Source organism: Hordeum vulgare, chromosome 2H (assembly GCF_904849725.1).
Source record: "Hordeum vulgare subsp. vulgare chromosome 2H, MorexV3_pseudomolecules_assembly, whole genome shotgun sequence".
Lineage (NCBI taxonomy): Eukaryota > Viridiplantae > Streptophyta > Magnoliopsida > Poales > Poaceae > Hordeum > Hordeum vulgare.
In genome coordinates, this window is record NC_058519.1 from 257,665,611 (window position 1) to 257,809,789 (window position 144,179).

The following is a 144,179-nucleotide window of genomic DNA, read 5'->3' on the forward strand; positions in this document are numbered from 1 at the left end:
TATCATATCCTATTTTTGAAGCCTTGGTCAACATTTTTCTATGGCATGATTTTGTCGCATTAAATAAATAGCTTCATTTTGCTATTTATCCAATGTTAGAAAATCCCTAGTATATTGATATCACCTCCAAATCCAGTGAAACAACTTCCTAAATATTACTAAATTGATGCTCTGTTTATTGAGTGCCTCCACTCATTTTTAACAGAATGTTTTCTGTAGGCTCCTTTAAGGGTCACCTATTCCTCCCTTCACTCATTTAAAAATCCTTGAGGGTCCAAATCTCCTATATCAAGCTTTAGGTATTTTTCTTATGACGAGAGTGGTCCAAGAAAAATAAAATTTACAAGTTTATAGAACTTTTGTTTCTGCTTGTCGTGTGTCTTACCGTGGTTGTTTTCGACGATAGTTGACGGAGTAGATGCAATACTCGGAGTTGGACCGGAAGACCTCGTAGACCCCGAGGAATTATGAGAGCAAAGACAAGGAGACCTTTGACCATGTTTGAGCATATATTATATTTCATGCTAATAGATCAATTATTTCTGTTGCATATGATCATGTGTATTCGGTAAATCGTCGATATGATGTTTCCGATGGCTCCTCTGGAGCACTTGCATTTGAGCATGATCCTACCACCTATAAGGGTCACACTAATATCATGTTGAAAAGTAGAGCTAAGCATAGTAGATGCATGAGCATGATGATGGTAAATATCAAAGGTTTATGAAAAACCCATCGGGTGCCACCAAAGCCCAAGGGTGATGATGAGTTAGGTGGCCACTTGTGAAGAAGTGGTGCACCGGGTATTTTGGTGTGAGTGGTTTCGGAAACAGGAATAGATTTATGATGTGTCAACCGTCCCAACCTTACAAGTGCGACCACGTTACCCCCTTATGGGGCGGGGCTTCGTTGATTACTTTGGTCGGTGCTAGCAAAGAGCCACATTACTAGTGGCGGGACTGATATGTGGTCACTCTCGTGACGGGGTCGTACCAGGTAGATCAACTATTCCGTTTTTACGTGTTCCGGGCACACCGTTGGTCCCCACATGGGTGTTGCTGTCCAGAGTTGGTGCTCATAAGACGTACAACATGTGGGTTGGGTACCAATCGAGTGGAACTCTTTGTCTAATATCGCCAGGGGAAAGGCATTGATCGGGTACTTACCTCGGGTATATAATATACCGCGAGTCGTGGATGACACGGAAGTTTCCCAGATCTTGTGGGTATAGCGTACTACCTCTGCAGGGTGGAAAACTATTCGAATAGCCGTCTCCATGGTCAAGGACAGTTGGGTAATCCTCCTTAAACTATTTCGAGTCATTTCCGCATAAACCAAGTGTGTGTGTGTGTGTGTGTGTTCAAGGAGTTATGTGAAAGAGTTGATGTGACCAAGTTTGGAGACATGGCATATCGGGCGAACCCGAAGTGTTCAGACCTCAACAGATATGTTGATATATGTAACCTTATCTTCTAAATATCATCTAGCTTATGATGCATATCCATATCTGTCTATGATCATGTTTGTTTACATTCAAAGCTCGCTTTCCGCAAATGCTGCATATCACTTTATTATCGTACCAACTGCATTATCCACATCATGGGATCTTTGCGAGTACATTCAAAGTACTCATTGGCTTGACATTGGTTATTTCATTGACCAGGTATGAGAGAACAAGAATTGGTGAAGAGCACCTTGGTGAGGTCCCTACGAGCTAGGACGCTTCCTAGTCAGAATGCTGATACGTCTCCAACGTATCTATAATTTTTGATTGTTCCACGCTATTATATTATCAACTTGGGATGTCTTATATGCATTTATATGCCATTTTATATCATTTTTGGGACTAACCTATTAACTTAGTGCCTAGTGCCAGTTTTTGTTTTTTTCGTGTTTTTGACCTTTTTCAGAAAAGAATATTAAACGGAATCCAAACGGACTAAACCCCGCGGGACGATTTTTTCCATAAGAGAAGATACGCAGAAGACTTGAGAACAAAAGGCATGATGTCTCGTGGGAGGTCACGAGACCCCTAGGAGCGCCCTAGGGGGTGCCTAGCAGGCTCGTGCGCCTCCCTTGCCTCCTTTGCCCTACCTCTTTCGCCTATAAATTCCCAAAAATCCTGAAACCAACAGGGAGAGCCACGAAAATACTTTTCCGCCGCCGCAAGCTTCTTTCTCCGCGAGATCCCATATGGGGACTGTTCTGGTGCCCTGCCGGAGGGGGATTCGGACACGAAGGGCTTCTTCATTAATACTATATTGCCTCTCCGATGATGCATGAGTAGTTAACCACAGACCTTCGGGTCAATAGCTAGTAGCTAGATGGCTTCTTCTCTCTCTTGGATCTTCAATACAAAGTTCTCCATGATCTTCATGGAGATCTATCTGATGTAACTTTCTTTTGTGGTGTGTTTGTCGCGATCCGATGAATTGTCGATTTATGATCATATTATTTCTTATATGCATGATTTCGTATCCTTGTAATTCTCTTCGAGTTATGGGTTTCATTTGGCCAACTTGATCTATAATTGTTGCAATGGGAGAAGTGCTTGGTTTTGGGTTCATATCGTGCGGTGTCCTCACCTAGTGACAGAAGGGTTAGCGAGGCACGCGTCGCGTTGTTTCCATCAAGGGTAAAAAGATGGGGTTTATATCATATTGCATGAATTTATCCCTCTACATCATGTCTTCTTGCTTAAGGCGTTACTCTGTTTGTTATGAACTTAATACACTAGATGCATGCTGGATAGCGGTTGATGTGTGGAGTAATAGTAGTAGATGCATACAGTATCGGTCTGCTTGTCTCGGACGTGATGCCTGTATGTATGATCATTGCCTTAGATATCGTCATGACTTTGTGCGATTCTATCAATTGCTCGACAGTAATTCGTTCACCCAACGTAATACTTGCTATCATGAGAGAAGCCTCTAGTGAACACTATGCCCCCCGGGTCTATTTTACACATTATATATTCAGATATACATACAAAAACACCAAGAATATCTTGCTGCCCTTTCATCTATTTACCTTTCATCACTTTCAGAACTCACCTTGCAAGTAATCGTGAAAGGATTGACAACCCCTTTATCGTGTTGGGTGCAAGTTTGTTTGTTTTTGCACAGGTGCCTTGGTGCCTCATCTTCATACTCCTACTTGATTGATACCTTGGTTCTCAAACTAAGGGAAATACTTATCTCTACTTTGTTGCGTCACCCTTTCCTCTTCAAGGGAAAAACCAACGCAAGCTCAAGAAGTAGCAAGAAGAATTTCTGGCGCTGTTGCCGGGGAGTATTCAAGTGAAGCATATATACCAAGTAAGTATCGCAAACTCATCTCTTGCATTTACATTATTTGCCATTTGCCTCTCGTTTTCCTCTCCCCCACTTCTAAAAAACAAAATTTACAAAAATATTTGGCTTTTTCGCTCGCCCTTTATTTCGTTTGCACTTCCTTTGCTTGTGTGCTATGTGCCTTCAATATGCTTGCATCTTTGCTTGCTAAGTATCTATTGATATGGATCCACTTAAAGTTTTCTACTTGGATCATCTTCGATCCCTTTGTGCTCGTGCTGAAACCCCACCTAGATTGCTTGATAGGAAATCTTTAGATGAGCATGCTCATTTTGTGCGTCACCGTTTGTCTGAAAAGGGGAGACTCTTATGGCATCACATAAATAGTTTGCTATGCTATTCTTTGAATCTATGTGAAATTTATGATTATACTTGTTGCTCTAAAAACCCTAAAAAACACCTTCCCTACCTATGTGAGTTTAATGATAATGAAATGTTATCTTCTTATGAAAAGGGTGTTTATAGCTATTATGATATCGGACAAATTGAAGAATTTGCTGTTTCTAGGGTGCTCATGAAGTTATTTCTTTGATTGAAAAGTATGATATTACTCTCTACAAATATGAAAATCTTGACATCCTTAATTACTGCTGTGAGAACTTTGCTTCTAATGTTTATGTTATTGAATTTATTGAGAGAATGTCCGGTTCTTTGGAGGGAAATAATGATATGCACGAACCTATAGATAATTGTGATTCCGTTGATATGATTGAAATATCTCCCCTTGATAATCATGATGCTTGCTATGCTTGTGGCCACGATTCTAATATTAATGATGCCTATGGAGATGAACTTGCTATAGTTCCTTATGTTAAACGTGAAATTATTGTTCTTGCATCCACACTTGCTAGCCCCTTTAAAGAAAAGCATGATTGCAATGATTTTATTATAAATTCTATGAATGTCAATTATGCTGAAAATATGCAAAACCGTAAGCTTGGGGATGCTAGTTTTGCTATGTCCACTACATATTGCAATGATCATTATTGGGGTGATGATTTTTCTTATGATCTTGAAAATTTGTTTAAGGCTCATGATGAATATGATATTTATAATAATGATTGCAGTAATAAAGAGTGTCAACTTTGCATACATGTGGATCTTGAAGAGAATATCCTATGTGATAGTTATATTGTTGAATTTGAATATGATCCCACATGTAATTATTATGAGAGAGTAAAATATTGTGGTAGAAACTTTCATGTTACTAAATTATCTCTCGTTATGTTGAGATTGATATTATCTCTTTATTCTTCCTTGCATATGGTAGTTATTGCTTGTCTTGATAATTTGTTTTCCTATAAAATGCCTATGCATAGGAAGTATGTTAGACTTAGATATGTTTGTCACATGTTTCATGATGCTCTCTTCGTGTCTGATTGCTATCTTTTATGTGAGCATCATTGAATTATCAATGCCTAGGTAAAAGGCTTTAAAGTAAAGCGCTTGTTGGGAGGCAACCCAATGAATAAAATTATTTTTGCTTTTCACTTTCTGTTTTGTTGAGTCCACACCATCATGATTCTATTATGATTGTGTTTTTTATGTTTGAATTAGTGTTTGTGCCAAGTAGAACCTTTATGATTAGTTTTGGTGATAGTTGTTTAATCATCCTGAAAAAGACAGAAACTTTGTGCTCACGAAATTATTTTTAATTCCTATCCACAAAGAGCTTTTGAGTTGATTTGTTTTGCTGCTGATTGATATGCAAATTTCCCTAATTTTCAAAAAAATCCAGAATTTTGGGAAAGCAGAGGTATACGAAATATACAGATTGCCCACACTGTTGTGTTTTTGACAGATTCTGTTTTTGTTGTGTTGATTACTTATTTTGATGAAACTATGGTTAGTATCGGGGGGTACGAGCCATGGAGAAGTTAGAATACAGTAATATAACATCAATCTAAATGGAAATCAAGTTTACTACAGTACCTAAAAAGTTGGTGGTTTGTTTTCCTATACTAATGATATCACGAGTTTCTGTTTAAGTTTTGTGTTGTGAAGTTTTCAACTTTTGGGTGATGTTCTTATGGAGAATGGAACAAAGAGTGGCAAGGGCCTAAGCTTGGGGATGCCCAAGTCATCCCAAGCCAAATTCCAGGACACCAAAAAGCCTAAGCTTGGGGATGCCCTGGGAAGGCATCACCTCTTTCGTCTTCAATCCATCGGTAACGTTACTTGGAGCTATATTTTTATTTACCGCAGGATATGTGTTTTGCTTGGAGCGTCATGTATTATAGGAGTCTTTGCTTTTTGTTTTATCACAATCATCCTTGCCGCACACCTTTTTGAGAGGGACATGCACTCCTCTTGAATTTGTTAGAATAGTCAATGAGCTTCACTTATATCTTTTGAGCTAGATAATTTTGCTCTAGTGCTTCACTTAAATCTTTTTAGAGCACGGCGGTGTCATATTTTGTAGAAATAAACTCGATCTTCACTTATGACATTTTGAGAGTGCTCTCTCTAAGTAACTTGGTAATTGGCATGTGTTATGAAATTAGTCCTAAATATGATAGGCATCCAAAGAGGATATAATAAAAACTTCCATATTCAAGTGCATTGATTAGTAAGAGAAGTTTGATTCCTCACAATTAGTTTTGAGATATGGATATGGTAATATTAGATTTATGTTACTGGGGTGTTGTGAATCTAGAAATACTTGTGTTGAGGTTAGTGATTCCCGTAGCATGCACGTATGGTGAACCGCTATGTTAGGAAGTCGGAGCATAACTGATTTATTGATTGTTATCCTTTGTGTGGCGGTCGGGATCGCGCGATGGTTAACATCTACAAACCCTTCCCCTAGGAGCATGCGTTTAGCACTTTGTTTCGATTACTAATAAAACTTTCGCAATAAGTATATGAGTTCTTCATGACTAATGTGAGTCCATGGTATAGATGGACTCTCACCTTCCGCCATTGCTAGTCTCTCTAGTGTCGTGCAACTTTTGCCGGTGCACAAACCCACCATATACCTTCCTCAAAACAGCCACCATACCTACCTATTATGGCATTTTCATAGCCATTCCGAGATATATTGCAATGCAACTTCCACCGTTCCATCTCATGACATGTGCCGTCATTTTCATTTTTCCATTGCATGACCGTAAGATAGCTAGCGAGATGTTTTAACGTCATACGCTAAGCTAGATCGTTGCACATCCCGGTACACTGCCGGAGGCATTTCATATAGAGTCATTATTGTTCTAAGTATTGAGTTGTAAGTAAATAAAAGTGTGATGATCATCATGTGAGGAAATAAAAAAAAGAGGCCGAAGATGCCCGCCAAAAAAAATGAAAAAAAAGAGAGGCCAAAGAGCCCAAACAAAAAAAATGATGAGAGAAAAACAGAGAAGGGACAATGCTACTATCTTTTTCCACACTTGTGCTTCAAAATAGCACCATGTTCTTCATGATAGAGAGTCTCTTGTTTTTTCACTTTCATATACTAGTGGGAATTTTCATTATATAACTTGGCTTGTATATTCAAATGATGCCCTAGGTCTTCGTGAGCAAGCTAGTTGGGTGCACACCCATTAGTTTTCTTTTTGAGCTTTCATACACACTTATAGCTCTAGTGCATCCGTTGCATGGAAATGCCTACTCATTCACATTGATATCTATTGATGGGCATCTCCATAGCCCATTGATATACCGAGTCGATGTGACCATCTCCTCCTTTTTGCCTCACAACCTCCACCACACTCTATTCCACCTATAGTGCTATATCCATGGCTCACGCTCGTGTATTGCGTGAGATTTGAAAAAGTTTGAGAATGTAAGAGTGCGAAAACAATTACTTGGCCAATACCGGGGTTGTGCATGATTTAAATTCGTTGTGTGGGGACGATGGAGCATAGCCAGACTATATGATTTTGTAGGGATAACTTTCTTTGGCCTTGTTATTTCAAAGTTTTTGATTACATTACTAGTATGCTTGAAGTATTATTTTTTTCATTTCAACATTAAACTATTGTTTTGAATCTTACGGATCTGAACATTCATGCCACAATAAAGAAGTTACAAAGAACAATTATGTTAGGTAGAACTCCACATCAAAAATTTGATCTTGGTCACTTCCCTACTCGAGGACGAGCAGGAGTTAAGTTTGGGGATGCTTGATACGTCTCCAACAAATCTATAATTTTTGATTGTTCCATCCTATTATATTATCAACTTGGGATGTCTTATTTGCATTTATATGCCATTTTATATCATTTTTGGGACTAACCTATTAACTTCGAGCCTAGTGCCAGTTTTTGTTTTTTCCGTGTTTTTGCCCTTTTTTCAGAAAAGAATATTAAACGGAGTCCAAATGGAATAAAATCAGCGGGATGATTTTTTCCATAACAGAAGATACGCACAAGACTTGAGAACCAAGGCAGGAGGTCTCGTGGGAGGTCACGAGCCCCCTAGGCGCACCCTAGGCGGGAGCACGCCTAGCAGGCTCGTGGGCCCCCCTTGCCTCCTTTGCCCTACCTCTTTCGCCTATAAATCCCCAAAAATCCCGAAACCAACAAGGAGAGCCACGGAAATACTTTTCCGCCATTGCAAGCTTCTGTCTCTGCGAGATCCCATCTGGGGACCGTTCTGGTGCCCTGCCGGAGGGGGATTCGGACACGGAAGGCTTCTTCATCAACACTATTGCCTCTCTGATGATGCGTGAGTAGTTCACCACAGAGCTTCGGGTCCATAGCTAGTAGCTAGATGTCTTCTTCTCTCTCTTGGATCTTCAATACAAAGATCTCCATGATATTCATGGAGATCTATCCGATGTAACTTTCTCTACCGGTGTGTTTGTCGAGATTTCATGAATTGTGGATTTATGATCATATTATCTATGAATATTATTTGAGTCTCCTATTTTTTATATGCATGATTTCGTATCCTTGTAATTCTCTTCGAGTTATGGGTTTCGCTTGGCCAACTTGATCTATAATTCTTGCAATGGGAGAAGTGCTTGGTTTTGGGTTCATACCGTGCGGTGTCCTCACCTAGTGACAGAAGGGGTAGCGAGGCACGCATCGTGTTGTTGCCATCAAGGGTAAAAAAATGGGGTTTATATCATATTGCATGAATTTATCCCTCTACATCATGTCATCTTGCTTAAGGCGTTACTCTGTTTGTTACGAACTTAATACACTAGATGCATGCTGGATAGCAGTCGATGTGTGTAGTAATAGTAGTAGATGCAGACAGTATCAGTCTACTTGTCTCGAACATGATGCCTATTTGTATGATCATTGCATTAGATATCGTCATGACTTTGTGCGATTCTATCAATTGCTCGATAGTAATTCGTTCACCCACCGTAATACTTGCTATCATGAGAGAAGCCTCTAGTGAACATTAGGGCCCCCGGGTCTATTTTACATATTATATATTCAGATCTACAAACAAAAACACCAAAAATACCTTGCTGCACTTTCATCTATTTACCTTTCATCACTTTCAGATCTCACCTTGCAAGTAATCGTGAAGGAATTGACAACCCCTTTACCGCGTTGGGTGCAAGTTTGTTTGTTTTTGCACAGGTGCCTTGGTGCCTCATCTTGATACTCCTACTGGATTGATACCTTGGTTCTCAAACTGAGGGAAATACTTATCTCTACTTTGCTGCATCACTCTTTCCTCTTCAAGGGAAAAACAAACACAATCTCAAGAAGTAGCAAATGCGCGTACGTTAAGGCTGATGGCAAGGGTTAACGCTTTTGACCAATATTTCCGCTACTGGTCCAGTTTGGTGTGATGGCCTTCAAGGCCCTACAAATATAAAAGAATTGATCATGAAGGTCATTTATTGTAAAAACGGTATGTATGGATGTAAGACTCTTAGTATTCAGTATATGTGTGTTTGGTGAACCTTGATCTCCGGGATCACTGAGCACGTTCATTCGGCGATCTCGACTCGTAAGTCGGGGTCCCCGCAGAGCTGGTATGAGAGCTATCATGAATTGAGGAAGGCCTTAGTTAGCACGGACGTTAGTTAGGACAAAATTGATTTCCAAATCCTTCAAAAGTACTTACAAACATGTATCTTCTCACCTCTCCTCAATTTTGAAAAGAAGTAAGGTTTTTTCCGTAGCACTTCCACTCTTATTTTCTTGACACTCCTCGTCTGATTTTTCAAAATTTGCAAATGGCCGCTAGCACCATTATGCCTGACCACGGGATTACTTAAAATCCTCTTGGGAAAGTTGGAAGGAAACAACCTTCCCAAGCGACGACCCATGTACTTGATGGGCAAGTATGACAACGCTACGACCATACGGCACCAACAGAAGTACCTCCATTAGGAACAAAGACATCGAGGCAGAGAAGACGGCGACACCCTCGGCACTATTCCGGAGTGATGCTACCTTCACCTACGATGATCAGGACATAGTATGTGCAAGACTATGATCGGCATCGCTAATAGAGCGACCCTGTCAACATTAAGGTTGTGTCGACCACCACCGGTGGATGATAACCTCGCCATTTGGTCCGCCTCACCTTAGTGAGCAGGAAACGGTTCTCTTCATCCCCCTCTCTAGGTATTGATATTGTGATCAACGTGGCCGACATGTCGAAACTCTATCGTGCCTTGCTAATGTCATTGCATAAAAGGTTGTCCACTTGAAACTCTCGAAGCCTCAGAAGACAAGAAGACAATGACAAGATTGCAAAGACAACAGAAGATCCTCTCAACGTCAGCCGTGAGGAACCACCTTCATCAGCAACTCCCCAAAGAGGAAGTCATCAAGAATTCTTTCACCTCAACCGGAGTCGCTTCGGCGAGCAACAACAAGAGACGTGGCAACACCATGAGAAGGTCCACAAGAATTAGCGGACCCCTCTTCAGGACATGAACCAAGCACGACTGTCGAGTCCGAGAACCCCTAGGGTAGGATGAGTCGTGAATCCCCTATGTGAAGTCGAGTCCGTGAAATGGTTCAGATGGAACCATGTTGTGTCTTGCCTGTTTTTGTTTGTTTGTTCTTTCATATAAGTCGCACTTTTGATCTAGGCAACAAACATGTGGTTATATCACCTGCCTCATCGTGATGTTTGAGTTGACCTTTCAACACTTGTTTGATAGCACTTGCACAATAGCACCCCTTAGGCACTCTCCTCTGTGTTGCTCTCTCTCTCTCTCTCACCCTTCTCGACAACTGAAGACCAGCAAGACAAGAGGCATCGAGGATCCACTTCGACCGACACCGACACTGAATACACTAACTATGCCATACTTAACCACACACAACTGTAGAGTTATGCTTTCCCTCAAGATTGGAAACCCTCCCTAGCCCAGCCTAACCTCCAGAAGCCTTTCCAGCTCAAAATTTCAGGTCACGTGTCTAATACAGGGATTTTCCAAAACACCTATCGAGCCCTGATAAATCCTCGCTTAGCAACGGGTTCTTTATGGAACGAGTGATCACGGTGAACAAGTATCCTTCAGTCTTAAGCTAGCACTGTAATCCTGATGCCATAAGAAGGACCGTTCTCGGATATAGAGTATTAGACTAAGGTTGTTGTGATGATCATAGTCGTATGGAGGATATAACTAGAATATCTTGGTGGATGGTAATACCCTTATAAAGGTTGGTGGACCCTGTGGAACAAGTTGATATATTAGCATAAACCACATGTTCCTACAGTATGTTTGGATTCAGTAGGACGATCATGATCGCGAGAAATAATTCTTGGTGGTATAATTGACTTTAACAAGTAGTTGATGTGGTTTAATGATTTTACCGTAATGACTTGGAGTAACAAGTAAGAGTTCTTATTCGACTTGGGTTTTGGATTTAAATAGGTAATCTCAATAGAGTATGGATGATGACAGAGACCACATGGTTCGGAGTAAATTGGATTTAGCCCGATGATCTCGATCATGATACCATGTTTCTTAGTGGGTAATGAGTAGAAGTGATTGGAGTTGTAGAAATAACTTATGAACCCATATAAGCAGGCCTTGGAGATTAGTTGGCCATGATGCTGAACGTTGACGTAGTACTGGCGATAATATGTGCATTATGAGGACTCTAGTTGATCATGTAGAACCCCATCAATATTGGATTTGTAGAAGCGATGGGTTCACTGATGATCGACCGGATTGATGGACCACTTGATCAGATTCATAGAAAGGAAACAAGATCTTGGACAGGAATACTACGTCTTTCCTTAATATAGAAATGTTGTACCCTATCCATTGAATGATCAATCTGGACATTTGGATTGCTAGTATTCCAGTTCAAGCTTAGCAATTTGTATGCTTCCCCGAGGATCGTGCATAGGAATGCGTGTGCAATGTAGCTACATCATACTTGTGGTGTTGGATTTGGTCTATCCCTCAACCTTGGAGTCGACTAGCATGAGTGATACGTAGTTGAGTTGTGTGAGATGGCATCTTGACAAAATAGGGTGATTTTGTCCAGAGTGAGAGGTGAGACTATTGGCATCTAAGGAATGTGCTTAACATAAGATGATAGACGTTCGCTCATGTCCTAATTTTTTGAGACCCGAGGAATCACCGAGCCACAAGGTGATCGGGTTATGACCATAGGAAACGGCTCTAAGTCGTTAGAATATGGCCAGTACTCCGCCCTTCCATCACCCAGTGTCTATGACGAACATGGGCGTGAAGCACTAGAGCATGTTGGACCACAAGCCCTCGGCCAGTGACTGCCCATAGCAAGTTCTCACTCTACTCACCTGTCTCATAAGCACTATGCTTATGTGATGCTTGGGAAAAATATGTTGTTATCCTCACGGGTGACATGCTTAATTACCCAACACGAGGAAGAGCACCTTAGTCCTGTTTAGCCCAGCCCCACATTCCACAGATCGCCATACTTCTCGAGGGAGAGACATTGCAACCCTCTAGCAACTGAAGACAATTCCCCGCAAGCATGGTGAAGCATCGACAAGATTGGGAAGCCACGACAATGAAGGAGAAACGACAAGATTTCTTACAACTCCGATGCCCGCTAGGCCGGCTATGGCACGCAAATGTGCAAGACTATAAAACCAGCAAGTGAAGACGCACCAGAAGTAACCTCCACCCGGACTACAACCACGCACACATTAACACCTAACCGATTGCCACTATGGCACACCTTCGTTCCTTCGTGGGAAGAAACCCGCATACGTATTTATTTCGTGGAGACACAACTAACACGCTAGCACCACACGCACAGTGAGTGTTCGCCTAGTAGTTATGGACCCTTCCGCCATGGAGGGCCGTCGTTCAGGCAGCAGCATCATGATGATCATCGTTAATTATCACACAATACATCATTGATACCACGATCAACATCGCCACCACTCCAGACAGGAGGATCATGAGCCACCCCGGGGGCTATTCCGCCATTGAAGCCTCTTCTCGAGAACCTGCAAGAAGAAGAAAAAGGAGGAAGAGGACAGGAAAAGCAGCAAGGAACGAGGCCGGGTGAGAGAACGAGAAGGGACTCCCTGGCCAATTTATAGCCCGTGTCGGTGAGCCGCTGGCAAGGCCACCAGCCCCGCTCGCCGCTCGGTCGTCGGTGCTCGTTGGGAATCCCAGAGCAGTGTCGACACGCGCAGGCCCGTGAAGTGAGTGATTGTTGCGCCTGCAGCTGGCTTACCGTGCACCACCGCAGGGCAGCCCCGGGCACACTACGCCCCTAGGCACCGCAAGTGGAGGCCGCACTTGGGACTCACTCAGGGAAGAAGAATTAGAGGAAGAAGAAGAGGCTCACAGCGGCACCTGAGCCACCTCTCGACGGGAATAGGTACCAAACACCGGGTACGACTAGCACACCAGGAATAGCAAATCTTTCCCTTCCTCCAACATCATTGTGAACTGCAGACGTTCTGATTATTGACATTCTTGTGGTGACCACGCCGTACCCCGTGTTTAGAATAAATATCTATCGCTTTGTTCAGCGGCGTAGGAGGAGCAGGCCCTTGTAACCACCTTAACAAATCTCGAGGATGAGATTTTCTGAAGGGGTAAGGTCTGTAACACCATTTGTTTAGCTTTCCTGCCTAAATTAACTTATTTCAAAAATTAGGACCAATTAAATTTTTTATGACTGGTTGTGAAATTTGATATGATGTTTGCTTGTTTGCGCGTTGCTTGTGTTTGAATCCAAAGCTCCTTCTGCTCTCCACACTCACGTCCTTAGCCCAAAACTCGTGCCTAATGATCATGCCACGTGTTTAGGACCACAAACTATTTTTACCAATTATTATTTTCACCAAAAAGCGTTTATCTGATTTAAGCCTTCAAAACCCCTGAGTTGGGATTTGTACTACAAGTCCTCAAATTAGGGAAGTTATTTTTATTGCTTTCAAAATATTTGAGAAAACTTAGGGAAAGTCAGTGGACAAATATATTCCATACATATGAGTTTCCAAACATGGTCATGTTCAAAATATTGGGCAAACCCCTTCCTGCCTATTTTGAGCTTTTGTAATATTTATATAAGAAATATTCACCATAAATTCTTGTAAAATTCTAGCATGCCACACATGATATATGTGATGATCTTGGCAAGTTTCATCTCAATCCAACAAGTTGGTTTGACTCCCCTAATTATTAAAAAACCCTATTTGTCCAGATCCAAATCTGAGAAACTCTACATTGCCAAGTGTCTCCAATTGTGCTCAAATTTGGTAGACATGTTCTGATACTCCAATAATGCATCCATACCAAGTGGTGCATCAAGGAGAACATAAGGACTTGTCCCAAGGCCCCCAAAACCCTCTCTGTTGATTTCTGACTTTGGGAAACTTTACATTATAAAGTTTGTCCAATTGACCCCCAACGTTTTGGGCATGCTTTAATACTCAAATAATGCCCCACACAAAATATTGGATTTGTCGGAATTGATTTGAATAGTTTTGTAAGCAGAAGGCCATTTCTGCCCATTTCATGGGTTTTCCAAGTCTACATTGGAAACCTTCCCCACCAAATCCCAAATTTGGTATCAAAACTTATTTTCATCTATTATTTGATCCTGTTATGTTTCATACCAATTGAAGTCCATCTGGTAGCTTTAAACTCATCAAACACCTTGTGTGCACTCACCAATGTGGTTACTTTGGCCCCTTCCACATTTACCCTTGAGCTTAAACTTATGCCACAACTCTATATAGTTACATTTGACCTCCAGTAGCATTTCCATGACCTCTGGTCAATTATTAGAGAGAGGCTCCATGTAGCTACCTCTCATTTTACCCTTGGATCACCATTTTTACCCCTCTTGTCCCACTTCTGCTTAAGCCCCCAGCTCTTTCCAGATGGTCCCTAGTATGCCAAGGCATTATTTCAAACCAAGAGATGGCATGCTCATGTAGCAAAAATGAGAAGCACATCTACAAGTTTATTTCTGGCTGAAATGTAGCTTTCTACAGCAAGTACTAGCTACCCTCCTCTTTTTGAGCTCAAACTTGTCAGTGTTGTAGTCCTTGCATAGCTAACACTGCCAGACATTGTTTTTCCCCAAGACTCTCCATTTGAAATCCACTTTTCTTAGCTCTAAGTTTGCTATTACAAATTTAACCTCAGTCAAAGACCATTCAAACTAACTCCACTAGAGACCGAACTTCTAACTCACCCTCCGAATAACATGCCCCACATCCCCGACACCTTTCACTGGTCAAGCCGCTAGTGTAGGTATGGGTGGCCATGGTGACCACCTCCCTGGCATGGAAAACTGGTGCTCTACACCCTAACCTTGCCCCACAGCTCAAATCAGGCAGCCATACCTTGTCTCCACATGTCACATCCCCTTCGTTTGACCATTCCAAGTGCTCTCCAACACCAGCTAGCTTCCAAACTTCATTGGAGGCGCTTAGTCGCCATGCACTCGGAGCACCCGAGAGCTCCCAAGCTCTCTCTCCCTCCCCCTCTCTTATCTCCTCTCCCCCGAGCCTCTCTTGCTCCTGCATCCCTTGTGCACCTCCGGAGCTCCCCCTTTTGAGCCCCTTCTGTTCTCCCAAGCTTCCTCCTCCTCCTACTCCTCCAATGGTGGAGCACCACCGGCGGCACTCTACAACTTGGGCTCCTCCGAGATATTCCCTCCCTAAGGATGCCCCGAGAGGCCTCCCTCCACCTTGGCAGCTTCCGCGCGCCCCTCTTCTTCCCTCCAGGTGGCTGGGAGCACCACCTCCACCGCCGTTGCCACCGGATCCCACCGCGGCTGCATCTGCTCCACCGGTGCTCCTCCGCAAGAATCGAGCCGTCAAGGGGTGCGAAGTGGCCCCGGGGCCGGCCTGTGGCCGGGCAGCCGCCGATGATGGACGGAGCCACCAGGAAGATCGCCGGGATGGCCCTGCCCTGCCTCCGAGCCACTCTCGAGCTCGAGCGAGGGGAGGAAGAAGAATATGACGGGCGGGGCCCGCTTGTAAGCGGCTTGGTGGTTGGGCCTAGCCGTCTTAAGTGGAGACGGGTACCGGGCTGGGTGCCTTCCCACGGAGAAGGTGTAATGTGCCGAGGTCACCTCCTGCGTGGCCCCTTGCCGCCTGACCACGCAACTGGCCCGGCCCATCTACCTAACTGTCGCCCTAAGCGCAGTTTAATTCCCTAGTTCAGCACCCTCTTCTCTTTTTCTTTTTATCACAAAATTCATAAATCGCTAAACAATTCACCTTAACTCAAAAATGGACGATTCAATTTTTTGCAGGTCCCTAAAATCAAGACCTATCCATATATGTGTGTTGCACATTTTTCCAGAAGACTTTCTGTGCGATTAATATTCAAATGCCCATTTCAATATTGTAAACCCCACTTTGAAAATTCCTATAGCATTCAAATCAACTCCAAATAGAGTGATTCCAAATTCCATAGCCTTCTAATATCATATCCTATTTTTGAAGCCTTGGTCATCATTTTTCTATGGCATGATTTTGTTGCATTAAATAAATAGCTTCCTTTTGCTATTTATCCAATGTTAGAAAATCCCTAGTATATTCATATCACCTGCAAATCCAGTGAAACAACTTCCTCAATATTCCTAAATTGATGCTAAGTTTATTGAGTGCCTCCACTCATTTTTAACAGAATGTTTTCTGTAGGCTTCTATAAGTGTGACCTATTCCTCCTTTCACTCATTCAAAAATCCCTGATGGTCCAAACCTCCTATAGCAAGCGTCAGGTATTTTTCTTATGACCAGAGTGGTCCAAGAAAAATGAAACTTACATTTTTATAGCACTTTTGTTTCTGCTTGTTGTGTGGCTTACCGTGGTTGTTTCCGACGATAGTTGACACAGTAGATGGAGTACTCGGAGTTGGACCAGAAGACCTTGAAGACCCTGAGGACTTACGAGAGCAAAGACAAGCAGACCTTTGACCGTGTTTGAGCATATATTATATTGCATGCTAATAGAGCAATTATTTCTGTTGCATATGATCATGGGTATTTGGTAAATCATCGATATGATGTTTCCGATGGCTCCTCCAAAGCACTTGCATTTGAGCATGATCCTACCACCTATGAGGGTCACGCCAATATCATGTTGACAAGTAGATCTAAGCATAGTACAAGCATGAGCATGATGATGGTAAATATCAAAGGTTTATGAAAACCTCGTCGGTTGCGACCATTACTCGAGGGTGATGATGAGTTAGGTGGCCACTTGTGAAGTAGTGGTGCACCGGGTATTTTGGTGTGAGTGGTTTCGGAAACAAGAATAGATTTATTATGTGTCGACCGTCCAATCTTAGATGTGTGACCACGTTACCCCTTTATGGGACGGGACTTTGTTGATTACTCTGGTCGGTGCTAGTAAAGAGCCACATTACTAGTGGTGGGAGTGATATGTGGTCACTCTCGTGACGGGGTCGTACCAGGTTGGTCGACTATGCCGTTTTTACGTGTTCCGGGCACACCATTGGTCCCCGCATGGGTGTTACTGTCCAGAGTTGGTGCTTGTAAGACGTATATCATGTGGGCTGGGTACCAATCGAGTGAAACTCTTTGTCTAGTATCGCCAGGGGAAAGGCATTGATCGGGTACTTACCTCAGGTATATTATATACCGTGATTCGTGGATGACACGAAAGTTTCCTCGATCTCGTGGGTACAACATACAACCTCTGCAGAGTGTAAAACTATTCGAATAGCCGTGTCCACGGTCAAGGACAGTTGGGTAATCCTGCTTAAACTACGTCCGGTCGTTTCCGCATAAACCAAGTATGTGTGTGTGTGTTCAACGAGTTATGTGAAAGTGTTGATGTGACCAAGTTTGGATCCTTGTCATATTGGGTGAACCCGAAGTGTTCAGCCCTCAATAGATATGTTGATATTTGTAACGTGTTCTTCTAAATACCATCTAGATTATGATGCATATCCATATCCGTCTATGATCATGTTTGTTTACATTCAAAGCTCGCTTTCCGCAGATGCTGCATATCACTTCATTATCGTACGGACTGCATTATCCACATCATGTGATGTTTGCGAGTACATTCAAAGTACTCATTGGCTTGCCACTCGTTATTTCATTGACCAGGTATGAGAGAACAGGCATTGGTGAAGAGCACCTTGGTGACGTCATTGCGAGCTAGGACGATTCCCAGCCAGAATGCCTATAGGTTAAGGCTGATGGCATGGGTTCACGCTTTTGACCAGTATTTCCTCTATTGGTCCAGTTTGGTGTGCTGGCCTTCAAGGCCCGATAAATATGTAAGAATTGACCATGAAGGTCAATTATTGTATCAAACAGTATGTATGGATGTAATACTCTTGGTATTCAGTATATGTGCGTTCGATGAGCATTGATCTCTGGGATCACTGAGCACGTTCATTTAGCGATCTCGACTCGTAAGTCGGGGTCCCCACAGAGCCCTGGTGGAACCAAGATGTATTTAGAACTCAGAGAAAGGTTCTAGTGGCATGGTATGATGAGATAGATAGCTTCGTATGTAGCAAAGTGCGACATATGCCAAAGGGTTAATGGTGAGCATCAGCAACCTGCTGGGCTATTGCAACCTCTTAAGGTACCTCAATAGAAGTGGCATAAGGTCAGCATGGACTTCGTCACGGGTCTGCCCAGATCCAACAAAGCAAAAGACTCCATTTGGGTCATTGTCAATCACCTGACCGAGGTAGCCCACTTCATTCCGATCAGTACCACATATGATGGCAACAAGCTAGCTAGTCTCTACATCGAGTGTATTGTGAGCCTCCATGGTATTCCAAAGGAGATAGTATGCGACTGGGCGCGCAGTACACCTCAAGATTCTGGAAGAAGTTCCAAGAGGCTGTGGGAACCAATCTCTCCTTCAGCACTGCCATCCACCCATAGATCGGCGGGCAGACTCAGCGAGTGAATCAGATACTCGAGGACATGCTCTAAGCCAGTGTCTTGGCCTACAAAACTAAATGGGAGGATTGTTTACCCTTCACTGAATTCTGTTACAATAACAACCATCAGTCCAATCTCGAGATGGCACCATTTGAGGTATTGTAGGGTCGCAAATGCCACACACCCCTCAACTGGTCCGAGACTCGTGAAGGACTGATTTGTAGGCCATGTGTTCTCCGTGAGGCTGAGGATAAGGTGCAGTTCGTTAGGGAGCACCTAAAAACCGCCAAGTCAAGGCAGAAGAGTTATGCTGGCAATCACCATCGAGAAGTAACATTATATGTGGGAGACTATGTCTACCTCCGCCTCACGCCTCTTAAGGGAACGAATCGCTTTCACGTCAAGGGAAATCTAGCACTGAGGTACATTGGGCCCTTCCGGGTCACCGCACAGCGAGGGGAGGTTGCCTACCAGTTCGAGTTACCTCTAGAACTTTCGGGTGTGCACAACGTCTTCCCTGTGTCACAACTCCAAAAGTGCCTCCAAGCTCCAAACTATTCGGATCCTTACAAGGACATCGATCATCAAGCCATCGATCCGCAACCTGGATGAAGCCAAACGCTGTATCTGAAGCTGCGCCAGCAAGCACTTCAAGGTCCAGTGGAGCAACCACACCGAGGAACAAGCAATGTGGGAGCGTGAAGATTATCTTCGATCCGAGTTTCGATACCTTTTTTGCACTTAGCTTAGGAATCTCGGGGACGAGATTCTTGTAAGGGGGATAGGTATATCACACCTTGTTTCTGCATCACTTTGCCACTACCGTTTCCTTTTAAAAATTTGGAATAAATTAAAACTTTATAAGTGCCATGACTGTCTTGATTGTCATGGCTTGTGTGGGTGGTTGTGAGTGGAACACCAAAAACATTTTTTATAAAATATTATTTCTCCAAAAATCCTTTATTTAAATGTTTATAGCTTCAAACCCATGTTATGGGATTTGCACTACAACTCCGTGATTTAAACAAAGTGCTTTTACGCAAGGATTTTATTCTGAATCTATTCTTAAAATAACTCTTCAAAACCAGAAAATAATTATTTTTCAAGTTATTTTCCCATTTTATTTATAAGCCCTTTTCTAAGGCCAGATATGTTATTTCTTGGTGAAAAATTACTTTTGAACCATAGAATAATGTGATAAAATTTAGGAAGCCTCTGAGGACATATATTTTCCATACATAAGAGTTTCAACCCCTAGTCTTGTTTAAAATATTAGACTAAACCCTTAAACACCATTTATGTTAGTTTTGATCTTTTGAAATATTTTCGAAGGGAATATTCTCAATAAATTATAAGAATATTCTAGCATGTCCCACGTGCTATATTTGATTATCGTGCCAAGTTTCACCAACATCCAAGGTGGTTTGGTTCACCAAATAATCCAGAAACCCTTTCTGTCCAAAACCAAGTTGGAGCAACACTACACTGTCAAGTTTGTCCATTTGGCCCCGAAGTTCGCAGGAGTATTCACAACCACAAATAAGGAGGGCATGCCAAGAATTGGATTTGTAGGAGTTGATTTGATCACAATTGCTCACAAGATTGCAGATCTGCCCAATTGTGGGTATTTCCAAGTCAACATTGCCAAACTTGCTCAATTGAGCTCAAATTGGGTAAAGCCTCCTAATTATGTCCACTATCCAATCCTGTTAACTATCAAAGCTATTAGAGGAGGTTAACTACACCAAACCAGCATCAAATAGCTTATGCCAGTTTAGAGAACCTACAATTAGCACCCCAACACTGACTCCCTTCACTCCAAACTTGTGTCACGGGTTGCATGTGCCTCCCCACAGCTGTAGACGAGATCCCCAGCTCCAGTTCAATGAGAGGGAGCCAAAATCTCCAATTAACCATCTGAATCAATCCTAACAACATATGTTTACCACTCCATCTTTTGACCAGCTCGACTCCCCTCGGCCTCAAGCACCCGAAGAGCATCTATTGCACCCCAAGACACCCCAAGACATGGCGAGCACGCGCCAGAGCACGCCAGCATACTATGGCAGGCCAAAGTTGCGCTATGGATGCGCTACAGGGCGCACCCGAGCCGAGGGTGTCCAGCCATGGCCAGATCCTGCCCCCTCCTATTGCCCCTCTTTCACCACAACGCCAACCAAGGCTAGAGTAGTGTCGGGCACCTCTCTTCCCCCTCTCCTCTATCCCTCGCAACGCGTGCCAGCGCATGGGTGAACCGGCCAGAAGAACCCCGCCACCGTAGTGCACCAAGACCCTGCCCCCGCTCCTTCTGAAGATTCCCCTTGGTCCAAAACCATGTACGCAATACCACAGGCTCAATCCCGAGCCCTCTCTCCCCCTCTGGCCACTGCAGCCGCGTCGTGAGTGCACCAACTTTCGGTGGATCATTGTCCACCTATAAATAGGCCCCGAGCTATTTCCCACACCTCAAGCACCTCTCTCTAGACTCCAATCGACCACCCAAGTGCCACGTTGGGACTCCGTAGATCTTGGGACATACGCATGCTCCGACGCTCATTCCACCGCTCCTGTGACAGCAAGAGCTTCCTGGCCCTCCTCGACCTCTTCCCTAACCTTCTCCACCCTCTGAGCGTCATCACCAACACCTTCCCGAAAGCCTTCGCTGCGGCTTCTTCGTCACCGGCGACTGAGGCCACCACCACTGTTCATTTGACCCTGATCCGAAAGGAGGGAGTGCGAGAAGTCCATTCATGCACTCGCCCCTCCTCGACATCGCCGGAACTGCCGTCGGTGAGATCCCCCTCCTCTTTCTCTTGAGGTATGAGACGACCCCGAAAGGAGCGTCCCACCTGCAGCGGGCATCTCTCTCACTCTCTCTCTTCTCTATCGCTGGCCGCAGGGCGCCGCACGTCAAGTTTGAACCTGATGGGCGCGCGCCTGGGTTGGCTGGCTGGCCGGTTGGCCAGTTGAGCCGGCCCATCTGCTCGCCAAGCATGTCCAGTGAGTTGGCCCCTTTTCTTTATTTATTTTTTGGGTTTTCATAATGAATTTCAATAGGATTAAATATTCACTCAAATAAAAATATTTTTCAACCATAATTCTTGTAAAATTATGTAGTATTTAATAATATTGCTTGTGCAATTTTTAAAAAAACTTTTATACATAGTTTTAATTTAAAACCTAGTTTAATTATTTTAGTCACTATTAAAAAGAGTTTTAAAGATAGTTTTCCACTCCAAAACTAGAAAGAAATATTTTTAGAAAAAAATATAGTATTTTACAGAAAAGGGTAACATTTTAGATGTGAGTTTGTGATCTGGTTTTGGTAGTAGTTCTTATTATTGCTATTATTATCGCTACAATAGATCACACGTTTGACGAAGGACTTGGACCCGAAGACCTCAAAGACCCCGGATACCTGGCTGATCAAGGCAAGCAGCCCTTTCACCATATGTGAGAAAATATTTTATGCGTTCCATGTTGACTACTTTATTCCGATGCATATGAACATGATTAAATCGGTAACCCTATGAGCACTTGTCGTCACAAATGGACACACGAACTAGGTGGATTCCTAGGCAGAATGCATGTAGGTTAAGGCTGATGAAAATGGTTCACGTTGTCTACCAAGATTTCCGCTATTACTTGAGTTGGTGTGATTGGCCTTTGAGGCCCTATCTATGTAAGACTTGACCATAATGGTCACTGTGTGTCACATGTTTTTCATGGATGTAAGACTCTTGTTATTTTGTATCTGTGTGTCCAGTGAGCAATGATCTCTGGGATCATTGTACACGTTCATTCGATGGTCTCGACTCGTAACTCGGTGTCCCCACAACCTCGACCATATAAAACTCGTAATATCCTCGGATTCTTCATGGAAAACCTCAACCTCAAGATAGCCCGAAGTATACTCGGAATCCCTCTCACAAGAAGTTCGAGGAGGGTAAAACAAATTCAGCAAGACCGCCCTGCATAGGGACGACCCCGATAAGAGTGGCATATGTAAGTCACACGGCACATCAGATAAGAAAAGCGTCAGGTGGCCTGATAGAAATCACCCAAATTGCCCTAGGTTGGACCGAAGAGTGCTCTGGGTTATACTCCCTATGCGGATCATTAGTTTTTAGGATCACTAGCCAGGTGGTTGATTGATTATCCACGGGTTAATTACTCCCTATGCGGTTCGTTAGTTATTAGGAAAATGTAGTACCAAAGTTGGGCCTTACGTGAAGTGTCTTATCCCAAAACAAAAATCAAGGGGGTCCCCATAACAACCTAAAACATGGAACATAACACTGGTACACAAGTAACTAGGGTGGCAAAGTGGAACAAAACACCGAGCCATAAGACCAAGCCTTCCATATTTTACCAAGTATATAGGTGCATTAAATTAAATAGTAATAACACGGTGATATAACAAAGAACCTAGGTTGACACATGGAAAGCAACTTTCACCTGCAACTACCAACGCTATAAGAAGGGTTGAGCAAGTGATAGCATATCCAAACAAAGGTTTGCTCGGATGTGGAGGGGCTTAGATGTTTTTCATGGCAATATTAGGAGGTTTGACATAACACGTGGTAGGCGGCGGGACATAGCGATAGAAACGAGACCACTATCATAGCAATGATAGAAGTGGTATATAGGGTAATGATAATCTTGCCTGAGATCCCGCTTGGAAGAAGAATTAATCCGTGAAGTAGACGAGCCCACGTGGTCGAACGAATCCTCACACTCTAACGCGCTTGCGAAACTCTATCGAGAGAAGCAATTAGGAAACCACAACTAAAACACAATAAATACCACAACATATGCATGACATGATGCACAAACACATATGATGCATGTCGGGTTTAATTACAAGGCATGACAATCACAATAATCAAATAGTACACATTAAGTGAACTTCAATATGCAATGAGTTGCATATTGACAAGACTCCATATCTGAATCATTTAATTCACTCCCGTTAATTTACATGGCAATATTAAATGTTGTTTAGCATGCCAAGAGGTGAAGCATAAATAAACTACCTATCTAGGCATTTTAAATGAGGTCGGAAACAACTTATAGGATTTCTGAAGTGATCCCATATGTTAATTTCGAAATTGGTCTAGAACCAAACTAATCATATTTTATATTTATTAAATGGAAACATAAAGTGTACCATGTGATTCTAAACGTCATTCTAGTCGATTTACATATATGGATAATCTAAAACAGAGCTACAGTCAAAAAGGTATGGGCAACCGAAGATGATATGGTATGATTGCAAAATGTATGCAAGTGACACCCATAAGCATGTTAATCATGGATGCAACAAGATATTATGGAAGTACATGACATTCTAGGCATGTTTAATTGAGGTCGGAACAACGAATAAGAATTCTGGAAAGTCCCCATATGCAAATTAAGATTTCGGTACTATTCTGCCTATAACACAATTTTTGAATTGTTAAAGAGCAAAATAAATTCCACCATATTATTTTCACATTGCATCTACGCAAATTAAATGCAAATAGCAGGTTAAACATTTTTATCATGGATGAAAGTTGGTTAATGTGAAACTACATAAAATTCTATACATTTTACATATCTATAGTTTTAACATGCGATGCACGGTTATCTAGTTATTAGCATTTTAAATTACGAAATGTCCTAGTTATTTGTCAAATTCACAACGCGGGAAAAATGCACATGGGCCAAATCTAGACAGAAGCCTACTGGCACATGGGCGCAACATAGCCAAAATCATGTACGAGTGAGGAACAGACTAGCGCGCTCAGCTTGCGGTCCAGAGGGCCGGCTCGGTGCAGTAGCCCACGCGGATGCGGTCCGAGCCTGGCGGTCCGGACCTTCAGGGTGAGGCGAGGCGGAGGGAGGCGCGTAGCGCCTGGTGGGGCGATGCGTCTGGGCCACGCAGGTAAAGTCCGTCTCGAGGAGCAGCTCGGTTGGGCCTTGCTGCTCGGCTGAGGCAAGGCTGGCCCCTGCCAGCCACCGATCTGGTCAACGTCAGCACAAGAAAGGCCACGACACTCACGATGTAGGGTGCAGGGCCGGGCTCCCGGGCGACGACCGGAAGAAGGGATGGGGTGCTCTGGTCCGGATCTGACTAGATCCGGCTGGTGGTGGGGCCAACGGCGACCTCTGATGCGATGACCACGACATCCACCTGCACAAGAGAGAGGAGCAAGGTCCCGGGATGGGAGAGAGATGGAAGGAGGAGGAAGAGACAAGGGACGGGGCGAGGTCCGTCCTATGAACGACAACGATCGGCTGCGGCGCTCCGGCGACCGGCCAGCATGGGCGTGAGGTCGTGGCTCGGGCCGGCGATGGAGGTAGATCGGGGTTCGAGGCACTCGGGGCTGGGGGCTCCCGTGCCTGCGGGCGGCAGTGGCGGCTCGATCCGGGCCCGGGCGGGCCGGATATGGGTCTTACGGGCCCGTATGAGGTGGAGGAGGCTAGCTTAGGTGGCGGCTGGGGGTTGGGGTGCAGAGAAATCGAGGGTAGGTTTAGGGGCACCTAAATATGGCCGGGAAGGTTGTTTAAATAGGGAAGGCGACTAGGTTTAGCGATTTAGGTCCATTTTCGAGTTGTACCATCTCGATCGGACGGCTTCGGATGCGGCGATGGTGTAGGTGGGCTAGGTGGGTTGTGTAACCATGATGGGCTATGAGAAGATAGAGGTTTGCAGCCCGGCAATAAAAATTTTAAAACACCGAAAATGTCCGCTCGTAAATCGGCTAGTGCCGCTATATATTTAATGGTTTGGGTATCAAACGAATTTGGAATGTGACAAAATTTGGCAGGTGGTCTACCTACATTTAAATAAGACTCCACGCCAACCTTCAACCCAATCCGAGAAAGTTCTATACACACCTTAAAAAACAATATTGTATATATGCCGTGAGCAGGTGCGTATGTGGCTCGTCTCAGAATGGTCAACGGCGAAAATAGAGAGAACTAGCAACTAATTATGGATGCATGTTTTAAAAATTGACAGCGACGGAGTGCCTGGATGATATGAGTGAAGCGATGATGAATGTGGAAACTAAATAAATCACACAACGATAACGAAATTAAAAGGGAATCTTCTAGAGCTTCGGTTCCGGGCTGTTACAGCGGAGACTTCAAAGTGTCTTCCCAACAAGAGGTGTCTCAAAGTCACCAAAGCAAGGACAACTGGGTAGTTTTTCTCACTTCGCTTGAACTGATGCGAGGTATAAGCTGCCACTTTCTTCTCTTGCATCGAAACACCACTAAGACCTTCCAAAGGTGCATCAGAGAAAACTTGGAATGGCTTGGAATCTTCAGGAGGAGTTAGAACCGGAGCTGAGGTGAGCATCTCCTTGTGTGTATTGAAAGACAAATCATAGTCGGGAGTCTAGATATATTTTGTACTCTTCTGAAGAAGGTTGTATAGAGGCTTAGCAATCTTGGAGAAAGTATCAATGAAGCTTTTTCAATAGCTTGCAAGCCCAAGAAAGCTTCAAAAGTTCTTGACATTCTGAGGAGGCTCCCACTTCACAATGGCTTGAACCTTTTCAGGATCCACCTTGATGCCCTCGGAAGAGACGATATTCCAATGGTACCCCACTTCATTGAGCCAAAATTCAGATTTTGAGAACTAGCATAGAACTTATGCTCTCTTAGCTTATAAAGAACAAGCTAGAGATGTTCTGCATGTTCTTCTTTAGTCTCTTAGAAGACTAGAATTTCATCAAAATACACCAAGATGAATTCATTCTTGAAGGGTGAGAAGACATAATTCGTCATGCGAGAAAAGTCGGAGGAGCATTTGCGAGACCAAACGACATCACTGTGTACTCATAATAGCCAAAGCTTGTCCTGAAAGCAGTATTGGAAATATCTTCTGCACGAATGTGCGTTTGATGATAGCCCATCAGAAGATCAAGCTTCGAGAAGACCTTGGCCCCTTTCAATTGCTCAAACAATTCATTAATGTTGGGAAGTGGATACTTGTTTCTGATTGCCTTCTTATTCAATGGACGGTAATCGACACAAAGCCGTTATGTGCCATCTTTCTTCTTGACAAAAACAACATCACATCCCCATGGAGAAGAATTTGGTCTGATGAAACCAAGACATTCTTGTTCATCTATCCGCTTCTTCAACTCTCTCAGCTCTTCGGGACCAAGTTTATAAGGACGCTTGCAAACCGATTCAGTTCCAGGCTCGAGTGAAATCACAAACTCCACTGGCCGGTGAGGAGGCATTCGTGGCAATTCCTTTGGAAATACATCTTCATACTCACATACAACAAGAACTTGAGAAATGACTAAGATTTCACCCTTCTCATTGAGAAAAAATAGACGAATTATGTCATCGCGAGCGGCGAAAATGATCACGTCTTCTTAAGGATGAGTCAATTTTACTTCTTTGGCTTCACAATTGACATAAGACTTGTTCATCATAGGAAATCCATGCCAAGCATTAGATCAATATTGGAATTGCTGAGAAAAATTGGAGAAGATAGAAAACACTAACTTCCCATCTTGACATAGACATCCGGAATGATCAAACGAGAACTCATATGCTACCCAATGATACCTAGGATAAACAAACGCCAATGGCCTAGGCAACTACTCCTGATGTTGATTTTGCTTGGATGAAAATGGATTTGACATGAAACAATGTGATGCACTAGTATCAAACAAAACTTTTGCAGGAATATAATTGACCAAGAGATTACTCATTATCACATCCGAGGAATCCTCTGCGTCAGCTGCATTGACCATGTTCACTATTGCTGACTTGGGACTATGCTTCACCATTGCATTGCATGGGGACCTGATTGGAGGAGGAGGCGAAAGACGCTGCTGGTTGGTACACTTGTTGGAGTAGTGGCCCTTCTATCCACACTTGTTACAAGTCAGCTCTCACAACGGATGGAAGAGAGCTGGAGGAGCTCCTGACTTAGGCTGCTGAGACTTCTGTTGGAAACCTGGAATGGGTGTGTGGGAAGATCCACGACCACCTATCTCCTTGAACTACTGAGAAGGATGAGGCAGAGGAGGAGGAGAAACCCAATACTTCTGCTGCTTTGGAACAATCTGAGCTGAGGAGAAAGATGGATGAGAGCCTCCGAACCACTTTCATTAATTCTCGACCCTGAGCAAAGCTCACTCAACCCTAAGAGCTAAGTTGTAGAACTGATCGAACTCGGGAGGGTTGTGCAAGGGAAGAGAAAGCAGCAGATCTTCCTTGAGAGCAACTCTGAATTGATAAATCTATCTCTTCTCATCACGAGCATCCTACTTAGCATAACGGGCCATGTTCTAAAAGTCGATGTTATACTGATAAACAGACGAGTTTCCCTGCTTCAGATTCCTAAACTTCTCATGCATGCCCTCAACAAAGGTTGCCGGAATATGATGAGCTCTGAAGTCATGGAAAAAGCCATCCCAATTGATCAAATGGCCACCTCTAGAATCCATGAGTTGTTGCCACCACTCTGGTGCATGACCTTTCAGCTAGAAAGTTGCATACTTATCATAGTCCTCAGGTCTGATATTGCTACACTCGAAATGCTTGCTCATGTCATGTAGCCAATTGTCCGCATAAAACGGCTGATCACAACAGGTGAAGGACTTCGGCTGATTTGCAAGGAATTGATTGAGAGAAGCAAACTGCTACTGGTTGTTGAAATTCCCTTGCTGGCCTTGATTTCTCTCTTGCACTATTTGAAGCAGCATCTGATTGTTCGCATTGGTTGCGGCCATCAAAGTTTTCCACGCCTATTGAGGAGGAGGAGGGGGTGGCATAGGGTCTGACTGCTCGACATCAGAACATGGATTCTGGCGAGTTGTTGGATCCATCCTGGAGATGGACATGAATATTAGAGAACACATGAAAGATGAAGCTGATAAGAAAAATCAAAGGCTTGAAATATTGCAACCTGAACTCTCAGAAATATGCATTCAAACTATAATTAGTAAGAACACTTCCATGAAATTAGTGACGACATCATTAGATTCGAAAGCCACTTGCAATAGTCTAGTCTTGAGCAAAGAATTGCTCGGAACAAATATATATTCTAACATACATCCGATGAAAGAATTTTTCTAGGTGACTACTTGAATTCCCATGTGAGAATTTCTGAAATCTTTCTTGGTTATGCCATCAGGTTGCGAGTCCGGGAACCTACTGAGTGTAATCAGTTGCAAGACCTTTCCCGCAACTATCAACACATATCCAAGAAGTTCTGCACTACCTTAGACCTTGAAAACAACAATGATACCAAACCTGGTAGATCGTGCGAGTTATCTCCACGAGTACTAGGAAAGTCACGACACTATTTACCACCAAGCAAAGTATAGATGCGTTTCGGTGCGTGTGTCGTGAGATACTAAGGAAGCTGAATGATAACGATGTGTCTAAAACCCCTTTGAGCTCAACTTCCCTGAAGAAATAATTCATATAGGAGGCACAAAGTCAGAATTATGTCACATCGGCATCATATAGATTGCAAAATACCTGCGTGATCCTAAAAAATTTGAGCGAGAAGGGGTCTAGAATTAAAATTCCTAATTCGTAAACCTCATGAGAGCAGGGTATTGGGGAACGTTGCATGGTAAATAAAAAAATTCCTACGCTTCACCAAGATCAATCTAGGAGACGAACATCTACGAGAGGAGAGATTGCATCTACATACCCTTGTAGATCGCTAAGAAGAAACGTTAAGGGTGTGTTTGGTTGCCTGGGTGGCTCTAGCCTGCATCATATGGGGGATCCTGGGTGAGTGTGGCCTGATTGAGTTGATGCAAAGATTGGCTAAGATGTGTGTTTGGTGGACTGTATGATATTATTGCATGAGAGATGCTATATACAACACATGATGTTTGGTAGACATCATTCGAGCTCAAGTCTGTGAATTTTTTCTTCCAATTTCAATCATTTCAATCGGATCTGGATCATTCCATGGAACATGTAAAAGAAGGTTGAACTGAAATATGAACTAAACTCATGCTTAAACGAAGAGGGTAGAAGGAAATGGCGGGGACCTACCAAATGAAGAGGTGGATGGCGACGAGTTGGCTGGGATCTGGATGGGCAGCCAGGAGGAGATGCTAATGACGTGATTTGACTGCAGCTCCTCGGATGGATTTGGAGCGGTGGCGTGGTTTGAGGGGAGAGAGGGGGAGAAACGGGGCGCCCATTGTGGGCAGCACAGCGCAGATGCTCCCCTCTCCCCTTCTTCCTCTCCATTGGTGGAGGATGGCGTGGTACATGGCATGGGCATGGAGGAGCACCAGCGAGCGAGCTCGGACAGGTGGTGGACGAGGAGACTGTCGAGTCGGGGCGCGCGGGAAGCTCCCGGCGTGAGCGTGGAGAAGCACCGGCTATGGAGCCCGGGCCGGTGGTGGATGATAGATCTCAGGCGATGCCGGCGGCTTATTCGACACAATCTGATGCCTGAGAGAGAGGAGGAGGAAAAGGAGACGACGGGATTTGCTATTGCAAGTGCGAGCCTAGCTCGGAGATATGGTCGATTCCTGCATGCCCCTGAGCCTCGCTGGGAGGCCTCCTTTTGCATCGGTTGGGCCAGCCGGAGAAGGCCGCACAGGCCACCCAACACACTTGATTTTTCATGGCGGGTGCGAGCCAGGTGCCAGCCAGGCAACCAAACACGCCCTAAAGAATGCGGTTGATATAGTCGAATGTCTTTGCGATCCAATCGCAATCTGCCCCGCGAACTCCAAATCAAACACCAAACTGACGGCACCTCCGTGTTCAACACACGTACATCTTGATGACGCCTTCACCTCCTCGATCCAGTGAGCGATGGTGAAGTAGTAGCCCTACTCCTCCGGCAACACGATAGTGTGGTGAGGTAGTGGTGGTGACAGCTCAGCACGACTTCTCCACGCGATATGGAGAAGAGAAGAACTATAAAGGAGAGGAGGAGCAGCATTGTAGCACGTTGTGGTGCAGCTGCCCTCTCTTTCCCTTTCTATATATAGGGGGGAGTGAGGAGGGTAGGGCACCCTAGGATTTCCCCTAGGGGCGAGCGGCCAAGAGTGGGGCGGCTACGACTGGTGGCCCCTCCGCAAGGCGCCTTGCCTCCCGTGTTTAGGGTGGCCGACGGGCCTAGGGGGTGTGTACACCTCCTAGATGTGGTGGGCTTAGGTAGGCACAGCGCGCAGCCCATTGTGGCCCGGTGTGCATCCACTTCCTGGCCCATGAGCCCCCCCAACAGTTGCTAGGGACCCCCGGAACCTTTCGATAGTCCATCGACTCCCCGACATGCCCCGGAACACTTCTGGACTTTGATACCCTTTATCCTATATATCAATCTTCACCTCCGGACCATTTTGGACATCCTCATCACGTTCAAGATCTCGTCCGAGACTCCGAACAACCTTTGGTAACCAACATAATAACTCGACTATGCTTATATCGTCACCAAGTGTTAAGTGTTTACACCATGTGGGTTCGAGAACTATGTAGACATGACCGAGACACCTCCACAGTCAATAACCAATAGCGGGACCTAGATGTCCAGATTGGTTCCAACATATTTTATGAAGATCTTTATCGGTCGAAACTCAATGTCAAGGATTCAGTTAATCTTGTATGTAGTTCCCTTTGTTCATCGGTATATTACATGCCCGAGATTCGATCGTCGATATCTCCATACCTAGTTCAATCTCGTTACCGGCAAGTATCTTTACTCGTTCCGTAATACATGATCCCATGGCTAACTCTTTAGTCACATTGCTTGCAAGCTCATTGTGATTATGTATTACCGAGTGTGCCCTCATATACCTCTCCGTCACATGTAGTAACAAATCCCAGTCTTGATCCATGCCAACTCAATAGACACCCTCGGAGATACTTGTAGAGCATCTTTATAGTCACCCAGTTACATTACGATGTTTGATACACATAAGGTACTCCTGCGGTGTCAGTGAGTTGCATGATCTCATGGTCATAGAAAGAGATACTTGACATGCAGAAAACAATAGCAATAATTTGACACGATCATATGCTACATTCGTAGTTTGGGTCTTGTCCATCACATCATTCTCCTAATGATGTGATCCCGTTATCAAATGACAACTCATGTCTATGGCCAGGAAACCTTGACCATCTTTGATCAACGAGCTAGTCCATAAGAGGATCACTAGGGACACAGTGTTGTCTACGTACCCACAAATGTATTTGTGTTTCCAATCAATACAATTCTAGCATGGATAATAAATGATTATCACAAACAAGGAAATATAATAATAACCACTTTATTATTGCCTCCAGGGAATATTTCCAATGGTCTCCCACTTGCACTTGCGTCAATAATCTAGCTCACATCACTATGTGATTTACATTGTAATGTATCTAACACCCATACAGTTCTGGTGTTGATGATGTATCGCTCATGGAAGAGGATTAGTAAATGGGTCTGCGACATTCAGATCCGTGTGCACTTTGCAAATATTTATGTCGTCCTCCTTGATGTAATTCTGGATGGAATTGATGCGTCGCTTTATGTGTCTGGTCCTCTTGTGAAACTTTGGTTCATTGGCCACAGCAATGCCAACAGTGTTGTCACAGAACACAGTCATTGGGTCTAGTGCACTTGGTACAACTCCAAGATCCGTCATGAACTACTTCATCCACACACCTTCCTTAGCCGCCTCCGAGGTAGCTATGTACTATGCTTCACATATAGAATCGGCTACCATGCTTTGCTAGGAACTGCACCAGCTTGTAGCTCCACTATTGAGAATATATATGTATCCGGTTTGAGACATAGACTCAACCGGATCAGTGTCAAACCTTGCATCGATGTAACCCTTTACGACGAGCTCTTGATCACTTCCATAAACGAGGAACACCTTCTTAGTCCTTTCCAGGTACTTAAGGATATTCTCTAACATCGTCCATTGTTCCACCCCTGGATCACTTTGAAACCTTCCAGTCATACTTATGGCAAGGCTGACATCTGTTATTATGCACAACATTGCATACATGATAGAGCCTATGGAAGAAACATAGGGGACGACCCTCATCTTTTCTCTATCTTCTGCAGTCACTTGGCATTAGTCTTACTCAACTTCACACCTTGCAACATAGGCAAGAACCGTTTCTTGGACTGTTCCATTTTAAACTTCTTCAAATTTTGTCAAGGTAGGTGCTCTCTGGAAGTCCTATTAAGTGTCTCGATCTATCTCTATAGATCTTGATGCCTAATATGGAAGTCCTAGGTCCTTCATTGAAGAACTCTTGTTCGAATATTCCTTCACGCTTCCGAAGAATTATATATTGTTTCCAATTAGCAATATGTCATCCACATATAATATTAGAAACGCTATAGAGATCCCACTCACTTTCTTGTAAATACAAGATTCTCCATAAACTTGTATAAACCCAAACGCTTTGATCACCTCATCAAAGCGCTGACTCCAACTCCAAGAGGCTTGACCAGCCCATAAATGGATCGCTGGAGCTTCCATACTTTGTCAGCATTCTATGGATTGACAAAACCTTCTGGTTGCATCGTATATAAGCTTCCTTAAGGACACTGTTAAGGAACACTGTTTTGGCATCCATCTGCCAAATTTAATAGTTGAAAAACATAGTTATTGCTAACATGATTCTGACGGACTTGAGTATTGCTACAGGTGCGAAAGTCTCATCATCGTCTCTCCTTGAACTTGTGAAATACCTTTTGCCACAAGTCAAGCTTTATAGACGGTGACATTAACCTCCACGTCCGTCTTCTTCTTAAAAATCCATTTATTCTGAATGGCCTTGCACCCTTCAGGTAATACTTCCGAAGTCCATACTTAATTTTCATACATGAATCCTATCTGCGATTTCGTGGCCTCTAACTATTTTTTGGAATTTGGGCCCACCATCGCTTCTCCATAGCTCGTAGGTTCATCGTTGTCCAACAACATGACCTCTAAGAAAGGGTTACCGTACCACTAAGGAGCAGTATGTGTCCTTGTCGACCTACGAGGTTAGGTAATACCTTGATCTGGAGATTGATGATCATCATCATTAGCTGCCTCTTCAACTCATGTAGGTTCCAAAAAAACATCTTTCTGTGTTGCACCACTCTCTGGTTGAAGTAAAGGTTCAACAACCTCATCAAGTTTTATCTTCCTCCCACTCAATTCTTTCGAGAGAAACACTTTCTCGAGAAATGATCTGTTTTAAGTGACAAACAGTTTGCCTTCGGATATGAGATACAAGGTATACCCAACCATCTCTTTTGGGTATCCTATGAATAGCATTTCTTTGCTTTGGGTTCAAGCTTTTCTGGCTGAAGCTTTTTGACATAAGCATCATATCCCCACACTTTAAGAACCGACAACTTTCATTTCTTGCCAAAGCAAACTTCATATGGCATCGTCTCAACGGATTTAGATGGTGCCCTATTTAAAAAGAATGCAGTTGTTTCTAATGCATAACTACAAAACGATAGAGGCAAATCGGCAAGAGACATCATAGAACACACCATATCTAATAAGGCTCAATTACGATGTTCGGACACACCATTACACTGTGGTGTTCCAGGTAGCGTCAACTATGAAACAATTCCACATTGTCTTTGGTGATTGCCAAACTCATAACTCAGATATTCTCCTCCTCGATCAGATCATAGGAATTTAATCTTCTTGTTATGATGATTCTCAACTTCACTCTGAAATTGCTTGAACTTTTTGAACATTTCAGACTTGTGTTTCATTAAGCAAATATACCATATCTAGTTAAGTGAGCGGTGAAGGTGACAAAATAACGATATCCACCGCGTGCATCAATGCTCATTGGACCACACACATGAGTATGTACGATTTCCAATAAGTCACATGTCCATTCAATCGTTCTGGAGAACCTGGTTCTAGTCATCTTATCCATGAGGCATGGTTCACATGTGTCAAATGACACCAAATGTCAATCAGCATGTAGTTTCTTCATGCGTTTTACACCAATGTGACCTAAGAGACAGTTCCACAAGAAAGTGGTACTATCATTATCAAGTCTACATATTTTGGCATCAATGTTATGAACATGTGTGTCATCACTATCGAGATTCAATAAGAATAAACCCCTCACATTGGGTGCGTGACCATAAAAGATATTACTCATATAAATAGGACAACCATTATTCTCTGATTTAAATGAGTAATCATCTGCATCAAACTCTAGATATAATGTTCATGCTCAACGCATGCACTAAATAAAAATTATTTAGGTTCATCACTAATCTCGATGGCAATCGAAGAGCAAGCGTGCTGACAGTGATCACACCAACCTTGGAACCATTTCCCACGCGCATGATCAATTGATCCTTTGCCAGCATCCATCTATTTCGTAGTTCCTGTGTTGAGTTGCAAATGTGATCAACCGAACCGGTATCGAATACCCACGCACTACTGTGAGAGTTGGTAAGGCACACATCAATAACATGTGTATCATATATACCTTGTTTGGTGTTGGCCGCCTTCTTGTCGGCCAGATACTTGGGGCACTTCTGTTTCTCGTGGACAATTTCCTTGCAATGAAAGCTCTCAGTTTTTGGCTTGGGTCTGGGCTTGGGTTTCTTCACAGGATGAGCAACTGGTTTGCCACACTTCTTGGGGTTACCCTTCTTACCCTTGCCATTATTCTTGAAAATATTGTTTTTATTGACCATCAACACTTGTTGCTTGTTCTGAATTTCTGATTCAGCAACTTACAACATCGCAAACAACTCGACGACTAATTTGTTCATCCCTTGCTTGTTATAATTCATCATAAAGATTTTGTAGCTAGGTGGCAGTGATTGAAGAACATTGTCAGTGATCTCCTCTGGCGGGAGAGCAATTCCCAACTGAGCCAGACGGTTGGAATACCTAGACATTTTGAGTATGTTAAAACTAACTGCCCCGTTCTCCTCCATCTTGCAAGCATAGAACTTATCAGAGGTCTCATACCTCTCGATCCAGGCATTCTTTTCAAAAATATACTTCAACTTGTGGAAGATCTCATATGCTCCATGAAGTTCAAAACAACTTTGAAGTCCCAGTTCTAAGCCATACAACATAGCACACTCAACTATTCAATAGTCATCAGAGCGTGCCTGTCAGACGTTCATAACGTCTTTAGACGACTCTGGAGGGGGTGTTGCATCAAGCGGTGCATCAAGGACATAATCCTTTTGGGAAACCATGAGGAAAATCCTTGGATTACAGTCCTAGTCTAAAAAGTTACCTCCATCATCTTTTAGCTTGGCTTTCCATAGGAACACATTAAAGTTCAGGGGTGCTACTGTGCAAGCCATTGATCTACAACATAGATTTGCAAAGATAACTTAGACTATTGTTCAAGATAATGAAATTAGTTAATCATATTACTTAAAACTCCCTCTCAAATTGACATCACTCCGGTCATCCGAGGGCTACATGATCCAATTTCACCAACCTAAGTCTGATCATCACATGAGATGAGGTGGTTTCCATGGTGAACATCTCCATGTTGATCATATCTAATATATGACTAACGTTTGACCTTTTGGTCTCTTCTGTTCCGAGGCCATCTCTGTCCATGCTAGGCTCATCAAGTTCAACCCGAGTGTTCCTCATGTGCAAAACTGGCTTGCACCCATTGTATGCGAACTTAGAGTCAATCACACCCGATCATCATGTGGTGCCTCGAAACGACGAGCTTTCGCAACTATGCACACCAGGCCCCACTATCAGTGCTCACCAAACTTTTAACACACTTGTGAAAATAAATGTCCCGGGGGGATCAAACCCGAGACCTGTTGGTGGCGCGCTGCACTCCTACCACTAGGCTACACAATAGCATCTAAATTGAAGCGATTCTCGCTGTTACAGAATGCAAAAAGGAGTGGCTTTTCCTCTTGCGAGAGAAAAGAGCTTGGTGATACGTTACAAACGTATCTATAATTTCTGCTTGTTCCATTATCTTTTGGGTGACATTGTTATATGTTTTGGTATACTTTTATATCATTTTACACATATTTGGACTAACCTACTAACTCAGTGCACCCAGTGCCAATTTATGTGTGCTGATGTCTATTTTGCAGGAGCTTTTACCCAATTTTCTGAAGCCCGAAAAATTCCAGGAAAAATATATAAAAAATTAGTGAAACAGAAGCTTCCGCATCACCGAAGATGGGGTAGAGGAGGGCCACGTGCTGCCCAGGCGACCTGCTGGCGCAGAGAGGTCCTAGGCCGTGCCACGAGGCCGCCTGGGTGGGCCCCACCTCCTCCGGTGCCCTCCTTTGGCCTATATTTAAAGTCCCGAGAGGAAACCCTTCCACAACTTCCAGAATCGTGAATTCTCAATCGTTCTGCGCCGGAGCGCTTCCGAGATCGGAAGAGTGAGGAGACCTCTTCCCGGCACCCTGCCGGAGGGAGGATTGACCTCCGGGAGCTTCTCTATCGCCATCGACGCTTCCCGGACCTGCCGTGAATAGTCCTCCTTGGACCATGAGTCCATGATCATTAGCTATGTGATGTCTTCTCTCTAATCTTGTGCTTCAATGATTTGTCCTTGTGAGCTGCCCTACATCATCAAGGCATCTTTGTAATTCTCTTTCTATTACTATGCTTGGTTTGTTGGGATCCGATGGATTATGAGATTGTGTTCAGATTGTTATGAGTTATATATTTGATTATCCTTTTATATTGTGTTCCTTAGTGATTCATGCATGTTCTCCGTTGCTATTTATTGCTTTGGCCGAGTAGTAGATTGTAACTCCAAGAGGGAGCATTATGCATGATTGTGGGTTCATGCCCCTCAATGTCTAGGTTGAGTGATAGAAACATGAGACTAGGGGATGTGCTGTTGCCACCAGGGAGAAAACAACGGTGCTTGTGACACTGGTTGAAAGAATTGTTTACCTTACGCATAGTTCGTTAATGCAGTTGTCCATTGCTCTGAGTTTACACTTTCGGTGGGGCTCGCAACTTAATACCGGAGTGATGTTCTGGATAGATATCCCAAGGTGGATGAATAGTTAGTAGATGCTGATGAATAAACGGTCTACTTGTCTTGGCGTACTGCCCATTACTATTGAACCTCTAACTATCAAGTAGCATAATTAGCATTGTGGTGCGTTCATAATTCTGTCAATTGCCCAACTGTGATTTGTTTACCCAAGCATAGTTGTTTATCGTATTTTGGGAGAGAGATTTCACTAGTGAACATCACGTCACCCCGGTCCATATCACCATCATTGTTTACACCTCCATCATTTATCACTTTCATTTACTTTCCCGTTGCAATCACTATTACTTTCCCACATGTGTTTTTATCCTTTGCAAACTACCAGGCCAGAGAGATTGACAACCTCTTTGTACTCGTTGTGAGCAAAGTTATTTGTGTGTGTGCAGGTCCACGTCTTCTGCTAGCACCAGGGTGGAAGACACCTACTTGTTGAGCCTAGGAGTCCTCTTGGTTCGATGAACCTTACAGTTCCCGTGTAAGGGAAAACTTGCTGCTGACTATATCTCAACCTTCCACCTGGCGTTACCAACGAGGTGCTAGAAGTATATACATCATCTCGTCATCAAGCAAAGTTTTCTGGCGCCGTTGCCGGGGACTCCAGTCTTCAAGATAGGTGAGTTGCACGCTATCTTTTACCTTTGCTTTTTTAGTTTTTGCTTTAGAGTCTTATACCAAAAACCACAAAAAAATTAGTTGCTTTGATCTTGCATGTTGCCACTGCTATGGGTTCCACTGAGACACCAAGTTGTGTGACTTCACTAGTCACAACAACAATGACTTTATCTCCACTCCTATTGCTGCTCCCGCGAGTGGAGCCACGTCCTATGAGATTAAACCTGCTTTACTGAACCTTGTTATGAAAGGTCAATTCTCCGGTGCTGGAGATGATGCTGCTTTACACTTGAACAATTTTGTTGAGCTTTGTGATATGCAAAAATATAAATAAGTAGATGGTGATATTGTTAAACTTAAGCTTTTTCCTTTCTCCTTGAGAGGAGGAGCTAAAGTGTGGCTTCATTCTTTGCCTAGGAATAGCATAGATTCTTGGGATAAGTGCAAAGATGCTTCTATTGGGATGTATTACCCGCCTGCTAAGATTATCCAGTTGAGGAGTAACATTATGAATTGTAGACAATTGGATAATAACCATGTTGCTCAAGCTTGGGAACATATGAAATATCTTGTTAAGAATTGCCCTACACATGCTTTGACTACTTGGATGGTTATCCAAACTTTCTATGCAGGATTGAACTTTACCTCGCGGAATCTGTTAGACTCGGCCGCGGGAGGAACCTTTATGTAAACTACACTTGGTGATTCCACAAAGATATTGGATGAGATCATGACAAATTATTCTCAATGGCACACCGAGAGAGCTCCAACAGGTAGGAAGGTAAACTCTGTTGAGGAGATCTCCTCCCTTAATGATAAGGTTGACATGATCATGACTCTACTTACTAAGCAAGCTCCTATTGATCCTCATGGTGTTCCTTTAAATTCTTTGGTTTCTCAAGAAAGAGAGCAAGTGGATGTCAATGTTATCTCTAGGAACAACTTTAATAACAATGCTTATAGGAGTAATTTTGGTAGCAATCCTAGACCGTTCCCATCCAACAACTATGCGAACAATAACAATTATCCTAGCACCAAAAACTCCACTTCTCAATTAGAGAGCATGCTTAAGGATTTTATCACTTCTCAGAAGTCCTTCAACGAGAGTGTAGAAGACAAACTAGAAAAATAGATAGTCTCTCTTTGAAGGTGGACAACATAGCTCATGATGTAGAGATGCTTAAAATTAGAACTTCCCCACTTGAGGAAAGGAACACCACACCCATGAATGCTATCCAAGTCCAGATTAATGAGAACATAAGAATGCTTGCCAAACTTAAAGAGAGACGGGCTAGAGAAAAAGAAGAGGAAGAGAGAATTAAGATCCTTCCTACACACACTACCATTGCTACTATACAAGTTGTTGAGGACCCCAAAACTTTAGCACCCATCACACTCCTAATCCCAATGGACCTATTAATGGTGATGCTAATACCTCAACTATAGGACAAGAAGGTCCTATGAATTTAGAGACTACCAAAAGAATGAGCTTAGATGAGATTACTACGACTTTAATTAATGGTAGTAACCTTGATTTTGACAATTGTAGTCTTTCGGAAGTTATCACCTTTTTGCAAAGAATGGCTAAAGACCCCCACACTAGTACACTCAATATTGCCTTCACCGAGCATATTACCAATGCTCTTATCAAAGCTAGGGAGCAGAAGCTCAAGCTAGAGACTTCTCTTCCTAGAAAACTAGAAGATGGTTGGTATCCTATGGTCAAAATTAAATTGAATAATATCACTTGCTTTGCATTGTGTGATGTTAAAGCTAGTGCTTCCCCTATGCCCAAAAGAATGTATGATATGCTTGATTGGAAACCTTATGATCCATGTTCCTTTGGTGTTCGTCTTGTTGATTCTTCCATAAAGAAACCTTTAGGGAGAATTTATGATGTGCTTATTATTGTCAATGATAATTATGTGGCCATTGATTTTCTTATTATGGACATTGAATGTGATGCTTCATGTCCAATTATTTTGGGACGTCCTTTTCTCCGCACCATTGGTGCTATCATTGACATGAAAGAGGGAATTATTAAATTCCAATTTCCTCTTATAAAGGGAATGAAACACTTCCCTAGAAAGAAGGTTAAGTTACCTTATGATTCCGTTACTCAGGCAAGTTATTATTTTGGAGTTGATAGCACATGATCTTCTTGCATTATGCCTAGCTGAAAGGCATAAAAGAAAGCGCTTTTGGGAGGCAACCCAATTTGTTTTTACTTTCTGTTTTAGTGGTCTTGATGCTTGTTACTACTGTAGCAACATAATTTTATCTTTATTTTTAAGCTTTGTGCCAAGTTATAGCCTCCGATTTCAAGAAAGTTCAAAAGTTGTGACATGCTATCCAGAAACATATTCTGTCTGGTTGACGGAAAAATTCGCCAAAAATCAGAAGATCATCTTTATTATCTGAACGTTTTTTACAGCATGCACTATATAATTGCCTTTCTCGCATCTGTTCTGTGTTTTTTTTATTTGAGTTGCAGAAGTGACCCGAATAAATTATTTACTACATGTTGTTGTGTTTTTCGCAGATTCTGCCATGTTTTGTGTTTCCATTGTTTTGCGAATCCTAAGCTTGATTTTTATTTGCAAAATCCTTTTGTCAATCATGAGAAGCAGTAGCTTTTCGTGAAAATCTTTATTTCCAGCAGGTAATGAATTATTTTATTAAGGGTACTAACCACTCTAATCAGCTTATGATGAGTTTCATTTGAAGGGAGTTTTCAAGTAGGCGATGGGAGATGATGAAAGAAGATACATGAGTGTCAAGCGCTCAAGCTTGTGGATGCCCCCATGCACTCCAAGAAATATTCAAGGAAACTCAAGCGTCTAAGCATGGGGATGCCCCCGTGCATCCCCTTCTCTATCAACAATCATTAGTTCGTGCATCTCCATGCTATATTTTTATCAGTTCATATGTTATGTGCTATGCTTGTAGCGTCCCGCTATTTTCTTTTTAGTTTGTTTTAGTTTTTCTTGCTGTTCATAAAAAGTCGGAACCTAGCCTACCTTGTTTGGGAGATAGACACGCTCCATTTCACACTAGAACACAACATAGGTTGTCATGCTTATCTTTTTTGTGTGTTCTTCATCTTTCCATAGCTACTATCATGCTTAGCTCTTAGTTTTCATTCTTATCTTTTTAATAGATTTTATTTAGGTTGATTTGGAACTCTCTTGAGTTATCATGCTTATCTTGTTTAGAGATTTGGCTCATTTCACTGAGTTGTGTCTCTTGCATGAGTAGGTAATTGAGGTTGCTATTTAAGTATGGTAGTAACTTGCAATAGTTTTGAGGTATTGATTTGAGTAATGTTTGGACTATTGGTGCCCAGAGCTTGAGCCTTTTAGTGATAGGTGTTGTATTTTGGGAAATCCGTGTGTTTTGCAAAAACTAAAAATTAATTCAGAACTTTAGCTACTAAATTGATCGCTAACCTCTGGAGGGGTTGGAATATATAGAGTACCCTCACGTTACCATGAGCCAAGGATGCGCAAGGATAACCAAACCCCCAAACACTACTCCTCGGGGTACTTGTCTCTTTATGAATTTCCTAACTAGATAAAGAGTTACCGATAATAATTGTATGAGTTATTCGGACTAATGTGAGTATTCGATTGTTGGCACTTCCACCATCCATATTTTTCTAGCCTCTTCGGTACCATGCATTGCCCTTTCTCACATTGAGAGTTGATGCAAACTAGGCCGGTGCATCCAAACCCATGAGATGATACGCTCTGTCATACATAAGCCTCATTATATCTTTCCTCAAACCAGCCACCATACCTACCTATTAAGGCATTTCCATAGCCTTTCCGAGATACATTGCCATGCAACATCCACCATCTCATGACTTGATCTTCATGTCATACATGCTTTTGCTTGATCGAGGAGCCGCATGATAGTTGGGCCTTGCCCCAAATATTACTACATGACGCGCTAGTATCATTGCATATCCTGCTACACTGGCAGAGGCATACATTTGCATAGATCATGATAGTTTTTACTTGTCTTTATGTTGCGTACTTCTTATAAAGTGTGATGATCTTCTCTTTATTCATGTAAAACATAGAGTGTTTCCCTTAAGTGAGGAAACAATCCCAAAGAGGAAAAACAAAAGATCACAAAGAGGACAAATGAGAGAAAAAAAGAAAGAGCCAAAGAGGCCACAAAAAATATAAATATAAAAAAATAGAACAAGAAAAAAAGAGAGAAGGGGGAAAAACTACTATTCCTTTTGAAGATCCACACTCGTACTCTGTTGCTTTATTGGTACTACATAGAGATTATCATTCATGCATAACTATGCGGGGACCCTTACACTACAGAACTTGGTTTGCATATTCCAATGATAAGCCTCCTCAAATGAGATATAGGTCTTCATGAGCAAACAAGTTGGATGCACCCCCACTAGTTCCATTGGAGAGATTACCTTAGCTCATATATGCATCCGTTACATGGCAATCGATCCCTACTCCTCACATCATATCTATCATTTGGCTTTCTCTCCTCTATGGTTGTCCTAATTGATGTGAGCCTTTCACACCTTTTTGTCTTCCTTCCCCATCATTATTCTATTTGCCATCCTAAGTGCCAACATATCTTTCTTATGCTCATCCATTGCATGAGTGCTCAAAATCGAAAGGGGGGGATCATTTTGACTTGTGCGTGACTAGTGGTCTAGGGATGAGTCAAAATAATTTTCCGAAAGAGACTAAGTGCGAAGTTTAGGAGATTGAGTTCTGAATTTAAAAATATATTTTATGATCTCAACCCATCTCCCACTTCTTGCACGCAAACACCATTTGGAGACATTCGAGTCATGGACGGCGAGAGCTCTTGCACCTTTATGTTCTTACTTGAATTGCATACTAGATATAGATATAGACTCGTGCTTGTTATTATCTTGACTTGAATTGCATATCTCGTTTGCTTTACTATGAAGTTCTTATATGTGTGTTAGCATGTCACCACATAAAGAGAGGGGGAGATATTTGAAGAATTTTCAAGGAGGGGTTTTCACATATGTACCAACTACTCTAGCAAGCACATCAACACAACAACATTTCACTTTAATCAACACAAGCAACAAGGAGTAATAAAATAAAATGCATGGCATGATGATATGATACTATGATGCATATGCAGTCATGAAGCACCAAACATATAAACTGAAAGCAAGGTTGCCAAGACATACAAGGTTCAACATACAAAGGTCACAAGGATTGGACTTGAGCTATTACAACACTTGTCAAGCGACTCATGTCGGACAAGCTTACACATGTCAGAATCAAGGCTCCGCAGACCCAGAAAGCTTCGAACTCGGGGGTGCGATTTATCTCCTACCCTTTTTTGCCTCTCAACTTCACGCCGACTGTCCGATGGCTCGAGCTAACTAAGATGAAAAAGAACACATGCATTGTTTGCCCAGGTTCGGGCCACCTCGTGGTGTAAAACCCTACTCTTGCTTGTTTGGATTTCTTGAGGTGGAAGACAGGTACAAAGGGGGGTTCTTCCCTGGTGGAGTTGGCAGATCCTTTGCTACGGCGGCCAGGCCTCCCTTTTATACTGGCCTTGGCCCCAAAAACACACACTTGGCGGGAAGGGTTGCCACAATGACACTATGAAAGGGGACATGACTGTAGCCTACCCTAACAAAGGTTGTCTTCGCCTACTAAAGATCTTCGCCATGACACGCTGGTGGGCTCTGGGGTGACCGTCGTCTTGCCGAGCCCCTAGCCTTGGACCTCTTGCACCAAATAGAAAACCTTTGGGGGTTGCTTTGGGAACCTGCACGCTGGCTCGGCTCCCTTAACACCAAAGAGGAAAGTTTCTCTGTCCATGCATGCTGGCACCGACCCTGGCGTCGCCCTTCATGGCTCACGTCACCCACCTAAGGAGGTAGAGCTGTGCGATCCCGACATGCCACACTTGGTAAGTCCACCCCACGGGGGATGCACCAGGAGGCGGCTTCTCGACGCAGGTCTCAGACGGAAACGACCTTGAGGGGTACTCCGCCGGTTCCTGGCTACCTTCAATGATCTGCCCCTCGCGAGGAGGGGTCCTCACGATCGTCGACTTCTTGCGCCTTGGCGAGGAGCGCTCCCTGGCCCATAACATGGGCCGTTCCTGGGCCGTAGGTAGGCGAGCCTTGGTACCCCCAATCCCAGAGCCCCGACAGTAGCCCCCGAGCCAGCGACGTGCAAGACCCGGCAATTGGAGGGTGATACGGTGCAGGCTCGCACTGCCTGTGGGCCAGGCTGAACGCGTGGCACGCGATGAGGCACGGGGTGCCCTGCCGCGCCCTGCCTTTCCACTATGCTTTGGCATACTCCCGATCTGACATAAATTTGGCACGCGGGGTGGAGCGATCATTACTCACGTTCACGGCACACCCACCTTTCTACATCTTCTTCCTCCATGCAAGAACGCGCCAGATCCAATCTCCGAGCGAGTCGCCTCCTCGCTCCTGTCGCGGCTTTGGTCCACGGATGGCGCCTGTTAGTTATAAGGGAAAGGGCTCGGCCTCCGTCGGGGGCTCTGCCGTCGTCGGGCCTGCTTTCACGCCCTCCAGTTTCACTAAGGAGGAGGACTTGGGTCTGGTGCTCCTTCGGGTGACTGACGACACGAACGAGGGGCGAGCGACCAACATCTGACCAAATTCACAATCACTCAGCAGCCTGGTGAAGGCCGCCTACCCCTTCTTCCTCCACAACATCTACGCCGGGCCGCTGTTGTCTGATTTCCTCTGTCATTCTTTCCCATTATCAGATCCAAGCCCTACACCTTCATCCCAACTCCTTCCTCCTCCTAGCCATCTTCACCTTTCAGTGCGAGGCTTTCGTGGGTGTGAGGCCCTCGGGTATGCTCTTTCGCCACTTTTTCAGCTTGTGATTAACTACCCAGACCAATGCTCCGCGTGCATCTCCATTGTTGACGTCGCGGGCGCTGGCACTCACCTGAAAGCCGGGAAGAAGGTGGAAGTCTAGAGGCACCACTAGGTCTTCATGGACGGGCATCGGAAAAGTCCGCTCCTGGCAACCCCCACGGGTCGGCCCGAGCAAACCTCTAGGTGGAGCCACAAGAAGCTCACGGACCCGATGTCGGGGCCTGTCCTAGAGCGAATCGCCTCTCTTGCAGTGCCCGCCTAACGGGGGCGATGATCATCAAGGTGTTCCTCGGGCATTACATCATGCCGCTTCACCCGTACTCGGGTCCCTTGTGGGAGTTCACAGACGGGGGGGGGGGACCCGATGCGCCTACACGTCAGCAGCCTGATGTACAACAAGTTGGATGTTACCTTGGGGCTCTACTTGGCTCCGATCGTGAGGACCTTTTGCACCTCACACCGCCGTTGTATGCATGCGACGTCATGGAGAGAGTGGTCACGAAGATGCCCGTCTTAGACGAGTGGGGGCTCGTCAGGTCGCTCAAGGGCTCCTCCATCACGGTATTGTCCTTGGGAGAGGACTGTACTGACTAGGACTCTTAGGTGACAGAAGGGGAGGAGGACGCCAGCCGGATTCCATCGCCCAACCTCCCTCCGTCCTTGCGCAACCTCGGGGACGAAGTTGCTATGGACGAGCGATGCCAGTCGATTCCCCCTCGGCCTGGTCCTTAGGAGAAGGAGCGGGGTCAGGCCCCATGGTAGCCGACGTGCCGGCGGCGGGAGTCTCTGACGATGGTGCGGCTCCTCCCCTGGAGACGGATGTACCTCTCCGGGGGACCCCTCGGACCCCTAGAGAGGAGGGAGGCCAGGGCGAATTTGCCGGGGACCATGCCAAGCGCCCCTCTGGTGGCAATGGGGCGATGCGTGAATTTGACGAGGGTGCGGCGCCCACTGCTGAGTAGAAGAGGAAGTGGGCCGCTGGGGACGAGTAAGTACCTTAGTCCATCCTCATATTGTTCATCCGCAATTGGGTTACTCAGGCCAACCCTTCTTCGGCGCACGCGCCCAGCTGGATACAAGGAGAAGAAGAAGAGGCCCGCCATTGGAGCGAAGGTGACACAAGTCTCGAGAGCACCCTCATCCCTTGGTCGGGGTCTCGGCCTATACGGAGGCAGCTTGCACCGACCGAGTGCCATGCTTGAGCGTACAGGCGCCACTTCAGCTCCAAGTGCCCCCCCTGTGCGGCAAGGTAGCGCGAGCACCGAGGTCACGGCGGCACAACCCCTAGCGCCATGAGGAAAGGGCACACCGGTCCAACCCCCATTGTCGTATGTCGTGGCCATGACGGTCCAGCCCCGGCGACCACTATCGCAGCGGGAAACACTGGGACGGCGACCCCTCGGGAGGCCCTTGCTCTGGTGGGACTGGACGCGTTGCTCAGGCGTGGGGCCTTGACCAACGCCTGGGACATGCTCGCCTAGCTCGATGTGGATTTTTGGGATGCAGAGGCACGTTTGTCAGAGGAACGCATGAGGTTGGCTACGTGGATGATCAAACTTAACACCTCTACCAAAGAGGCCCACGGCAAGGCCGAGGCCGTGAGTGCGGAGGGCTAGAGGGTGACCGCCGAGCCGGAGACCACTCGTGCAAGTGAGCTTGCTTAGAAGGAGGCGCTCGCCAAGCGCTGTGAAGAAGCGGAGGCAAGCTTGAAGGCACTCCAGGAGCGGGTTGAGGAGCCGTAGTACCTCCAGCTGCGGGAGGAGGAGGCCAAGGCCCACAAGGCGAAGCTTGCAGACCTTGACTCCGATCCCGCAAAGGTGGCAGCCAAATAGGCTACACAGCGCGGGCACCTGGAAGCGCTACAACGCGTGGTGGCCGAGGCGTAGGATGCCCACGCCAAGCGAGTCATAGGCCAACACCAAGCTGGCCGCCCGGGAACACCAAGCTGGCCGCCAAGCGAGGAGGAGATTCAGGGTGCTACCAATGCGAGCGAGGTGACGCACCATTTTTGCTCTCCTCTTTGGAACTCAGGGCTCGCCGGGCCTTGAGCTCTATCTGTAGGCTGGAGCTAGAGTCTTCCCAAGTCCCTTAGGATGCCAGCTGTTGGTGCACTAAAGACTGGGGTCTCCAGTGCCCCGTACTAGTGCGCGGACACCGGCAACCCCCTCCACAAAGGCAAGGCGTGTCGCTGGGTCATAGGGCGGAAGCAAGACTCAGAAGCCCACCAAGTGTAGACTACGAGCCCCTGGCAAGCGCCCTCTTGTTGGGAATGAAGAAGAGACCCCGGCAGGAGATCCCTACCGGGAAGATAGACACTGCCAAGGCGGGACCCTCCCGCAAAGGAAGAAGGACCGAGCCCCGGAAAGCCATCCTTGTCAAGAAGATTGACAAGGCCTCGGCAGGCCATCACCTCCCTGCCGAGAGGAACAAGAAGAGCCCCCGGCAAGGTAACCCTGCCGGGAAGGAAAAGAACGCCCGAAGAGAGGCGCGGGCCTAGGGCGCCTTCACATCCTGTGAATGCCTCAACCGACGAACGCACAACCGCTGATGCATGGACCATGCGTCCGCCCACACGCCAGCGCAACACCCCAAAGTTGCCACGTGTGGGTACGTGTCCAACACCCCTGTCGAGGTCAGGAAGTCTGTCGAAGCATTTAATGCACCGCAGTAACACTGTGGCGATCGGTCGGCGCTATTCCACTCGTGAACCCACCGTTCACAAGCTGAGCCACTGTGGTGACCCCTTCACCTATAAAAGGAGGCCCGAAGCTCAGTAGAAAGGACTATTGGCTTTTTGACCAATCAAAAGGCTGTAAGAGGGACAGATCTACATTAAACACATGCAGGAGTAGGGCTTTACGCACAACGCAACCCGAACCTGGGTAAAAATGACATTGACGGGCCCTGGCTGTTGGTTCTGCTCTTGCCGCGACCCCTCTCCCCGCCAAACCAACAAAAGGGGGCCATTGAGTCCCCCATAGGTGTTGATCCTTTCACCGACATCTTTGGCGCGCCATGTAGGGGGATCGTCGGAAGCATGCCGGCGTCAGCGCCGTCCTGATCTGATGAGCCATTTGACGGCTCCACGGATCTTAGTTCGCCACAGAATCCACCCGGAGTGGGAGGAGGCAGTGGCTGCTCTGCCCACGGGTGAGAGCTCCTAGCTCCTGCACAGGTGCTATGCGAGCGCGGGTGGAAGGAGCAGAAGCCCCGAGCTCTCCATCGCCTGGACAAGACACCTCCTTGGAACACCCACGCTGCTGTCGAGGGCGTGACAGGGGGCTTCGGCCAGGGCTCCGACGCTTACTCCGGCCATCGCACATCTCCGGAGTGCTGCATGGTCGTCGAGGACGCTTCCGAGGGTCCAAACTGCCCCTTTACGCACAGTCCGGCTCACATTTCTCCTTGGAGCGGTGTGAGGCCCTAAAGATGCGCTCGGGCTCTCCTCTAGGAAATCTCTTGCAAAAGAGATGACAAAGTGCTGCACCCCGGTGCGCCTCTTTCCTTCAGTGTGGCCAAAGGCCACCGGCGAGAACCTCATCGGCAAGGAGGATGCTGGGGGCAACGTCAGCTTGCCGGAGGTGCAAGATATTCCTCCCAGTAGCACCATCCAACGCCGCGGCTAAGAATATCGTGACGTGCAAGATAAGTACAGAGGCAAACTACTTACCGGACTCTTGGTAGACTAGTTGTATCCTTTTGAAGCATCAACTTTTGTATGAAAATCTCACGTGCAGATGGACCTTGCTAGGATCAGTGCACTCCTCCTTCGTTTCGAGCATGTTCAATGGCTTGAGCAGCAACACAGAGCCCTCATGTCATTTAGAACTCGTTCAATGTTTCGGACGGCTACGTAGCACCGTATTTCACCTCGAGTCACGCTCAACGATTTACGTGGTTGCACTGAGTGCAGCAAGGAGTCTTGCCCGTGACGACCTCCTCTGTTGAGTCTTCTGAGGAGCCACTCCTCTTAGTACTCGCGGCAGGATCAGTCAAGCCGGCAAGCATCCGGAAAGTGCAAAGGAACAATCATACAAAATGAGAGTTGAATAAAGGATGCATCTATTCATTCATTTGTCTGGATACATACGATTCCACTTACAAAGCGTTGTTGTCCTAACCTAAAGACTTTGTCTTTTAAACGAGATCGACCTACACGGAGAAATTGGAGTTCATGAAGACAAGACGCGGCAAGGCCTGCGGTACATCCATGGTGGCTCCTCCAGGACCAGCGTTGTACTGACAGGAGTGGGTTCGGCCTCCTCAAGTCACGGGAAGGGGCGACGGATCCGGTTAGACCCCCCTCCAAGGGGAGGGAGGGGCGTGACCGGGCTGCGCCAGTGCAGGAATCACTCAGTCCCAGCCGGGGGAATCATCATCCGGTACAATTCCCCCGGGCATAGGACTAGGCCCAGCATCGTCACCACTTCTGCCCTCCCCGTCGTTGTCGCTCGAAGCGGGGCATTCGACGCTGCTCAAGCCTTCTTCGCAGCAGCCGAGACACACACCAAAGCGCCCGTAGAACTTGATGACGAGCATACGGGTCTCCATCAGCTTAAAACAGAGGATGTAGCTGTCCTCGAGTCCATGAGCACGGGCGAAGGCCTTCTAGCCGCGCCCAAGTAGCATGGAATGGGGCTTTGGATACTCCGCGTGCACCTGCATGGCGCCATGAGAGCATTCATGCACTCGCGGCCAGAAGACGGGAGGCTGCTCGACCTCCATCACCACAGCGAGGCCACGAGGGAGATGCAAGTGACCCCGAAGGGGGACACGAAGCTCCACGATGAACTTGATTGTCGTTGCCTTCGAGTGGCCACCCGGAGAAGAGGGCACGAGTGGGGAGATCGAGGCAGGGATTCACCTCCCTCGGCCACGTCCCGGCGTCCTCGGCCCCTCGAGCCTCTCGTGCCACGGTCGACGGGGCTGCCGCTGGCTGTGGCCCCAGAAGTTGTGGCATGATCCGAGCGGGATCCCCTTGCTTCCGTGGTGGGCAACGAAGGCCGGCCTCGTCCCCTAACCATTGTTAGGTACGGGTGCCACCGGCAAAGTTGAAAATAAGCAAGATAGACAAGGCGACACGCACTGAAGGCTTCGAGTGTGAGATGGATGGGAAAAACCTCCGCGCAAACACCATAATTTATAGGGCAAAGCTCGGAGGCCACCCTCCTTGCTCCAGAAGCCGCCGCCCCTCTCACCCAATCGCCCTCAATTCACGAGCGAAACATGGAACCTCCCTTATGCGCCAATGCATGCAGGGGCGGGCCCATCCACGCCCACGGCTTTTGAGGCCACGATCCCCACTTTCCCGACCGCCGTTGCGCATGCCCTACGCGTGGCAGAGGCGTTTTCAGGGAATAAAGGGGCCATCACGCGGATGCCGCGCACCCTCCCACTTCGCGCGTTCAATGCAAGACGTGGGGAAAGAAAGCCTGTAACGGCTCGATTCCATAAGACCGGCGCTGTTGAGTCCGCGCACCGCTTTGGGCATGGTCCAACAACGCCTGATATGTGTGTGTGGCCTAGGCCTGGGGGCTCCTGTCGATGCACTATAGACCGGGGTCTACAGTGCCCCGGACTAGTGCGCGGACACCGGCAGCCCCCTCCATAGCGGCAAGGCGTGTCGCTGGAGCATAGGGCGGATGCAAGGCTCGGAAGCCCACCAAGTGCAGACTGCAAGCCCCCGACAGGCGCCCACTTTTTGGGAATGAATCAGATACCCCGGCAGAAGCTCCCTGCTAGGAAGATAGACACTGCCAAGGCGAGACCCTCCCGCCAAGGAAGAAGGACTGAGCCCCGACAAGCCATCTTTGCCGGGAAGATTGACAAGGCCTCGCCAGGCCATCACCTCCCTGCCGAGAGGAACAAGAAGAGCCCTCGGCAAGGTAACCGTGCCGGGAATGAAAAGAAGGCCCGAAGAGAGGCGTGGGCCGAGGGCGCCTTCGCGTCCTATGAACGCCTCCATCGACGAACACGCCACCGCCGATGCATGGACCACGCGTCCGCCCACACGCGAGCACAGTACCCCGAAGTTTCCACGTGTGGGTACGTGTCCAACCCCCCTTACAAGGTGAGGAAGTCTGTCAAAGCATTTAATGCACCGCAGTAACACTGTGGAGCTCGGTTGGCTCTGTTCCACTCGTGAACCCACCGTTCACGAGTTGAGCCACTGTGGTGACCCCTTCGCCTATAAAAGGAGGCCCGAGCTCAGTAGAAAGGACTTTTGGATTTTTTACCAATCAAAAGGTTGTAAGAAGGACATATCTATAGTAAACTAAAAGGAATAACTAAAAACATGCAGGAGTAGGGTTTTACACAAAACGCGGCCCAAACTTGGGTAAAAACGACCTTGCCGGGTCCTGACTATTGGTTCTGCTCTTGTCGCGACCCCTCTCCCCGCCAATCTAGTAAAAGGGAACGGTTGAGGCCCCCATAGGTGTCGATCCTTTCACCGACACCAGCTATGCCGAGCTTTCCTCCAAGCGTGTGAAGGAGCTCGAGGGCGCGGCCAAGAAGGTGGACGGCATCCCGGAGGAGGAATCTCGCGACCTCTTCTCCATAGCAGCGACTCGCGTATGAAGCCATCTCCTCCGTCGAGATCCCTGCATCAAGTTCGAGGAGGAGATAGTCCCTGTGCGTGAGGAATCTCAGGTGACTTGGCAACCTCCATGGAAAGCCACGTGAATACGCTGCTGGGGAAATTCTTCTGCGACGATGGCGAGTATCCACTATCGTCATCCAGAAATAGATCGCTCTTGCCTGGGGAGGCTTCAGATAACAATTCTATCTTATGGAACAATTTTAACCTTGTAATAACTGTTTGTGATCCATAATTTATTTTTTCACGCTTGGTTTCTCTCTTGCTTGCCTTTGTGCTTTGCATAGGTAGGGCCCAACCCTGTGTGTATCTCAGCCGCGATTGCAACTCCAGGGGTTGAGAGGCTACAATACTATTGAAGGTTCCTGAGACACGATGCTCAAGATCCCCGCCTAGGGAACAAGCGTCTCTCTTGAGGGCCTATCATTCACCGTTGGGAGCCTTTACGCTCTGCATCGGCCGGGCCTAGCTCTCCGCGTATCTCATCCGCCATTGGACCGCCTAGGGGTGAGAGGCTACAATACTAGTGAAGGTTCTTGAGACGTGATGCTCAAGAATCCACCCCCTGGCCACGTAAGGAGCTCCCTCGAGGGTCTTAGTAGTCACCGTCGGGAGCCTTTGTGCTCTGCATCGGCAGGTCCAAGTCCTGCACGTATCTCAGCCACCACTCGAATGGGAGGGGTGAGAGGCTACAAGACTAGTGAAGGTTCCTGAAATGCGATGCTCAAGAACTCCACCTTGACGCCCAAGAAGCTCACATTCCTTGATGAGGGTCTTTGTACACTTCGTCGGCAGGGCCTAGCCCTGCGTGTATCTCAGCCGCCATTGGAATGCTAGGAGGTGTGAGGCTACATGACTAGTGATGATTCCTGAGATGCGATTCTCAAGAACCCCCTTGACTCACAAGCGGCTCTCACATGGACGAATTGCTCGGAGCACCATGCGCCCACCTACTTACACTTGGGTATCGCACAAGGAAACTAGACACCAAGTGTTAGAGCATATTTCTCCGTATGTGGTTTTGTTAATTGATGATAATTCCTATGTACTAATGGTTTCCTTAAGTTATATTCGAAGGATTTGTCCATATGCACTTCTTGAAGTCCATCTATTGGTTTCAAGGAGTTTATATGATGAACAAGGTGGTATTCAAGGTATTATCCAAATAATAATCATAGAGACACTAGGTTGATCAAGACTAAGACAAAGAGTAAATCAATTTGATAAACACACAAAGCATACAAGATGTACCGAGAGGAATGAAGTGATCCCATGGTATGTTAAGCATTGTCCAGTACGCTTTTGTGTACTAACCCATGGTCTTTGTGTGAGTTCTATGCGTGGTTGGGTGTGTTTCCATGGGCTTGTTTTAAGAGGAAGATCTCATACAACCCATGGAGGGTGACAACAAGTGGTGATCGTCATCAAGATTGTGGTGTGCAAGTTCAAGTGGAGCATCATGAAGATATCATGCTTGAAGCTTGCCGTCCATTGTGGTTGCAATGGACTTGTGAACATGTGCTAAAACGTGGTTCGCCCATAGTAAGTATGGGACAACAATCAACTAGTCTTCATCAAGACAACACAATCAAGAAAGGTGGTCCATCTTGAGGAAGTCAAGATCATCATATTCTAGCTCAAGTGGACTATGTGCAAGGTATAGGTTTGCCCTTGATAGGTTTCTCTTTTCTAGGATAGCTTGTCGTACTGTCAAGGGGGTTCTCAAGTGAGTAGCTTGATTGCATCGTTTGTTGAGACCTCAAACCATTTGCATCCTTGCATCATCTTTATTTGTTCTTGTTTGCTGGTTCTCCTTTTGAGGTTTGGAGCTTATGGTAATCTTTATGACAAGCTCGAGTTCATCGAAAACAGAGTTTATGTGCATCTTCTGTGATGTTCTCCTTGTTGTATGTTTTTGCTGGTTCTTCATTCCTAGAGGTTTCACATATCTATAACATTGGCATTTTTATACTGCCTCTTCTTCATTCGCTCTTTCATAGGTCTTCTCGTGCTGAATCCAACAAGCTTGAGTTTGCTCAATTCAGAACTCGTATACAAAAGTTATGGAAGTTCATGGCACATATTCTCTCTCAAGCGAGAGTAGCGGTTGGGCAGAGCGATAGTGCCGCTCTAGTGGTACAGCTACCCTCCCCTGCTGGCATCTCTTCCACTTAGATTTTTCTTCTCGCTTCTTCGAGTTCTTTTTCCATTTTGAGAGGTAGTACCGTTTGGGGGGACACTACTGGAATTTATAATTTTGTTGTTTGCCATGGCTGACGGCAAAGGGGGGAACCACGGACGGCAAAGGCTTTGCCGTCCGTCAGCAGACGGCAAAGTAGACGGCAAAAATATATCCGGTGAAGAGGTTCTTTGCCGTCTACCATGGTACAAGAAATCATCTTCAAGCATTCCATCAATATAATCCAAGCTTCGCGTGAAGTGAATGTAATCTGCAAAATGACAAATAAGAAAGTTAAAAGAATAATACTAGATGAAGAAGTATATATAGGTTATTTCGGAGAGAACTTAACTAAGTATAGGCCATTTAATAGCTAAGTTAGGTGAAATAGGTCATGGTGGAGCTACATATCCTTATTATGTCATTTAGGAGAGAACTTAGCTAAGTATAGGTCATTCTAGAGCTAACTTGGATAAAATATGTCATTTTGTAGCTAACTGTGATTATTAATCCATTTTGACTTTATTATGTCATTTGGGAGCTAAATTAGTCATTTTAATGAGCTAACCAAGGTTCTTATGATGTTTACCTAACTATGCTAATTATGTCATTTTGGAGGATAATTAGCTATGTATGACTTTGTTGGGGGAAAATAACCTACGTAGAAGAAGAAAGAGAAGAAGCAAGAAGAGAAGAAGAAGGAGAAGCAGAAGAAGAAGAAGAATAACGAGGAGGAGGAGGAGAAGGAGGAGGAGAAGGAGAAAGAAGAGGAGAAGAAGAAGAAAAGAAGAAGGACAAGAAGAAGGAGAAGAAGGAGGAGAAGGAGCTTCTCTCCTCCCTCTCCTTCTCCTTCTTCTTCCTCCTTCTCCTTCTTCTTCTCTTCTTCTTATTCTTCCTTCTTTTCATTTTTCCTCTTTCTTCTCCTCTCGTCCCCTTCTTCGGGCTAAATTAGCTAATTATGCCTTTTCGGAGCTAATTATGTCATGTTGAGGATAATTAGGTAAGTATAGGTCATGTTTTATTAAATAGACCATTTTGGAGCTAAGTAAGCTAATTATGTCATTTAGGTGGAAGCCTAGCTAACTGTAGGTCATTTCGGAGCTACCTGGGTAAAATATGTCATTTCGGAGCAAACTATGCTTATTAAGCCAGTTTGGATCTAGCTAAGCTAATTATAGGCCATTTAATACCTAAGTTAGGGGGAATAGGTCATCTTGGAGCTACGTAAGCCTTCGTATGCCATTTAGGAGAGAACTTAGCTAACTGTATGTCATTTTTTATTAAATAGGTCATTTTGGAGCTAACTAAGCTAATTATGTCATTTAGGTGGCAGCCTATCTAACTATAGGTCGTTTCGGAGCTCACTTAAATATGTCATTCAGGAGATAACTATGCTTATTAAGCCATATTGGAGCTAAATTGGCTAATTATATCATTTAGGTGGAAGCCAAGCTAAGTATAGAATATTCATGAGCTAACCAAGGTTCTTATGCCATTTTGAGCTCATTATTTCATTTTTAGGTAAATTGGTCATTTTAATGAGCTAACCAAGGTTCTTATGATGTTTTCACCAAACTAAGCTAATTATGTCATTTTGTAGGATAATTAGCCAATTTAGTCTTTGTTGGATGAGTCTAAGCTACGTAGAAGAAGAGAAAGAGAAGAAGCAAGAAGAGAAGAAGAAGTAAAAGAAGAAGGAGGAGGAGGAGGACGAGGAGGAGAATGTGAAGGAAGAGGTGAAGAAGAAGAAAAGAAGAAGGACAAGAAGAAGGAGAAGAAGGAGGAGAAGAAGGAGGAGAAGAAGGAGAAGGAGGTTCTTTCCTCCTTCTCCTTCTTCTCCTTCTTCTTCCTCCTTTTCCTTGTCCTTCTCCTTCTTCTTCTCTTCTTCATCTTCTCTTCTTCTTCTTCTTCCTTCTTTTCATTTTTCCTCTGTCTTCTCCTCTTGTCCCCTTCTTCGGGCTAAATTAGCTAATTATGCTTTTTTGGAGCTAATTATGTCATTTTGAGGATAATTAGGTAAGTATAGGTCATGTTTTAATAAATATACCATTTTGGAGCTAAGTAAGCTAATTATGTCATTTAGCTGGAAGCCTAGCTAACTATAGGTCATTTCGGAGCTACTTGGGTAAAATATGTCATTCGGGAGCAAACTATGCTTATTAAGCCATTTTGGATCTAGCTAAGCTAATTATAGGCCATTTAATACCTAAGTTAGGGGGAATAGGTCATCTTGGAGCTACGTAAGCCTTATTATGCCATTTAGGACAGAACTTAGCTAAGTATAGGTCATTTTTTATTAAATAGTTCATTTTGGAGCTAACCAAGTTAATTATGTCATTTAGGTGGATGCCTAGCTAACTATATGTCGATTCAGAGCTAACTTGGGTTAAATATGTCATTTTGGAGGATAATTCGCTAAGTATATATCATTTTGGAGCTAATTATGTCATTTCGAGGATAATTAGCTAAGTATATGTCATTTTTATTAAATAGACCATTTTGGAGCTAACTAATCTAATTATGTCATTTAGGTGGAAGCCTAGCTAACTATAGGTCATTTCGGAGCTAACTTGGGTAAAATAGGTCATTCTGGAGCAAACTATGCTTATTAAGCCATTTTGGATCTAGCTAAGCTAATTATAGGCCATTTAATACCTAACTTAGGGGGAATAAGTCATCTTGGAGCTAAGTTAGCCTTATTACGTCATTTAGGAGAGAACTTCGCTAACTATAGGTCATTTTTTATTAAATAGGTCATTTTGGAGGTAACTAAGCTAATTATGTCATTTAGGTGGAAGCCTAGCTAACTATTTGTCGTTTTGGAGCTAACTTGGGTTAAATATGTCATTTTGGAGGATAATTAGCTAAGTATATGCCATTTTGGAGCTAATTATGTCATTTCGAGGATAATTACCTAAGTATGTGTCATTTTGATTAAATAGACCATTTTGGAGCTAACTAATCTAATTATGTCATTTCGGAGCTAACTTGGGTAAAATAGGTCATTCCGGAGCAAACTATGCTTATTAAGCCATTTTGGATCTAGCTAAGCTAATTATAGGCTATTTAATACCTAACTTAGGGGGAATAGGTCATCTTGGAGCTACCTAAGCCTTATTACGTCATTCAGGAGAGAACTTAGCTAAGTATATGTAATTTTTATTAAAACACTAGAAATAACATACCATTATCGTCATCACGGCGGTGAAGCACATTGGCTCTGGCTTGTTTCACCTCGAGAAGGCTGCCCTGGAGAAGGCTCCACTGTAGAAGGGTCGTGCGATGCGTTTCGGAGATATTCTGCACCAAACATCGTTTGCAATGTGTCGTTAGCATGAGGACACTCTTAAGATCACTACAGTGTAATGAAACTCACCGTCCCCGCCATGTTAATGAGTGGCATCGCTGGAGGGACTTGGCCGGTCTTGTCGCACATAGACTGTACATTTGGTTTCGACAAGTTAAACTTTTTAATTATTAATGAAACGGACATTAAAATGCAAGATTTTAAATAATACGAAGAAGAAACTTACCACCAAGAGCGCGTATATGGCCCTGTTAGACGCTTCATTCGGTGCCCTCTCCGCCTCCACCAATGCAGTCGTCCTCTCCTCCAGCTCCCTCATCTCCTTATCCTTCTCCGCCATAACCATCTGCATTGCCTCTCTCTCTTTCAGAATAGTAGCCTGCAACACAACTCATTGTTAGCATTGTAATCATATTGGTTCCAATGCACAACATAATGCGGAAAGATAGTTGAGTCCATTAAACTAACCTCGATGGCGAGCTCGACTGGCCATGGACGAGGTGTTATCTCGTTTGGCGTGCCTTTAGCTGCCGGAGAGTGCTAGGACAACGTATAAGGTCGTCTCCAATAGCGATCGAGCCATGGGGCCTCCTGTTGCCAGCTATCTTCACCAGCTCTAGATCAATAGGCCCCTCGCTCGGGTTAAAGTCCGCCCCTTTCCTCGCATTCCCGTGATCTCTGTACTTCACGAGCTTGTGGTGGGAGGAAATGTTGGTGAAGTTTTCTGGATGCTCGACGTCAGACTCAGAGAATGCCTTTACCTTCTTGTACGCGGGAGTATGGGCCATCGCATACAAGTCGTACATCTGTGGCACCTCCTTCTTATTGTGACGCGCCTAAAAGAGAGAGAGAGAGGAAAATTTTATTAGTAAAGGGCTCAAGATAGCATTAAGAATGAATTGCATGAGGCATGAAGCAAGCCACATACCCAGTTCTCGCCAAATTGGATTAAGTTGACGCTCCCTTGATGGTGTGGCACACCAACCATTTTGCCACGCCTCTCCTTGGCGTTGTTGTGGCTGCCCTCCCACGTTTCGGAGCACCACTGATCCACAAAGGCCTCCCAACAATCCATATTATCCACACACCATCTCGGGGGCACCTAAGTTAATAAAGAGAAATTTGAGCACGTAAGAACCAAATCAAGGAAACTAACTACAAAGCCATAATAATATGTAATTACCTTCATGTAAGGCTCCTTCTCCATCTTAGAATCACGGCACTTCGCCTTGTCCTCCCTAATACGCCGCGTGGCATAGTAGTCTCGAACAGCCTGCACCCGAGCCTCGTGCCGAAAGTTTTGAACTCGGCGGCGACATTCGGTTTAGATAACCTTTGCCGCATCCTCCTCGTATCCCTCCTCACACCTGTAGTAGGTCTGCAAATGAGACAACACCGATTAGTACAACAACTAGCTATGGTTGATTTATAATTGTGTGAAGCAGAAATTACCCAGAACTGTCGGATCACCATGTCGGCCCTCGTGTGGCACAAAACACCGTCGATCTCCACCTCCGGCGGGGCCGGGGCACCCAAGTAGTGTTCCTACGTCATTCCTACCTCTCGCTCCCGACCGGGAAATGTAACAAACCCTCGGAAGTTTTGACGGCAAAGCACACCAAGGATGTTGTTGGGCTTGCGGACACCCTTGGCAACAATCCAACTCCTACGGTATGACTAATTAAAGCCAAAACATTAGATATTTGAGAAAACGTGAATGCAAAAGGTTAAATAAGAGTAAATTAACTTACTGTCCCCATTTGGCCTAATCGATCACCTCTGCTCGTGGGTTGCCGACAGGAGCGGGAGCCCTGAACTACCACGCTGGTAGACGGTAGCCCCCTCACCCAGCTCCTCGTCGCTACCAGCATGGCCACTTGGCTCAGCCCAGGTATCCCACTGGGTCTCTGGGGACGTACCCTCATCTCTGCTTTGCTCCGGAGTCTCCTGGAACGAAGCCTCTAGACAAGAGTCTCGTGGGTCGAAGGCTCGTCGACCCAAGGCTCGTGAACCGGAGACCTGGTAGCCTCCACCACAGACGAATCCACCCTAGACCTCGTGTGCTCACGTGAATCAGCTTGGGGTGGTGGCAGAGACTGTGCAGCCTCCACCTCAAAAGGCGTGGCAGCCACCGCCCTACCTCTCCCGTAGCAACGTGTACCTTTAGTACAACATAAATACCAACATGAGTAATAAAATTTATATAAATACCAATATGCATACAACATGAGTACAACATAAATACCAACATGAATACAACATGTACCTTTAGTACCTCTCGGCTAAGCGGGGGGTCGACCTCCTCTTGGGGCGCGCTACTTGCAGAGTAGAGAGCAACACTCTCCGAAGAGGCGAGGCAGGAAAGGAAGTACCCATCCCACCACCCGCCGACGAAGAAGGAGCCGCGGAGTGCTTTCGACCCTTTCCCACCATCTTTCAACACCTGTCATGACAAAGAGTAAATGAAATTAGTACAACATAAATACCAACATGAGTAATAAAATGTATATAATTTAAGTGTATCATCGTCATAAATACCAACATGACTAATAAAAATTGAATACCTAACATGAACTCAAAATTTATTTATAGTAATAGTTGAATATGTGACATGAACTAATATCAATTGTGCTCGTCTATATATGCTTCGGGGTCAATGAATGCATCATGATCATCACTATCATCAATAAATGTATCATCATCATCACTATCAGGAAGAACATGTGGAAGGCCACCATTATGTAATCGGTCAAGAAGTGATAGGTCATCCGCAGCAGTAACATCTTCTTCTTCCAGCTCTTCCTGTTCGGGCTCAGGGGTTAAGACGGATTCACTGTCGCTGTCTACTTCAATGTTCTGGGGTGATGTAGGGCGGTTCTTGAAATGTTTCTTGGACATACGTGTTTCTTGGAAGAATTATCCTTCATATGTGTCTGGGTTAATTTGAGGTTCGTAATCCTCTTCATTGAGGGTAGGTGGTCTAAAATGTGGTGGCACTTCATAAATGACATCCCAACCTTTGAGATTTGGATGAGTTTGGCAGGCCCACGGTAGATAGAAAACTTGTGTCGCCTGTTGAGCCGTAATATAGACATCGGGAACATCTAAGTGGGTGTTCTGGTTGATTTCGACTAGTCCTATATGTTCATGAGTCCTTCTAGTCTACCATAGAATAGAAGTTCATAAATTACTTCAACTCTTCCATAATACTCGGTGCCTCCTTCGCCGATAGAAGAGACAGAACAATTTGTAGTCTTTAGGTCGGGCATAGATAGCTCTTTGCCAAAGGTACGAAAGTGATACCCGTTGATGTTGTATTTGTCAAATGAACGGACCTTATAGTCAAAACCATTAGCGACTTGTCTCAACTCGGCGTCCATAGACACTGCATCAGCCTACAAGTTTAATACGAAAGAATGGATGCATTAGCCACAAATTAGACCAAGAAATCAAATGGTCCCTTAATGGTAATTAATTACCCTTCGTTTGAACCAAGAGATGAAACCGGGATAGTCGCCTCCATGCTTTGCGAGAAGCTAATACTCTTTGACGGAATCCTTTTCGATGACCGCTCCATCCGAGAATTCGGCAACGTATCGACTATATCAAATATCCGGGAATAAGAGTTCCCGAACAATAATTTACCGAGAACTTACTCGATGTACGGCCGCACTTCTGTTAGGTTGGTGAAGATATACAGTGAAATGGTCCGCCATTCTTCGACATCCAACGATTTCCCTTTCGAAGCACCGGATGGTGCGAGCTTACCTTTGAATAGGCTGAGGTTGGATCGAACTTTTTTTGGATCGCCATCATTGTACCGAGGCTTCGGGTTATGCAAATGATGATTTTTAGCTTCGTAGTGTGCTGTCAAGAAGTTTGCTGCCTCCTCAGTAATGAATGCCTCGGCCATCGATGCTTCAATTCTACGTTTATTTTTACACTTAGCTCGAAGCGTCTTCTGCATCCCCTCAGTTGAGTAGCACCATCGATTTTGAACGGGCCCCCCCATTCTTGCCGATCAACTCCCGGTGGAAAGATCTTTTCTAATTTGCAGATCAACTCCGCCACCAACTCTTCCATTTCATCTAGCACGCCAGGCGATAGTTCGTTCGCACAAAGAGAACGGAAGAAATAGCTCAGCTCTGCCAGTACTAGCCATTCATCCTCGGGGATAAAGCCATGCAACATCACCGACATTACCCGCTCAGTCCATATCTGCCAATCATGACTCTTGAGACGAAATATTTTCAATTTCTCAAGACTCGCTCCCCTCTTTAGATTCGCAGCATACCCATCAGGGAACATCAACCACATTTTCACCCACAATAGCATTTCCCTCATAGCTGGCCTTTCAAGATTGAACCATGCCTTTGGCTTCGCTATGCTTTGCTTTTCTTTCCGTTGTCGCAAGTTTTGCAACGGTCTATCACATAGAGGCTCTAGGTTGATTCTAGCCTTAGGATTATCTTTTGACTTCCCCTCTATGCCGAATAATGTACCAAAAATGGCCTCCGCAATATTCTTTTCAGTGTGCATCACGTCGATGTTGTGTGGGCAAAGGAGGTCTTTGAAGTAAGGCAGATCCCATAAGCATGACTTGTGAGTCCAGGCGTGTTTCGTATTATACCCTTTGAAGTATCCTGGACGCAAAGGATCAGGCTCGAGAGCGTTTAACTGATCAAGGGTCTGTTGGCCTGTCAACACAACTGGTGCAGTGTTTTTGACAACTCTACCTTTGATGAAATTCTTCTTGTCTTTTTTCAGCTTATGGTCAGGATCTAGGAATTGTCTATGCATGTCGAAGCAAGAAAACTTGCGACCAGCCTGCAGCCAAGGGAACTGAAGGGCTGCCTTGCATGTGGTGCACGGGAACCTTCCATGCAAACACCAGCCAGCGAATAGCGCAAACGTTGGATAATCATGCGTCGAGTACATGTACCACACATGCATTTTGAAATTTGTTCTGGTAGCCGCATCGTAGATCTTGATCCCATTATCCCAGGCTTCTTGCAACTCATCCTTAAGCGGCTGCATGTACACATTCATATTCTTCCCCGGATAGTTGGGCCCTGGAATTATCAACGTCAGGAAAATGTTCTTTCTTTTCATAATCTCTCCGGCTGGCAAATTGAGTGGAATGACAAATACAGGCCAACAACTGTATTTTGCTGCCGTTATACCATACACGTTGAACCCATCCGTGCTGATGGAAACTCTAGGTTTCCTTGGATCTTCCGATTTATCCTTATGTAATGCATCGAAGTGGCTCCACGCAAAACCATCTGAAGTGTGTACCAGCATCTTGTTCCCATCCGCATCTAGTTCGGTTCTTTTGCCCAATTTGTGCCATGTCATCTGTCTGGCCGTCTCCTCGACCATGAAAAGACGTTGAAGTCTTGGTACGATTGGCAGATACCGAAGAACACTAATGGAGATTTTGGTCTGATTCTTCTCACCATACCGTTGTCTACCACATAATACCTTGGAAGAATCGCAAATGGGGCAATAGTTCAGGGCCGCATACTCAAGCCTAAATAAGGCACATCCATTTTCACATGCATGTATCTTCTCATAGGGCATCTTAAGTACACGGAGGATTTTCTCTGACTGGTACAGGTTTGCAGGAAGTACATGGCCTTTGGGTAGAAAGCGTCCAAATATCGTCATCATCGCGTTGTAGCATTCTTTGCCTAGGTTGAATTGAGCCTTCAGAGCCATTACTTGCGTGATGGCAGCTAGCTGACAAATCTCACTCTCCTCGTGGAGAGGATGTTTTGAAGACTCCAACATTTCATAGAAGGCCTTTGCAAATTCCTCCATCTCATCGTCCGAATCTCGAGCATCATCAAATTCTTGCACCATGTCTTTAATCCCGGTACCATGCTCGTCGGTGCGACGACAAATCACCTCAGCTCTGGCACGTTGGTCAGACTCACCATGAAAAGTCCACACCGTATAATTAGGCACAAAACCCCACTTTTGCAGGTGTTTACCCATTTCAACCTCTGTCTGCTTTTTCCAGTTCTCGTAGTTCGGACAGGGGCACCATGTTTTTTGCTGGCCCTTGGCAAATGCGGCTCTCACAAACCCCCTGGTTTTTGTTAACCATTCATGGGTCATGTCTTTCTGACTAGGGTGACCAGTGTACATCCAAGCACGATCACTCATATTGCCTAGCTACCTATGGGCGCAGAAGAAATAAATATATAATCCATCATCTATATTCATACGCTAATCAAGTTTGTCAGTTTTATTACGTCCATGCAACCTACGAGATAATAGGTAAAGATAGGTCCTAATCCCATCTGAGTATGTGTCGATTGGGTTCATTTTCCCATATCTGCTCCAGATGCGACGCAGAATTTCGGCAGCACCTCCCCGCTGTTCTCCTGATACACATCTCGACAATAAGCAGAGAGGATGTGTACCCGGAGAACAACAAGGGGGCACTGACGAAATTATGCATCGGATCCAGAGCACAGCATACGGGAAAATGAACCCAATCAACACATACTCAGGCTGTCCATGGATAATGTTGGACAATTCGAAAGGATGGCGGTTATAAATATGCAAAAAATACATATTTATAGATGTCGCCCTTTTGAACAGGAGACGCATACTGGTCATGCATACTCATGATTGAAGAAACCTATAGCTGGCAAGTTTCATCGGCACGAAGACCGGGATGGAGCAAATTAAGGGGTAGGAGGAGAAGTCATTTGTGCTCACCAACAAACGCGGGGGCGGAGCTCGTCCAACACACGTGGAGGTCATCGTACAACTGCACATTGAAATTCACACGATCAACACAAATATGATGTTTTTATAATTAACATATTCGGAAAATACGTGACCTAACTCATAATTTACAAAACTATGACCACGTGGGCCTCTAGAAGGCCGAAAAGCACCTTCTCGTTCAACAGTAAGTAGAAGAGGTGTCGGGGGTCGGGGCTTAGTGGCATCGAGGGTCGGTGGTGTCGGGTGTCGGTGGTCGGCAGTCTGGTTAAATGCGTCGATGGTCGGGGGTCAGTGTCGTTGGGGATCAAGGGTCACTAGCGTCGGGGGTTGGGGTCTTTTTGATCAACAAGAGGCCAAAGAGGTGTCGGGGTCCGGGGTTGGGGGTTAGTGGCGTCGGGGGTCGAGGGTAGGGGGTCGGGGGTCAAGGGTCAGTGGCGTCGGGGTCGGGGGTCAGGGGTCGAGGGTCAGTGGCATCGGGAGTCGAGGGTTAGTGGCGTCGGGCTACAGGGGTCGGGGTCGAGGGTCAGTGGCGTCGGGAGTCGAGGGTCAGTGGCGTCAGGCGTCGGGGGTCGGGGTTAGTGCAGTCGGGGGTCGGGAGTCGGGGGTCAGTGGTGTCGGGCGTCGCTGGTCGGGAGTCGGGTGTCAGTGGCGTCGGGGTCGGGGGTCGAGGGTCGGGGGTTGGTCGCGTCGGGTGTTAGTGGCGTCGGGGTCGGGGGTCGTGGGTCGGGGGATGGTGGCATCAGACGTCGGGGGTCGTGGGCGGGGGTTCGGGGGTCGGGGCCCTCTTCTTTCTTCTTCTCCTCTCGCCTCTTTTTCTTCTTCTTCTTCTTCTTCTTCTTCTTTATCATCTTATTACTATTATTATTATTCTTTTTTCTCCTCCTCCTCCTCCTCCTCCTCTTCTAACAATAACCTAATTAACATTAAACTAATAGTAACCTAATTAACCTAAACTAACAATAACCTAATTAACACTAAACTAATAGTAACCTAATTAACCTAAACTAACATTAAGCTAATTAACACTGAGAGTAACCTAAACTAACAGATGCAATGAAATGAAAAAAAGAAAGAAAATGAACTCACTAGGAGGAGTGGTGGTGGGGGAGGAGGGCCGCAGTGACGGGAGGGCCGCGGGGAGGGGCTCGCCGTGGGGAGGGGTCACCGCGGGGGGTGGGTCGCCGCGCGGAGGGGATCCCCGTGGGTGGTGGTGGAGGCGGGGTGCAAGGTGGAGGGGATAGCTGCAAGGAGGGAGGGTGGCGCAGGCGAGTGGGATGAGGGGAGAGAGACAGTGGCCGGGGGGAGAGAGAGACATCGAGCGAGGAGGGGGTTGACGGCCGTTATAGGGTCGACACCTTTTCCGTCCGCCCCACAACGGCAAAGGGCCCCATGGCGGACGGCAAAGGCCCCTGGATCGCAAAATTTGCCTTCCGTCAGACACGGCAGGCATGGGACCCACCCGTCCTCTTTGCCGTATGCCCTGGGTCTCTTTGCCGTCCGCTCGCAGACGACAAAGGGACGACACATGGATAATAGTATGTTTGCAATTAGTTAGCCCTTTGCCGTCTGCCTTGTGTCAACTGACGCCAAAAAGGTTGTTTGCCATCAGCCAGCAGACGGCAAAGAACTGTCTGACGTTAAAGAACTGGATTCCAGTAGTGGGAGCGGTAGTACCTCTCTAGCTATAGTGACCATCGGGCGAGCGGTAGTACCGCTCCGGCGGAACTACCGCCCCAAGATCTTTGTCGTTTGCATGCTCTTTATTGAAACTTTTGTTCACCCTCAAGATCAAGATCCAAGGGGTTTCCCTCCCATAGAGGAGTAAGTAATTGGAGGGATTCAGAGTTAGCAAGCTCAAAGAAGGTCAACAATGGGGGAAGAACACGAGCTCAAGAGTTAGGGACCATTGGGGAAGAAGACCCCTTAAATAGTCCCTCGAAATCCAGTCGCTATGCACTCAGCATGTGCACAAGCAGTAGTACCGCTCTGGCGGAAGAGATGCCGGCAGTTTTAGTGTGAGGGGCTTGACCACTTCGTGTGTTCTTGCTATTTCATTAGTTGCATCGGTTTGAGTTCTCCACGGTGATATGTGGAAGTGAAGTTCGAGAAGCTTATTACCTTGGGTGCTCGGTAACCAAAAGATTGTTCTTCATGGATCCTTTGGTGTCCTAGAAACTTGGTGGTGCCTTGGAGTTCAATCATTATGGTGTAAAGTGTCGGGGTCTCCAATTAGGTTGTGGAGATTGCCCCGAGCATTTGAGGTTACCTCGAAGCCTAGTGGTGAAGCTTCGTGCTGTTGTTGGGAGCCTCCAATTAAGTTGTGGAGATTGCCCCAGCCTTGTTTGTACGTGTTCGGTGACAACCCTCAAGGGTTCCTTAGTGGAATGACGGCACCATGCATGGTGTGGGGGCGTGAGCATATTACGGAGGTCTTAGTGGCATCTATGGGAGCATTGCGCCTCCACACCGCTCCAAATGGACATTAGTATCCGCAAGGGTGTGAACTTAGGGATAGATTGTCGTCTCCACGTGCCTCGGTCATATTTTACCCGAGCCCTTTACTTGTGCACTTTACTTTGTGATAGCCATATTTTTTCTTGTTATATAGCTTCCTATCACTTAGGGCGTGTTTGGTTCGTTGTATTGCATCTGGCTCGCACCCACCATGCAAAATATAGATTGTTTGGTATGCTGTATGTGTAGTTGGACCTGGCCCGACAGATGCAAAAATCGCCTCCGGGCCAGGCTGCGGGGAAACGCAAGTTCGGGCCGTTTCCACGAGCCTGCACCCGCGCGTGCAGCGACCCGCGCGTGCATCGCTCTCGCCTGGAGGATAGGGTTCCCTCCCGACGCGCCGCTCTCGTCCGCTCTCGTCCTCGCGCCGCGCCGCGCTCCCGTCCCCGCCCCCGCCCCCGCCCCGGCGAGCCGCTCCCGTCCCCGCCCCCGCCCCGGCGAGCCCCTCCCGTCCCCGCCCCCGCCCCGACGCGCCGCTCTCGTCCTCGCGCCGCTCCCGTCCTCGCCCCCACCCCGACGCGCCGCTCCCGTCCCCGCCCCCGCCCCGGGGAGCCGCTGTCCTCCCCCGCCCCGGCGAGCCGCTCTCCTCCCCCGCCCCGGCGACCCACTCTCCTCCCCCACAGGTTGGTTCTCCTCCTCCCTCAATCCCTCTCGGATCTGATAAGGCTGCCGCCAGAAACGCTGCCGTCAGTACGCTGCCGCCAGAAACGCGAGGGAGGGGAGGTCCTGGCCATGGCCGTCGTGGCCATGGGAGCTGCTTCTGAGGCTGCTCCCTCGTTACCCTGTTTATTTTTTTGCACATATTCTATTTTGTTTTGATGTAAATATTATCAGTGTTAATTTATCTGTATTAAATCTGTACTACATTTATATAGATGGATGACAACAGCAAGACTCGAGATACGCTGATAGTGCAAGCTGCTGGTTTGGTTGCTGTTTTGTGTGCATATATGGCCACTATAACTACAAGGGCTAGAATTAGAAATTATCGTGCTCCAGTCCATTATGTTATGCTTGAGAGAGACATAGCTAGGTTGTCCAATCTACGTTTTATCTATGATACCAATGATATAAATTGCCATGACCTACTAAGGATGAATAGGGCCCCATTTTATAACTTGTGTGCCTTGTTCCGTGACCGAAAGTTGCTGGAAGACAGCATTCATACCCCATATTTTAAGGTAATATGTTACCATTTAGAATTTTATGGACATGCTGGATAACCAAATTTTACAAAATATACCTCACCTCTTTTCCTAGGATTGTGTTGGTGCAATTGATGGCACCCATGTGCTTGCCAAGGTACCCGCTGCTATTGCTTCGGCATTTAGGGGTAGGAAAGGTGGCACCACCCAAAATGTCACTATTTTAATTCCATTTTAATTCTTTTATGTTTCAGCTCCATTTTAATTCTTTTATGTCACTATTTCAGCTCCATTTTAATTCTTTTATGTCACTATTTCAGCTCCATTTTAATTCTGTTATGTCACTATTTCAGCTCCATTTTAAATCTTTTATGTCACTATTTCAGCTCCATTTTAATCAGATTCCTTTGTTTGCTTTGTACATAGGAGTGATGGCTGAGATGGGGGCTGATGGTGGGCATGGTGGTGGGAATCACCCATTGCGTTGGACATCTCCAATGTCTGGTTTCATGTTACGTCGATTTGTAGAGCTCATTGCTAGTGGAGTGAAGACTGACAAAGGCTTTAAGGAGGTGCACTTAAACCAGGTGGCTAAGAATTGTAGTGACCACTTTGGTCTTGCAATAACCGGGACCCAAGTCTACAACCACCTCCGCAAGTGGCGTGCTAGGTGGGTGAAGATTAGTAAGCTTCGAGACATTAGTGGGTCACTTTGGGATGATACTAACTGTGTCATATCACTGGAGGAAGAGCACTATCTGGGCCATATCAAGCTTTGTACTTTGAACTGACCTATAATTATTTCCTTTCACATGCTTCCTATTTGTCAGTATATAACATTTCCATATCCACACTACATATAGGACCATCCCAAAGATGTTGAGTACCTCAATGTGCCTTTAGAGAACTATGTTCAAATGCTTGCTATCTTTGGGACTGGTATTGCTACAGGGAGGAATGCAATGACATCTAATGAGGCTCTTGGGGTTGCTTCAATGGCGGGAACCTCCCCATCGGTTGTCAACATTGAAGGTTCTGGTTTTGAATTTGTTGTTGATGGGAATGAACCTGACTCGAGTGCTACTGCTGCTGCTCATGGGGAAGCTGCTGTTGCTCATTCCACTGGTAAAAGGAAGAGGGCTAGCCTCATGAGCGAAGAAGAAGTTTTGGTCATGACCAACATGTCTGAAGCAATCCGTGAAGTTGCTAATGCTATCAAGTCCACTACAGAGGCACATCCTGAACTTTATGATGCTGTGATGGAGCTCCCTGGTTTTAGTGAGGATGATCTATTGATTATCTTGGATTATCTCAATGAGAGTGCCAACAGGGCTAGGAGCCACTCATTCGTGTAGATGACGGAGACTCGCCGCACTCGTTGGGTCATTCACCACCTTTCCAAGCTCAAGGATGATGTGCCCAAGGGTGGAGTGTGAGCAAATCTTTGCTGATTAACTAGTTGACCATATTTTATTCCATTTGGTCAAAAAAACAATGCCCCTATATATATGTGATGTATGGAATGTAACTTGAATCTTATGTGATGCTTATGCGATGTACTGGATTAATATGGATGTGTGGCCCTATAATATGTGAACTTTTAAGATGTATTGGATATTGATTTATGTGTATTGGATATTGATTTATGTGTATTGGATATTGATTGTATCATAAGCTGCTTATATACCGTACGAACAAACAAGATGCTGCCAATTTTTTAAATTACTTCAATCATATTCTTTCATTATTTCAATCATCAAAGATATTACCAAAACTATCTTGTAATTATTTTATATCTGTTCGACATCATACAACCCACCAAACAATATCTGTTGTATGTTGCATCTCTCATACAACCCAAGATGCAATATACCAAACAAAATCTGAGTTGAACCCAGCTCGTATCATGCACCCAACCAAACACACATCTCATTTTTATTTTGCATCAGGTCAACCAGGCTAGGACCGCCCAAGCTCCTTCATGCAATGCATCCTGGATGCACCCAGGCAACCAAACACACCCTTAGTTGTTTATCTTTCTTAGCATAAGTTGTTGGTGCACATAGGTGAGCCTAGTTGTTTTAGGTTCTGCGCTTGACAAATGAAACGTCATTCTTATTCCTTATTTGTTCAAGCCTAAACAGTAACTATTTTAAAGAGCCTATTCACCCCCCTCTAGGCGACATCCACATCCTTTCACCAAGGACCCGAGGAGGTAACGTGCACGGGGGTAATCCCGCGAGACAGAGTTCGATCGCTTGAACTTTTCAACACTACAGGGACTAACCCGAGCACAAGCACCATGTCCAGCCCCCGCTTATGCGAGGTACAACGGGAAGCTCATGAGTGTGCAGCTCTAATGATCCTGCCGAGTGCGATGTATGTGCTTCCACTTAGGCGTGGGCATAGTCGCCGCTCGACAGTAATTCTGCCAGCATGGAGCATGGGGACTTCTACTTGGCCGTGGGCGGGAGCCCTCCACCAAAGCCATGACGCGGCTTGTCATGGTATTCTACTTTGGAGGCTTCGAGCCGTGTAGAGCCCCAAACTCATTATTATGTGAGAGCGACACACACGGCGATTAAAGAGGTGTCGGATACCCTAGGCTCAAGGCTCAGGAGCCCCTAGTCTCAGTCTTCATGCGGGTTGCGCCTCATTCTTTGTGCATCAGCGTGCTTACGGAACCTGCAACATGGGGGCGACACGCATCGAGTGATCATCGCGAGGCCACTGCACAAGTGGGTTTGGCATCGAGGATCTGAGGAGGTGACGTGTACATGGGTAAGTCGTTCACACACACATCAATCATTTGGATTTAGCGACGCTGCAGGAATGAACCCGAGCACAGACGCTGTGACAGGTTCCTTCATGTAATAACCCGCTGCATGGCGCCGGAGGCAAAGAAGTGCCAAACCAGTAGTGATGCACTTTAATCGAGCAACATAAGCTATGAAGGGAAATAACAGGGTTTACGACACAACCAAAAACCAAAAACTCTACAAGGACAGGTCCTCACACCTAAGGATAATGTGGCCCAAAGGATGCACTCGATGTCGAAAGAAACAAATTCACCAACTGATTGCGTCATCTTGGGAAATATGGGTAGCTTGACGACGCGCGTTGCGAAGGCCGGTCTCTCAGGGGTCGTCTGCCTCCTGCAGCCATGGGGGCGTTCAAGGCTCAGCGCCACGCGAGGCGCTAGTGGAGTTGTGCCAACATTTGGAAGGTAGCATCTGCATTCTCTAGGCCGAAGGGCATGTGAACACGGTCGGCGGCGGCGCCTCGTCCTAGGCTCACGCATGAAGGCTAGAAGGAGCTTCGGGAGGCGACACCATTGAGGCCCATGACATCCACTGACATGCGCGCCTCATCGGACCTCCCGGGAGTTATGGTCCTCCTAATGAACCGTGCACGGGTCATGGTTTCCGTGCATGGTGCGTGTTAGCGTTCTAGGAATGGGGGTACCCAGACATGCCTTCCTGCGACCCAGGGTTGGCCCACTTCATCGACCAAAAACCAGAAGGCCCGGCCCTGGCGAGGGGCCAAGCCTCGCGATGAGGAACAACATCAAGACCCGCAGGCGGCCTCCTGAGGACACCTCCAGAGCGGCGGATATTCTGAGGCGAGACCCGGACTCAGGTGTCAAGGATGCAAGCAGCGGACAATGGGACAGTGCAGTTTCCCATTTAGTGCAAAGGGGGTAAGGACGCACGCATGTCCCCAAGGCATCTCCCAAAGGTTTCCGTTCTGGTGCAACAAAGCCACCACCGCCCGCCCGCAGGATGGACGTCATCCCTGGACCTGCCCCTCCTGCGTTGGCAGCCACTTTGCAGGCAAAGACTACTTTTGGAGAGGGGGAGCATGTTCCCATGTCCCCCTTCAAAATTGGTCGTTGTGGGATCCCTTCCTGCCGAAATGATAAGGGAAGAGGACCAGGGCCGCCAATATATATAGAGAGTAGGTTACTTCATAGAGGGCATCCGATCCGCTCATTCACCCATCGTCATCACACAAAGGCCACCCAGCCTCAGGACGCTCTCCAACACTTTACTTGTTCATCCACAAACCTCCACGAGAGGCAATCCACTAAAGCAGGAGTAGGGTATTACGCTTCTCAGCTGCCCGAACCTGAGTAAGCTACCACGCTCTGTATCTTCCTCACCATCGAGTGAGTTCCGCGCCATTCCCAGCTAGTAGCAAGTTAGGTGAGGCGAGCCAGTGAGAGATCTTCGTACACGCCCCTGAGTTCGAATCTTTAGGGTTTTGCGGAGCCAGAAATCCGACATTTGGTGCGCTAGGTAGGGGCGTGTCAAGGTCTTCTCCGAGCTTCGTCTTCCCTAAGCCCCGCTGCTCCAATGACCGGCGCCCAACAAGCTTCTTTGAGCCTCGTCGAGCTAGCTTCCAACCGTCACACCACAGCAGATGAAAGCGCATCTACCGATGTTGTGGTATGAGGCGGCTCATACCAGATCGTCTCCACCGTCGCAACCACCCGCGCCACCCATGCACATGATGGCTGGGCGTTGCCCCTGGCGTCCACGGCGCCCCGCATGAACTTGGGGGACCTCGGCACGCACGACGCATTGAATATGGCGATCGAGATGCTCCGCTATTGACCGATACAAGGGGGTTCGACACCTGGGCAGACCACATCGCGGAGCTGATCGCCATCGCCCAAAAGGACACCCGACCCCACTCTTCTTCAAGGCCACAAGTGCCAAGCACCGGGGGCTCGTGCCTCGCACCGGTCCCCGGGCCTGCGAGCGACAGGGCCCCTCTCGCGCTAGGCAAGGCCAAGGGAGACGTGTCGCGTGCTTCCCTCCTCCTACTACATATTCTGCTGACCGGCCTCAAAGTGCAGCATGCCGGCGACCACGAGGGGCGCAAAGAGAATGGCTGGACATTCGATGCACGCGCCGGCGCGCACCATCAAGACCAGGTCGGCCCCTAACAAACCGGAGTGGCGAGGCGGGAGCGCTCCCTCAGGAGCATCCAGCAGAAGGCAGAGGCGGAGGCGTGGGCAAAATACGGCAATGGAGACACACCAGGGTACCAAGGGGGGAGTCTGCACCAGGCAATGACGGGACCACCCAACGGCGACAACGGGAGCAAGCGAGTTCGTGCGGAGGCCAATCACAAGAAGATCCTCGAGCAACGCGACTGGGGGATCTCCCCCCGGAACAGAGTCGGACCGCCACCATCGCACTGCTGAACGGCTTTGGAGGTCTATCGAACACCTACACGCAGCCTTACATGGAGCCTTACATGGACCCTTATGTATCGTATTATGTAATACCACCTGGCCCTCCCGTCGAGGTAGAGCCTCAGGCGTCCACCCTTGGCGCGAGTACTCAGGAGTAAGGAATACTCTGGGGGCCCCCTTGAGACGACCCCTAGGGCCCCCACCGGCGGAGCGCTAGGCCCAGGAGGCGTGGTCAGGGAGGTGCCCCCAAGCCGCGGGGCATGACGCCAGCCGCTGCCCCCGTGGAGGAACTGTGAAGAACCGGATCCCCGACCTCATGAGCACAAGTCCGAGAAAATGATGAGACACATGTAGCGCGAGTCACCCGCGACGACTATGGTGCTGCTGTGGGCGTCGAGGGTCGGGCCTCACGAGGCACCCCTCACACACGAAGAAGCCATGCGAGATAATTTTTTGGGTTCACCGCCCTAGGGAGTGTTTGCTGACCGCAGGAACTTTGAATGTTCAGGGCACGCCTTAACGCATTCTTCCATAACTTCTGTTGCACCCATTCGGCAATCTGACATCTTGCCATGCTTGCATCTTTGGGCCATCTGACACCCCCCCTGTTCCGGGGCTCCGGCCGGTTCTCGTCGCCCCGTCGCGGGACCTGGGGAGGCCCCGCGGCTTCCCAAGGCCACAATCAACAGGATGAAATGGGGGCCTGTCGGATTTCGGGCTCCGTAAAACCCAAAATATTCGAACTCAGGGGCGTGTGTACGAAGATCTCTCACTGGCTTGCCTCACCTAACTTAATACTCGTTGGGAATGGCGGGGAACTCACTTGATGGTGAGGAAGACACAGAACACGACAGTTTACCAAGGTTCATGCCGCTGAGAAGTGTAATACCCTACTCCTGCTTTGGTGGGTTGCCTGTCGTGGAGGTTGGTGGATGAACAAGTAAAGTGTTCGAGAGCCTCTGGAGGCTGGGTGGCCTTTGCATTATGCAAGCGGCCGAATGATTGGATTGGATCCCCCCTCTATGAAGTAACCTACTCTCCATATATAGTGGCGGCCCCGGTCCTCTTCTTCCCGCATCGTGTCAGCGGGAAGGGATCCCACAACAACCAATTTTGAAGGGGACCAGGGCAACATGTTCCGCTGCCCAAAGGTGGTCTTCGCGTGCAAAGTGGCTACCAACGTTGCAGGGACAGGTCTAGGGATGACGTCTGTCCAGCTGGCAGGCGGCGACGACCTTATTGCACTAGAATGGAAGCCTTTAGAAGATGCCTTGGGAACCCCGTTAAGTCCTTGCCCCCTTTGCACTAAGGGGGAAACTGTTACGACTTGCTGCCTGCTGCTCGCGTGTCTTTCCTCTACGTCATCATTGACTCCTGAGGTCAAGCCTTGCCTCGGAATATACACTGCTCCGGAGGGGTCCTGAGGAGGCCCCCTGTGGGTCTTGATGCAGTTCCTCCTCGTGAGGCTTGGCCCCTCGCCAAGGCCTTGCCTTGAGTTGTGCCGGGCCCGTTGGTTTTTGGTCGATGAAGTGGGCCAACACTAGACCGCAAGCAGGCAGGTCTTGGTACCCTCATTCCCAGAACACCAACAATAGCCCCGGGGCCCCAGGCGTGCTCGATCCGTCTTCTGGGCGAAGCCTCCGGGGCAGCCCGAGGCGCCGCGGGCCCTAATTGCCTGCGGGCCAGGCCCTATAAACAGCAAACTGAAAGCTTGTCTTCCCATCTTCTCTGCCATACTAGACTCAACAAGGCTCGCTGAACCACTTGACCCGCATCCGCTAGCCGCGTTCGTCTCCCGTCGATTTCACTGTCGGTTTTTCCTCCTATGCGATCCTGGCTCACTCTTCCGAGTCCTCGCGCACCGCATCATTTTTCGCTCATTCTCCTCGCCATGCCTCCGAAAGGGTTAAGAAGCGGAGGCTTGCGGGGCCCGGCCATCTGGATGGTGCCTCGCCCTGCGTTGGGCCGGTCAACGGTGGTGAACTTCGAGGAGTTGGAGAAGATCCGATTGGTAGTCACGGTCGGCTCCAATGAGTGGGTGCCATCAAGATCTAGCCAGGTTCATGGCCCCAGGACAAGATGGTGACCCCCGTGGTTCCCCTTCATATCCACGCTCTTCTTTATAGTGTACTACCGCTGTTCTTGAGCTACCTCGTCGCAGTGCTTTTGCATTACCAGATCCACATGCTCCACCTTGACTCCAGTTCTTTGCTTATCCTCTCGGCCTTCTTGTTTTTGTGCGAGGCCTTTGTTGGTGTTACCCGTTCCATGGCATTGCTTCGCCACTTCTTCTCCCTTGAATTGGTATTCGAGGAGCAGTGCTCTGGGTGCGCGTCCTTGAGAACGGCAGACGCGTCGGTCCCGGGGGCCCTCGATTGCGAGCTCCTCCCCGAAGCAGAGGGGTTCCGACGGCACTGGGTGTAGGCCGAAACTACCGAGGCCGGAGCCCTGTTCCAGGCCCCGTCAACCCCCGCAACGTCGAACCAGGAGTGGATGCACGAGGAGCTTAAAGAGCCTTGGCTCACGCCGGTCCTGACCCGACTATAGAAGTTGAAGCGGGCGGGGATGACGATTGCGATGGTGGTGCGGGAATTTATCCATCAGCGGATCGCTCCTCTCTAGAGCTACTCCCGTCCGATGTGGGCCTACATCGGACCTCGTGACCCAATGAGGATCTAGGTCCTGCATCTCTCCCCTGATGTCTTGCGTGAGTTGCTCCGCCAGATGACTGGTGATGATCCTTACGAGCTTCCCGAGAGTGGCCTCCCATTGTATAACTTCAAGGCCTCGGAAGCTCTCGTCACGGAGATGCCGCTCTTTGATGAGTGGGGGTTCCTCCCTGCGGGAATGCGCTCCCCCGAGGAGCCTCGAGCCTAGGGGTTCAGGCCCGCAAAGACTCTGGTCGTGCCACCCCTCCCGCAGCCGGGGTAGGTCGTGTATCGCCGCCCGCTCCCCCGGCTCTTGCTCCGGGTCGAGCCGGGGTTGGTTCTGCCGACCGATCGATGGTAGAAGTCACAGTCCCCGCCTTCAAGCCTCAGGCGAGGGCTGCTGGATCTCAGCACCAGGCCTCCCGCGTTGACCGGAAGAGGAGTTTGCCTGAGGGCTGCCACCGCTCGACACGGTGGGCTCCGGTAAAGAAGAAGTGGGTCGCCATAGACAAGTAAGCGCCCGTACCCTCCTTCGGCCTTTCTTTTTGCACCTCCCTTCTGAGGAGGCGGGTCGATGCTGCCCGCCCCTAAAATCGCCGAGCATCTTGTGGTTCCTTCCCTCGTACCTCGCGAGGTTCAGACTCCGGAGTCCTTCATGCGTGAGCCTCCCACGGTCTTCCTCGCCCGCGACATCCGGCTTCCCAGAAGAGTGTCATTCCCCTCGCATACGGCCCCGCCTAGGGTCGTGATGCGCCTCCCTTCCGGACCCCTCCTGCTTGATGACGTGGGGTCTTAGAGGGTGTTTCCTTCCGACAATGCACTTGCGCGTGAGCTCCCCGCCCCCGAGCATGGATTCGGGCTGAGAGACTCCTCGCACGCCCTCCCATTTTCCGTGTAGAAAGTGAGAGCTCTTGTTGGCCACTGGGCCCTGTTGAAGGTTTGTGTGTCCCGCTGTGCAGCTTGCTCCACACCGCGGTGGACACGCTCTAGCATCCAGGAGCAGGGCTTGCCAGTAATGAAGTCCGCCAGGAGGATCAGCGCCGGCAACTTGTGTCGTGGTGGCGCCAACTTGAAGTTGTTGTGAACCTCGGCTGTCTGTAGCGTGAGCACGCCCGCACGGAGGCAGAGGGATCCCTCACCACGGCGGCTGAAGCCCGCAAGCGTGCTCTCTTGGAGCCTCAGGAGGCTGATCATTTGCGCACGGCCTCCAAGGATCACCACAGGGAGCTCTGCGCCCTCAACCCGATCTTGAAGAGCAGGCTTAGCTAAGGGCCACCCCAGGGGATCCGCGTGCCAAGTTCTTCCCTGTCGGCACGGGCTCTCGAGCTTCTGCAGATTCGCTGACGCTTTTAGAGGTTGAGCAGAGCCTGGAGGAGGAGCGTCTAGAGATGAGGGAGCGCCAGGTGCCGCTTTCTGAAGAATCCCTTCCCTCTCGTGAGGCGAAGCTTCAGGTGGACATCGACAGGGGGGTGGCAGAGGCTCACGTTCCCTTCTTCTTGATTATCGCACGAAGCTGAGGTTTCAGGGTCCCGCTTCCGCGAGCGCCGTGACCACCTGAAAAATGAGGTTGATGCCTTCCAAAGAAGGTTGGTCGAGGAAGTGAAATGTCGACAGGTCGCACTAGACGCCCAGGCTGCTGCCAAAGGTAAGCTATCTCTTCTTTACAAACAGGTGAAAGGCGCGGCTTCCCTGGATGGAGAGGCCTCCAAATAGGCAATCCATGGTTGCAGCCTCCACCTTGAACACTCACGGATGTTCCAATCCCTCGAGAGGAGAGCCTCGCAGGCATTGAGAGACATCTGTGGTGAGGGTGTCTCAAGCCCCCTGGTCCCCGACGACGCTGGGTACTTGGGCTTCTTCTCCCGTGTAGTGGAATTTCTCGAGGCGGTTGCCGAGAAATCCCACGCGCTCACAGAGGAGAAGAGACGTGACCTCTTGGGTCAAGCGGCCTTGGACATCTTCAGCCAACTCCTTCGCCTCGACCCAGACTTTGACTTCGCTACACTGTTGGGTCCGGTGCCAGAGACGATCCGTGCCGCCCTGGCCGAATGGGTCGAGGTCCACGTGGAAAACGTGGTGACAAGGCTTGCTCCCGAGTGCTGCGGCATGACCTATGACGAAGATGCGTCCTCCTAATCCGCCTCCTTGTTCTCCTAATAGGGTTATGTACTTGGTTTAACAGCAACTTTGATGTATATGCAGAGTACCTTTCAATGCGTTCTCTGAAGACAAGGTGTGCACCTGGGTGGCTGAGTAGCCTTGCGACCAGTAAGGCTTCTGAGGCATGTTGCTTAGGAGTCCCCCTTGACACTCAAAATGCTCTATGTCTACACGTCCCAATCTCGCACATTTCCCCACCACCATTAGGTATGGCCACGAAGGGCGCGTCTAAGGGGCGGGGCCCCGCCTCCCCTGATACCGACCGGAATACGAGGACGACATCAAAGAGGGCAAGTGGCCTTAGGACCGGTAAGTCTCCCGAGGTGTGCCTCAGGAGTCCCCTTTGATGCTCAAGCGATTCCCGATTCCGTCCCTCTTGTGGTTGCCTCGGGAGGCGCGACGGTTCATACGTCTCCAACGTATCTATAATTTTTTATGGTTCCATGCTATTATCTTGTCAACTTTGGATGTTTTGTATGCATGAATATGCTATTTTATATGTTTTTTGGGACTAACCTATTAACTCAGTGCCTAGTGCCAGTTTCTGTTTTTCTGTGTTTTTGAACTTTTTCAGAGAAGAATATTAAACGGAGTCCAAACGGAAATAGAACCTGCGGAATGATTTTTTCCATAACAGAAGATACGCAGGGGACTTGAGAACCAAGGCAAAGGACCTCGGGGGAGGTCACAAGCCCCCTAGCCGCGGCCTGGGGGGCCGCGCCTAGCAGGCTTGTGGGCCCCCCGTGGCTCCTTTGCCCTACTTCTTCTGCCTATAAATTATCTAAAAATCCAAAACTGCCATAGAGAGCCACAAAAATACTTTTCCGCCTCCGCAAGCTTCTGTCTGTGCAAGATCCCATCTAGGGCACGTTCTGGTGCCCTGCCGGAGGGGGGATTCGGACACGTAGGGCTTCTTCATCAACATCATTGCCTCTCCGATCATGCGTGAGTAGTTCACCACAGACCTTCGGGTCCATAGCTCACTACTGGAATCCAGAAATTTGCCGACAGCCAGTTCTTTACCGTCTGCTGGCTGACGGCAAAGAACCTATTTGCCATCAGTTGACACAATACAGACGGCAAAGAACTGACACATGGCAAAAATACTATTTGCCATGTGTGGGTCCTTTGCCGTCTGCCAGCAGACGGCAAAGAGCCCCAGGGCAGACGGGAAAGGGGACGCGTGGGCCCCATGCCTGCCGTGTCCGAAATCCGGGGCCTTTGCCGTCCGCGGGCCTTTGCCGTCAGCCGTACGGCCCTTTGCCGTCTGCCTTACGTCCCTTTGCCGTCGGGGGGGGGACGGCAAAGGGGCCTCCCTATAACGGCCGTTACCCCCCACCTCGCTCACTCTCTCTCTCTCTCTCTCTCCCCGACCACTCTCACCCCTGCCGGCGAGATCCCCTCCCCGCGGCGAGCCTACCCCCCCGGCGAGCCCACCCCCCCCCCCCCCCGGCGACCCCCTTCCCGCGGCGACCCACCACCGCCCCCTGCCGCCGCCGCCCCCTGCCGCGCGCCGCCCCCTGCCGCGCGCCGCCCCCTGCCGCCGCCCCCTGCCGCGCGCCGCCCCCTGCCACTGCCGCCCCCTGCCGCCGCCCCCTGCCGCCGACGCCCCCTGCGGCGAGCCCCCAGCCGCGCGCCCCCGTGCCGCCGGCGCCCCTTGCCGCCGCCCCCTGCCGGTGAGTTTTTTTTGTTTTTCTTTTTAAAAAAGTTAATTACTTTAGTTAGTTTATTAGGTTAGTTTTTTATTATATATAGGGTAATTTAGTTAGTTTATTTGGTTAGATTATTAGGCTAATTAGGTTAGTTAGTTAGGTTAGAAGAAAAAAAGCAGAAGGAAAAAAAGCAGGAGAAGAAGAAGAAGAAGAAGAAGAAGAGGAGGAGGAGGAGGAGGAGAAAAAAGAAGAAGAAGAAGAAGAAGAAGAAGAAGAAGAAGAGGAGAGGAGGAGGAGGAGAAAGAGGAGGAGAAAGAAGAAGAAGAAGAAAAAGAAGAAGAAGAAGAAGAAGAAAAAGAATAGAAGGAGAAAAAGAGGAGGGGGAGTAGGAGGAGAAAAAAGAAGAAGAAGAAGAAGAAGAAGAAGAAGAAGAAGAAAAAGAGGAGAGAGGAGAAGAAGAAAGAAGAGGAAAAGGGAACCCCGGCACCCCGAAACTGACCCTCGACCCCCGACCCCTGACGCCCGACGCCACTGACCCCCGACCATCGACCTCCGACGACACTGACCCCCGACCCCCGACCCCTGACGCCACTGACCCCCGACGCCACTAACCCTCGACCCCCGACGCCACTGCCCCGACCCAGCCCCTCGGCACACGACTCCCGACCCCCGACGCTCGACGCCACCAACCCCCGACCCCCGACGCCACTGACACTCGACGTCACTGACCCTGGACCCCCGACGCCACTAACCCTGGACCCCCGACGCCACTGACCCCCCACAACCGACGCCACTAACCCCCCGACCACCGATGCCACCGACCCTCGACGGCACTGACTCCCGACGCCACTAAGCCCCGACCCCCGACACCTCTTCTGCCTTCTTTTGAACGAGAAGGTGCTTTTCGGCCTTCCATAGGCCCACGGGGTCATAGTTTTGAAAATTATGAGTTAGGTCACATATTTTCCGATCATGTTAATTATAAAAACATCGTATTTGTGTTGATCGGGTGAATTTCAATGTGCAGTTGTTCGACGACCTCCACGTGCGTTGGACGTTTGTTGGTGAGCACAAATGACTTCTCCTCCTACCCCCTTAATTTGCTTTGTCCCGGTCTTCGTGCCGATGAAACTTGCTAGCTATAGGTTTCTTCAATCATGAGTATGCGTGACCAGTATGCGTCTCCCGTTCGAAAGGGCGACATCTATAAATATGCATTTCTTTGCATATTTATAACCGCCATCCTTTCGAATTGTCCAACATTATCCATGGACAGCCCGAGTATGTGTAGATTGTGTTTGTTTTCCCGTATGCTGTGCTCCGGATCCGATGCGGAATTTCGTCAGTGCCTCCCCTGTTGTTCTCCGGGTACACATCCTCTCTGCTTATTGCCGAGACGTGTATCAGGAGAACAGCGGGGAGGTGCTGCCGAAATTGTGCGTCGGATCTGGAGCAGAGCATGGGAAAACGAACCCAGTCTACACATACTCGGTTGGGATTAGGACCTATCTTTACCTATTAGCGTGTAGGTTGCATGGACGTAATAAAACTGACAAACTTGATTAGCGTATGAATATAGATGATGAATTATGTATTTATTTCTTGTGCCCCCATAGGTAGCTAGGCAACATGAGTGATCGTGCTTGGATGTACACTGGTCACCCTAGTCAGAAAGACATGACCCATGAATGGTTAACAAAAACCAGGGGGTTTGTGAGAGCCGCATTTGCAAATGGCCAGCAAAAAACATGGTGCCCCTGTCCCAACTGCAACAACTGGAAAAAGCAGACAGAGTTTGAAATGGGTAAACACTTGCAGAAGTGGGGTTTTACGCCTAATTATACGGTGTGGACTTTTCATGGTGAGTCTGACCAACGTGCCAGAGCTGCGGTGATTCGTCGTCGCACCGACGATCATGGTACCAGGATTGAAGACATGGTGCAAGACTTTGATGATGCTCGGGATTCGGACGATGAGATGGAGGAATCTGCAAAGGCCTTCTATGAAATGCTGGAGTCTTCAAAACGTCCTCTCCACGAGCAGACTGAGCTTTGTCAGCTGGATGCCATCGCGCAAGTAATGGCTCTGAAGGCTCAATTCAACCTAGGCAGAGAATGCTACAACGCGATGATGACGATATTTGGACGCTTTCTACCCAAAGGCCATGTACTGCCTGCAAACCTGTACCAGTCAGAGAAAATCCTCCGTGTACTAAAGATGCCCTATGAGAAGATACATGCCTGTGAGAATGGATGTGCCTTATTTAGGCTTGAGTATGCGGCCTTGAACTATTGCCCCATTTGCAATTCTTCCAGGTATATTGTGGTAGACAACGACATGGGTGAGAAGAATCAGACCAAAATCCCCATTAGTGTTCTTCGATATCTGCCAATCGTACCAAGACTTCAACGTCTTTTCATGGTCGAAGAGACGGCCAGACAAATGACATGGCACAAATTGGGCAAAAGAACCGAACTAGATGCGGATGGGAACAAGATGCTGGCACACACTTCAGATGGTTTTGCGTGGAGGCACTTCGATGCATTACATAAGGATAAATCGGAAGATCCAAGGCAACCTAGAGTTGCCATCAGCACGGATGGGTTCAATGTGTATGGTATGACGGCAGCACAATACAGTTGTTGGCCTGTATTTGTCATTCCACTAAATTTGCCACCCGGAGAGATTATGAAAAGAAAGAACATTTTCCGGACGTTGATAATTCCAGGGCCCAACTATCCGGGGAAGAATATGAATGTGTACATGCAGCCGCTTAAGGATGAGTTGCAAGAAGCCTGGGATAATGGGATCAAGACCTACGACGCGGCTACCAAAACAAATTTCAAAATGCATGTGTGGTACATGTACTCGACGCATGATTATCCGGCGTTTGCGCTATTCGCTGGCTGGTGTGTGCATGGAAGGTTCCCGTGCACCACATGCAAGGCAGCTCTTCAGTTCCGTTGGCTGCAGGCTGGTCGCAAGTATTCTTGCTTCGACATGCATAGACAATTCCTGGATCCTGACCATAAGTTCAGAAAAGACAAGAAGAATTTCATCAAAGGTAGAGTTGTCAAAAACACTGCACCAGTTGCGTTGACAGGCCAACAGACCCTTGATCAGTTAAACGCTCTCGAGCCCGATCCTTTGCGTCCAGGATACTTCAAAGGGTATAATACGGAACACGCCTGGACTCACAAGTCATGCTTATGGGATCTCCCTTACTTCAAAGACCTCCTTTGCCCACACAACATTGACGTGATGCACACTGAAAAGAATATTGCGGAGGCCATTTTTGGTACATTGTTCGGCATAGAGGGGAAGTCAAAAGATAATCCTAAGGCTAGAATCGACCTGGAGGCTCTATGTGATAGACCGTTGCAAAACTTGCGACAACGGAAAGGAAAGCAAAGCATAGCGAAGCCAAAGGCATGGTTCAATCTTGAAAGGCCAGCTATGAGGGAAATGCTATTGTGGGTGAAAATGCGGTTGATGTTCCCCGATGGGTATGCTGCGAATCTAAAGAGGGGAGCGAGTCTTGAGAAATTGAAAATATTTGGGCTCAAGAGTCATGATTGGCACATCTGGATTGAGCGGGTAATGCCGGTGATGTTGCGTCGCTTTATCCCTGAGGATGAATGGCTAGTACTGGCAGAGCTGAGCTATTTCTTCCGTTCTCTTTGTGCGAAAGAACTATCGCCTGGCGTGCTAGATGAAATGGAAGAGTTGGCGCCGGAGTTGGTCTGCAAATTAGAAAAGATCTTTCCACCCGGCTTCTTTAATCCAATGCAACATTTGATTTTGCATCTCCCGACCGAGGCAAGAATGGGGGGGCCCGTTCAAAATCGATGGTGCTACTCAACTGAGAGGATGCAGAAGACGCTTCGAGCTAAGTGTAAAAATAAACGTAGAATTGAAGCATCGATGGCCGAGGCATTCATTACTGAGGAGGCGACAAACTTCGTGACAGCACACTACGAAGTCAAAAATTATCATTTGCATAACCCGAAGCCTCGGTACAATGATGGCGATCGAGAAAAAGTTCGATCCAACCTCAGCCTATTCAAAGGTAAGCTCGCACCATCCGGTGCTTCGAAAGGGAAATCGTTGGATGTCGAAGAATGGCGGACCATTTCATTGTATATCTTCACCAGCCTAACAGAAGTGCGGCCGTACATCGAGTAAGTTCTCGGTAATTTATTGTTCCGCAACTTCTAATTGCTTTGAACCACTCTTATTCCCGGATATTTGATATAGTCAATACGTCGCCGAATTCTCGGATGGAGCGGTCATCGAAAAGGATTCCGTCGAAGAGTATGAGCTTCTCGCAAAGCATGGAGGCGACTATCCAGGTTTCATCTCTTGGTTCAAACAAAGGGTAATAAATTACCATTAAGGGCCCATTTGACTTATTGGTCTAATTTGCGGCTAATGCATCCATTCTTTCGTATTAAACTTGTAGGCTGATGCAGAGTCTATGGACGCCGAGTTGAGACAAGTCGCTAATGGTTTTGACTATAAGGTCCGTTCATTTGACAAATACAACATCAACGGGTATCACTTTCGTACCTTTGGCAAAGAGCTATCTATGCCCGACCTAAAGACTACAAATTGTTCTGTTTCTGCTATCGGCGAAGGAGACACCGAGTATTATGGAAGGGTTGAAGCAATTTATGAACTTCTATTCTATTGTGAAAACCCACCGACCGTCGTAGTATTCAAATGTTATTGGTTTGAGCCGAGGGAGACTAGCAGGACTCATGAACATATAGGACTAGTCGAAATCAACCAAAACACCCACTTAGATGTTCCCGATGTCTATATTACGGCTCAACAGGCGACACAAGTTTTCTATCTACCGTGGGCCTGCCAAACTGATCCAAATCTCAAAGGTTGGGATGTCGTTTATGAAGTTCCACCACATTTTAGACCACCTACCCTCAATGAAGAGGATTACGAACCTCACATTAACCCAGACACATATGAAGGAGAATTCTTCCAAGAAACACGTATGTCCAAGAAACGTTTCAAGAACCGCTCTACTTCACCCCAGAACATTGAAGTAGACAGCGACAGTGAATCCGTCTTAACCCCTGAGCCCGAACAGGAAGAGCTGGAAGAAGAAGAGGTTACTGCTGCGGATGACCTGTCACTTCTTGACCGATTACATAATGGTGGCGTTCCACATGTTCTTCTAGATAGTGATGATGATGATGCATTTATTGATGATAGTGATGATCATGATGCATTTATTGACCCCGAAGCATATATAGACGAGGACGATTGTTATTAGTTCATGTCAGGTATTCAACTATTATACTATATATAAATTTTGAGTTCATGTTAGGTATTCAATTTTTATTAGTCATGTTGGTATTTATGTTGTACTAATTTCATTTACTCTTTGTCATGACAGGTGTTGAAAGATGGTGGGAAAGGGTCGAAAGCATGCCGCGGCTGCTTCTTCGTCGGCGAGTGATGGGATGGGTACTTCCATTCCTGCCTCACCTCTTCGGAGAGTGTTGCTCTCTACTATGCAAGGAGCGGCCCCCGTGAGAGGAGGTCGACCACCCGCGAAGCCGAGAGGCACTAAAGGTACACGTTGTATTCATGTTGGTATTTATGTTGTACTCATGTTGTATGCATATTGGTATTTTATTACTCATGTTGGTATTTATGTTGTACTAAAGGTACACGTGGCCGTGGGAGAGGTAGGGCTACACGGTCTCCGCCACCACCCCAAGCTGATTCACCTGAGCACAGGAGGACTTCTAGGGTGGATTCGTCTGAGGTGGAGGCTACACGGTCTCCGGTTCACGAGCCTCGGGTCGACGAGCCTCAGGTCGACGAGCCTTTGACCCACGAGACTCGTGTCCCAGAGGCTTCCTTCCACACGACTGCGGAGCACAGCAGGGATGAGGGTACGTCCCAAGAGACCTAGTGGGATACCTGGCCTGAGCCAACTGGCCATGCTGGTAGCGACGAGGAGCTGGGTGAGGGGGATACCCAGTGGGATACCGTCTACCAGCGTGGTAGTCGGGGCTCCCGCTCGTGCCAGCGACCCCCGACCAGAGGTGGTCGATTAGGCCAAATGGGGACAAGTAAGTTAATTTACTCTTATTTAACCTTTTGCCTTCGCGTTTTCTCAAATATCTAATGTTTTGGCTTCAATTTGTCATACTATAGGGGTTGGATTGTTGCCAAGGGTGTCCGCAAGCCCAACAGCGTCCTCGGTGTTCTTTGCCGTCAAAACTTCCCAGGGTTTGTTACGTTGCCCGGTCGGGACCGAGAGGTAGGGATGATCTGGGAGCACTACTTGGGTGCCCCGGCCCCGCCGGAGGTGGAGATCGACGGTGTTTTGTGTGACACGAGGGCGGACATGGTGATCCGAAAGTTTTGGGTAATTTCTCTTTCACACAATTATAAATTAACCATAGCTATTTATTGTACTAATCGGTGTTGTCTCGTTTGCAGACCTTCTACAGGTGTGAGGAGGGATACGAGGACGACGCGGCAAAGGTTATCGAAACCGAATGTCGCCGCCTACTTCAAAACTTTCGGCACGAGGCTCGGGTGCAGGCTGTTCGAGACTACTATGCCACGCGGCGTATTAGGATTGATAAGGCGAAGTGCCGTGATGCTAAGATGGAGAAGGAGCATTACATGAAGGTAATTACATATTATTAAGGCTTTGTAGTTAGTTTCCTTGATTTGGTTCTTACGCACTCAATTTTCTCTTTATTAACTTAGGTGCCCCCGAGATGGTGTGTGGATAAGATGGATTGTTGGGAGGCCTTGGTGGACCAGTGGTGCTCCGAAACGTGGGAGACCAGCCACAACAACGCCAAGGAGAGGCGTGGCAAAATGGTTGGCGTGCCACACCATCAAGGGAGCGTCAACTTAATCCAATTTGGCGAGAACTGGGTATGTGGTTTGCTTCATGCCTCATGCAATTCATTCTTAATGCTATCTTGAGCCCTTTACCAATACAATTTTCTGCTCTCTCTCTTTTAGGCGCGTCACAATAAGACGGAGGCGCCACAGATGTACGACCTGTATGCGATGGCCCATACTGCCTCGTACAAGAAGGTCAAGGCATTCTCTCAGTCTGACCTCGAGCATCCAGAAAACTTCACCAACATCTCCGCCCACGACAAGCTCGTGAAGTACAGAGATCACGGAAGGCGAGGAAAGGGGAGGACTTTAACCCGAGCGAGGGGCCTATTGATCCAGAGCTGGTGATGATAGCTGGCAACGGGAGGCCCCATGGCTCGCTCGCCATTGGAGACGGCCTTATACGTTGTCCTAGCACTCTCCGGCAGATAAAGGCACGCCAAACGAGCTCTTGTCCGGAGATAACACGTCGTCCACGGCCAGTCGAGCTCGCCATCGAGGTTAGTTTAATGGACTCAACTATCTTTCCGCATTATGTTGTGCGTTGGAACCAATATGATTACATTGCTAACAATGAGTTGTGTTGCAGGCTGCTATTCAGAAAGAGAGAGCGGCAATGCAGGCGGCTATGGCGGAGAAGGATAAGGAAATTAGGGAGCTGGAGGAGAGGACGACTGCATTGGTGGAGGCGGAGAGGGCACGGAATGAAGCGTCTACCAGGGCCATATACGAGCTCTTCGTGGTAAGTTTCTTCTTCATGTTATTTCAAATCTTGCATTTGAATGTCCGTTTCATTAATAAATAAAAAGTTTGACTTGTCGAAACCAAATGTACAGTCTATGTGCGAGAAGAACGGCCAAGTCCCTCCGCCGATGCCAGTCATTAACGTGGCGGGGACGGTGAGTTTCATTTCAGTGGAGTGATCTTAAGAGTGTCCTCATGCTAACTACACATTGCAAACGATGTTTGGTGCAGAATATGTCCCGAAACACATCGCACGACCCTTCTACAGTTGAGCCTTCTCCAGGGCGGCCTTCTCCAGGTGAAACAAGCCAGAGCCACCGTGCTTCACCCTCACTTAGGTATGTTATTTCTAGTGTTTTAATAAAAAATAGCTAGACTTCCATCTAATGACATAATTAGCTTAGTTAGCTGCAAAATAGCTAGACTTCCATCTAATGACATAATTAGCTTAGTTAGCTCCAAGAAGAAGGAGGAGAGGGAGGAGGAGAAGAAGAAGGGGACAAAAGGATAAGAAGAAGAAGGAGAAGAAGGGGACTTCCTCTTTTTCTCCTCTTCCTTCTCCTTCTCCTCCTCCTCCTCCTCCTCCTTTTTCTTCTTCTTCTCCTCTTCCTTCTCCTCCTCCTTCTTTTACTTCTTCTTCTCTTTCTCTTCTCCTATAGTTAGCTAGGGTTCCACCTAAATGACATAATTAGCTTAGTTAGCTCCTAAATGGCCTATTTAATAAAAAATGACCTATACTTAGCTAATTATCCTCGAAATGACATAATTAGCTCCAAAAAGGCATTCTTAGCCAATTTAGCCCGAAGAAGGGGACAAGAATAGAAAAAGAGGAAAATGAAAGCAAGGAAGAGGAAAAAGGAGAAGAAGAAGGAGGAGAGGGAGGAGGAGAAGAAGAAGGGGACAAAAGGATAAGAAGAAGGAGAAGAAGGAGAAGAATAAGGAGAAGGAGCTCCTGCTCCTTCTCCTTCTTCTTCTCCTTCTTCTTCTCCTTCTTCTCCTTCTTCTCCTTCTCCTCTTCATTCTCCTTCTCCTCCTCCTCCTTCTCCTCCTTTTTCTTCTTCTTCTCCTCTTCCTCCTCCTCCTCCTTCTTTTACTTCTTCTTCTCTTTCTCTTCTCCTATAGTTAGCTAGGGTTCCACCTAAATGACATAATTAGCTTAGTTAGCTCCAAAATGGCCTATTTAATAAAAAATGACCTATACTTAGCTAATTATCCTCGAAATGACATAATTAGCTCCAAAAAGGCATTCTTAGCCAATTTAGCCCGAAGAAGGGGACAAGAATAGAAAAAGAGGAAAATGAAAGCAAGGAAGAGGAAAAAGGAGAAGAAGAAGGAGGAGAGGGAGGAGGAGAAGAAGAAGGGGACAAAAGGATAAGAAGAAGAAGGAGAAGAAGGAGAAGGAGAAGGAGACCCGCTCCTTCTCCTTCTTCTTCTCCTTCTTCTTCTCCTTCTTCTCCTTCTTCTCCTTCTTCTCCTTCTCCTCTTCCTTCTCCTTCTCCTCCTCCTCCTCCTCCTCCTTTTTCTTCTTCTTCTCCTCTTCCTCCTCCTCCTCCTTCTTTTACTTCTTCTTCTCTTTCTCTTCTCCTATAGTTAGCTAGGGTTCCACCTAAATGACATAATTAGCTTAGTTAGCTCCTAAATGGTCTATACTTAGCTAATTTCTCTCCGAAATAACCTATATATACACTACTTCATCTAGTATTATTTTTCAAACTTTCTTATTTGTCATTTTGCAGATTACCTTCACTTCACGGGAAGCTTGGTTGATGGAATGCTTGAAGATGATTTCTTGTACCATGTGTTGTATTGAAACTATTGTAGTATATGAATATATGAAACTTTGTATGCACGTGGATGAAACTAGTGTAATATATGGTTTGGTACGGATGTAACTTCCATAATATGTATGCACTATGGATGAGAGTTATTTTAATATGGTTATGAGTACGGAAAGATATTTATTTATGTCAAATATATATATATCCTGATTATTGTTAAAAATGCTGGATATAACAAAAAACAAATAAAAAAGGGGCTGGTTCCCCTCTTTGCCGTCTGCCCCCGCAAGGCAAAGGGCGGGAGGCAGACGGCAAAGGGGGGAATCTGCCCCCCCTCTCTCCCCTCTTTGCCGTCTGCCACCACATGGCAAAGGGGGGTGAGGCAGACGGCAAAGGGGGGAATCTGCCCCCCCTCTCTCCCCTCTTTGCCGTCTGCCACCACATGGCAAAGGGGGGGAGGCAGACGGCAAAGGGGGGAATCTGCCCCCCCTCTCTCCCCTCTTTGCCGTCTGCCACCACATGGCAAAGGGGGAGGAGGCAGACGGCAAAGGGGGGAATCTGCCCCCCCTCTCTCCCCTCTTTGCCGTCTGCCACCACATGGCAAAGGGGGGGAGGCAGACGGCAAAGGGGGGAATCTGCCCCCCCTCTCTCCCCTCTTTGCCGTCTGCCACCACATGGCAAAGGGGGGAAGGCAGACGGCAAAGGGGGAGGCCTCCGTTAACACTTAACGGGGACGTTGCAATATATGCCGTCCCACTTATTTTGCCGTCCGCCCCCTCATGGCAAAGATTCTTTGCCGTCCGCTTTGTGAAAGCAGACGGCAAAGAGCCTCTTCACCGGATTTTTTTTACCGTCTACTTTGCCGTCTGCTGACCGACGGCAAATCCTTTGTCGTCCGTGGTAGCCCCCTTTGCCGTCCGCCTTGGCAGACGGCAAATTTCTGAATTTCAGTAGTGGCTAGTAGCTAGATGGCTTCTTCTCTCTCTTGGATCTTCAATACAAGTTCTCCATGATCTTCATGGAGATCTATCCGATGTAATCTTCTTTTGCGTTGTGGACTTATGATCTGATTATCTATGAATATATTTGAGTCTCCTCTGATCTCTTATATGCATGATTTCATATCGTTGTAATTCTCTTCGAGTTGTGGGTTTCGTTTGGCCAACTTGATATATAATTCTTGCAATGGGAGAAGTGCTTGGTTTTGGGTTCAAATCGTGCGGTTTTCTCACCTAGTGACAAAAGGGGTAGCGAGGCATGCATCATGTTGTTGCCATCAAGGGTAAAAAGATGGGGTTTATATCTATTGCGTGAATTTATCCCTCTACATCATGTCATCTTGCTTAAGGCGTTACTCTGTTTGTTACGAACTCAATACACTAGATGCATGCTGGATAGCGGTCGATTTGTGGAGTAATAGTAGTAGACGCAGATAGTATCGATCTACTTGTCTCGGACGTGATGCCTATATGTATGATCATTGCCTGAGATATCATCATGACTTTCCGTGATTCTATCAATTGCTCGACAGTAATTCGTTCACCCACCGTAATACTTGCTATCATTTGAGAAGCCTCTAGTGAACACTATGGCCCCCGGGTCTACTTCACATCATATTTTTAGATGTACACTTTTACTTTGTTGCACTTTCCACCTTCAGATCTCACCTTGCAAATAATCGTGAAGGGATTGACAACCCCTTTATAGCATTGGGTGCAAGTTTGTTTCTTTTTGCGCAGGTACATTGGTGCCTCATCTCGATACTCCTACTGGATTGATACCTTGGTTCTCAAACTGAGGGAAATACTTACTGCTACTGTGCTGCATCACCCTTTCCTCTTCAAGGGAAAAACCAACGCAATCTCAAGAGGAAGCAAGAAAAATTACTGGCGCCATTGCCGAGCAGGATCAAGTCAAGAATAGTCTCCCGTCAACGTTTCAATTTCTAGCGTCGTTGCCTGGGAGTATTCAAAGTGAAGCATATCCAAGTAACTGTCGCAAACTCATCTCTTGCATTTACATTATTTGCCTTTTGACCCTCGTTTTCCTCTCCCCCACTACTGAAAAAATAAAATTTACAAAAATATTTTCCTTTTTCGTTCGCCCTTTTCTTTCGCTTGCTTTCTGTTCGCTTGTGTGCTTGTCTGCCTGCTGAGTCACCATGACTGAAAACACCAAATTGTGTGACTTCTCGAATACTAATAATAATGATTTTATTAGTACTCCGATTTCTCCCGCCATTAGTGCGGAATCATATGAAATCAATGCTGCCTTGCTGAATCTTGTTATCAAAGAGCAATTTTCCGGCCTTCCTAGTGAAGATGTCGAATCCCATCTTAATACCTTCATTGAGTTATGTGATATGCGACAGAAGAAAGATGTGGATAATGATGTGATTAAATTGAAGCTATTTCCGTTCTCATTACGAGATTGAGCAAAAACTTGGTTTTCATCTTACCCAAAAATAGTATTGATTCTTGGAACAAGTGTAAAGATGCTTATACATCCAAGTATTTTCCACCGGCTAAGATTATCTCTCTCCGTAATGATATCATGAATTTTAAGCCACTAGATCATGAACATGTTGCACAATCTTGGGAGAGAATTAAATTGATGATTAGAAATTGTCCCGCTCATGGCTTGAGTCTTTGGATGATTATACAAATCTTCTATGCTGGTTTGAATTTTGCTTCTAGAAATATCTTGGATTCCGCCTCCGGTGGAACTTTCATGGAAATCACATTAGGATAAGCCACAAAACTCCTAGATAATATCATGACAAACTATTCTCAATGGCACACTGAAAGGTCACCTACTAGTAAAAAAGTGCATGCTATAGAAGAAATTAACTCTTTGAGTGCTAAGATGGATGAGTTACTGAAATTGTTTGCTAGTAAAGGTTCTCCTCTAGATCAAAATGATATGCCTTTGTCTTCCTTGATTGATAATAGCAATGAAAGCTTGGATGTTAATTTTGTTGGTAGGAATAATTTTGGCAACAACAATGCTTATAGAGGTAACTTTATTCCTAGTCCTTTTCCTAGTAATCCCTCTAATAACTTTGGCAATCCCGACAACAATGCTCTTGGAAATTACAATAAATTACCCTCTGATCTTGAGAGTAATATTAAAGAGTTTATCAACTCGCAAAAGATTTTCAATGTGTCCATAGAAGAAAAACTGCTCAAAATTGATGACTTGGCTAGGACCGTTGATAGAATGTCTCTTGATATTGATGCTTTGAAATTGAGATGTGCTCCTCCCAAGATTAATATGGATGAAACTTTGAAAGCTATGCGTGTTTCCATGAATGAGAGTAAAGAAAGAACTGCCCAAATTCGTGCTAGACATGAATGGCTTAAAAAGGCGTGTTCTCGTGATGAGAATCACGAAGATCTTAAAGTGCTTGGTGTGACTCCTATTGAATCCTTGTTTTCTAATGTCAATCCTAATGATGATGGGGCTGGATATGAATCCACTTTGGTTGAGAAACGCCCCAATGATTCGGAGTCTATCTATCTTGATGCTAAAAGCACTGAAAGTGGAGTAGAGGATATCAGAACTTTGAGTAGTAATGAAATTACTACTTTGGATTTCAAGGAATTCAATTATGATAGTTCCTCTTTGATTGAATGTATTTCCTTGATGCAATCCATGCTAAACTCTCCACATGCTTATAGCCAAAATAAGGCCTTTACCGATCATATCGTTCATGCTATGATGAAATCTCATAAAGAGAAACTTGAGTTGGAGATATCTATTCCTGGAGAACTTCATGATGAGTGGGAACCTACTATCAAAATCAAGATTAAAAACTATGAATGCAATGCTTTGTGTGATTTGGGTGCTAGTGTTTCCGCTATTCCAAAGTATTTATGTGATGTTCTAGGATTAATGAGTGCTCTCTTAATTTTCATCTTGCGGATTCTACTATTAATAAACCTATGGGAAGGATCAATGATGTTCTTATTATTGCAAATAGGAACTATGTACTCGTAGATTTCATTTTGCATGATATTGATTGCAATCCGACATGTCCCATCATTCTTCGTAGACCTTTCCTCAGGACTATTGGTGCTATCGTCGATATGAAGGAAGGGAATATTAGATTTCAATTTCCATTAAAGAAGGGCATGGAACACTTTCCTAGAAAGAAAATGATATTGCCTTATGAATCCATGATGGGGGCTACTTACGGTTTGAGCACCAAAGACGACGATACTTGATTCTATCAGCTTATGCCTAGCTAAGGGCGTTATACAATAGCGCTTGTTGGGAGGCAACCCAATGAATTTATCTTTGCTTTTTGCTTTCTGTTTTGTTGTGTCCACACCATCATAATTCTATTATGATTGTGTTTTTTTTGTTTGTTTTTGTGTTTGTGCCAAGTAAAACCTTTATGATTAGTTTTGATGATGGTTGTTTGATCATGCTGAAAAAGATAGAAACTTTGCGCTCACAAAATTATTTTTAATTCCTATCCAGAAAGAGATTTTGAATTGATTCTTCTTACTGCTGGTTGATATGAAAAGTTCCCTAATTGTCATAATTGTTCAGAATTTTTGGGTTACCAGAAGTATACGAAGTATACAGATTGCTATAGACTGGTCTGTTTTTCACAGATTCTGTTTTTTTGTTGATTGCTTATTTTGATGAAACTATGGATAGTATCAGGGGGTACTAGCCATGGAAAAGTGAGAATACAATAATATAACATCAATCTAAATAGAAATCAAGTTTACTACAGTACCTGAAGAGTTAGTAGTTTGTTTTCTTATGCTAATGATATCACGAGTTTTGGTTTAAGTTTTGTGTTGTGAAGATTTCAAGTTTTGGGTGATGTTGTCAGGGACAATGGGATAAAGAGTGGAATGAGCTTAAGCTTGGGGATACCCAAGGCATCCCAAGCCAAATTCAAGGACACCAAAAATCCTAAGCTTGGGGATGCCCCGGGAAGGCATCCCCTCTTTCGTCTTCAATCCATCGGTAACGTTGCTTGGAGCTATATTTTTATTCACCACATGATATGTGTTTTGCTTGGGGCGTCATGTATTATAGGAGTATTTTCTTTTTATTTTATCGCAATCATCCTTTCTGCACACCTTTTTGAGCGAGACATGCACTCATCATGAATTTGCTAGAATACACATTGAGCTTCGCTTATATCTTTTGAGTTAGGCAATTTAGCTCGCATGTGCTTCACTTACATCTTTCGAGCTAGATAACTTTGCTCTAGTGCTTCACTTAAATCTTTGTAGAGCACGGCGGTGTCATATTTTGTAGAAATAAAAACTCTCAATATTCACTTATATCTTTTTGAGAGTGCTCTCTCTAAGTAACTTGGTAATTGGCGTGTGCTATGAAATTAGTCCTAAATATGATAGGCATCCAAAGAGGATATAATAAAAACTTCCGTATTCAAGTGCATTGATTAGTAAGAGAAGTTCGATTCCTCACGATTAAGTTTTGAGATATGGATTTCATAATATTAGAGTTATGTTAGTAGGGTGTTGTGAATCTAGAAATACTTGTGTTGAAGTTAGTAATTCCCGTAGCATGCACGTACGGTGAACCGCTATGGTAGGAAGTCGGAGCGTAATTGATTTATTGATTGTCATCCTTTGTGTGGCGGTTGGGGTCGCACGATGGTTAACACCTACCAACCCTTCCCCTAGGAGTATGCGTTTAGCACTTTGTTTCGATTACTAATAAAAATTTCGCAATAAGTATATGAGTTCTTGATGACTAATGTGAGTCCATGGTATAGATGCACTTTCACCTTCCACCATTGCTAGCCTCTCTAGTGTCGGGCAACTTTCGCCGGTGCACAAACCCACCATATACCATCCTCAAAACAGCCACCATACCTATCTATTGCAGCATTTTCATAGCCATTCCGAGATATATTGCCATGCAACTCCCACCGTTCCGTCTCATGACTTGTGTCGTCACTTTCATATTGCCATTGCATGATCGTAAGATAGCTAGCGAGATGTTTCAACGTCATACGCTAAGCTAGATTGTTCCACATCCCGGTACACTGTCGGAGGCATTTCCTATAGAGTCATCATTGCTCTAAGTATTGAGTTGTGAGTAAATAAAAGTGTGATGATCATCATTATTTGAGCATTGTCCCATGTGAGGAAATAAAAAAAAAGAGGCCAAAGTTGCCGACCAAAAAAATGAAAAGAGGCCAAAGAGCCCAAACAAAAAATGAGAGAAAAGGAGAGAAGGGATAATGCTACTATCTTTTTCCACACTTGTGCTTCAAAATAGCACCATGTACTTCATGATAGAGAGTATCTTGTTTTGACACTTCCATATACTAGTGGGAAGTTTCATTATATAACTTGGCTTGTATATTTCAATGATGGGCTTCCTCAAAATTGCCCTAGGTCTTCGTGAGCAAGCAAATTCCGGTGCACACCCACTAGTTCTACTTTTTGAGCTTTCACACACATATAGCTCTAAGTGCATCCGTTGCATGGTAATCCCTACTCATTCACATTGATATCTATTGATGGGCATCTCCATAGCCCATTGATATGCCGAGTCAATGTGACCATCTCCTCCTTTTTGCCTCACAACCTCCACCACACTCTATTCCACCTATAGTGCTATATCCATGGCTCACGCTCATGTATTGGTGAGAGTTGAAAAAGTTTGAGAAAGTAGGAGTGCGAAACCAATTACTTGCACAATACCGGGGTTGTGCATGATTTAAATTCGTTGTGTCGGGATGATGGAGCATAGCCAGACTATATGATTTTGTAGGGATAACTTGCTTTGGCCTTCTTACTTCAAAAGTTCATGATTACTTTGCTAGTATGCTTGAAGTATTATTGTTTTCATGTCAATAGTAAACTATTGTTTTGAATCTTACAGATCTGAACATTCATGCCAAAAGAAAGAAGTTACAAAGGACAAATATGTTAGGTAGCATTCCACATACAAAATTCAGTCTTTATCACTTCGCTACTCGAGGACAAGAAGGAGTTAAGCTTGGGGATGCTTGATACGTCTCCAACGTATCTATAATTTTTGATGGTTCCATGATATTACTTGTCAACTTTGGATGTTTTGTATGCATGAATATGCTATTTTGTATATTTTTTGGGACTATCCTATTAACTCAGTGCCAAGTGTCGGTTTCTGTTTTTTCCGTGTTTTTTATCTTTTGCAGAGAAGAATATTAAACGAAGTCCAAACGGAATAAAACATGCAGAATGATTTTTTCCATAACAGAAGATACGCAGGGGACTTGAGAACCACGGAATAGGACCTCGGGGGAGGTCACAAGCCCCCTAGCCGCGGCCTGAGGGGGCGCCTAGCAGACTTTTGGGCCCCTCGTGGCTCCTTTGCCCTACTTCTTCCGCCTATAAATTCTCTAAAAATCCAAAACTTCAGAAGAGAGCCACGAAAATACTTTCCGCCGTCGCAAGCTTCTGTTTCCGCAAGATCCGATCTGGGGCATGTTCTAGTGCCCTGCCGGAGGGGGGATTCGGACATGGAGGGCTTCTTCATCAACACCATTGCCTCTCCGATGATGCGTGAGTATTTCACCACACACCTTCGGGTCCATAGCTAGTAATTAGATGGCTTCTTCTCTCTCTTGGATCTTCAATACAAAGTTCCCCATGATCTTCATGGAGATCTATCTGATGTAATCTTCTTTTGCAGTGTGTTTGTCGAGATCCGATGAATTGTGGATTTATGATCAGATTATCTATGAATATTATTTGAGTCTCCTCTGATCTCTTATATGCATGATTTCGCATCCTTGTAATTCTCTTCGAGTTGTTGGTTTCGTTTGGCCAACTTGATACATAATTCATGCAATGGGAGAAGTGCTTGGTTTTGGATACATACCGTGCGGTGTCCTCACCTAGTGACAGAAGGGGTAGCGAGGCACGCATCATGTTGTTGCCATCAAGGGTAAAAATATGGGGTTTATATCTATTGCATGAATTTATCCCTCTACATCATGTCATCTTACTTCAGGCATTACTCTGTTTGTTATGAACTCAATATATACTAGATGCCTGTTGGATAGCGGTCGATGTGTGGAGTAATAGTAGTATATGGAGAGAGTATCGGTCTACTTGTCTCGGACGTGATGCCAATATGTATGATAATTGCCTTAGATATCATCATGACTTTGCGCGATTCTATCAATTGCTCGATAGTAATTCGTTCACCCACCGTAATACTTGCTATCATGAGAGAAGCCTCTAGTGAACACTATGGCCCCCGGGTCTACTTCACATCATATTTTTAGATCTACACTTTTACTTTGTTGCACTTTCCACATTCAGATCTCACCTTGCAAATAATCATGAAGGGATGGACAACCCCTCTATAGCGTTGGGTGCATGTTTGTTTGTTTTTGCACAGTTACATTGGTGCCTCATCTCGATACTCCTACTGGATTCATACCTTGGGTGCCAAACTGAGGGAAATACTTACTGCTACTATGCTGCATCACCCTTTCCTCTTTAAGGGAAAAACCAACGCAAGCTCAAGAGGTAGCAGCGGTCTCCGGAGGTTCCCCCGGAACGCCAATCAAAACAAAGGGAGAAAGAGAACTAAAACGAGAGAAACATAGAGAAGAAATCCCCGACCTTCTTTTCTTTTCAAAACATTAAGCAAAGAGATCTTCGAGCTTTTGATAGCTCCAAATACAAAAGGGGAGGCCCTTGAGGGCCACAACTTGAAAACGCAAGAAAGGAATGAGAAAACGGCCGCGTTCGGTGCCTAAGCTAATCTCCACTGCCATCTCCCCGCAACGCGGAGCATAGGACTTCTACTAGGCATGGGAGGGACACCTCTGCGTCATCGGGGGGGGGGGCGTCTAAATCCTTGCCTCGTTATTATGTGAGAGTTTCACGGTGGGGTGTATATGGGAGGTCACGAGAACGCTTTGGCCTCGCGCGTGTCCCTACCCCCGAGGCATTGGCGCCTGATTCTGGAAGTCATTGGTAGATTGTGTTGATTGCCTCCGTCTTCTCCCGAACGAAGAACATAGGGCTTCCACTAGGTATGGGAGGGACCCTCCGCGTCGTCGGGGGGCCCCGGGCATATACAGCCTCGGCTCGTTGTTACGTGAGAGTGTCACGGGATGTAGGTCCCGGGGGCACTTCGGGAGCCCCATGCCTCACAGGCGCGTGCCCTGCTCGTGGTCCCGGGGCTCATAGTGTCGTGGCATGATCTGCCCTGAGCGAGCCCTCGAGCATGGGAGGAACCCCAGCGCTCGTTGGCCGAAGAGCTCGCCCAGACGGTAGATCCCGAGTCCCTGGGGCATTGCCCCAACGCGCCTCACTGGGCCCCCAGGTTCCCGCGTTGGTACCCTAGGCCATGCCCCTAGGGCGGGCTAGTCCAACCTGAGGACAACGGTGGGTACCCGAACACGCGCTGGCGATCGAACGAAGCCCGCACGGGTGACATGGGCGTGTGTTCCACCCTCAGTACGCAGGCGGGCGACGCACGCCTCGGATGTAGGGGCGGATATACCACCCCGGCCTCCAGGTTAGGATCGTCTGGCCCAGGAACATGGGCGTGCGCTCCACCCTCCATTCCCAGGATGGGGCTTCTCGGCCTGTATACAAGGGTGCGTCCACCCCCTCCCACGCAAGAGGTCCCGGTCCCCAGACCCAGACGTCTACCCGAAGAAGCTCCCAGCCAGCAGGTGTAGTCATCTCCACGAAGCCACCCCCGCGGGCCACCTCCGTGGTGCTGTTCATACATGTTTGCACGTTCGTTGCCCACGGGGTTACGCACGTGCCTCTTGCCATAGTGATGGTCTGCGCTACTTCCTCCGTAGCCCGGATATGTGCCAATGCAGTCATCGTCGAATTGCACGCATCTCCAGGGGTTGATATAGTCGGGCCTTCGGTGTTCCCTCCTTATTCCATGAAGCATGCCGGGGGACGTTGGACGACGCCTCGACGGCGAGGCCAAATCCCATGCCTCCAACAGCTCCCGCCGAGTCACCAGTGGGGGCAGGCCTTAAGAGATGTTTGGGACGTGCGCGTGGTTCCCCTGCTGTAGCCCCTGGCGATGCGGGCTGAAGAACGCGGTTCCGACGGGGGCGTGCGTGGGTCTTGCCGGTGACGCCGCGCCCAAGAGCGTGCTTGTGCCCGCCGACGCAGCGGCGGCAGGCAGCGTGTCGGCGCCTGAGATCGTGCACCACCAGGAGCGCCACATGTAGGTGCGTCGGGTGCTGACAGATTCGAAAGGGGGAAGAAACAGCCTGGACGCATGGGAGGATCGGGGCGACGGGGGGATGTCATGTGGTTGGTGAAGGCGGCAACCCCCGCTGCTCGTTGGAAGCCCGTCCGGGGTGAGCGTCGGCCGACGGGGTGGCGGACCGTCGTAGGGCATCCCGGCCCGCGTGCGCCGGCCGCGCCACGCGAGCAGCCCGCCGCTCCGAACGGATTCTACGTCTCCCTACCATGAGTGTGACCAGCTTCAGGGGGGCGATGTTGGAAATATGCCCTAGAGGCAATAATAAATTGGTTATTATTATATTTCCTTGTTCATGATAATCGTTTATTATCCATGCTATAATTGTATTGATTGGGAACTCAAATACATGTGTGGATACATAGACAACACTGTCCCTAGTGAGCCTCTAGTTGACTAGCTCGTTGATTAAAGATGGTCAAGGTTTCCTCGCCATAGACAAGTGTTGTGACTTGATGATGGGATCACATCATTAGGAGAATCATGTGATGGACAAGACCCAAACTATAAACATAGGATATGATCGTGTCAGCTTATTGCTACTGTTTTTCTGCATGTCAATGTATCTATTCCTATGATCATGAGATCATGCAACTCTCGGACATCGGAGGAATTCCTTGTGTGTATCAAACATCGCAACGTAACTAGGTAACTATAAAGGTGCTCTACAGGTATCTCCAAAGGTGTCTCTTGGGTTGGCACGAATCAAGACTGTGATTTGTCACTCCGTGCGACGGAGAGGTATCTTGGGGCCCACTCGATAATATAACATGACAACAAGACTTGCAAGAAATGTGACCAAGGAGTTAGTCGTAGGATCTTGTATTAGGAGACGAGTAAAGAGACTTGCTGGTAATGAGATTGAACTAGGTATGGAGATACCGACGATTGAATCTCGGGCAAGTAACATACCGAATGACAAAGGGAATAGTATACGGGATTATATGAATCCTTGACATCGAGGTTCAACCGATAGAGATCTTCATAGAATATGTAGGAGCCAATATGGACATCCACGCCCATTGTTGGTTATTTATCGGAGAGTGTCTCAGGTCATGTCTACATAGTTCTCGAACCCGCAGGGTCTGCACACTTAAGGTTCGGTGACGTTTTGGTATAGTTGAGTTATATGAGTTGGTGACCGAAGGTTGTTCGGAGTCCGGGATGATATCTCGGACGCCATGAGGGTTTCCGAAATGGTTCAGAAACGAAGATTGATATATAGGAAGTCCTGTTTTGGTCACCGGAAAAGTTTCAGGCTCATCGGTAGTGTACCGCGAGTGTCGGGAGGGGTGCCGGGGACCATCGGGAGGGGTATCACGCCCCAACGGGCCTCATGGGCTGTGAGAAGCGATAAACCAGCCCCTAGTGGGCTGGAATAAGTTCCCACTAAGGCCCATAAGGTTTCAGAAGGAAAAAACAAGGTGGAAAGAGTTTCCAAGTGGGAAGGAGGAGTCCTACTCCAAATAGGATTGGAGTAGGACTCCTCCTCTATCCCTTGCGCAAGAGATAAAAAAGGCTGCCCTAGGGCACAGCCCTCTCCTTCACGTGGTGCCCTCTCTCTCTAGATCTGTTTCTCCTCTAGTTTCAGCGGTGCTTAGGCAAAGCCCTGCTGGAATAGCACCACCAACACCACCACCATGTCGCTATGGCAGAGAACTCATCTACCTCTCCGCCCCGTCTTACTGGATCAAGAAGGCAGAGATCGTCATCGATCTGTACACGTGCAGAACACGGAGGTGCCGTCCGTTCGGCACTTGATCGGGACGGATCGTGGGACGGATCGTGAGACGGTTCGAGGGACGGATCGTGAGACGGTTCGTGGGACGGATCGTGGGACGGTTCGTGGGACGGATCATGAAGACGTACCACTAAATCAACCGCGTTTATGAATGCTTCCACTTAGCGATCTACAAGGGTATGTGGATCCTACCTCCCTCTCATAGATGATCATCACCATGATAGGTCTTCATGTGCGTAGGAAATTTTTTGTTTCCCATGCTACGTTCCCCAATAGTGGCATCAGGAGCTAGGTTCATGTGTAGATGATATCTCAAGTAGAACACAAAAGAGTTTGTGGATGTTGATGTTCTTTTTGCTGCCCTCCTTAGTATTTTCTCGATTCGGTGGTATTGTTGCATTGAAGTGGCCCGGACCAACCTTACTCGTACGATTATGCGAGACCGGTTTCATTGACTAACATGCAACGTGTTGGAAAAAGATGATTGGTGGGTGCCTGTTTCTTCAACTTTAGTTGAATCGGATTTGACCGAGGCGGTCCTTGGAGAAGGTTAAGTAGCAAATTGCATATCACCATTGTGGCTTTGTGTAAGTAAGATGCGATCATACTAGATACCCATAGCAGCCACGCAAAACATGCAACAACAAATTAGAGGACGTCTAACTTGTTTTTGTAGGGTATGCATGTGATGTGATATGGCCAATGACATGATATGATATATTGGATGTATGAGATGATCATGTTGTAGTAGTTAAATATCGACTTGCACGTCGATGCTACGGCAACCGGCAGGAGCCATAGGGTTGTCATTAAACTAACGTTTGTGCTTGCAGATGCGTTTACTTTATTGCTAGGTAGTAGATTTATTAGTAATAGCATAGATAGCACAACAACCTCGATGGCGGCACAATGATGGAGATCATGGTGTGGTACCGGTGATGATGAAGATCATGCTGGTGCTTTGGTGATGGAGATCAAGAAGCACAAGATCATGGCCATATCATGTCACTTATTATTTGCATGTGATGTTAATCATTTTATGCACCTTATTTTTCTTAGAACGATAGTAGCATTATAAGGTGATCCCTTACTAAAATTTCAAGATAAAATTGTGTTCTCCCCAACTGTGCTCCGTTGCGTCAATTCGTCGTTTCGAGACACCACGTGATGATCGGGTGTGATAGACTTAACGTTCACATATAACAGGTGCACAACAGTTGCACACGCGGAACACTCAGGTTAAACTTGACGAGCGTAGCATGTACAGACATGGCCTCGGAACACAAGAAACCGAAAGGTCGAGCATGAATCATATAGTTGATATTATCAACATGGAGATGTTCACCACTGAGACTATACTCAACTCACATGATGATCGGACTTGAGTTAGTGGATTTGGATCATGCGCCACTCGAATGACTAGAGGGATGTCTATTTGAGTGGGAGTTCTTAAGTAATATTATTAATCGAACTAATTATCATGAACATAGTCAAAAGGTCTTTGCAAATAATGTTGTAGGTTGCGTTGTTGCTCTACTATTTTTAGATATGTTCCTAGAGAAAATTTAGTTGAAAGATGATAGTAGCAATTATGCGGACTGGGTCCGTAAACCGAGGATTGTCCTCATTGCTGCACAGAAGGGGTATGTCCTTAATGCACCGCTCGGTGTGCTAAAACTCGAGCGTCGTCTATGGATGTTGCGAACATCTGACATACACGTTTTTGTTGACTACATGATACTTTAGTGCGTAATGCTTAAACGACTTAGAAGTAAGGTGCTGAAGACTTTTTGAACGTCACGGAACATATAGATGTTCTAAGAGATGAAATTGGGATTTCATGCTCGTGCCCTTGTTGAGAGGTATGAGACCTCCAACAAGATTATTTGTCTACAAAGTAAGTAAAGGAGAAAAGCTCAATCATTGAGCATGTGCTCAGATTGTCTGAGTGCAACAGTTGCTTGAATCAAGTGGGAGGTAATCTTCAAGATGAGATAGTGATGGTTCTCCAAAGTCACTGCCACCAAGTTACTAGAGCTTCGTGATGAACTATAACATATCAAGGATAGATATGATGATCCTTGAGCGATTCGCAATATTTGACACTCCGAAAGTAGAAATCAAGTAGGAGCATCAATTGTTGATGGTTAGTAAAACAACTAGTTTCAAGAAGGGCAAGGGCTAGAAGGGATACTTGATGAAACGGTAAACCAGTTGCTGCTCTAATGAAGAAACCCAAGGTTGAACCCAAACCCGAGACTAAGTGGTTCTGTTATGAGGGGAACGGTCACTGAGGCGGAACTACCATAGATACTTGGTAGAAGAGAAGGGTGGCGAAGTCGAGAGAAGTATATTTGATATACATGATATTGATGTGTACTTTACTAGTACTGCTAGTAGCACGAGGGTATTAGATACTGGTTTAGTTTCTAAGTGTTAGTAACTCAAAATAAAAGCTACGGAATAAACGGAGACTAGCTAAAGGCGAGGTGACGATATGTGTTGGAAGTGTTTCAAAGGTTGATGTGATCAAACATCGCACACTCCCTCTACCATCGGGATTAGTGTTAAACCTAAATAATTGTTATTTGTTTTTGCGTTGAGCATGAACATGGTTAGATCGTGTATATTGCAATACGATTATTCATTTAAAGAGAACAATGGTTATTCTATTTGCTTGAATAAATACCTTCAATGTTTTATTGAATCTCGATTATAGTGATACACATGTTCATAATATTGATGTCAAAAGATACAAAGTAGTAATGATAGTGCCACTTACTTGTGGCACTGCCGCTTGAGTCATGTTGGTATCAAATGCATGAAGAAGCTCCATGCGGATGGATCTTGGTACTCACTCATTTTTGAAATGTGTGAGACATGCAAACCATGCCTATTGGTATAAACGCATGTGTAACACCCTGTGTTTAGCTTTCCTCACTAATTAACTTATTTCAAAAATTAGGACCAATTAAAAAAATTGTGAATGCTTGTGATGCTTGAAGTGACTATTGTTTGCTTGCTTGTTGGTATGCTTGTGTTGATTCTCAATGATTCTTGCTACACTTCAAACTCACCTCCCTAGCCCAAAACTCCTGCCTAATGATGATGCCATGTGTTTAGGACCAGCAACTAGTTTTACCAAATATTATTTTCACAAAGAATAATTTCTTTGAATTAAACTTTCAAACCCCTCAGATGAGATTTGTACTACAAGTCCTCAAATTAGGGAATTTATTTTGCAGCAATTATTTTATTTAAAACCTATTATCAAAATGTCTTCCAAAAACCACAATATTATTATTTTAAAAGTTATTTTATTATTTTATTTAAATGCCTTTTTGTGAGGCTAGAAATGGTCTCTTATCAAGGAAAGTTATTTTTATTGCTTTCAAAATATTTAAGAAAATTTAGGCAAACTCAGTGGATATATTTATTACATATATATGAGTTTCAACACATGGTCATGTTCAAAATATTGGGCAAACCCCTCCAAAACCCTTCCTGCCTATTTCAAGCTTTTCAAATATTTCTATAAGAAATATTCTCAATAAGTTCCAGTAAAATTCTAGCATGTCACCTATGATATGTTTGATGATCTTGCCAAGTTTCATCTCAATCCAAGTTAATTTGACTCCCCTAATTATTCAAAAACCCTATCTGTTCATGTCCAAATTTGAGCAACTCTCCATTGTCATGTGTCTCCAAATGTGCTCAAATTTGATGGACACGTTCTCATACTCCAATGATGCATCCACACCAAGAGGTGCATCAAGGAGAATAGAAGAACTTGTCCCAAACCCCTCAAAACCCTCTCTGTTGATTTCTGACTTTGGGAAACTTTACATTATAAAGTTTCTCCAATTGACCCCAAACTTTTTGTGCATGCGTTAATGCTCAAATAATGCCCCCACACCAACTATTGGATTTGTGGGAATTGATTTGGATAGATTTGTAGGAAGAAAGCCATTTCCGCCCATTTCATAGGTTTCCCAAATTTGGTGTCCAAGCTTATTTGTATCTATTATTTGGTCCCGTTAAGTTTCATATCCATTGAAGTCCATATGGTTGCTCTGCCACTCATCAAACACCTTGTGTGCATTCACTTTATTGGCTACTTTGGCACCTTCCACTTTAACCCTTGAGCTCAACTTTCTACCACAGCTTCATATAGTTACATTTTACCTGCAGTAACATTTCCATGGCCACTGGTCAATTATTGGAGAGAGGCTTCATGTAACTATTCCTCACTTTACTTTTGGAATCACCATATTCACCCCTCTTGCCCCACTTCTTCTTAAGCCAAAGCCCCCACCTCTTGCCAGAGGGTTCCTAGCACCCCAAGGCATTGTTTCAAGCCAAGATATGGCATGCTCACGTGGAGAAAATGAGAAGCACATCCTCATATTGATTTCTGGCTGAAAGGTAGCCTTGTACAACAAGTGTTAGCTACACTTCCTTGCTTGAGCTGAACATTTGCTGAAATGTGGTCCTTCCATGCCTAAGGCTGTTGGACATGTATTTTCCCCCTTATCTCTCCTGTGAGTGCCCTCACGATTAGCCCAAAGTTTGCTGCTGCAAACTTAACCTCAGCCATCAGCCCTTCAAATCAACTCCACTAGAGACCAAAGTCCTCACTCATCTTCCAGATAGCATGCCCCACCTCCCAGACAACTTTGACTGGTCATTAGAGCCAAGTAGGCACAGGTGGCCATGGTGACTACCACCCTGACCTACAAACCGGGCGCTCTGCTCATTGTTTTCTCCTTCGAGACAGCCTCCGACCATTCCGGCGTGTCTCAGTGCACCAGGATGCTCCCCTTGACCGGTCCAAGCCCTCCAGGACACCAGCTCGCCTCCAAAGGGCCCCAGGAACGCATGTATGCCCGTGCCCTGAGAGCACCGAGAGCTCCTGAGCTCTTTTTCTCTTCCCCTCTCCCTGGAGAACCCCTAACCCATCCATCTTCCCTTGTGTGCCCTGCAGCCGTTGGCCACCGCGCTCGATGCGGGCAATCGGTGCTTCCCCTTGCCCCGTGAGCTCTCCGGCGAGTCCTCCCCGTTGCCTCTTGGCCCCTCCGTGCCCATCTCCCCCCGAGGCGTCAGACGCCGCTTCCCACGAGGACCTGCAGCCTCCCTCGTGGCCATCCTCGCCGGCTCCGCCGCAACCCCTCCCCATAGGCGTTGGGCACAAAAACGGGTGCGGCACGGTCTACCGGTTCCGCCGCCGTGTCGGGCTTCGGCCAGGACGCAGCGCTGTCCATGGCGAACGGCACCGGTGCCCTCTGATCCCCTTCGGTCGACACAGGAGGGAGGAGGAAGAAGCTCCTGTCCCGCAGGCCCATTCCTCCACGGGCCCATCTGTAGGCCACTAGGCAGCTGGCTGGCCCCGCTGGCAGGATTAAGTGGAGACGGCTTGCTCCCTCTGCGTGTCCCTGCACGGAAGGCGTTTGCGCACCTGGGCGCTTTCGGCGTGGCCTCTTGTGGCGCCAGCCCACGCGGCTGTGCCGACGCATCTTCTCTTCAGCGCCCTGGGCGCAGGATAGCTCCTGGGGTGAAGCCTCTTCTTATTTTTCTCTTTTTATTAACTTCAAAAATAAATAGCAAATTCATTTTAACTCCAATTTACTTGATTCAAATTCCCGCACGATCCTAAAAATCAGGGCTATCCAAGTATGTGCTTTGCACATTTTTCCAAGCAATCTTTCTATGGAGTTTTTATTTAAATCCAAAACTGGATAATTTAAACCCCGACTTTTGAAATTCCTAGAGGATTCAAATCAACTCCAATTGGAGTGAATCCAATTTCTAGAGACTTATTACATCATGCCCTATTTTGGAAGCCTTGGTCAACTTTTTTATCAGGCTTTATTCTGTTGTACTAAATAAATAGCTTCCTATTGCTATTTATTCCATATTAGAAAATTCCTAGAATATTCATTTCAACTCCAAATCCAGTGAAACAACTTCCTAAATATTTCTAAAGTTGTTCTCTGTTAAATGAGTGCCTGCACTCATTTTTATCATAATATTTTCTGTGGGCTTCATAAAGAATCCCCTACTCCTCCTTTCCTCCATTCAGAAATCCTTGATGATCAAAACCTCCTATGGCAAGCTTCTGGTATTTTTCTTATGACTAGAGAGGTCCAAGGAAAATATAACTTCTATTTTTGTAGCACTATTATTTCTTCATGTTGTGTGGCTTACCATGGTTGTTTCCGACGATAGTTGACGGGTAGATGGAGTACTCAGAGTTGGAGCGGAAGACCTTGAAGACCCGAGGACTTATGTGAGCAAAGGCAAGCAACCCTTTGACCATGACTGAGCATATGTTATATTGCATGTTAAGATAGCAAGTATTTCCGTTGCATATGATCATAACTGCCGGTAAATCATTTGATGTGATGTTACCGATGGCTCCTCTGTAGCACATGCATTGAGCTTGATCCTACCCCTTTGAGGATCACGCTATTATCATGTCGACAAGTAATACTAGAATAATAGCATGAGCATGTTGTTGGTATAATTCAATAGTTTATGAAAAACCCCATCGGGTCCCACTAATGCCCGAGGGTGATGATGAGTTAGGTGGCCACTTTTGGTGAAGTGGTGCACCGGGTATTTTGAGTGAGTATGGTTTCAGAAATGGGAATAGATTTATGATGTGTCGACCGTCCCAACCTTACTAGTACGACCACGTTACTCCTTATGGGACGGAACTATGTTCATTACTCTGGTCAGTCCTAGCGAAGAGCCACATTACTAGTGGCGGGAGTGATGTATGGTCACTCTCGTGATGGGGTCGTGCCAGGTAGGACGACTATGCCATTTTTATGAGTTCCAAGCACACTGTTGGTCCCTCCATGGTTGATACTGTCTAGAGTCGGTGCTCGTAAGACGTACAACATGTGGGCTGGGTACAGATCGAGTGGACCTCTTTGTCTAGTATCGTCAGAGGAAAGGCATTGATCGGGTACTTACCTCGGGTATGATATATACCGCGAGTCGTGGATGACATGGAAGTTTCCCGGATCTCGTGGGTCCAGCGTACTACCTCTGCAGAGTGTAAAAGTATTCGAATAGCCGTGTCCACGGTCAAGGACAGTTGGGTAATCCTACTTAGACTACGTCCAGTTGTTTCCGCATAAACCAAGTGTGTGTGAGTTGTGTTGAATAAGTTATTATTATGAGTAATGATATAACCAAGTTTGGTGACTTGGCATATAGGGTGAACCCGCATGGTTCAGCCCTCGACAGATATATTGATATCTGTAACCTGTTCTTCAAAAGTAATTCTTTAACTTGATGCATATTTCATGATCAATCCTCCAAGCTGAATTCCAGCAAAGATGCATGTCATTGTATCCTTCACTTTCATTGTTCATGTCATAGGCTGTTTGCGAGTACAATCAAAAGTACTCATTGGCTTGCCACTAGTTATTTCATTGACCAGGTATAAAAGAACATGATATGGTGAAGAGTAACTCGGTGGCGTTCTTGCGAGCTAGGACGCTTCCTAGTCAGAAAGCATGTATGTTAAGGCTGGTGGCATGGTTTCACGCTTTTCAACCAATAATTCCGCTATTGGTCCAATTTGGTGTGTTGGCCTTCAAGGCCCTATATATGTAAGACTCGACCACAATGGTCTTTTATTGTAACAAACGATATGTATGGACGTAAGACTCTTAATATTCAGTATTTGTGTGTTCGCTGAGCATTGATCTCTCGATCACTGAGCAGGTTCATTCGGCAATCTCGGCCCGTAAATCGGGGTCCCCATAGCATGAAACTCCATGCAGATGGATCGTTTGGACTCACTTGATTTTGAATCACCTAAGACATGCAAATCATACCACATCGGCAAGATGACAGAAGGCCTCATTTTCAAGTGAGATGGAACTAGAAAGTAACTTATTGGAAGTAATACATTTGGATGTATGTAGTCCAATCAGAGTTGAGGCACGTAGTGGATATCGTTATGTTCTTACATCATAGATGATTCGGGTAGATACTAGTGTATTTGCTTGATTAAACACACGTCTGAATTATTGAAAGGTTCAAGTAGTTTCAGAGTGAAATTGAAGATCGTCGTGACAAGAGGGTAACATGTCTAAGATATGATCATAGAGATGAATATCTGAGTTGCGTGCTTGGTACAAAATTATGACAAATGTGAAAATTGTTTCACATCTCATGCCACCTAGAACACCATAGTGTGATGGTGTGTCCGAACGTCATAGCCGCGGCCTATTTGATATGGTGCATACTATGATGTCTCTTCTCGAATTACCACTATCATTTATGGGTTATGCATTAGAGACAACCGCATTCACTTTAAATAGGGCACCACATATTTCCATAGAGATGACATCGTATGAACTATGGTTTGGAGAATCCTAAGATGACGTTTCTTAAAAGATTGGGGTTGTGATTCTTTTGTGGAAAATTTTCAGCGTGATAAGCTCGAACCAAAAGAGGATAAATGCATCTTCATAGGACAACCAAAACAGTTGGGTATACCTCCTATCTCAGATCTGGAAGCAAAGTGTTTGTTTCTAGAAACGGGTCCTTTCTCAAGAAATTTTTTCTCTCGAAAGAATTGAGTGGGAGGGTGGTGGAACTTGATGAGGTTATTGAACCGTCACTTCAACTAGTGTGTAGCAGGGCGCAGGAAGTTGTTCCTGTGGCGCCTACGCCAATTGAAGTGGAAACTGATGATAGTGATCATTAAGCTTTGGATCAAGTTACTACAAACCTCGTAGGTTGACAAGGTCGCGTACTGCTACAGAGTGGTACGGTAACCCTGTCTAGGAGGTCATGTTGTTGAATAACAATGAACCTACGAGCTATGGAGAAGCGATGGTGGGCCTGGATTCCGGCAAATGGTTGGAGGCCATGAAATTCGAGAGAGGATCCGTGTATAAAACAAAGTGTAGACTTTGGAAGAACTACTTGATGGTCGTAAGACTATTGAGTACATACGGATGTTTAAAAGGAAGACAGACGATGATGGTGAAATGTCACCATTAAGAAAAGCTCGACTTGTCGCAAAGATGTTTCCGACAATTTCATAGAGTTCACTATGGTGATATTTTCTCACTCGTAGTGATGCTATAAGTCTGTTGGAATTATGTTAGAAATTGTTGCATTATTTATGAAATATTGCACATCGGATGTTAAAACATTGCTTCCTCGACGGTTTCCTTGAGGAAAGGTTGTATGTGATACAACGAGAAGGTTTTGTCGATCCTAAGGATGCTAACAAGTATGCAAACTCCAGCGATCCTTCTATGGACTGGTGCAAGCATCTCAGAGTTGGAATACACGCTTTGATGAGATGATCAAAGCTTTTGGGTTTATACAAGGTTTATGAGAAACTTGTATGTCCAAAGAAGTGAGTGGGAGCACTATAGAATTTCTGATAAGTATATGTGGTTGACATATTGTTGATCGGAAATAATATAGAATTTTTGGAAAGCATAAAGGGTTGTTTGAAAGGAGTTTTAAAGGAATACCTAGATTAAGCTACTTGAATATTGAGCATCAAGATCTATAGAGATAGAATAAGATGCTTAAATAAACTTTCAATGGAATGCATGCCTTGACATGTTTTTGAAGGAGTTCAAAATAGATCAACAAAGAAGGAGTTCTTGGCCGTGTTGTAAGGTGTGAATTTGAGTAAAAGTCAAAACCCGACCACGACAGAATAATTGTAAAGGACGAAGGTCGTCCCCTACGCCTTAGCCGTAGTCTCTAAACTATGCCATGCTGTGTACCGCACCTGATGTGTGCCTTGCCATGAGTCTGTCAAGGGGTACAAAGAGTGATCCAAGTTTGAATCACTCTCCAGCACTCAAAGTTATCCTTACTAACTACTGGACTAAGGATTTTTTTTCTCGATTATGGAGGTGATTAAATAGTTCACCGTAGAGGGTTACGTCGATGCAAGCTTTGACACTAATTCGAATAACTATCAATAGTAAACTGGATTCGTATAGTGGAGCAGTCATTTGGAGTAGTTCCAAATGGTGCGTGTTAGCAACATGTATAGGATGACATCGAAATTTGTAAAGAACACGGATCTGAAAGGTTGAGACGTATTGACTAAAAACCTCTCTCACAAGCAAGATATTATCAAACCCCATAACTGTATGGGTGTTAGGTTCATTACAAGCACATAGTGATGTGAACTAGATTATTGACTCTAGTGCAAGTGGGAGACTATTGGAAATATGCCCTAGAGGCAATAATAAATTGTCTATTATTATATTTCCTTGTTTATGATAATTGTTTATTACCCTTGCTAGAATTGTATTGATTGGAAACTCAAATACATGTGTGGATACATAGACAACACACTGTCCCTAGTGAGCCTCTAGTTGACTAGCTCGTTGATCAAAGATGGTCAAGGTTTCCTGGCCATAGACAAGTGTTGTCACTTGATGACGGGATCACATCATTAGGAGAATGATGTGACGGACAAGACCCAAACAATAAATGTAGCATATGATCGTGTCAGTTTATTGCTACTGTTTTTGTGCATGTCAATGTATCTATTCCTATGACCATGAGATCATGCAACTCCCGGACACCGGAGGAATTCCTTGTTTGTATCAAATGTCGCAACGTAACTGGGTGACTATAAAGGTCCTCTACAGGTATCTCCAAAGGTGTCTGTTGGGTTGGCATGGATCAAGACTGGGATTTGTCACTCCGTGTGACGGAGATGTATCTCGCGGCCCACTCTGTAAGACAACATCACAAGAAGCCTTGCAAGCAATGTGACCAAGGAGTTACTCACAGGATCTTGTATTACGGAAAGAGTAAAGAGACTTGCCCGTAATGAGATTGAACTAGGTATGGAGATACCGATGATCGAATCTCGGGCAAGTAACATACCGAAGGACAAAGGGAATAGTATATTGGATTATATTAATCCTTGACATAGAGGTTCAACCGATAGAGATCTTTGTAGAATATGTAGGAGCCAATATGGACATCCAGGTCCCACTGTTGGTTATTGACCGGAGAGTGTCTCAGGTCATGTCTGCATAGTTCTCGAACCCGCAGGGTCTGCACACTTAAGGTTCGGTGACGTTTCGGTATAGTTGAGTTATATGTGTTGGTGACCGAAGGTTTTTTCGAGTCCCGGATGAGATCCCGAATGTCACGAGCGTTTCCGAAATGGTCCGGAAACGAAGAGTGATATATAGGAAGTCTTGTTTTGGTCATCGGAAAAGTTTCGAGCTCATCGGTAGTGTACCGGGAGTGCTGGGAGGGGTGTCGGGAACCATCGGGAGGGGTGTCACGCCCAAGGGGCCTCATTGGTTGTGGGAAGAGATAAACCAGCCCCTAGTGGGCTGGAATAAGTTCCCACTAAGGCCCATAAGGTTTGACAAGGAAAAAAACAAGGTGGAAAGAGTTTCCAAGTGGGAAGGAGGAATCCCACTCCAAATAGGATTAGAGTAGGACTCCTCCTCTCTCCCTTGCGCAAGAGTGAAAAATAGGCTGCCCTAGGGCGCAGCCCTCTCCCTCCTCTCCTCCTATATATACTAAAGGTTTTGAGGGTTTTGACACAACAGAAAACAACCACGTGCTGCACTCTCTCTCTCTAGATCTGTTTCTCCTCTAGTTTCAACGGTGATTAGGCGAAGCCCTGCTGGAATAGCACCACCAACACCACCACCATGCCGCCGTGATGGAGAACTCATCTACCTCTCCACCCCCTCTTGCTGGATCAAGAAGGCAGAGATCGTCATCGATCTGTACGTGTGCAGAACGCGGAGGTGCCGTCCGTTTGGCACTTGATCGGGATGGATCGTGGGACAGATCGTGAGACGGTTTGTGGGACGGATCGTGGGATGGTTTGTGGGAAGGATCGTGAAGACCTACCACTACATCAACCTCGTTTATTAACGCTTCCACTTAGCAATCTACAAGGGTATGTGGATCCGATCTCCCTCTCGTAGATGATCATCACCATGATAGGTCTTCGTGTGCGTTGGAATTTTTTGTTGCCCATGCTACGTTCCCCAACAGCCAAGCCGTGGGAGAGACCTTGACACACCCCCTAATTGGCACGCCAAATTTTGGATTTCTTTCTCCGCAAAACCCTAAAGATTCGAACTCAGGGGCGTGAACGAAGATCTCTCACTAGCTCACCTCACCTAACTCGGTACTCACTCGGAATGGCGGGGAACTCACTCGATGGTGAGGATGACAAAGAACACGACAGTTTCCTAGGTTCGGGCCGCTGAGAAGTGTAATACCCTATTCCTGCTTTGGTGGATTGCCTGTCGTGGAGGTTGGTGGATGAAGAAGTACAGTGTTTGAGAGCCTCCGGAGGCTGGGTGGCCTTTGTGTGGTGCAAGCGGGCGAATGAATGGATCGGATCCCCCCTCTATGAAGTAACCTACTCTCTATATATAGTGGTGGTCCCGGTCCTCTTCCCTTATCGTTTCGGCAGGAAGGGATCCCATGACGACCAATTTTGAAGGGGAACAGGGGAACATGCTCCCCTGCCCAAATGTGGTCTTCGCGTGCAAAGTGGATGCCAACGCTGCAGGGACGGGTCCAGGGATGACGTCTGTCCTGCTGGCAGGCGGCGACGGCCTTATTGCACTATAATGTAAACCTTTAGAAGATGCCTTGGCACCTCGGTTTGTCCTTGCCCCCTTTGCACTAAAAAGGAAATTGTTCCGTACTGCTTCCTGTTGCTCGCCTGTCCTTCCTCTACGTCATTCTTGACCCCTGGGGTCGGGCCTTGCCTCAGAATATTTGCCGCTCCAGAGGGGTCCTGAGGAGACCCCCTGCGGGTCTTGATGTCGTTCCTCCTCGCGAGGGTTGGACCCTCGTGAGGGCCTTGCCTTGAGTGGTTTTTGGTCGATGCAGTGGGCCAACCCTGGAGCGCAGGCAGGTAGGTTTCGGTACCCCCATTCCCAGAATGCCGATAGGGCCGCTTGAGCGTCAAAAGGGGGCTCCTGACCATCGAGCCTCACGGGCCTTACCTGTCATAAGGCCACATGCCACCCTTGATGCCGTCCACGAACATTCGATCGTTATCACGGGTGGCAGGGCTTGACCCCGAAGTTACGTTTGTTCATTCGATCACAAGCAATGGTGGTTGAGAAATGTGCGGGACTGGATCTTGGCGATGCAGAGCCACTTGAACATTAAAGGGGGCTCCTGAGCATCGCGCTTCGGGAGCCTTACCGGTCACAAAGCCACTTTGCCACCCTAGTGCCGTCCAGGCACATTCGGTTCGTATCAGGGGTGTCAGGGCCTTGCCCTGTGAGGCACCTCACGGCGGTAGGGAAATGTTTGGGACTAGGACCTGCCAACATAGAGCAGTACAAAGCCGTCAACCAGTCTCAGGAGAAGGAGCGTGCAGGACCTACGTCAACCCGCCACACCTTTGCATCGTCCTTCAATCCTTCCGGAACCTACTTCATCCCGTGACACTCTCAAGTAATAACGAGCCGAGGCTGTATACCCCAGGGCCCCTCGAGGACGCGGAGGGGTCCATCCCACTCCTAGTGGGAGCCCTACACTCCGTGCTAGGGAGAAGATGGAGGCAACCAGCATAGTCCTCCAATGACTATGCCCAACCCAAAAGGAATCATGCGCCTAATGCCTCGGGGGTAGGGACACTCGTGAAGCCAAAGCATCCTCGCGACCTCCCAGATACACCCCACCATGATACTCTCATGTAATAACGAGTCGTGGCTGTATACGCCCAGGGCCCCACGAGGACGCAAAGGGGTCCATCCCATGCCTAGTGGGAGCCCTACCCTCTGCGCTAGGGAGAAGACGGAGGCAATCAACTCAGTCCACCAATAACTATACCCGTAGCTAGCAAGGAAATCAACACAATTCACCAATGACTATGCCAACCTAGGTGTGGGACGTGGCTTTTGCTTGCTTCTTCCTCGATCTTGAACTATCTTTTGTCGGACATAAATTTGTCGATTTCAAAAGTTGATGTTTGAAAAACAAAAAAGGGGGGGATTTTCTCTTGTGCTTTCTGGTTTTTCCGGTTTTGTAGCCTCATTTTCATGATGACATTTTTTGAGGAGCTGAACACTCCGCACCACCACTAGGCGCCAAGAACTGTGAAGGCAAGATCTTTCCATCCCAGGGGCGAACTTCTTCAGCGGTCGACCACAGGGACACAGGGACTGGAATCGAAGCACGATACCACCACAAAGAGTCTCGGGGGGCCTCGGGGCGTTCTTGGGAGATGACCAAAGGGACGGGACGAGGAATCGCTCGAGCGCTAAAGGGGGCTCCTGAGCATCGAGCCTCAGGAGCCTCACCAGTTATAAGGTGTTGTACCACAACCCGCACACATGGCGTGTCGAAAGGATCTCCACCCCGTCCCACCTACGAAGCACGGGCTACTCAGGAGGAGCTACGAAAGGGATCGGCGCAAACCCACGAGCTAAGTACCCCGCAGGCCCAGACGGGGGCCATCTGGTTTCGCGTCAAACAAACAATTAACTATAAACACACGTAATAACGAAAGGATGCATGGGCCTAAGGACTAAGCTGCGGCAAGGAACGAGGCCATCGACCAAGCATGCAACGGCACAAGCGATGCCTCAGGAGGATTGGACCTCGTGAGGGCCTTGGCCGCCGTTCCCCCCGGGCAATGGCTGGGTCATTGACGGGCCCCAGGCAAGGAAGCCAAGCCGTTGTCGGCGTTCTCGAAATGGGGGTACCCAGATGGCTGACGCTCGCCGGGCTCACGCCAAACGCCACGCCGCCCGCGTCGCTCAGACGGCGCCCGCAGGCTCCACCGGTGCACACCGGTCGCCATCGTCCGTGATGAACGCCACAACGGGCACCGATGCTCAAGGACAACAGGGCTCCTCCCAACCAGTTACTGAGCACCTCGACGGCCGCACCACCACTCGGTCGCTCATCCGGGGCTCCGGGGGGACCTCACACGCCCGACCGGAGATGCCACACAGTCGGTGTGTGCTCACCATGGCAACCGAGTTGCTCTGCTACTGGCCCGCTCCTGACCGCCACCACAACTGGCTGTAGCGCATCGAGGAGCTCGTCGTTGGCTCCGGTGATTCCGCGGCACTCTCCTATTTGTTTCGACCCCAACCATCCCAAGCAAACGACGCAGAACAAGATGCGCTGCCCCCACCAACGCGGCGAGACGTGCGCCCCGAGCCCAGACAGGAAGCGCGTCCGCGCGGCTAACCTCGCAAGCCTAGAGCGGGGCCATGAGATGAAGCCATCTCTGAGGTGGTCCCTTGGCCCCGCTCTGGCGCGCACGATGGAGCAACAAGATCCAGCCGCTCTCGCGCTTGTCGTTCCCATCGTGCCAGTGGGGTGTCTCGCCATCGCCCCTGAACTCTACCCAACTGCATGGCCCTGCAACTTCAAGACCGACCTACCCCCGCACTATGACGGCACCCTGGACCCGGTAGAGTTCCTGCATCTTTACACGCTAAGCATCAGCGCGGCACGAGGAGGCGACAAGGTCATGGATTGTCGGTTCCCCATGGAGCTGAAGGGTAGCACGCGCTCTTGGCTCCTCAACCTCCCTAAGGCGTCCATCACCTTGTGGGACAGCATGTGCAAGCGCTTCATCGCCAATTTGCAGGGCACTCGCGACCGCGCCCCCACCGTGTACGACCTGCGGCGCATCAAATACCAAGAGGGGGAGACCCTGCACAAGTTCATACAACGCTTCATGGTCATGTGCCTCAAGATCCCTAAGGCGTCGGACGAGGCTGTCATCTCGGCCTTGTCTAACGGAGTCACCGACCTCAAGATGAAGGAGGAGCTCACCATGAGTGAAGAAATGAGCACCGCACTGGAGATGTTCAACCTGGCAAACAAGTGCGCCAGGGCTGAGGAAGGTCGTGTGTCCCTCCTCGGGCCTTAGGCTGTGTAACCAGAGGAGAAGAAGGCCAAGACCAAGGACGTGAAGTGCAAGGCCCCTGCGGTACTCGAAGCCGAGCCTGAGGCGAAGTACGGCCGAGGAGGAGAGCGCCCGTCAAGAGGCGGGCAATGTGCATTTTCCACGACACCGGGGGTCATGAAACCTCTGAGTGCCAAGAGCTCCGGCTGGCCCGTGCAGAGCATTGCAGAACGTGCCCTAGGCAAGGAGACAGAAGCCACACCTGCGGCGGAGGCCGCGGCGCAGGCCACTGGGATGACCGAGAGTCGTGTCAGGGGTGGTGAGAGCAGCCACATGAGGACCGTTGGCATGGCCAACCTCAGGAGGACCGCTGTCATGACCAGGCTCAGGAGGACCGCTCGCGGGCCGACCATCAGGACGGGCAACGACGCGGCCAGCCTCGTGAGGTCCGCCCTCGTGAGGTTGGGCTGCCTCCTCTGCCTCCGCCACCCAGGAGGAGGGATGAAGACAGGCAGGACGATGGGGCTGGGGGCTGCGAGGTGGTCAGGGAATTGGCCTCTATCTTGGGCGGCACCTAGACCCCAGCCTCCAACCGCGCCGTCAATCAGTTCGCATGGGAGGTGAATGCCGCTCTCCCAAAGCTTGAAGCGATGTGCCCCCTTAACTGGTCCGAGACCACCATCGCCTTCGATCACAACGATCAGCTCAGGTGCACGTTCATGGCTGGCACGCTCCCCATGATGTGCACCCAGACCATCAGGACCGTCCTCATCACCAAAACCCTTATCGATAGTGGAGCAGGCTCAACATCCTCTCGGTCGAAACCTTCGAGAAACTCCAGCTACCGTACGCACAACTCCTCCCGACCAAGCCCGTCTTAGGAGTCACGGAGGGGTCCACCATGCCTATCGGGCAGGTGCACCTGCCAGTCACCTTCGGTGAGCGCAAGAACTACCATACTGAGGTCATCATCTTCGACGTCAGACACATCCACCTGCCGTACAATGCGATCCTTGGATACCTGGCTCTCGCCAAGTTCATGGCAGTGACCCACCATGGATACAACGTCCTCAAGATGCCGGGGAGCGGCAGCGTCATCACCATTTCCTGTGACAAGAAGGATGTCGTCTACGCACTCGAGCGTTCTTACAGCACAGGGACAGCAGAGCGCCCGGTCGACCAAGAAGACGAACTTCCTCGCGAGGACCCACGCAAGAAGAAGAAGGAACTCCTCCCGATGGAGCGCCCGGGGGCTATGGGCTCCGTGCCGGGGGACGACACCCTGCCCCCCATCGCATAGGAAGGCATGCTCGACGTCCCCCTTGGGTCGGTCCTTGGGGTTCCCACCAGAGAGATCCCCGGTCGGGCCAATGAAGCAAGGCAGGTGTTCGAGCACAACTCGAGGCGAGCACCGGGGTGCGCCAGCTGAGCTCTCGCGAGTCCATCATCAAAGCAATCTGAGAGCTTCGAGAAGCCCAAGCCGTGCGAGGCAGAGGCTGCCCTGCACCACCAATCGCAATCGCCATCGGCTGCACAGTCCACCGGCCTCGCATCTGCATGAACATGCTCGCAATCAACATAGTCGCGGCTCAAGGACCTTTCTGGCCCGCGCCGACTAAGCACCGGTGGGTGTACCCGCACGCCGGTGCACACATGCCCTTCGGGCTGGAAAACATGGCTGCCACCTATCAGCGGCTCCAGCGGGCCATGCTCATGCCCCGCTCGCTAGGCGTGTCGGGGAGGAGGAGGCTCTCAGGCCAAGCGAAGGCCACGAGCCTCGGGAGACGGCGGGCCCGTGAGGGTCGCGACCGCAGAGATAGGAGATTAGACAATGACGACACTCAGCACTTCAGCAGCATGGCCGCCAGGTGACTTTTTGTTTGCTGCTCCTAGGTAACTTTTTGGCTCACCCCGTCCGAGGACGTCCACAAGGCCATGCAGTCTCCAGTAGCCTAGGGCACTCCCAGCTGCTACTTTCATTTAAGCATCTTTCAGTTGTTTCTACATCACCCGCTTCGAACCCTAATGTTTTACCTTGCTTACGTCTTTGGGCGGTCGACCCCCGCATGGGGGCTCCGGTCAAAGCTTCTCTTTGTAGGTCGCCTGAGACATCAAACACCCAATCTCACTCCCAAAGAAAAGAAATCAACAGGTTTTACCAATGACCCAAAAGAAGCTTAGTCCACCAATGACTCGCGGGTAGGGACACTCGCGAGGTCAAAGCATCCTCGCGACCTCCCAGATACACCCCACCGTGCCACTCTCACATAATAACGAGCCAAGGTTGTATACGCCCATGCCCCCCCCCCCCCCCCGAGGACATGGAGGGGTCCATCCCACGTCAAGTGGCAGCCCTATGCTTTGTGTTGGGGAGAAGCTCAGTCCACCAATGACTCGGGGGTAGGGACACTCGTGAGGCCAAAGCATCCTCGTGACCTCCCATATACACCCCCACCGTGACACTCGCACGTAATAACGAGCCGAGGCTGTTTACGCCTAGGGCCCCCCGTGGATGCGGAGGGGTCCACCCCATGCCTAGTCGACGACCTATGCTCCGTGCTAGGTACAGATGGAGGCAATCAACACAGTCCGCCAATGACTATGCCCTCAACTGGCACCAACGCAGTCCACCAATAATTGTGCCCATAGCTGGAACCAACACAGCCCGTCAATGGCTACACCCGCGGCCGGCATGGAAATCGACAAAGTCCACCCGCGACTACGCCCACGCCCAGTGCATGGGACAAAGAACTGAAGGTACGGAGCCGCTCGTACATCAAGGGGGACCCCTAAGCATCAAGACTCACGGGCCTAACTGCGCCGTAGCGCTTTTCCCCTTTGGGCCATCCTCGGTTTCCGATCGATTCAATCGCAGGGAGGTACACGCGGAGCGGGACCTGCCGACGCAGAGCGTAGTGCGCTCAACAAGCCACCTCACATCAATTAGGAGGGACACTGGAATCGCTCGAACGTCAAGGGGGACCCCTAAGCATCGTGACTCAGGGGGCGAACTATGCTCGCAGCCCCTTCGCCCTTTGGGCTGCCCTTGGTTCACGGTCGATTCAATCGTGAGGAGGTACACGTGGGGGCGGGCCCTGCCGACTCGGAGTGCTGAAAGTGTTCTAAAGTTTTACAATCCTTGTCGCGTTCTCCTCTTAAGGGAAGCTCGCGCGTCAAGGGGGACTCCTGAGCATCGCGACTCAGGGGCCTAACTGCGCTCGCAGTCCCTTCCCCCTTTGGGCCGTCCTTGGTGTACGGTCGGTCCAATCGCGGAGAGGTACGCGCGGGGCGGGCCCTATCGACGCAAAGTAACACAGCAAACATGATAGAAACAAGGCAAAGAAAATATTCAACCATTCAGTTATTACAAGCCTTGATAAGTTTATGAAAACGCAAATAAGTTTGACGCCTCCACGAGGCACAATGTGCATTGGAGGGAAACGAGAGGGACAAGAAATCAGGAGGAGCCGCCGCCGGATGCCCCGTCCACAGGGGGCTGGTCGTCGACGTCATAAGTGTCATCTTCCCTGTCGGCAGCTTGAGCGGCACCTGGAGATGAAAGAGCTGCGACGCGGGCGAACCTCCTCACCAATGCCACCACGAAGCCCTTCACCACCTCCGCGGCGCGGTTGCGGGCCTCGGCGGGGACCGGCAAGATCATGGAGCCGATATCAAATCCCAGCTCACGAAGATGAAGGTGGCTCAAGACGCGAGTCGTGATAACCCACAAGTATAGGGGATCGCAACAGTTTTCGAGGGTAGAGTATTCAACCCAAATTTATTGATTCGACTCAAGGGGAAGCGAAAGAATATTCTCAAGTATTAGCAGTAGAGTTGTCAATTCAACCACACCTGAAAGATTTAGTATCTGCAGCAAAGTATCAGTAGCAAAGTAGTATGATAGCAGCAGTAGCAACAGTAACAAGTAACAGCAAAGTAACATCAGTAACAACAGAGTAACAGTAGCAGCAGTGACAGCAGTAGCAGCAAAGTAACATAGCAAGGACCAGTAGGAAATACTCGTAGGCATTGGATCGGTGATCGATGATTATGTCGAATGCTATTCATCATGTAACAGTTATAACAATGAGAGATAAGTAACTAGCTCCCATTCGACAATCTAAGGTAGGCATGTATTCCATATGTAGTCATACGTGCTTAGGGAAAAGAACTTGCATGACATCTAGTGTCCATCCCTCCCGTGGCAGCGGGGTCCTAATGGAAACTATGGGATATTACGGTTCTCCTATTAATAAAGAACCGGACCAACGCATTAACACTTGGTGAATATATGAACTCCTCATCCTATGGTCATCTCCGGGAGTGGTTCCGGCTATTTTCACTCCGGGGTTGCCGTGTCATAACACATAGTATGTGACTACAACTTGCAAGATAGGATCAACAACACACATATATTGGCGACAACATAATAGGTTTAGATCTGAAATCATGGCACTCGGGCCCTAGTGACAAGCATTAAGCATGGCAAAGTAGTAGCACCATCAATCTCAGAACATAGTGGGTACTAGGGATCAATCCCCGTCAAAACTAACTCGATTACATGATAGATCTCATCCAACCCATCACCGTCCAGCAAGCCTACGATGAGATTACTCACAAACGGTGAAGGGCATCATGGAATTGGCGATGAAGGAAGGTTGGTGATGACGATGGCGACGATCTCCCCTCTCCGGAGCCCAGAACGGACTCCAGATCTGCCCTCCAGATGAAGAACAGGAGGTGGCGGCACCTCTGTATCGTAAAACGCGATGAACTCTTCTCTCTGATTTTTTTTCCGGGCGAGACGGACTAAATAGAGCTGAGATTGGAGGCGGTGGAGCTTTGTGGGCCCCACAAGCCTCCTAGGTGCGGCCAGGGGGGCTTGCCTGATGGGATTGTGGGCTCACGGCTCCACTTCCTCCGTTGATTCTCGCCCCAGTATTTTTCATAAATTCCAGAAAAATGCTCCGTAAATTTTCAGGTCATTCCGAGAACTTCTATTTCTGCGCAAAAACAACACCATGGCAATTCTGCTGAAAACAGCGTTAGTCCGGGTTAGTTCCATTCAAATCATGCAAATTAGTGTCCAAAACAAGGGCAAAAGAGTTCGGCAAAGTAGATATGATGGAGACGTATCAACTCCCCCAAGCTTAAAGCCTTGCTTGTCCTCAAGCAATTCAGTTGACAAACTGAAAGAGACAAAAGAAAAACTTTGACGAACTCTATTTGATCTTGTTGTTGCAACTATGTCTAACTCATAACCAGAATTTCAGCAAGATCACAAGCAAACCACATAAGCAAATGACATCTAGGTCTCACGGTAAACTCATATCAATGGAATAATCAACTAGCGAGCAAATAATAATAAGCAAATGACATCTAGGTCTCACAGTAAACTCATATCAATGGAATAATCAAACGTCAACACTTCAATCAAAACAATCATGAAGCAGTACGAACAGATGGTATATCGCTAGCTCTTTCTGAGACCGCAAAACATAAATGCAGAGCACCTTCAAGGACCAAGGGCTGACTAAACATTGTAGTTCATGGCAAAGAAGATCCAGTCACAGTCATACTCAACACAGTTAAAAGGAAAGCATAAAAATGACAGAGGTGCTCTCTAATTGGTGATTTTATAAGAGGAGGATGACTCAACATGAATATATATAGACAGGCCCTTCGCAGAGGGAAGCATTGATTTGCAGAGGTGCCATAGCTCAAACTTTGAAAAAAGAGATAATAATTTTGGATGGCATGCTTTCATTGTCAACGCAATGACTAAGAGTTCTCACCATCTTCCACGCTACACATGCTATAAGCGGTTCCCAAACAGAAAAGTAAAGTTTTGACACCCCCACCACCAATCAATCACACTCCACAACTAGCCGAATACTCGGGTGCCGTCCATACCAACATCAATCCAGGGGGAGTTTTGTTTGCAATTATATTTTCAATTTGAGCATGGAACTAGGAATTCCAATTACCGGCCCCTTTCTCGTGAATGATAGTGAATAAACACATATCGAGGATAACACGCCTAGCATGGAAGATACTGATAGCCCCCTATCACCACATGAGCGGTTCGGGCATGCAAAACAGATTATTTCTTGAAGGTTTAGAGAGTGGCACATGCAAATTTACTTGGAACGGCAGGTAGATACCACATATAGGTAGGTATGGTGGACTCATATGGAACAACTTTGGGTTTATGGAAGTGGATGCACAAGCAGTATTCCCGCTTAGTACAAGTGAATGCTAGCAAAATACTGGGAAGTGACCCACTAGAGAGCGACAACAGTCATCAAAATGCATTGAGATTAACAAACATTGACTGCAAGCATGAGTAGGACATAAATCACCAAGAACATGAATATCATAGAGGCTATGTTGATTTTGTTTCAACTACATGCGTGAACATGTGCCAAGTCAAGCCACTTGAATCATTCAAAGGAGGATACCATCCTATCATACTACATCATAGTCATCTCAACATTCATGTGGATATCCAAGACAAAACATTATAAGATCCTAGCTAAGTAAGCGTGGCATCAGCAACTATGTTCTCTAAGTTGTCATTGCAAACATGTTTCTCTCACGACAAAGCTGAATTTGTAACGATGAGCTAGTCATATTTACAAAAACAAAATAGATCGAGTTCCTACCACCTTTTCCAGGCTCAGTCACTTCATCATATATCGTCATTATTGCCTTTCACATGCACGACCGAATGATGTGAACAATAATAAGCGTGCTCGTGCATTGGACTAAGCTGGAATCTGCAAGCAAACACAAAGGAGAAGACAAAGTAATATGGCTCTTTGACAGATAAAGAGATAGGCATGCGAGAGCCACTAAACATTGTAACCATGGTCTTCTACCTTCGCCCAAAGAAAAAGAAAACTATTTACACGGGAAAGCTCCCAAAAAGCAAAAGAAGAAAGGAAAATCTTTTTGATTTTTCTCAAACTAGACAGACACACGAAAAGAAAGCGATAAAAAGAAAATAAACTAGCATGGATGATACAGTGGAAAAGTGTGAACACCGACAAACAAAGTGAAAGCATAAGCAAGAATATAATGTCGGTGAGAAACACGTACTTCCCAAGATTAGGCTTTTGGCCTAAGTTGGTCTACTCCCAAGGATGGAAATAACTAGCTCCGGGGTACTCCGGAGTGGACTGAGGATGCCACTACTGTGTGAGCTCCTCCGGCTCCCACTGATAAACTGGCGTCTGGTACTCGATTGGTGGCTCGGGCACGGGCACCTGTGGTTGGGCTAGGCTCCAATATGCGTAGATGTCCGAGGGCATAATAATGTACCTACCTGCATGAAGATTGAACAAAGAAGGAGCAGGCAAAGTAATAGTCTGACGAGTACCCTGACAAAACACCAGGTTATAAATCATCCTTCTATTTATATCTCTATCAAGAAAGTCATGGCGAACCATGCTATCGTAATCTAGATATCTCTCGGGAAGAAGAATTTATTCTTCCTCGTCTAGTCTAATAGGTATCTCAAAGTGTCTAGCAAGACGAGTAGCATAGATACCTCCATAGACAATGCCTTTAGAACGGTTCGTGTTCAACCGTTGAGCTACTATAGCACCCAAGCTATAAGTTTTATCATTATAAAGGGCTTCGTGAAAGACCGCAAGATCTGGGGAACTAAGTGACCCAGCTTTCCCATGGCCAATCAAACATTTCCCCACAAATAATGAGAAGTACCAAAGCACAGGAAAATGAATGCTAGCAGCTCTAGAGCAAGACACTCCTCTCTCCTCTCCTACATCAATTGTATCGATGAAAGCCTCCAAGTCTCGTGGACGAGGTTTATGAATATGCCCAACGTAAGGTAGTTTGCAAACATTGCAAAAATCCTGGAGTGACATGCGCTGGGGGATATCATAAAGTTTGAACTCAACCATAGGAGGGTTCTTCCTCGGATAGAAGTTAAAGCTTTGTTCGAAGATATTAGTGAGGAGGAGGTATTGCGGACACTTATCTTCAACGAAGGCGGTAAGGCCTGTATTCTCCACCAAGTAGTAATAGTCCTCATAAAGTCCGGCGGCGCGTAAGAACACATCGCTTGGCCATTCGCATGCTCGAACTTCCGCAACTCGAGGGACCGGATACTTGGGTTTCTAATCACTTCCATCATCCTTGGGGTCACGGCTTGAAGAGCCTCTTAAGAACCTCCTCATCTGTTCCTTTTTCTATCTCTGAAAATTTCTGAAACTTTAGTGACTCAAAGGAAAAGTGAATAAGGTCCAACAAAACTCATAGCAACTACTCCCACAAGTGCCTAGAAGCCATATTACGCATCAAAACTACTTGGGACCAGCTAAAATTAGCATGCAAAGCTCAAGAAGATGGTTACCAAGGCAGCAAAAATATGCGAAGTATAAGGCACTAGAGCAAAAACTAATTGGAGAAATGGAGGAGTCAATTACCAAGGAGTAATTTCCCCCAAACAGTTTGGAGAATGGTGCTTTGAGCAAGGAGATCGAAAATCCCAGCAAGAGGAGCAAGAACACGGGTTTGAGCTGCGAAATGATTTTTTCTGGAGGTAGGAGAAGCAGATGGGAGCTAGAATGAGTGGAAGGGGTGCACGTGGGCCCCACAAGCTTGGTAGGTGCGGCCAGGGGGGTGCCCGCGCTTCCAGGGCTTGTGGCCCACTGGTGGGGCCCCAGACTAGCTCTTCGTCTCAGTATTTTTCAAAAATTCCAGAAAAAAATCATACTTGATTTTCAGGACGTTCGGAGAACTTTTATTTTCGGGGTACTTTTGTACGTGACGCTAAGACCGAAAACAGGGAAAACTATACTAAACCTATAATTTTTCTTCTGAGCTACCGAAGGTGAAAGCTTGGAACAGAGGTTTGTGACTCCTCGATTCATCCTTCTCAGGGTTATTGAAAGAAATCCGTCAATGAGGTTGATCAAGTCTCCTCGACAAACCTTTTCAAATCGCAAAAGAAGATGGAGAAATATTTTTGAATAGTCACTAGGTTACCTCAATGGGGATGTGTATCTCCCCAATAAGCAAATCATACTTCATCTTAACAGGAGGTATAGGGCATTCAAAGCTCCCAATAAGAATCGATGAAGTTTTTTCGATAGCATTGATGCAATGTACTCGATATTGTTTCTTCGGAAAGTGCACCGTATGCTCATTACTGTTGACATGGAAAGTGACATTGCCTTTGTTCCAATCTATAACAGCCCCTGCAGTGTTTAAAAAGGGTCTTCCGAGGATGACCGCCATGGCATCGTCCTCGGGAATATCCAAGATAACAATTTCTATTAAGATAGTGATGTTAGCAACCACAACAGGCACATGCTCGCAAATTCCGATAGGGAAAGCAGTTGATTGGTCGGCCATTTGGAGAGATATTTCAGTGGGCGCCAACTTATCCAGTTCAAGTCTACGATAAAGAGAAAGAGGCATAACACTAACACTGGCTCCAAGGTCGCATAAAGCAGTTCTAACGTAGTTACCTTTAATGGAGCAAGGTATAGTGGGCACACCAGGATCACCTAGTTTCTTAGGAGTTACACCCTTGAAGGGATAATTAGCAAGCATGGTGGAAATCTCAACCTCAGGTATCCTCCTCTTATTAGTCACAATATCCTTCATGTACTTAGCATACAGAAACATTTTGAGCATATCTGTCAAATGCATTTGCAGAAAGACAGGTCTAATCATTTGAACAAATTGCTAAAAATCCTCATCATCTTTTTTCTTGGATGGTTTGGGAGGAAAGGACATGGGATTCTGAACCCATGGTTCCCTTTCTTTACCATGCTTCCTAGCAGCGAAGTCATTCTTATCGTATCTTCTATTCTTAGGTTGTGGGTTATCAAGATCAACAGGTTCAATCTCCACATCCTTATCATTGCTAGGTTGAGCATCAACATGAACATCACTATTGATATTACCATTAGGCTCATGTTCATCACCAGATTGTGTTTTAGCATCAGAAACAGAGGTATCATTTGGACTCTCAGGTGTATCAGCATCTGGGTTGCTAGCGTGCAAGTTCCTATCATCTTTCTTCTTCTTTCTAGGATGACTAGGTGCATCAGTGCTAACTCCTTGAGAATCTTGTTCATTTCTCTTAGGATGACCCTCAGGATACAAAGGTTCCTGAGTCATTCTACCGCCTCTAGTGACGACTCTAACAGAATTGTCTTTCAACTCATTGAGCAAGTCATTCTGAGCTTTAACTACTTGTTCTACCTGAGTAGTAACCATAGAGGCATGTTTACTCAGAAGCTTAAGATCATTGACATTTCTATCCGCACAAGCACTTAAATGACTAAGCATACGAGCATTCTGTTCCAATTGTCTGCTAACATAATCATTGAAACTCTGTTGTTTGTCAACAAAGTTATGAAATTCATGCAGGCATAAGCTAGCAGGTTTATCAAAATGAATATCATTCTCATCAAACCTACGCAGAGAATTTACTTCTACTACCTATATCGGGTTATCAAGACCATGGGTCTCTTCGATAGCTGGTAGATTTTTGACATCTTCAGATTTAATGCCTTTCTCTCGCATAGATTTCTTAGCTTCTTGCATATCTTCAGGACTGAGGAATAGAATACCTCTTTTCTTCAGAGTTGGCTTAGGAGGTGGTTCGGGAATAGTCCAAGCATTCTCATTGCACAAGATGTTATTAAATAGAATCTCAGCTTGTTCTACGGTTCGTTCCCTAAAAACACAACCGGCACAACTATCTAGGTGGTATCTGGAAGCATCGGTAAGTCCACTATAGAAGCTTTCAAGTATTTCATTCTTCTCAAGAGGGTGATCAGGCAAAGCATTTAGTAGCTGGACAAGCCTCCCCCAAGCTTGTGGGAGACTCTCTTCTTCAGCTTGAGCAAAGTTGTATATTTCCTGCAAGGCAGCTTGCTTCTTATGGGCGGGGAAATATTATTCAGAGAAGCAGTAGACCATATCCTGGGGGCTACGGACACAACCAGGAGCAAGAGAAGTGAAACAAGTCATAGCATCATCCTTTAGCGAGAAAGGAAACAGCTTGAGGATATAGTAGTGGCGGATCTTTTCCTCACTAGTGAATAGGGTGGCTATATCGTGCAGTTTGGTAAGATGTGCTACGACCGTTTCAGACTCATAACCGTGAAAAGGATCAGATTCAACTAGAGTGATTAACTCAGGGTCGAGAGAGAATTCATAATCCTTATCGGTCACAAAGATACGCGAAGTAGCGAACTTTGGGTCATATTTCATCCTAGCGTTCAAAGATTTTTCTTTCCACTTGAGCAGTAATTTCTCAACATCATAGCTATCCTTACAAGCAAGAAACTCCTCATCTATCTCTCCCTCCATAACATAATGCTCATACATATCAGGCAATTCATTTCTAGGAGAGCTAGTTCTAGCAGGCAAAATAGCAGGTTCTACTTCAATAGTATCAGCAGTTTCAGAAGTATCATCACATCTAGCAGCAACTCTAGCAATTTGTGCATCAAGGAGTGCACCTAGTGGCAAAGTAGTATCAAGCATAGCATCATCAGGCAAAGCAGTATCAAGCATAGGATCATCATAAGCATCATGGGCAACAGAAGTAGCATCATCAAGCAGAGGCGACATATCAAGATTTCTAGCAGGAGGTGGTGTCGCAAACATACTCATAACTGAAGGTGAATCAAGTGCAGAGCTAGATGGCAGTTCCTTACTTGTCCTCATAGTGGAGGGAAAGACTTTAGTTCTTGGATCTATCAGATTCCTCATAGTGATCAGCAGACGTAAATCCCATGTGACTCAGAGAATATAATTGTGCTTCCCCGGCAACGGCGCCAGAAAAAGGTCTTGATAACCCACAAGTATAGGGGATCACAACATTCTTCGAGGGTAGAGTATTCAACCCAAATTTATTGATCCGACTCAAGGGGAAGCGAAAGAATATTCTCAAGTATTAGCAGTTGAGTTGTCAATTCAACCACACCTGAAAGATTTACTATCTGCAGCAAAGTATCAGTAGCAAAGTAGTATGATAGCAGCAGTAGCAACAGTAACCAGTAACAACAAAGTAACAACAGTAGCAATAGAGTAACAGTAGCAGCAATGACAGCAGTAGCAGCAAAGTAACGTAGCAAGGACTAGTAGGAAAGACTCGTAGGCATTGGATCGGTGATGGATGATTATGCCGGATGCTATTCATCATGTAACAGTTATAACATGGAGAGATAAGTAACTAGCTCCCGTTCGTCAATCTAATGTAGACATGTATTCCGTATGTAGTCATACATGCTTAGGGAAAAGAACTTGCATGACATCTATTGTCCATCCCTCCCGTGGCAGCGGGGTCCTATTGGAAACTACGGGATATTCAGGTTCTCCTTTAAATAAAGAACCGGACCAACGCATTACCACTTGGTGAATACATGAAATCCTCATACTATGGTCATCTTCGGGAGTGGTTCCGGCTATTGTCACTCGGGGTTGCCGGGTCATAACACATAGTAGGTGACAACAACTTGCAAGATATGATCAAGAACACACATATATTGGCGACAACACAATAGGTTGAGATCTGAAATCATGGCACTATGGCCCTAGTGACAAACATTAAGCATGGAAAAGTGATAGCAACATCAATCTCAGAACTTAGTGGATACTAGGGATCAATCCCCGTCAAAACTAACTCGATTACATGATAGATCTCATCCAACCCATCACCGTCCTGCAAGCCTACGATTAGATTACTCATGAACGGTGAAGAGCATCATGGAATTGGTGATTAAGGAAGGTTGGTGATGACGATGGCGACGATCTCCCCTCTTCGGAGCCCAGAACGGACTCGAGATCTGCCCTCCAGATGAAGAACAGGAGGTGGCGGCGCCTCCTTATCGTAAAACGCGATGAACTCTTCTCTCTGATTTTTTTTCCGGGCGAGACGGACTAAATAGAGCTGATATTGGAGGCGGTGGAGCTTTGTGGGCCCCACAAGCCTGCCAGGCACGGCCACGGGGTGGGGGGGGCTCACGGATCCACTTCCTCTGTTGATTCTTGCGCGAGTATTTTTCATAAATTCCAAAAATATTCTTCGTAAATTTTCAGGTCATTCCGAGAACATTTATTTGTGCGCAAAAACAACACCATGGCAATTCTCCTGCAAATAGTGTTAGTCCGGGTTTGTTCCATTCAAATCATAGAAATTAGAGTCCAAACCAAGGGCAAAAGAGTTCAGAAAAGTAGATACGACGGAGACATATCAAGTCGCAGCCACGAAGAAAAGGTCGCGGCACTCGCTGTCCAAGATCTTGTCCACCTGCATGGCGGCGCCCTCCAGCGCCACGACGAGGTTCTTCGCGAGTGAGGCAAATCCATCCTCCGGGTTGGCCACTTGCTCATCGAACCCGTCCCGGCAGAGGGAGCGGAGCGCCATGCGAAGCTCAAGCTCAACATCAGGGAAGCAGGCCAGTTCCAAGACCTTCTTCTCCTCGGCCGCTGCGAGGGCTTTCTCCTGGGCATCAAGGAGGGCCTTCCTTGAGGCATCCTCTCTCTCCTGCTCTTCCAAGCGAGTCACCTCCTAGGACAGCTCTTCCTCCCGGGCGGGGATCTTGGCTTCACGGGCCTTAAGCTCCTCCTCCTACAGGCAGCACTGCTCGGCTAGCTTGTCCTGCTCCGCTCGAAGGGTGTGTAGGCATGCCTCCACCCCTTCTCAATGTTCGGTCGTCGCCCTGGCTCCCTCCAGCGCCTCCTCACGCGCATCGCGGGCGGCCTTGGCTTCCCTCTCGGCCTTCTCCATCTCGGTTGCGACCTTGCCCAGGGCACTAAAGGCCGCGTTCAGGGCACCCTGGGCGAATACCGAGGTCCTCCCAACCTCCTCCTGAAGAGCCTCCAATATCGTCGTGGATGGTGCCGTCGGGGAGGCTACGTCACAAAGAATAGGGGCCTCCAAAGGCTGTTTGGAGGTTGCAGGCGTTTGTGCATCAGGAGGCCGCGGGGCCTCCAGAGCCCGCCCCTAGGGCAACGGCGTCACCATGGCCGCCTCGTGGTGCTTCGAGGGCTCTGGGGCGCGATGCTCAGGGCCTGGGAGGATGCCTTGCAAACCTCCTCCTCTCCACCGGCAGGCGACAAGGCGTTGCAGAGAACTCGCGGTACATCAGGAGCCTCCTTCGGCTTGACACCAGACTTCTTAATCCTCGCCTTCGGCGAGACGACATCCCTTGGGGTCAGGCAAAAGAGGGAATTAGCTAAGCACGAACTTCAAATGCACATAGCGTGCCAAGACAAGTGACTTACTCCTCGGGGTCGATCCACCTTTTCCTCTTCGCCTCTCCCGCGCCGGCGGGAGCAACAGGACCCCCCACGGAGGGGGGTGAGCCCGACGCCTCAGGTTTTCCACCGGCGGAGGCGGGATGCGGCAAGGATGACCCAGGCTAGCGCTTCTAGGGGCGAGGACGCACACTGTTCGTGTAGCACGCGGGGTTGACACGGGTCTCTCGGAGGTCCGAATCGGGTGCGAGGGAACCCCCGCGGAGACCCCACCGGCGGCATCATGATTCGCGAGCTCGTGCAGAAGGATAGCCTGTGACGGGAGGGGCGCACTCACTAGGCAGTCCTTGACAGTCTTCTCCGAGTCCCCCTCACCGGAGGTATCGCCGGACGACACCTCTACCAGACCGGAACCTGCGGCTGGGAGGATCCCACGCTAATCAAAGACAGGCAGCCCGGCAATCATGTCGGCCCAGTCGTCAAGACGGTACTACGGACCCAGAGCCTCAGGAAAGTCACCAGGGTCACTGCCCAGCAAGATTGCCACGACCTTGCTCAGCTCATCAGTAGGGAGGTCTTGGGACCAGAGCCTGAGCTCGTCGCCACCAGCGCCGTACCCCCACAGGGGCCTGGAGTGGGCATGAAGGGGCACCACATGCTACGCCAAGAACTCCTTCACTATCATCCCACCAGACAGCCTCTTGGCGCTGATGTCGTGGGATAAGCGCTCCAGGACGGGCGCAACCCGAGGATCGGAAAGCTTCACCGAGCTCCACATGAAGGTCTTCTCCGGCAATCCCTTTGGCTCCTCCTATCGGGGGTTGACGTCCTTGAGGCCCATAAGAACCCAGCATTTCCTGAAGGTTTCCACCTTCTTCCCGGTCTTCAGGAGCAGGTTGCCGCTCAGGGCCGCCACGAAGGAGACACACGCCAAGAAATGGGCGCCGTCATGCAGACACAGGCTAAAGAAGTGGTGGAAGAGGGCCACTGAAGGCTGCATTCCTACGAAAGCCTCCAGTAGAAAGCGAAGACGGACAGGAGCAAGACAGAGTCGGGCTAGAGATGAAGAGTCTGGATCCCGTACTGGTTCAAGATGGCGGTGAAGAACGAGGAGAAAGCTGGCACCAGTCTGGCAAAGATGCTATGGAGGAACAAGGGGTACACCGCCTTCGATGCGGGCTGCTCCTCTATGGCACCAGGCTAGATCGGGGTCCGCCCGAACTCGTTGGACTCGACCGCACTCTAGGGAAACACGGGGGCGAGATCCACCTCCTTGGAAACTCGTTGTACCTTGCACCTCTGGCTTCTGCTTGCCGGCGGGCGCCATCGCTGGACTGGCGAAGGAGCGACGCGACACTATATCTTGGGATGCCGGTTGGAGTTGGAGACCAAGGAGGAAGAGCGAGCATGGGAGAAGAAAAGCAATAATGCACCGATGCAACAAGCAAGGCTCCTAATAACTCGGGCAAAGACTGAAGGCAAGGAAGACTGAACGCCAGCCGCGTGACCCGCGTCAGCCAGGCTCACAGGCATTTAGGGCCCGCGGCGTCTCAGGTCGCCCCTGAGGCTTCGCATAGAAGCCAACCCGAGCGCGCCATGGGACCGGGGGCTACAGTCTGTGTTCTGGGAATGGGGGTACCCAGACCTGCCTGCATGTGGCCTAGGGCCGACCCACTTCATCAAGCAAACCAACGGGCTCAACGCCACTCAAGGCGAGGCTCTCGTGAGGGGCCAAGCCTCACGACGAGGAACAACAACAAGACCCGCAGGAGGCCTCCTTAGGACCCCTCTGGGGCGGCGGATATTCCGAGGCGAGGCCCGTCCTGAGGAGTCAAGGGTGACACAAGGGAAGGAGAGGCGAGTAGTAGACAGCAGGGTGGTGTTGTTTCCCCTTTAGTGCAAAGGGGGGCAAGGACGTACCGGGGCCCCGAAGGGATCTTCCAAAGGTTTCCTTTCTGGTGCAACAAGGCCATCGCCGCCCGCCAGCCGGACAGACGTCCTCCCCGGACCTATGCGTGTAGCGCGGGCAGCCACTTTGCACGCGAAGAACACCTTTGGGTAGGGGAGCATGTCCCAATATTCCCCTTCAAAATTGGCCACTGTGGGATCCCTTCCTGCCGAAACGATAACAGGAGAGGACCGGGGCCGCCACTATAAATAGAGGATAGGTCGCTTCGTAGAGGGGGGTCCGATTCCCGAACCACCTATCCACCCACTAGCACTCCGCAAAGTCATCTAGCCTCCGGAGGCACGCAAGAACTGTACTAGCTCATCCACCAACATCCACGAGAGGTATGCACTCCTACGAAAGCCTCGCAGTAGAAAGTGAAGACGGACAGGAGCAAGACAGAGTTGGATTGGAGATGAAGAGCCAGGATCCCGTAGTGGTTCAAGATGGCGGGGAAGAACGAGGAGAAAGCTGGCACGAGTCCGCGCGAAGACGCTATGGAGGAACAAGGGGTACACCGCCTTTGTCGCGGGCTGCTCCCCTATGGCGCCATGCCAGATCGGGGTCTGCCCGAACTCGTTGGACTCGTCAGCAGTCCAGGGAAGCACGGGGGCGAGATCCACCTCCTTGGAAAGGATGCACTCCAAGAGCGGAGAAGTCGGGGCTGGACCTTGCGCCTGTGGCTTCTGCTTGCCGGATGGCACCATCTCTGGACTGGTGAAGGAGCGGCACGACGCTTGATATGGGGATGCCGGTTGGAGTTGGAGACCAAGGAGGAAACGCGAGCATGGGAGAAGGAAAGCAATAATGCACCGACGCAACAAGCAAGGCTCCTCATAACTCGGACAAAGATTGAAGGCAAGGAAGACTCAACACCAGCCACGTGACGCGCGTCGGCCAGGCCCACATACATTTAGGGCCTGTGGCGTCTCAGGTCGCCCATGAGGCTTCGCCTAGAAGCCAACCCGAGCGTGCCATGGGACCGGGGCTACAGTCTGTGTTCTAGGAATGGGGGTACCCAGAATTGCCTGCATGTGGACAGGGCCGATCCACTTCATCAAGAGAACCAATGGGCTCGGCGCCACTCAAGGAAAGGCCCTCGTGAGGGGCCAAGCCTCATGAGGAGAAACAAGATCAAGACCCGCAGGGCGCCTCCTCAGGACCCCTCTGGGGCGGCGGATATTCTGAGGCGAGGCTCGGCCTCAGGAGTCAAGGGCGACGCAAGGGAAGGACATGCGAGCAGCAGACAACGGGGTGGTGCAGTTTCCCCTTTAGTGCAAAAGGGGGCAAGGACGTACCCAGGCCCCGAAGGCATCTTCCAAAGGTTTCCTTTCTGGTGCAACAAGGCCGTCGCCACCCGCCAGCCGGACACACGTCCTTCCCGGGGCTGTTCCTGCAGCACGGGCAGCCACTTTGCACGCGAAGACCACCATTTGGCAGGGAGCATGTTCCCCTGTTCCCCATCAAAATTGGCCACTGTGGGATCCCTTCCTGCCGAAACGATAAGTGGAGAGGACCTGGGCGGCCACTATATATAGAGGATAGGTCGCTTCGTAGAGGGGGATCCGATTCCCAAACCACCTATCCACCCACTAGCACTCCGCAAAGTCATCTTGCCTCCGGAGGCACCCAAGCACTGTACTAGCTCATCCACCAACCTCCACAAGAGGAAATCCACCTAACCCGGAGTAGGATTTTACGCTTCGCAGCAGCCCGAACCTGGGTAAACTCTTGTGTTGTGTGTTTCCCTCGCCATTGAATGAGCTCTTTGCCGTTCCCATCGAGTAGAGAGCTAGGTGATTCAAACCAGTGAGAGATCTTCGTCCATGCCCCTAAGTTCAAATCTTTAGGGCTTTACGAAGCCCGAAATCCGACAGCCACAACGACTACCAGCAAGCAAACCATCTGTCGTGGTTTTGTCACGACATATGTCCTCGTGCAAGGACTTAGGTGTGAGGCCATCGCAACCATGTGGCGGCTTGAAATGGGTTGGTCGGAATCGAGAGACGCGAGTTTACCCAGGTTCGGCCCCTCCGATGGAGGTAAAAGCCTAGGTCCTGCTTGTGTTTCATTGATGAAAATGATGATCTCGATTACAAGGGTGCAAACTCTCCACCTCTAATCTAGTGGGTGTCTAATCTGTCTATCTCATGATTTGTCTTATCTAGACCTAAGTTGTGAATCTTGTCCCTCTTGGGGTGCCTTACCCCTCCTTATATAGGTGGAAGGGGTAGGTTTACATTTAGAGTCCTACTAGGAGTAGGAATAGGACTAGTCTCTCTTGAATCCTAAGTTGGGTCTTGTTTCCTTCTTGTGGGAGTCTTTCCTCTTCTTGGGCCTTCTGTGTGAGTCGGCCCTCCTGGCCTCTCTATGAATCCCCTTATGCCAGAGTGTACACCGGGCCTTGGGCCTTTGTCATTTGTCTGAGTCGCCTACGGGGTAATCTTTGAGCCACCCGCTAGGTCACTACTGAGTTGACGGTGACTCGTCAAGTCCTTGGCGGGTCATACTTCAAGTCGGGTTACACTGCGGGGTATGTCCCCGACGTTATCCCCCAGGTTAGCTTGAATTTATTCATGGTAAGCTCCTGAAATAAGAATAATAAATATGTTAAGGTACCGGCTTGCTCCTCTGGCCGGCTTGATGTACCGAAGTGGCTCCTTGAAAAATCCAGGTTTCTTCTTCATATTAACGAGCCGTGTTCACAATCATCTTGTTGGTACGTGTCCTTTGCAATAAAATACATATGCCAATGAGTCGGCCTCCAATGCTTTGACTTGATGAAAATTTGGGGAATAAGAAATCCACACAATGTTGAACCATCTTCTCTTGCTTCGGTGGGTTATGATTGACAATTGCGGGTCATGATTGTTAATGGTGGGGCATGATTATTGGTAGTGCCCCATCAAACAACTGAACTCCAATTGACTATATCGATTTATTGGGGATAAAGAAATCCTTGTGATGTTGAGCGGGTCTTGCAATGCTTCAACTGGATAAAAATATGTTGAACCGGTCTCCCAATACTTCACCTCCATGACGAAATGAAATGTGCTCTTCAATTTTTGGATATATCCATATTACCTGTAGCGCCCAAGGGCCGGGTCATCAGTGTATGATGGGCCGGGTGTTCTATTTGAACCTCATGATCTGCGAAACAACTTAGTGATGTAGCCCCCAAGGGTCGGGTTGTCTTTCCTGCGGCAACCTGGGACTTTAGAAATTATGATATTAATAGTGTAGCCCCCAAGTGACGGGTCGATTGCTTGCGGCGACTCGGGACTTCCACGTTCTTCTCCTTTGAAAATAAAACATCATATGATGTAGCCCCCAAGGGCCGGGTCATTATGCAATAATGAGCAGGGACTTTGTAAATCTGATGATGTAACCTTGAGCGGCAATGTGTAGCCCCCAAGGACCGGGTTATTATAAAAATGATGAGTCGGTGCTTCCTTGAATCCATACTTGAATAAAGAGCGATATGTAGCCCCCCAGGGATGACTTACCTCCTTGAGGTAGCCGGGTCTGATGATGATGTGATGATTTGGAAGAGCAGTTTGCATTATCCCCCAAGTGTCATGGTGCATGCTTGCAGCGACATGGGACTTCCATACTTTGATGTAATCTTGATTTGAATAATGTAGCCCCCAAGTGCCGGGTTGTGTGCCTGGAGTGACTTGGGAATATTCCTTCCATTGTAGAATAAAATAATATCCACTCTATGAGCTGATGATGCCTTTGTGATAAAAGAAATCCTTGACCGTGGTTTGCAATGTAACCCGGAAAATATATCCTTTGAGAAATCCATATGTTTGAGAAATCCATATGTTTGAGAAATCCATAAGTTTTGTAGTTTACTGCAGAGCACAAGTTTAAGAAATCCAAGGGCCGGTCAATTAGATGACTCAGCATTATATGTGATAGGGCGGCTCTTCGACAATAGTCAATTCTTACGAGCTGGCTTAAAAACCCCAATCATTTAACACTAGTTATGATAAACCATGATGAAAATCCAGCCAAATTGGATATTCAAAGATTTATTTGTACCTGCAATAATTTATGCTTTGACCTAGTTTGAAGACCGGTACGATATGTTTGATGATATGTATGTATGATGCATGATGCAATGCAAGATGATGCATCTATATCACAAAACAATACTGGTTTATGAGACTTGAATCTTACTTCAATGAAACTAGCTTGATAGCCACTGGTTTATCCTCGCTCTTTGTAAGCCGGCACTCACGACCAATCGATGTTATAACCTGGAAGTCAGAGCCAAATGGATGACTTATCTAGAGTACACGGTGTTCGGAGTAGCATCATGCACACACGCAGGTTTAACCAAGTTTGAAAGAAGGCGGCTTAATAGCCCATGGAATATCGTCTCTTTCTGTAAGCCGACACTCACGACCAATCAATGTTTTAACTTGGATAGTTCAGGGTCCAACTGGATTGACATATCGAGAGTAAAAGGGGTTCGGAGTAGCATCATGCAGACAGGCAGGTTTGATCAAGAAGGTGGCTTAATGGGACATCGAGTATCCTCGCTTTCTGTAAGCCGGCACTCACGACCAATCGATGTTTTAACCCGGATAAGTTCAGGGTCCATATGGATTGACTTATCATGAAACAGAGTACACGGGGTTCGGAGTAGCATCATGCAGACATGCAGGTTTAACCATGAATTATTGCCATTAAGCCGGGCACCCATGTTTGAACTGCGCATCGTGGCGACTCGTCCTCTTTGGCAACTTTAAAATACATGCCAATGAAGCAGGGCACCCATGGTTGAACGGCGCATCGTGGTGACTCGTCCTCTTGGGCGACTTTAAAATACCTGCCAATGAAGCTGGGCACCCATGTTTGAACGGCGCATCATGGCGACTCGCCCTCTTGGGCGACTTTAAAATGCCTACCAATGAAGCAGTAGCCCTCAGGGCCGGGTTATCTTCCCTGCAATGACCCGGGGTTCTTGAATTATTCAGCCTGGTTGGATCTGGCAAGCCATGTCTGTGTAGCCCCCGAGTCTTAAGTCGACTCAAGGAGGCGGCTTGAGAATCACCATACTTGATTGGGACATAAGTCGGCATAGGGTTCATGGTGAATAATGAACTTTTGACGTGTGCTTAATTCTCAAGTAGTCCGACTCTTATGATTCCTCCAGGGCCTCTTTCCTTTTTCTTTTGCTGCTTGCTTTGAATTGCCGGCTCAATGATGGCTGACTTAAATTGCAGCTTCATCAGGGATGTTTCCTTCATGACCAACTCTCGTGCTTCTTTTGATATGTTGAAGTAGATATTATTGACCGATGCATCCATACTTTGAGCAACCCGGCGAGAATAAGAGCTGGTTAGTGTTTTGATGATGTCGTGTAAGATATGACTGTCATTCTTTCCTTTGCTCCAATATTCTTGGGGGAGATGGTCTGCAGAGGCGACTTGCATGCGTCCGTTGGGCGGCTCGTATAGGCGAGCACTTCACTAGTATGTTTGATGGAGAATAGACGGCGGCTTGCGCGTGTCTATTGGGCGGCTCATCCATGCGAGCACTGCACCGATATGTTGATGTCGTCCGGACCATGAGAGTGGCGCTTTGCGTTCGTCTGTTGGGCAACTCGTACAGGTGAGCACTGCACCGGTGAGTTAGTATAAACTAGACCATGGGAGAGGCATCTTGCGTCCGTCTGTTGGGCGACTTGTACAAGCGAGCACTGCACCGACTAGTTGATGTGGAATGCGAGAGTTGTATGGACCCGAGAATCGGCCGTGGCATTGTAAACCATCTTGGTTGCGCGGGCGTGAGAGTTGGCCACGTGATTGTAAACCGGCACTGATGGTGAGTTTGATCACTGCGTCGCAAGCTGATGCGCGAGCAATGCAACTCGGATGAACACCGATGCAGAAAAATGTCGGTGTACGCTTCCACTAGTGGGGACGGGGCCTTTAGCCCCGGCCCGTAAGGGGCTTTAGTCCCGGTTCACCAACCGGGACTAAAGGGGCGGGACTAAAGACCTAACCTTTAGTACCGGCCCTTTTACAAGCCGGGTCTAAAGGTGCTCCACGTGGGCGCCTCGTAGCGCCCCACGGGCAGGACCTTTAGTCCCGGTTCGTTACACGGGCCGGGACTAAAGATTTTCAGATTTTGCTTATTTTTGGGGTTTTTTTAATGAAATTATTTTTGGGTTTTTGGGTTTTAGGGTTTAGGTGTTCGGGAGATTAACGTGATTCCTCGTTTGGTGTTCGGAAATTAGTTTTCATATAATTTAAATAGAAATAATTATGCATATCTATATAAGGTTAACTTATCTTACAAGCGAGCATATATATACAATTATATGGATATCTGAATTATCAGGACTAGAGCCTGTCTATTTGATTACATGGACGAACATCAGTAATGGCCCCTAGCTACACTAAATCGTCCTTTGTCATCTATAGGTTCCGTCCTCAGAAAGGTCGCAAGCTCCTCTGCAACAGCAATCGCGCGTTGCTCTGGTAGGACCTTCGTCGTCATGGCCGTGTGCTATATAAGAAGAGGAGATGAATATGAATATCAATCATGATAACAAAGAATGATGGGTAAAAATAGAGGTGTGAATGTTCATTGCTTACGTCGAATCTGTGATCCTTGTGCTGAGAGGTAAACGTGTGAATGGTCTTGCAAACATAGTATCCGCATAGATGCGTTCCCCGTGGCTGCTGGTCGCACTTTACGAGAATAGAATATATATAACCAAAATAATAATCTAGCATCATAAATGTATTGAAAATAGAAGTATATCATACTACTACTTACCTGAGCCGCCCTAAAGGTCAACTTCTCATGCTCGATACCGGGAGTCACGCACTTGAACCGCTTCCAAACCCTGCCCGACAAGGATAATAATTTGCTAAGTTTTTCATTAATTGATATATCAGAAAATCATCAAAAGAGACCGATAGAGCGCAAGAATGATTGAAATTACCCTTGGAGCATGTCCTGCAGGCTTTGGAACTGTTCCAAGGGTCTCGATAATGGGTCGAAGGCATCAACTCTTCCCTTATCAATTTGAATGTCCAACAGAATCCAATGAAAGCTGCACATGTATATATATATGTGTGTGTGTGCGTGTGTGTCAGTAACTTATCAATTACACTTATAAGTGAATGGACACAACAGAGTAAAGACCCTCACCTTAAGTTGTATGGAAACAATATGTGGTCACAGAAATTTTGATCTGTTAGAAACCTTAGAAGGTTTTCCTCCGTCTCCTTGGGATAATTAGTTAGCTTCGCTATATGTATTTTATCTGGGTCAATAAACCCAATATTTAGGATGCTCTTACTTTTACAATCCAGAATCTTCATTCTGCATAATAGAGTACAAGTTATATATAGACAATGAATTGAAATAACTAAACAAGTTATATGTAGACAACGAATTGACAAACTTACAGATAATAGAAATTCATTAGTGATTTGTCGAGGGCGTCACCATTGTACATCTGGAAGAGTTCATCAAAGTCGATATGGATTTGTTCGGGGCGGCCGTAGTACTCCTGTGGGACACTCAGCACGATCATCGTTCTCCCATTCTTTGATTCACTTAAGTACCATTTATGCAAGTAATGCATATTTGTTGGGAGATCATCTTTGCTGACCAAAGGCTCACCCATGACAAACTGTGGCTTAGGGGCTACCACAGCCTTGGGTATATTGTCGTCTTGGGAAGACAGCAATTCTTCAACCGAGACACCACATGCAGCCGCCAACTCCTTTGCTCTTTCTAAAGCTAGCCCCTGCACCGGAGGGGGAACATTCTCGGTTAACACCTTGAGGGGTGGGATCGACTGTTTGGCCTGTTGTCCAAGCTGAGGAACGTCTTATTTTTTCTTGCTTGTAGTTGAACTTGATTTGCTCCCACTTGCACTTGCACGTGATCTGCTCTTTTTCACTTCCTTCTGCAATGTGCGTGTATAGTCATCAGGCTTATGGTGTAAGTCATAAGGTCTGATAGGAAGATTAGCATGACGTACCTTTGGGAGGGGCGACCGTTTGCGCTTTGGGGTGCTCTGTGGCTTAGGAATCGTCGGCGGAGCGTTCTTGGTGGCACGCTCCCACTTAGTATCCGGAGCGGGCGGCGGCGGAGACGGACGACCCAAGTCCGGCGGCGGTGATCGAGATGGACTCGTGTTGTGCTAGCCGACGTCATGTGGAGGGCTTGCACGTGATCTGCTCTTTTTCACTTCCTTCTGCAATGTGCGTGTATAGTCATCAGGCTTATGGTGTAAGTCATACTGTGATGGAAGGGGCGTGAAGTATTTTGCAAATGCTATTTTCTTCTAGGTGTATACCGGGCGGGGCTCGGGTTCCTTCTTTTTCATCTATGCATCATGATGTTCCTTTGCTATCCTGGTGTTTTCCTCGGGGGTACGATCATAAGGTCCGATAGGAAGATTAGCATGACGTACCTTTGGGAGGGGCGACCATTTGCGCTCTGGGGTGCTCTGTGGCTTAGGAATCGTCGGCGAAGCGTTCTTGGTGGCACGCTCCCACTTTGTATCCGTGGCAGGCTCAGGCATTGTATCCGGAGCTGGCGGCGGCGGAGCATTCTTGGTGGCACGCTCCCGCTTTGTATCCGTGGCAGGCTCAGGCTTTGTATCCGGAGCGGGCGGCGGCAGAGCGTTCTTGGTGACACGCTCCCGCTTTGTATCCGTGGCAGGCTCAGGCTTTGTATCCGGAGCGGGCGGCGGCGGAGCGTTCTTGGTGGCACGCTCCCGCTTCGTATCCGTGGCAGGCTCAGGCCTTGTATCCGGAGCGGGCGGCGGCGGAGCGTTCTTGGTGGCACGCTCCCGCTTTGTATCCGTGGCAGGCTCAGGCTTTGTATCCGGAACGGGCGGCGGCGGAGCCGGACGACCCAAGTCCGGCGGCGGTGATCGAGATGGACTCGTGTTGTGCTGGCCGACGTCATGTGGAGGGCTTGGAGGTAATGGAGGTGTAGGTGACCTGCGACAACTCGGAGGCGGTGTTGTCCTTGGGGCCGAGCCTGGAAGCTTGATGTAGTTCTTGTCCCATAGGATGACTCCACCCAGTACTTCTCCGAGTGTCCTCTCATCTTCGGGTCTAGCTATGTCGAGCTCCATATCATTAAACCCCGTCATGATTTCATCCACCCCAACTTTAGCAAAGCCAGCTAGAATCTCACGGCCATGCGAGCGTGCATCAGGGTCAGAAGGTAAAGCTTGTCCGACGGCCACCTTCATGGATATGTTCTTGAATTTCTGATGGAGTTCACATGATGTTGACTCCTTGATTCCATCCACGGGGTAGCCGGGACCGCCCTCTATCATTCTTCGTTCATCGTCGGGCGGGGCCTCAGATTCAGCAATGCTGCTTTTCCGCTTAGATGGGGCGCCGGTAATATCAAGTGCAGGATCTTCCTAGCGCGGTACTCCTCTAAGCTCATCAATCTGCTTCTGTTGCTCGTTAATCCTGGCAAGCAACTGGTTGAACTTGTCATTCTCCTCATCCTGCTGCCGCTTCTTTGCTCTCTCTCGGCTTCTGTATGTGTCTTGGTCTCTGGCAAACCCAAGCCACCACGGGTAAGATGGACCGAAGCCTCGCGTTCGTCCTTCACGTTCGTCATTGCCGAGGACCAGTGTGAGCAAATCTTTATCTCTATCTGCAGTGAACTTTCTTTGTCCCTCCTTAATTTCTTTCACTATCCTTTTCCAATTCTCCCTGGGTATCCTAAGATTGTCATTGCAGATGAGGTCCCCTGTTGTTTCGTCGTACGACCCACCATGCGCAAGGAACCAATTTCTTGCTCTCAATTCCCACTCATCACGGAGTGGTTCAGGTACGATGCCTTTCTCTATCAGATCTTGCTCTTTCTTTTCCCACTTTGGGATGGCAGTCTCATAGCCCCCTGGCCCCAGCTTGTGGTGAAATCTCTTCTTGTCGGCATTTATCTTGTTCTTTTTTGATAATGGTTGGGCATCTTCTGACTCCTTGCACTCTTGAAATTCCTTCCAGTGATTCGCCTCCTTGGCTAGATACCCCTCGAATACTGGCACTTTCTTTGTCTTCAGATAGTTTTTCCATAGCTTCTTCTTCCAGCTACGGAACAATTCGGCCATCTTCTTTAGAGTCCACTACTTGGCTTTGGCCCTCAGTTTGTTTTCGGCGTCTTCATTCTCACATTCTGGCAGGTTGAAATGTGTCATGAGATCATTCCAAAGATTATCTTTGTACCTTTCGGCGACATAGTCACTATCGGCTGCCCCTTTGCGCTTGTTCCACTCCCGAACGCTGATCGGGACGTGATCCCTAACGAGAACTCCGCATTGCTTCTTGAATGTGTCAGCGGCATTCTTAGGAAGCTTGGGTTCGCCCGTAGGCATTATCACCTCAAAGGTGTAATGCGTCCGTGCATCCAACATTCTAGTCGGGTCTCGTTTCGTAGATTTGCTCGATGTGGAGGCCTAAGAGGAAGAAACATTCGTCAAATGAATGTATATGTATACAATATAGATCTATCTCCAATATTTTTCACATATTACAAGTGATTGTCGAACTTCATATGTATACCTTGTCGGACTTTATTATTTCTTCACCGGCTTCTCCACCGGCTTCTCCATCAGTGGAGCTATCACCTTCTCCGTCATTGGACCTATCTCTTGCCCCATCGGCTTCATCTTCGTGTCGCTCGACCTCCATTCCATATCCGGAGTCGTTTAGATATGACGTTGGAGATTCAGCTGGTTCAACGTCGGGGCCGTCTTTGATTATATCTTCGAGAAGTTCTTCCTCTTCGAGGTTCCTGATATGTGGATCCATAGTTCTGCAAAAAAGGGACATTTGATTAACTAATAAACTAACAAACTATATAAGAGGGGTTGGAAACTTTGAAGGCTCGTTTTATATAGGAGGACCTTTAGTCCCAGGTCTTAGCTAGAACCTAAACTCTAAAATACCAGCCGGGCGGAGCCCAGTTCCGGACACTTAAGCATATATAATAGCAAAATTAAACTAGTTCTATTAATTTTCTTGCTAAAAATAAACTACTAACACTTAAGCATATACAATAGAAAAATTAAACTATTAACACTTAAGCATATACAATAGCAAAATTAAGCAATAATCTAAGAAACACTATTAACACTTAAGCATATACACTATACAATAGCAAAATTAAATGACAAAAAAAATATTTCTTCTTCTTGTAACCCTAAACTAATTTTTCCTCTTCTTCTACTTCTTCTTCTACTTCTACTTCTCCTCTTCTTCTACTACTTATCCTCTCCTCTTCTTCTCCTCTCCTCCTCTTCTTATTCTCCTTTTTCTTCTTTTCTTCTCCTCCTCTTCTTATTCTCCTTTTTCTTCCTTTCTTCTCCTTTTTCTTCCTTTCTTCCCTTTTTCTTCTTTTCTTCTCCT